The sequence below is a fragment of the Delphinapterus leucas genome, chromosome 3, assembly GCF_059928025.1.
Source record: "Delphinapterus leucas isolate spDelLeu-1000000601 "Yukka" chromosome 3, BTC_Dleu_Yukka2, whole genome shotgun sequence".
Taxonomy (NCBI): domain Eukaryota; kingdom Metazoa; phylum Chordata; class Mammalia; order Artiodactyla; family Monodontidae; genus Delphinapterus; species Delphinapterus leucas.
In genome coordinates this window covers 162678683-162798353 of record NC_143131.1, presented here as the reverse complement: position 1 = coordinate 162798353, position 119671 = coordinate 162678683, and the positions used below count along the sequence as shown (strand labels likewise).

At 37.8% G+C, this 119671-nt stretch overlaps 1 long non-coding RNA gene and 1 pseudogene across 4 annotated transcripts; both read right to left on the bottom strand.

Moving 5' to 3' along the window:
* Positions 1-14814: 14814 nt before the first annotated feature.
* Positions 14815-98223, bottom strand: LOC149749912 (uncharacterized). Of its 4 annotated transcripts, none has more exons than XR_016392555.1 (4): positions 94907-98223; positions 89012-89087; positions 88497-88618; positions 14815-26119 (listed from the first exon to the last, which is right to left on the bottom strand). It is a non-coding gene; the product is annotated as an uncharacterized LOC149749912 (long non-coding RNA). The 4 variants fall into 4 exon arrangements; XR_016392554.1 differs by lacking the exon at positions 94907-98223 and adding an exon at positions 93263-94899 and having other exon boundaries at positions 89012-90840; XR_016392556.1 differs by lacking the exon at positions 94907-98223 and adding an exon at positions 93263-94899 and having other exon boundaries at positions 89012-89422.
* Positions 47960-58944, bottom strand: LOC149749913 (calmodulin-A-like; annotated as a pseudogene).
* Positions 98224-119671: the final 21448 nt, after the last annotated feature.

Here is a 119671-nt window from a genome sequence, read left to right as displayed (position 1 = left end):
GAGGACAAACCAGGCTTCTATCACCAAGCCCCATTCCATAACAGGCAAACCAGTCCAACACTTCTCTGAGTGCTGCAGGAGAGTCTATGGAAGGGGCGCTCACTCCACTGTGATGCCTAAAATGCCTTTGCACAGAGCAAACATTCAAACCATGCTGAGTGAATGAATGAGTGAACTGGTGTCATAAAACAGGCTTATTTCAGGGAAATTCCATTCAACAGGCTGGCATTCCTTCCTACCCATCTTAACTGTTAAGCTTGCCATCAGACAAAAAATTAATTATAAAACGTTAGAGCTGAGGAAATTTTAGAAACTATCTACTCTCCAGAGGTATACAACTTTAATTTAGTGGTAAAAATCACTAGGAGTGATTTAGGAGTCTATCAGACCTGAGTCCAAATTCCACATCTACCATATTTTTGTGAGCAAATAACCACTTCTGAGGCTCTGTTCCATGTATGCATTATGGGATACATAATAATACATACATTAATTGTATGACTATCAGGGGATGAAATGACACAATCCATTTGCCATGGTCGGCTAAGTAATTGGCACCAAGTAAGCACTCAAGACATTAGCCAATATTAATAGCGGAGAGATGATAACAAAACTCTGGGACTGATGCCCACCCTAGTGGCCCCAGTGGTCATAATGACTTTCTTCCATTCAGCCTGCTCTCTTCTCACTAAGACTAAGGAAGAGAAGATGAACAAATTAGGAATAACAATTTGAAAATGGTTTTATACTCCCTGAATGAATGGAATTATAATAAAATGATTCATGAGTTCTGCAGAAATATGATGAGACTTTAGATCTTTATGTTAGTTCTCTGCAAAACCAATTTATGGCCCTAAGATGTACCTTCCCACCCAGCCCCATCCTTACCAGGATCAAATATCATTGTAAATGGAAAAGTCAACAACACATAATCAACAAGCTAAGTTACAAGCCAGTGAAGTCTCGGAGGTTTGATAGAGAAAATTCAGATTTATCATTATATGTAAAAATAAGATGATATGAAGAACTCAATCTAAAAAATATTACCTGGAGATCTATAATTCTACAATAGTGCTATAAAAAGTAAAGAGCTAGAAATCTATTTAGATGGTTTTCCTTATAAGAAAGCACTTTCTGTATAACTTTTAATGTACTATTGATGAGAACAATTCAACAAAATTCAAATAAATACCTGCAGATGTCCTACAAGAAGAAAAGAACAGAGTTAGATGTGACGGGATAACTGGACTTCAGGATGAGTAAGACCCTATACCTGACCTCAATAAATTACCATGAAATACAGTGGATGAGTCATGTACAGAATGTCAGAATTCCAAAAGGCCAAGCTAAGTACCAAAAGGAACATGTGGGGACTCTTAAGAAGGAAATAAAATATTGGTTAGTTGATTACGAAAAGGCAGAAGGGAGTAGGTTCCCTTTGGCTGCTCTTTGAAGAGATCACTTCCTTTCCCCTCTAGTCCTGAGGCTAGGGTGGCATGGGCAATAGAGGAATGTGGGGACTGAGAATCATTTCTACTCTCACCAGAGTGGCTGGAAGCAGATTTTCTTACCAGGATGTAGTAGTATGCTAATATTTAAGGGTTCTTGAGGTCAGAGAGAAGGGTTTGAACACTCCGGCTCCATCTCTTGCTGTGGGTCAACTTTCTTACCTTTCCAACACCTCAGCGTCTTTATCTGAAAATTGGGGATGACGATAATGTCTCCCACCTGAGTGTGAGAACTACATGATATAGTGCATACGCAGGGCTAAATCTGGTGCCTGGCAAACAGAAAGTGCTCAGTACGGCAGGCGAGTGTAGTGACAATAAAGGCAAAGATGACGGGGGTAGTGCCGGTGTTGCTTCTGCCCCCAGAACAGGCTCTGACTGGGAGAGAGTTAAAGCACCTTTGGGTTCATGGGGGTTTATATATAAGCAACGGTTGATCAATGGGAGCTGGTTGTCCAAATGATTATGTGCAATCTAAGAAAAAAATGGGCCTCGGATCTGCTCAGCTACTTAATATTACCAGCGGTAGTAGTCAAAGAAGCTAAATTTTATTACGTGTTTATATGCCAAACAACGTGCTGAACGTTTTAAAAGGATTTACTCACTTACTACAACGAGGCTATACGCTAGGTCCTGATAATGTTATTCGTCTCTTTCAGATGTTGACTGAGCCTCAGAGGGGTTACAAAAGCACCTAAGATCCCGTTGTCAGTACATGACGGAAATGAGTTCAAATCCAGCCTGTCTGACTTGTTCTTAATCACTAAGGTATGAAATTAAGCATGTTGCCCTTTGCCTGATTCTCCTTCTGAGGCCTGAATATTTCACTTAGCTCTCTGTGTGCAGAAGAGAGAAAATTCTCTCTCCTTCACCCAACTTGGCATCAATATCCAGCTCCCCTTCTCAAAATGGGTTGCTTCAACGAGCAGCAATGAATGCCGGGTCGTGGACCAGTCACCTTGATGACTAAGAGTCAGACACTAGGGAAAGAAAATGCTCTGTGACAAACCTACCCCTGTACAGAAACAAGACAGAAATGGGGGGACAGGGCAGAAGATAATGGAATAAGGCATAGGAAAAATAGCACCTGGCATCGTGATAGTAATAATAATAATAGTAGTAGTAGTGGTAATAGTAATAATAATAGACTTTACTATGCTCTAGGCATTGTATTAAGTGCTTGGTGTAAGTGACTTCATTTTAACATTGAAAACAAGTCTATGAGGATGAAATATTATTAACATCATTTTATAGGCAGGAGTATTGAGGTTCAGGTAATCAGGTAAATTGCCCAAGCTCATATGGTTAGCAAGTGGAAAGCAGAGATTTGAACCAGCACCTACACTCCTAACCATTATGCTATAACCATTATGCTGAAGACATAAGAATTCCAATGGTCTTTCCCCATAACCCACTCCTGCACTCCAGACCTAAACAGTCCAAGATCAAGAGAGAGCAAGCTTGGAGTTGCCACTCTTCAGTGAGTGTCAATCATTTCAAAACACTGTGTTTGCTAACATGATGTAGTTCCTGTGATAATCTTCTCAACCAGGTATCAAGAAACAGGAAGCAAAGATTCAAGTAACAGTATGCTCGTACTTACGAGGAAGGTGGGACAGCATAGTTGACACTGGGCTTAACTGTTCTGGAAAACGTGGTCCCAGTAGGCATACACGCTGGTACATTTTCCCCACCTACCAAATACAAAAGAAGTATTTCATTTCCATGTTGCTCTTCCAAGTTCCACCTCATTCGTGCCTGTCATTCATCCTCTGGCCTCTTCCTGTCTCCATTTCTGTACAGAAAGGTGCTGAGTCTCTGCTCTCGCATACGAAAGGGTGTGTTAAGGAGAGGGAGCCATGGTACCTCAGTCTTTTGTTTTTCTTCTTAATTCTATTATGCCAACTCCACTGAACTTAATTAGAGTGAATACAGAATTACACAATTATCCTCTGTTCTATTCTTCAGATGTTATATTTTGATAAAATTTACGACATGCTGCTCTCCCCTTGAACACCAGATGAACACTAGAAATGGATGTGTGTTGACATAAAATCTGTTATAATTACAACTAAAGTATAGCTTACATAATGATAGTGTTAACATAAAATTATAGATGTGTAGAGACAACGTGGTCATGCATTTTTTAGTATAAGTACATGCTTAGACCAATATCTGTTAGCGCAATGAAGATGGAAGAGAATTTTGGTTAAGCCACAAAGGCTGTTTAAGGACTTGCAGATAGCTAAGGGGAACTCAAAGACCAGTAAGATAGTATTTCCCCTGCCATGTTTTCAATTGCAAAGTGAAGGGAAGATGTGAAAGTAAGTACCCCTATGGAAATGACAAGACAAGTACCTTTTTTTCCTTGAATACCGGGGTAAATGCTTAAATTCTAATGTATATCAGTGATGCAAATTTTCAACTGAGTTTGATAAATCATAAAATAATAATTATACATATATGTATATAAAACTGCATGGAACTAGACAGTTCAGAATTACTTCTAATTAAAGAGGTACCCTATGACAACTAACTTAAACCTTACAAAATATGGTTCCAAGTACCCTATCAGAGTGAAAAGTAGGAGACTGAAAGGTTTATTGTAAATGTTTGTAGTCATGGTGTCTTACCTAAAACTACTCTGTCACAAATACTATTAAAATAATTGTGACATTTTATTCACTTTTACTGCAAACAACAAAACAAACTATAGGTGTTTTTTCATTTCAGGTAATTATTTTAGCTAACAGTTATTAAATGTTTTGAGAAGACAGAGTGCTAACTGCATGACTTCATTTTATCTTTAAAATAGCGCTTCCATGTCATAATTCTTAATATCTCCATTGTATTAAAGTGTATCTCTAGTTTAGACCTTTCTTCAGAACTGCAGACTTGTGTATCCAACTGTGTACGCAGCATCTCTGCTTGGACGTCACGAAAACATCTCAAATCTTATACCTCCAAAACTGGTCTTTAATCCACCATACACGCTCTACCCCAAACTTTTTCCATCTTAGGTGACAGTAACCACACCTTTCCAGTTCCCCAGGCCCTAAATCTCGAATTCACCCTTGACCCCCTCTTCCTTTCCATTCTTGCATTCAATCTACCACAAAGTGCTGTCACAACCTTCCCAATGTGCCACTTCTGAGAACTACCAGCCGCTAGCAGCCTGGTGCAGGCCACCAACATAGACCTCGAGGATCCTGTCGTCGCCTCCCGAGATTCTCCCTGACTCCACTCTCTCCCCACATCCTCAAGACCACAGATAGAGTTATGCTTTTCAAACAAGAGACAGTTCATGCCACACCTCGGCTAAAATCCTGCCCCTGGCTGCCTACATTTAGAGTAAAAGACACAATGCATGTGATAGCCTCCCAGGACTTACCCAATCCATCCCATCACATATCCGACCTCCAGCCCTCCTGCTGTCTCTTCCTCCCCACTGACTAAGTCAGCCAGGGTGGCCTCCTTGATATTCCTCCAAGCTGCCCGGCATATTTCTGCCTTAGAGTTTTGGGACTGGTTATTCTTGCTCCCAGGGAGTGGTCTCCCCATCATACATTCTGACAACTCCCTCACTTCAAGTCTTTGCTCAAATGTCAACTTATAAAATCCACCCTGACTACCCTATCTAAAATCAGAACCTACCTGTACACTCCTCCAGCACTCCCAACCCAAGCCTCTTCAGTGAGCTTCACATCCTTTTCCTTATCCCGTAGTGCCCATCAACCTGTGACAAAGCATAGAATTTATTTATAACATCCGTTTCCACACGAGAGTGTAAGGAGGGAGAAAGCATGCAAGAAGGAGCACGCAGGCAAAGGCTCTTGTCTAATCTATTCATTGATACGTCCAAGCATAGAGAACAGGAAGATGCTTGATAAATAGTCCTGAAAAAGATACAGATGAGGAAACCAGTAGTAAAGCTCAGAAAGTTTAAGAAACTTCCTCAAGGTTCTAGAGCTAGAAGAGGGTCACAGTAGAATTCACACTTGGGGATGTCTAACTTCATATCTCTTAGCCTCTCTGCTATCTTTTTTTTCTTCTTTGCGGTACGCGGGCCTCTCACTGTTGCAGCTTCTCCCGTTGCGGAGCACAGGCTCCGGACGCGCAGGCTCAGCAGCCATGGCTCACAGGCCCAGCTGCTCCGCAGCATGTGGGATCTTCCCGGATCGGGTCACGAACTCTCAACCACTGCGCCACCAGGGAAGCCCCTCTCTGCTATCTTAAGTCCATGAAATTCAGGATTTGTTTTAATCAGTGCCATAGAAATTCTCACTCCACTGAATAGGATCACTAAAGTGTTCTCTGTCTAGATTTATATATATATTTTCCATTTAAACAAAGGAAACAGAAGAGGGGAATTCATCATGGGTTATTGCGGTAATTTTACAGCAATTTTAGCAATAATGACATTTAAGTAATAGTGATATTTAATGATAGCATAATAATAATAAAACAATAGCTCTTAAATGTATTGAAGATGAATTGCATGCTAAACTCGGTGCTAAAATATTTCCATGTATATTTTGTGCAAAATCCTTATGAATATTCTATCGGATGAGCTTTATGTGTAACTCCACCAGGCATACTTCTCTTATTCCGCTTTCAAAGATAAGGAAATTGATGAGAAGTGTGGTAACCGTTTGATCAAGATGAGACTGGTAATAAGTTGTGAGTATGAATTTAAATTCAGGTCTAACTCCAGAATTTGATTCTCAATCCATACATGAAAATTCTGATAACTCTTTTGATAAGCGTATGTTCTCTCCTGGAAATCATCCCCCATTATGTCTGCCTGTGCTCATACCTTCAGAACACAGTCAAGTTTGAAACATGATAAAAATGTTTAAATAGTGTGCTTTAATAAATGGAAATATCTTCATCTAAACAATAACACAAAAAGGCAGGCTGAGCCCTTTGAAGTGGCTTCGTTGCTATCTTCCATCCAGAACAAGAGAAGGAATCAACAGCTGCAGAGTAAAGAAAGCATGAAACCCAGAGATGGAGGATTCTGTAAATGACCAATTACAAGACTATTAAGCCACACTTTCATAGCAAGAGGCAAAATATTCCGTTAAACTGAAAATTCTTCTACCCCTCACTCCAAGGCCCACACAAACATTAATGTTGCATTTATTAGGATGTATTTCCTGTGCTCTATCAACTTGACTTTCAGCAACTGTATTAATACAGTCCTTTCGCTTTGCACATATATCTGAATGACGGATTCCATTACTGGAGTTTTGTAGAAAGAGTGGAGTGAATGAAGTAAAGTTTGGGAAGAGCCATCATAATCCATAATGATGGGCACTGAATCAGGACAAGAAGAAACCTCTCTTCTCATTTATTTGAATGAAAATTCTACTATATATTTATTGCCTCTGTACAGGGCCATCTGTTGAATAATGGAAAACAAGCATCTTTCATTTGGAGGTAGGATTTGTGTGCTCAAGTTTCGATGGGCCTGCAGAATTAATCTTGTTTTAGAAATGAAATAAAATGTAATTTCTTACTGTAAGTAGATGTGCTTAAGCAACTGGCAACTTTGATGTCTTTAAATCACTGCAGTTTCAGGGTAGGCAAATCTATAATTATTTCAAGCACTTCTTTATTGGTGCAACAATTGAGCAGTGTACATAGTGGTCAACAACCTGGGCATTGTCAGAGGACTCTAAGTTTGAATCTAGACTTTGCCACTCACCAGCTATGTGACTTTCAGCTATGAGAATCACTTTCTTCAGCGTTACAGTGTGGATTATTATATGCCCTTTGCAGAACTACTGTAAGAACTAAATGTATATGGGCACAGTGGCTCATAGTAAGGGCTCAAATTAGTACTGTGGTCACTACTAGTAGTATTGAAAAGAAATTACAACTTCTATTCTCATAAAGTGGGATATGTGTCCCTTTATCATTGTAATTTCATATCATTTTACTTTTGACCTTATAATTTAATAGCTTGATCCAGGAAACATTTAGCAGTAAATATAATTGAAAGAAGGTTACTTGTCAAACATGAAATACTGTAGTATCAAGTGTGCTGGCACAATACTCTGCTCAGATAATTAACCTGTAAAAATATGTTATTGTCTTCTTTTTAATTAAGCACATTGAACATATATATTTACTGTGCCAATTGGCGAAAGGTCCATTAATTAATCAGTCTAACTATATGTTGCATAAATGTCTTCTACACATAATCGTATATGTATTTTATTTGTTGGGAAAATGTGTTTGAGATTGTTCTTTTCTGCCTATTTAAAGTAAAAGAGGGTGAGAAGTAGAGTTAGGCTTAATGTACTTTGTACTCCATTATGCCATGAAAATGCTTCTGTGCCCCGGAGACAACAACAAAAGATCTGCTTTAATGACAAGAATCAAGTATGTTCTAAAGCTTCCAGGTAGGAGGCGTATAGGTTGCAGTTTATATCAGAAGTCTTTGCTCTCTCTCTCAACTGCGTCTAGATGGGAAAGATGTGGTCACAAATGCTTCAAGGTGATATAGTAAATGTTGGAAAAGAGGGGGGTAGGAGGCAGAGTTTTGAATATCTCAAACCTGAGCTAGAAGGATTTTATTTAAAGAAAATAGCGGATATGATTTTTCACTTAAGGAATGCCAGTCAGCAAACCTGACTCTAATGTAGGAAATTAGCTCTTTTAGCTATGATGCTTTCAAATGCACATGGCTGAAAACAAATTCAAAATAGTCCAAGGAAATTTCAAAACAAAAACCAAACAACAACAACAACCTCAACAAACAAGTACTAGAAATTCAGGGATGCAGCCATATTCAGATACAGCTGGATCTGGAAATTCCAGAGTATCAGCAGGGTTCCAGCTCTCTCTCCATCGCTCAGCCCTGCTTACCTCTGCAAGACTTTATTTTACAGAAAGTCTCTTCTGGTGCTGGATGGTCACTGGGAGTCCCAGAGTCCTATCTCCCCAGCTTAGAAATTCCAGAGAGAAAAGACAATTCTTCCATTTTGCTCTGAGAGAAAAGTCCTGGGGAGGAGTCTGATAGACTTAGCCGAGGTCACATGCCTACCCATGAGCCAATCACCTGCTTTACTGGAGTTCAGTCCCTGGGCGACTCATCCCCGGGGCCCGTGAGGAGGCAGGATGGCATTATCTGGCAGTTCTCCAAGAAAAGCCTGCTGTTTTTGTAAGATGAAAGGGGAGAGGACATGGATAATGAAACCTGTATCTGCTTCTGTAAAATCCACAGAATCTTACTCCCTGCCCTGTGTCGATGACCATGCAGTAAGCTGACCCAGGAGGTCATTTTTCCCACAACAGTCTTTATATATATGACTAAGGAACACACTGGTAAAAGAATATGGGAGAAAGTCTGAGTATGACAAGTCAGCTAGACTGATATTAACTAAAAAAGCTGTGTAAAAATATCCTTAAAAAGTTGCCCCCAACTCACTCAAAGTCCAAAGTTGGAGCTGGAAATACAATGTCATGGAGTTCGGATAAGAACAGGTTTTCTCCAAGTTGAACTATGACACAGAGATTAGAGACTTCTAGAAACTACACTTTTTCAAAGAAAAAACATCACAGGAGAAAAATGAGGCCTAGAAAAATTAAATGACTTAAGATAACATAGCTAATTAATGGCAGGACTGAGACTAGAGTATATACTTTGTGTAATTGGCTATGGTTTAGTTAGTTTGTTTGTTTTGTTATCACTTCAAAACGAGACAAACTTAAAGAAAGGAAACACAACCAAAACTCAGTGGTTGGAAAAGAGATGGATGTGAACGCCCACTTGTTTCTTACGTATAAAGTTACCCCTCGCAGTGTTCTGGAGGAGAAAACGCTGGCTCTTCCCAACGTTGGTTACATACACAAAGATTCCAAAGACAAGACAAGTGCTTTGCAAACGAAGTAACTAGAACCAGCTCAGGCTTCCCCGCGCCGGGTCCTACGTTCCACGGTCAGAACCACCAACTGTATCCCCCCGGGTAACAAGGTGATTCAGAAAAGCTGGCGTCTTCAGAGAAGGGAGAAAACTTAGCCGGGAAGAGAGGAGAAAACTTGCTCAGCTTCTTGCTGGGGTCTGAAACGATCCCAACAGAGTCCTTAAACCCCTCAGGTTTCCCCAATCAAGCACCCTCGCCTCCAACCTGGGCCACCCCAGATCTATCAGACGACAGAAGTATGCGGACGCACGAAGAGCTAACCACCCCACGAGAGGAACCTACGCGCGGCCGCACCCACTCACCCGCCGCTCCCCGGGAGACGGGAGACGAGTCCGGGGTCCAAGTCCTGGGCGTGGCACACTCGCCCCTCTCCGGGCCCAGCTCCAGCTCACCTCGGCGTAGCCCGCCTGGGCGCCGCCATCTTGACCACAAAGGGGGCCTCGCGCCGGAGGCCCCTGAGCGGGCGCCCTGAGCGGAGCCGGAGCTCCGGGGAGCCCCAGGTCGGCGCCCTACGTCCCCCGCGCGCTCGCGCAGCGTCCACGCGCGACGAGAATCCCTCACGCAGCCCCCGACCTAGGCTTCCGCGGACCCGGCGCCCCGCGCAGCCGGCACCGCGGCTCAGGCGGCGCCGAGGGCGGCCCGGGCGGAAGAACGGGCGCGGGGCACGCGCTCGGTAACCTGGCAACGCGGAGCAACCCGGCGTCTCTGGCGAACCCCTGCCTTCCACCGCGAGGAAGCACGGACCCCCCCCCCCCGCACCCGCTGCCCAGCCCTCGCCGCCCCTCGGTCGCTCCGCCCGCCGCTGCCCGCTGGCTATGGTCTTTTAAATCCATGATACAACGTCTATATGTAACAAATCTGTTAAACCCTAAATGTTTATGATATTCAAGTAATCCAGTATCTGAATTATTCTTGAAGATAAAACATCCAAAGACTTCTTAATTGTATGGGTATACATACATAAAATACACGTGGAGGTAACTTCAAATATAGCATGTGCCTGTCTCTATTCCTTCCCTCTCCGCTCTTTTAAAAAATGCCCCTTTAAAAATTGCCCACTCACCATCTGTTAGGTAAATTTGCTGAAACACAGTAAATGTGGAGACAGAAATTGTTATAGAGACTATTCCAAATGGCACTGACACCTGTATTTATGAAAGAGTTACTATTTTTATTATTATCCTAATTTTAGACAAGAAATTATTGTAATAGCTAACACTTGTCTGGAACTTACTATGCCCCAGGTACTGCTTGAATGGTTTACACATGTTAATTTATTTAATCCTCATAATAAACTAAGGATTTATCTCATCCCCAACACATAAAGGGCAGGTATTATTATTCATCACCCCTATTTTTCAAGATGAAGAAATTGAGGTACAGTGTTCTTAAGAGACTTGCCAAGGACATAAAGCTAGGAAGCACAGAGCTCGATTTGAAGTCAGGAACTATCTTCAAGATCTATGTTTCAACCCCTCTGCCACCTAGCTCTTGGGTGCAGAAACAGAGCTCATACCCATGTCTAATCTCAGCAACAACACTTTTAACTATTGTACTCTGTTGTCTGTCTATGTATTAGACAGTAATCCCTATCAGCAGTGTTTCCAGAACTATTCCTCTTGGATGAATCACGTTCTGGGTATGTCCAGTGAACAACTGAACATAAAATGTTTAAATTATTGGAAAGTTCTCTCTGGGGAATGTCTTACGAGACCATCTACCATACTTAATTCCACTAATCGAATTAAATGGAATTTTAGACCATCTATCATTTTTTAATATTCACATCTCATTTAATAGTCAAACAATATTCCTTAGGGTAATTACTCATATTCTTTGCATATCTTGATTCTTTGTGATGTGGGCCCATTTCTCATGATCGTATCTGCTTTGAAATTATTTAACGTAAGTTGATACTAGTATCTTCCCCATGCAAGTTATTTATCTTACAATGATTAAAAAAATTTTTTATCATTGTGTTGTGAATTCACAGCATTTTAAAAATTAGTTTTTATTTTATTTATTTTTGACTGTGTTGGGTCTTCGTTGCTGTGTGCAGGCTTTCTCTAGTTACGGCAAGCAGGGGCTACTCTCCATTGCAGTGTGCTGGCTTCTCACTGCGGTGTCTTCTTCTGTTGTGGAGCACGGGCTCTACGCGTGCAGGCTTCAGTAGTTGTGGCTCACGGGCTCTAGAGCACAGGCTCAGTAGTTGTGGCGCACGGGCTTAGTTGCTCCAGGGCATGTGGGATCTTCCTGGACCAGGGATGGAACCCGTGTCCCCTGCATTGGCAGGTGGATTCTTAACCACTGCACCACCAGGGAAGTCCCTATCCTATAATGATTTTGATTCTTCAGTTCCTCAACCCTCCACCCCATTAAAATAAAATCAGAAGTGGGATCAAGTCTCATTTCTGTGGGGAGAAGGTAGCAGGTAAGCTCTTGTAGACATTCATTCAGTCAATCAATCTCAGTTGAGGACTCCTGCTTCTAGCCATTATGGAGTAATTGGCCCCAGAATTTTCCTCTCAAAGCTAATCATTAGAAAATTAGAATAACTTAAACAACCCTTTTAAGACACTGGGCAGCTAAGAGCTCAGGACTGTGTTCCCCAAAGGAAGGGGAACAAATGAGGCAAGCCCTATGAATGTTCCTGCCTGGTGCCACTTTTCAGACCCAAGCTGAGCATGGTCAATGGGCTAATTTGAGAAAACAGAGATCAGAGTTCAGAGAGACTCAGGAAGCTGCAACTTGCAGGCAAGAGTACAAGATAGACAGGAGGTACACCGAGAAAGAGGGCTAGAAATATGTATGGTAGTCCCTTGAATTTTGGCTCAACACTAAACTGGGAAAACATAGGATGAGGATATGGGACCCTAGGAAAATAACAACTATTAGGGAACTGTAACAGAGCTCACGCAGCACTGGGAGACACTGAAGTGCTAACCCTCTGGAGGGGAGAAATCTTTCTGAAGACTCGGACAAATTAGTAGAGACCCAGAAAGACTTTAATAGCAGGGCTAAATACCCACTGGAAAAAGTCTTAAAAACCAACCTGGAAAGGTTCTAGCTGACCTGCAAGTAACCTAACATCTGCTAAAACAAGATTCAATGCTTTTTAAAGGAAGACAGTGAAATGAAGACACAACCACATTATTTTTACACTGTACAGAATCCAATAAAAATTATAAGGCATGTGAAAAGGCAGGAGGAAAAACTAGTCAATAAAAACAGATCTAGAAATGACAGATTTTAGAATCAGCACAAATACAAAAAAAAACAGTGTGACAGAATTCTAAAAGAGCCCCCATAATTATATAGTGAATGGGATTTCCAGGTGTAGTTGAGGTTATTAATCGGTTGGCTTTGAGAGAGATTCTCCAGGTGAGCCTAACCTAATCACGTAAGTCCTTAAAATAAGACTTTTCTTTGGCTGGTCACAAAAGAGTATGTCAGAGAGATCCTAAGTGTGAGAAGGATTCAACATGAAGGAGGTTCTCTATTGCTGAGAGGGAAGGAGCCATCTGGAAGGGTCTGAGAGTGGCCCTAGCAGCTGTCTGGCCCCTGGATAACGGCAAGAGAAGACAAGGACGTCGTCCCTACAGTTGTAAGTAACTGAATTCTACTGACAAGCTAAATAACCTTGGACACGGATTTTTCCCAGAGCTTCCAGATAACAGCTCAGCCTGGCTGACACTCTGACTTCAGTTCTGTAAAAGAGCCTCAGGAGAGATCCCAGCCAAGCCGCCCATACTAGAGTACCTAAAGATCTGTGAGATAAATGAGTATTGTTTTAAGTCACTAAATGTGTGGTAGTTGTGTCACAGCAATAGGAAATAAATATAAACAGCTAGTGTAAATATGTTCAAGAATTTGAGGGAAACATGAACCCAATGAGGAGAGAAGTGAAAAATATAAAAATAAATGGAATGTGTAGGGCTGAAAAATACATTGTTTGAAATTCACTGCATCTGTGTAACAGCAGTTGCACACTGCAGAAGACAAACTTGAACATTGTTCAAGATAGACCATATATTGTTCCATAAACAAGTTTCAGTACACTTAAAATTATTGAACTCATTCTGATAACAACGGTATTAACTTGAAAATCAATAACAAAATATCTAGAAAATCCCCTAATATTTGATATTTAAACACACTTAACTCACAATTTTTTTAAAACTCCAGGTAGGGGCTTCCCTGGCGGCGCGGTGGTTGAGAGTCCACCTGCCAATGCAGGGGACACGGGTTCGTGCCCCGGTCCAGGAAGATCCCACATGCCACGGAGTGGCTAGACCCATGAGCCATGGCCCCTGAGCCTGCGCGTCCGGAGCCTGTGCTCCGCAACGGGAGAGGCCACAACAGTGAGAGGCCCGTGTACCGCAAAAAAAAAAAAAAAAAAAAAAAAAAATCCAGATAAATTAGAATATATCTTTAATGACTGATAACAATAACAGCCTGTCAAAATCTGTTGACTCTATCTAAAGCAGTTCTTAGGGAGAGATTTATAGCTTAAAGCCATATAGTAGAAAAGAAAATATACATTTAATTCAATCATCTAAACTTCGCATTCGAAACTAAAAGAGTAAAATAAATTAAACTCAAAGTAAAAAGAAAGAATAAAAAGTATAAATCAATAAAATAGAAAAGAGCAAAAAGAGATAAACCCCAATAATACCAAAAGCTGTTCCTTGTAAAGACCAGTAAAACTGAAAATGTCTAAGCTGGACAGATTAAGAAAAAAAGAAAGAAGAGAGAAATGACCAATATAAAAAGAAAAACCATCACTCTAGACCCTAGACTCATGGAAAGGAAAATAAGGAAATGTCATGAAAATTTTATATCAAAAAATTGATAACTAAGTGAAATGGACAAATTCATTGAAAGGCACAACTTACCAAAATTGACTCAAAAAGAAAGAAAAAAATCTAAAAACTTTATGTTTGTTACATTTCCTTTACAGTGAAAAACCTTCCCGTGCCTGGGGCTGGTGGTGGGAATGGCGATAAACTGGAAATGGGCATGAGAGATCTTATTAGGGTAATAAAAATATTCTAAAACTGATTCATGTTGATGGTTGTATAATTTGGTAGTTACTAAAAATGACTAAATTGTATCCTTGAAATTAGTGGATTTTATAAGTAAAATTCATCTCAACAAAGCTGTTTGAATAAGATAAACAAAGTAACTATAAAAAATCATTCCCACAAAGAAAATTCTAGGTCCAGATGGCATTCCTTGGTGAATGTGATCAACAATCTAAGGAAAAATGTCAATCTTACAGAGACTCGTTCAGAAAATAGGGGAGAAGGAAGCAGAAATGGTGAAAATTTCACAAAACATATATTTTACAAAGAACTTGTACATAAGGAAGGTTATATACTACACACACACACAGAAAAAATATATGTTCACTAAAGAAGATACACAAAAGGCAGTAGGCACATGAAGAGATGTTCAGCACCATTAGTTTTCAGGGATAAGCAAATTAAAACCAAAATGAGATCCCACTACCTATTACAAAGGTTAAAATGAAAAAGGCTGACCATTGTGAGTGTTAGAAAGGATACAGCAGAACTAGTACTTTTATACACTGCTGGTCAGAATGCAAAATGGTGCAACCACTTTAGAAAAGTCTTTCTCAGTCTCTCATAAAGGTAAACATACACTTACCATTCAACCCAACATTTCCACTTCTACCCAAGGAAAGAACGATCCACAGGTATTTCTGTATAAATGTTTATAGTGGTGTTATTCAAAATAACTATAAAATGGAAACAACACAAATGCCCATCAAAAGGATAAATACAAGTGGTATATCCATACAATGGAATACTACTCAGCTATAAAAGGGAACAACTACTATACACTAAACAGATATATCTCAAAAATGTTATAGGAAGTAAAGGAAGAAAGACAAAAGACAGTGTATGCAATATGACATCTTTTATATGAAATTCTAGAAAAGTCAAAGTTAATATGTAGTGAGAGCAGATCAGCCTGGGTCTGAGAATAGGGGATGGATTGAGTAAACAGGGGTATAAGGTACCTTTCCAGGGTGATGAAAATGTTATATATCTAATTTGTGGTGGTTTTTAGTATATAAAGTTTTATGCTTAGTTTATATTTTATAAGCTCATCAATCATATATTTAATATGCATATACTTTTGTTTATGTAAACTATACCACAATAAAGTTTATATATAAGGTTAAGATCCAATTATCTGGGCAAATTTTTCAACTCATCCATTTTTATTATCTATAAACTGAAGAGTTTTTTTTTTTTTTGTGGCTCTCTGAGATTTAACATTTCTTTCAGCTCTAATTATATGCCATGATTTTTATATAAGTTTTGATAAAATAACTTGCATGATGCCGCCTCATGAACTTTTACACTTATATTTATGTTGCTTCTTGTAAAACATTATTTCCCTATAAATCCAACAGTGATTAATATTATAATTAATACTTTAAAAAAGGAATTGATAAAAGTGCTTTAGAAACCTCTTTCGAATACTGATAACGTCTTACTTAGGATGTTAAGACCATACCTGTCTTGCTCCTACTTCAGGTCCACTCTTAGAAATCTCTGAATATAAAATGCGGTGGTATCCCATGATATTATCCACAATAGTCTTCTCTAAGCCAGATTTGTCACAGTCATGTCAGCCTTCTTCACATCCTGTCACACTTTAGCAGTTATAAAGATTGGTTCCTTGTGATTTTTCGTTAAGTCTCCCTTTCTGAGGCTTGTTCATCCTGGTGTTCTTACCTATAGGACAAGGTTTCAAGTCCATGGGATGGTAAGTCTGCATTACCTAGTTATTCCAGTCAGGAAAGATATATGGAGAGATGGCCAGTCTATAAAAGGTAACCTGATAGAGTCAAACATAGTTAAGAATCTGGTTATTTATTTCGAGAGCAGCTCACAATTGTGATATGTCTGCTAAGAGTTGGGGCACTTCTGACTCAATCATAACTGAAAGGATTCTTTAGGGACTCTATGAAATCAAAAGATTAAATTAAGACAAGTTAAAACAACTTTAGAAGGCTGACAGAAATGTTCTACATCTTGAAAGGGATAGTGGTTACATGGGTAAATATATCTGTCAAAAGTCATGGATTCACACACTTAAAATGTGTGCATGTTCTCTGTATAAACATAACTTGAAAGGGTTAACAACCATTTTACAAGAGTAACTTTACAATGGAGAAACACGTCAAACACTACCTCAGCCAGGTGATCAAGGTTAATATCAACAATGATAAGCCACATTGATAGTATACACCCTTGATGTTATGTGATAAAATTGGCACTTTACCTCTGTGATCTCCTCCCCCAAACCCATAACCCCATTATAATTGTGAGGAAAACATCAGAGAAATCCCAGTTGGGAGACATTCTACAAAACATCTGGCCAGTACTTCGCAAAAGGGCCAATGTCATCAAAAACAAGGAAAGCCTGAGAAACTGTCACAGTTAAGAGGAGCCTAAGGAGACATGATGACTAAACATAATGTGATATCCTGGATGGGATCCTGTAACAGAAAAAATACACTAAGTGAAAACTAAGGAAATATGAATAAAGTATGAACTTTAGTTAATAATAATGTATCAATATTGTCATTAATTGTGACAAATTAATATAAGGTGCTAATAATAAGGGAAAGTGGGTGTGGGGATATCAGAACTCTCTGTACTATCTTTGCACCTTCTTTGTAAATATGAAGCTCTTCTCCTAAAACAAAAGATTATTAAAATCATTCTCAATGAAAGACAAGAATATAAAATACAAGGGAGCTCAAACATATCCATGAAGGAGGCAGTGTTCATGTTATATAATTTATTGTCAAAATCTGAACATGTTTTGAAGTAGAAGGGGATGCAATTAATAATTGTATCAGGACAAGAGGCATAAACTGAGATGTATGGTCCCCCTAAGTACAAAGTCATATTAAATATCCAAGCTCTTGTTTCACACTTCCTGTGTCTCAATCCAAACTCTACCACTTGCTAATTAAGTAAATTATTTCACCTCACTGAGCATTATTTGCAATTTGAGAAAGAGAGTAATACTTACCTTGTAAAATTTGGGAGAATTAAATGAGATGATCAAATTAAAGAGCTTACTTAGCAAATGCCTGGCACATAATCAGTACTCAATAAATGGTAGATGACAATTTGTGTATATTTGGACATTAGCGAATTTTGCTAAAGCATGCCTGCATAATTACACTGAATCCTCTACACTAATGTATCCTCTTGTTTTTCACCCTAACCAACAGTAGTCATACAAATACTTACTCTTTAATAGTTAGCTCAGATGTGACATGACAACTTCTAGGTCCCACCCAGGATGTGTTAGGAGACTGAATGTCGTCTAGAATAATGATGATGAAGGTTATCATCATAACCATCATCATCATAAATGATACTGACTACATAGCTTCTTTTCCTTTCAGTAACTCTCACTTCACCTTATCTTGGTGGGTCTGTCAGTATCATGGTCCCAGCACCCAGCTGCAGAAGTGGTACATGGACAAGGCTGAGGCACATCCTCTTAGATACAGAGATTGCTCCAGAAATGGGCCTAAGACTAAAGCAGAGTCAATAAATGTCATGTGAGGAAAAGAGGTAACTTTACCTTTGGAGTCATGACCTCTAATGACATTAACCCAGATCTGCTAATTGTCTTCTTTGCAACAATGTGGAAAGACAACTCAGAAGCAAACAAAATTAAGAGGTAGAGAAGGAGATAGAATTCAGGTGCCATGGTTTGAACTCCTGAGTCCAGCTGTGCATGCACTCAGGGGTTCAAACCAGGAGACCAGCTGTGCATGGACTCAGGAGTTCAAACCTGAATGCAACCTCATGCAAATTTTTTTCCTACTTAAGCTAGTTTGAATTCCTTTTTCTGTCACTTACAATTGAAGAAGCCATAAGTAATAGAGTGAATTGTCTGTCTCACTCTGCACTTGCCTACAATAGCTTTTATACTATTCATGGTTTCTTGAATTTTTTTTCCCCTCCCTGGACTTACATCTTGGATAAAGACTGAAGTTCAGAGACTTGGTGTTTAACAACTTGGAATCCTTCCCTCTTGGTTGATAATTTGTAAATGTTGGCTGAATAAATGAATTATACAGTTCTTACACAGGTGAACTCAATTACTGGTCCTCCATCATTAGAATTTGCAAACAGTATGTGAATAGAAGGACACACTCTCTGGTTTGATTCTGGACATTTTCCTCCTCCATTATCGTCTCTATTTCAATCTGTTATGAGGTCATTTTTCTCTGATGCCTTGCTTCTCCTTGAAGAACAGGTTTTTGTGAGATAGCTCACACATACTCTTTATTTGTTCATTATTCCTGCATTAAAGTTCAAGGGGCTTTTCTTGTTGTTTCGTGTTAGTCTTTCATCTGTATAGCTGTCATTTTATTTCTATGCATTTGCAATTCCTTGCTCACATTTGCTCAATGGGAATATTCTCCATACTCAGCAGACCTCTTTCAATTGTAAGTGATGGAAACCTAACACAAACTAGATGAAGCAAAAAAAAAAAAAAAAAAAAGGTTACTTTGTTGACTCATGTAGCTGGATGTCCAAGGGGCAACCTGAGCTTCAGATACAGCTGGATCCAGGTGATTAAAGAGTCTTGAGGTGCTTTATCGTTCAGGGTCTGTTTGCCTTTGTATCTTTTTGCTTGGTGGCTTAGTTCTCTCCTGTTGTGGCTAGGCTCTTTGCATTGACAGGTAAGATAATCACTGTCCCAGCTACTTTATAAAATCATTACAGGTCAAAATGCTAAAGTAATAGTTACCTCTATGCCAATGACCATAGAACAAGTACAGAAAATAGCATGAAAGTAATCTAGTTGGGCAAAGCTGAGTCATGCTTTACACCAGGAAGTGATCAGACACTGTGGCTGAGAGACTCAAGAGAACTATGTGGGTGATAGAGGAACAATTCCACACTGGGATTAATAGCTGTTCACTAATACAAAGTAAAAAAAAACAACAAAAAAACAAAAAATAATTCCCTTTTATTGTAACTAGGGAAAGCTAGTCCTCAAGATAGCCCTTTCTTCATGACTTTTTCCGTCTTTCATTCTAAGACACATCTGGACATCAAAGTGGCAAGCTTAAAATCCCCATCACCATCACCATACTCTACTCTAGAGTCTGACTGCCTTGTCCAGCCATCAAAGACAAATATTTAACTCTTTTGGCCTATTACATGTAGGGTCACATAATACAAAAAGTTAACAAGAACTGAGTTCAATTAAATTAGAATATTAAATATTTTTGTGGACTCTCCACACCCACCAAGCACATAGTCAACACTCATGCAGCCCACTTCACCTGCTTGCATTAAGGCTTGACTCCCACACCTGCCTCACTTCTTACAGCCACGACTGTTTTCCTTAGAATTTCTAAAATATCACAATGGACTGCTTAAAATCTTGGAACAAGTGTCTACTCACAATAGCTAACATATGGTAAGATTATCTTCAGTTTGGTGTCTCAGTTTGGATCTAGACTGTACATTATTTAGATCAATCGTTCTCAACCAGGGGTAGTATTGTCTCTGGTGGATATCTGGCATTCTCTGAGACATTTCTGATTATCATGACTGAGTAAAAGACTGTCATATCTCCATGTATGTGGTGGGTTGAGGCCAAGGATGCTGCTAAACATTATACAATGCATAGGACAGCAAACAACAAAAAAATGTGTCACTCCAAAGTTTTAGTGCTGAGGTTGAGAAACCCTGATCGAGATGAATACATTTTGGGGAAATTTTTATTTTATTATTTAAATTCTTTATCACATACAGTATGAAGAATATAAACAGGTGAAGAAATAATTATTTGAAGGAAAAATGCAGTAGGCAAGAATAATTATTGATGATTTTAATTCTCTTTATAACTCTTTTCTTTCATTCTTTCTATTTTTTTTTTAAGCCATCATGTCCTATTATGGAATTCCAATTGGGTTCTTAGATCTTTAATAGAACAAAAACATGAAATAAAAATCAAAAAGCACTAAAACACAAGAAACCATGTTCCTAGTTCCCATTGTATCTTTTAGTAGAGTTATGACTTGGGAAAATCATTTAATCCCTTAAAAACTAATTTTCCAACTTTTCAATATGAAATATTTATATTAAATTATTGTTTTAAAATAAAATGTTAATCTACTAAAGAAAAACACAATGTAAAAAGAAACCCAAAGAAATGCTATGAGGGGAGAAAACCAAGGAACCAAAAACCCTAATTTAGCTTACCTTCTTTCTCCACAATGGTACTGAAACAGAAATTCTTCTAGAGTCATCTCACTAATCACTGAAATCAGTGAACTCTATTTTCCTTTCCAGCTCTCATGTTTAATTACTAAATCAAACTTTATCTGTCCTAGGCTCCGTTTTTAAAATATTTTGCTCTCTATCAAGGATTAAAGTTTGACCTAATAAAATAACCAAATCTATCCTCTTAGAAACCATCAGGGAGTAATATTTCTGAGATAAACAGAGAGGAATCTTAGAGCATTATTCGAATACTTATAATCTCAAGAATAATGCCAGTCTAGAGCAGGTGACATTTTACATGAGGATGCCATTTTGCTTCTGCCAAATTATGTGAGAAGATGGTTTATTCAAGACTTGTCTAAAAGGGACAGCTCCAAAATGCCAAGCCACAGAGCAAGCCGTGTTCCAGAAACAGGAACAAGTGATGGAAGATCACTCCCGACAGCATTCACTTGGTATAAGGAAACAATATGTCTCACATACAGAAAACCAGTTATGAATTGAAAAGAAAATTTTAAGTATGAAACAAAATTTTCTTTGTTAACCAGTGGATTCTTCTAAGAATGTTTATGTCCAAAATTTCAAATAAGATTTTGGAATGCCAGAAAATGAGCAGGGATGTAAGACCAGTAGAAGTACTTACTAAGAATGTGTTCATCTCTTCTAGTTTGTCCATTTGTTGGTGCATAATTGTTCATAGTAGTTTCCCATATTCCTTTCCATTTGTGTGGTATCTAGGTGTAATGTACCCTCTTTCATTTATAATTTTGTGTATTTGAATCCTCTTTTATTTTCTTGATAAGTCTAGCTAAAGGTCTGTGTGTTTTGTTTATCTTTTCAAAAAAACTCAAGTTTCAGGGATCTTTTCTATTTTCTTTTTAGTCTCTCATTCATTCATTTCTGCACTGATCTTTATTTCTTTCCTCCCACTAACTTTGGTCATAGTTTGTTCTTCTTTTTCTAGTTCTTTGAGTTGTAAAATTAGGTTGTTTATTTGAGATCTTTCTTTTTTCTTCATGTAGGTATTTATCACTAAAAACTTCCCTCTTAGAACTGCTTTAGATGCATTCCATAAGTTTTGGTATATTGTATTTTCATTTTTATTTGTCTCAAGAAATGGTTTTGATTTCTCTTTTGATTTCTTCCTTGACCCACTGGTTGTTCAGTAGCATGCTGTTTAATCTCCACATATTGGTTAATTTTTCAGTTTTCTCCTGGTAAACTAGGAGAAACTAGGAAACTAGGAAAACTTTTAGTTTTATGCAACTGTGGTACGAAAAGGCTTTTGATATGATTTCAATCTTCTTTATTTTTTTCAAAGAAGACAGTCAAACAGGTACATGAAAAAGTCCTCAACATCAGTAATCACCGGAAAAATGCAAAACCACAATGAGATACCATCTCATACCTGTCAAAATGACTATTATCAGAAAGACGAGAAACAACAAGTGTTGGCGAAGATGTAGAGAAAAGGAACTCTCCTGCACCATTGGTGAGGGTGTAACTTGGTGCAGCCACTATGGAAAACTAAGAGGGTTCCTCAAAACATTAAAAATAAAACTACTACATGATCCAGCAATCCCATTTCTGGGTATATATACAAAGGAAATGAGAACAGGATCTTGGGAGAGATATCTGCACTCTCAGGTTCATTGCAGCATTATTCACAATAACCAAGATATGGAAACAACCTAAGTGTTCCTCAGCAGATGAATGAATAAAGATGAGGTGGGGGGTGTATATACATATGTACATATTATTCAGCCATGAGAAAGACACCTTGCCATTTGTGACAACATGGATAGAGCTTGAGGGCTCTATGCTAAATGAAATAAGCCTGACACTGAAAGACAAATATTGTATGATCTCATTTACATATGGAATCTAAAAAAACCAAACAAACAAAACCCAAAATTCATAAAACTTGTAGAAACAGAGAAAGAAAGGGTGGTTACCAGGAGCTGGGAGGTGGCAGAGAAGTGATATGTTGGTCAAAGGTTATAAACTTCTAGTTATAAGATAAATAAGTTCTGGGGAATCTAATGTACAGTATAGTAATTTACGTTAATAATACTGTATTATACACTTGAAAGTTGCTAAGAGAGTATATCTTAAATATTCTCACCACAAAATATAAATGGAAATTATGCTACATGATTCAGGTATTAGCTAATGTTATGGTAGTAATTACTTTGCAATATATACGTGTATCAAGTCAACATGTTGTACACCTTAAATATACCCAATGTTATATATCATTTATATTGAAATAAAGCTGGAAAAAAGTACTTACTAAGTTTCTTTGCTTCATGCTTTCTCCTCTCTTAATCAACCTTACCAATTATTTTGGTTTAAGATTTTCTGCTAGGTTTCCCCTTTGATGCATCTTTCCTGGATGTCTTTGTGAAGAAAACACAAATGAATAGAAATTCTGTTGCATGGCTCTGTCACTATCTGAGTGTACACTTGACTTCAGAAGGTCTTTATTTGCACTGAACCTTTAAACATATTGAAATTCCAATATTTGGGCTTTCAAATCTAATCAAACTTATCCTGGAGTAGAAGGGATTCACACCTCAACACAAACAAGGTTTCTTTCAACCTATCACATGGGTGGACTTTGAGGGCGCGATGCTAACTGAAGTAAGTTGGAGAAAGACAAATACTGTAGGATATCACTTATATGTGGAATTTTTAAGAAGTCAAATTCATAGAAACAGAGACTAGAATGGTGGTTACTAGAGGCAGGGGGTTGGGGGTAATCAGGAGATGTCAGCCAAAGAGTACAAACTTCCAGTTTTAAGATGAATAAGTTCTCTGGGTCTAATTACGTTACGGTGATTTTAGCTAATAAAACTGTTTAATATACTTGAAAGTTGCTAAGAGTAGACCTTAAATGTTCTCACCACAAAAAAGAAATGGTAGTTACGTGACATGATGGAGGTGTCAGCTAGTACTATGGTAGTGATCATTTTGCAATATATAAATGTATCATATCAACATATTGTATACCTTAAACTTACACAATGTTATATGTCAATTATATCTTAATAAAGCTGGAGAATTTTTTTTGAATTCCTGTTGTTTCTTTCTCTTCTTTCTTTTTCTATTAGTGTTAAATATCTTGGCTTTTTCTTTTTATTCCAAAGCAAAATTTCCCAAGTGACTAATATAGAATAGTAATCCCAAAAACTGTTTTTTTTTTTTTAAAGAAAATAGATGACCAAATATACCCTCTTTTGGATATTCTCCATTCCCATTTGCCAAATAAATTTTCTGAAGTCCTGCAGCAAAATTAACTTTTTAAATTGTTTCCTCAAGATATCTCACAAGTGAACTCTCTACCCCAATGCTCTCCTTTATATTTTTCAAGTAATAGCTACTAAAACCTGTGAAGATAGCAGAACTCATTCTGGAAAATGCTGGTCTTTTATTTGTATTATTTCTTTCCTCCTCTTTCCTTCTTTCCAAGAATTTGCAATCTTCATTGTGGCTCATATGTTACTCCCTTTGTAGCAAAGCACTTTTGCAAGAATCCCCAGTGATGCTGAATGTCTGATTTTAATAGTGTCTTTTAAGTCTTCATCATAATTGAGTTTTCTGCAAGGTACAAGAAACCTCCCATCATTTACTACCTGGTTCTCTTTGTCCCTTGATTTTCAAGGAACTATTTATCATCTGATTCTCACTCCTTTTATATGTCTCTTTTCCCCCTTGATTCTCTTTGTATCATCTTATAAATACGTCTTCACCAGGAATCCACTAGTTCTACTCTTTCTTTCGTTTTATTTCCTCTTCTTGTGTGATCTCATTCACTGCATCCGTTCAATTACAAGTGTATACTAATGACTCTCAAATCAGTATCGCCCGCCCAGACTCCAGTCCTGAGCCTAAGAATCAAATTTCAGTGGTTCCCAAATACTAGTCCGTAGTTTACAAACTTTGGGTAGGAATTTCGTGTTTCTTTTTTTTTTTTTAAGCTTGGCGCTCATTAGAGTGCCTTCATCATTACACATACTTAATACATGTTGGTTAAATCAAAACTTTGAACCAAATTAACTACATGGCTTAATAATACATCTGAAAGTTTGAAGTCTATTTAACTTGCCATTGGTTAAATCACTTAATTTCTTTGTCAGCTCCATCTGAAAATTGGAGAAGATAGACGAGATAATTGCTATGATTCCTATTAACATTACCTTTCAGTTTCTAAAGTCTCTATTATCTCTTTTAAAATGAAAAGAATCTTGTAAAAAAACACCTAAAACAAGAGAAGCCTTAACTAAGCAGTTACGTTATTTCAGTTTGAATGCATTCATTTAATACACTTTTCTGAGTGCCAAATATGTGTCAGGCACTGGGCTCACAATTTTATTCCGATAACTAAGAAATACTGGGTATAAACAGAAAGATAATTCTAAAGAATGTGACTTACATTGCCTTTTTAGGTCTTATATTTTCTTATATGAGTTTAAAAAATATTCCACCAAATCTTAATTGAAACTAAAATGAGTTTGAAAAGTGGCCTAAAAAACTCATAAATTCACTGTTAAGGGTACCACTAAATAAATATTTATGCTAAAATATTTTCATAATTTTTTAAACTTGTAATAAAGTCGATCCTAGTTGCAAGGGCTTAGAGGGCAGTCAAAAAAAAACTGTACTGTGTTAAACATTAAATAATTACTTCATTTTGTGTTTGCTATAAATTTTGAAAATATAAAGGAAAATCAGAGAGAAAATAATATTAGCCTGATATTGATCAGAAGTGCTGGAAGGCAAAATAATGACATCTACTCATTATCAGAGTTAAGAGATGTTATGAATGGGGCATCTGGCACATAGCAGTTCACGAGCAGCAAAAAAAAAAAAAAAAAAAAACTCCATAAAAGCATTGAATGGCACCCTGCTCACAGTATTTCAGAGCTACATATATGAATCAGAAATCTCAGGAGACTGAGAAATATTTAAATGTAACCCTCCTCACACTGGAATGAAGTACTTTAAAATAAATAGTAGCTGATGTAGACTGACAATTAGTGATAAGGGCACATACTTTTATCCAGATATTTTTACATCTTTAAAACTTGATCTAAATTATCAAGTAAAATTTTACATAAAATACTGAAGAAAAACTGGCATAAGAATAAGTGACATAGGGGCCTATTTTTAATATGTGAAACGATGTACTTTTAGTTTTTGTGCTTGGTGGGATTTACTACATAAAGCATGGATGAGTGTTTGTTATCTCCCTTTTAGACCCTCACTGCATTCAGAGTCCAGTCCTTATTCGCCTTGGTCTTCCCAACACATAGTTGAGTAGGTGTCCAGGAGAAGGGGCTCCAGAAGGCTACTGAATTCAACCAAGCTAAAAGACAAAAGCAAAGAAATACAAAATACATGCATGATTGATATGATTATATAAAATGTGTGTAAACATGGGAGAAGCCCTTTTAACTGGTCTCAATTTAACTAACCTATTGGGTTAACTAAGAATACCAATTTTCTTTGCAAGACTTAAAACTTATGTTCATCAACCAAGGACTGCACCAGGATACTAAATTATGGTCTAATACTCTCCCATTTCTGCCACCACCACATAAGCTGCATGTTTATCAAGAATAATTTGTGCTTTTTCTCAATTTGTTTCCCCCAGGTGTCCTTTTTATTACTTCTTTGTTATTTATATAACCTAATGGAATATGAGCATGGAAAGAGCAGTTCTTTTGAAGTCTGTGCTTAATGGTTTCAAAATACTTAAGCAGGTTACAAACAAAGTCTTGAATTATGTATAGAAAAACATAAATTTAAAAAATTAGGCAGAGGAATATAAAATCTATGAGGATTATAGTCTTGGATCATTTTACAAATACATTTACGTTCTCATTTCACTTAAAAAAGACAAACAACATGGAAATAAAAGACAATGCATTATAAATACAGTTTATACAAGATAAGTAAATTCATGTTAAGATACAAAATAAAACAAAAACCAAATAACAGTAAATGTAGCCCTGCTTCAAATTATTATAAAGTGAATGACAGTTAAAATAGTACATCTATATCAAACATTTTTAAATGACTCCCCTCTTTAAATTATTTCTTAATTGACCGGTGAGGCCAGTCATAGTGAATAAGAAAAGACTACTCTGTCCAAACTAAACATAATATATGATACCAGATGTCAAAATTTAAAACACTTTCCTAGTACCTCTTCTTACTGGTAAGCCAATTTCTTTCTTTGTGCCCATTCTACCATGAAGGCTTGGCCATGAAGTTTGTTACCTCAGGTAAAAATAGAGCAAGTTCAGCACAGAATAACACAGTCACGATTCAGCTTCAAGTCTCAATGCTGACTTATTTTTTTTCCTATTAGAAAAAACTTATCTAATACCCTATGTCAACAACAATATCAGAATCTCAAAATTCCAAGGGATCTTGTACCTAACAAGGTAGAAGGCAGTGTTGGATTTAAAAATATATATTAATTAGATGTGTATTTTAGTTAGTGGTCTCAGTCATTTATATATAACTTTTAAAAAAACCTCTTCTTGCAAGAGAGGTACCTAGAAAATTATTTTGCTTTGAAGGTCTGCTTTTTAAATTGCATGGTGATGCCCCTTCACTTGCTAAATACCCTGAAAGTTCTTCCCTCTGAAAAGGATTTGCTAGCTGTTGTTTATAGCTAAGGAAAGAGAGTGGCTTGATATGTTTAAGAAGAGAGTAGACATGAGATACTGTCAGGTCTGCACAGGATTGGAGAGGGATCTAGAAGGCCTGGTACACCCCCAGTGGAATTGCTGAGGATTGAGAGCTAAACTTCCTGGGGAGGCTGAGACCACCATGGTAAGGGAATAGGTAGCCATGGGATGGACGCCTTGACATGAAGAGTCTATGCCAGGACCTGGAAAGCAGGCATTTCAGATGCTCTCAGAGCATCTGAAGCAAAGAAAATCAAGATGGAGCCAAGTTACTGCAGAAAGGGAACCACTGTACTCTGAAAAGACCATGAGTTATACCAGCTTTAAGCTACTTCAGCAGCAGGTAGAGCAAGATGTGAAACCATGACTCAGAGTCTAGTTAAGATCACTTATGGTAATCTAGAATTTATTATAAGTCAGGAAGAGAAGAACATGCAGACCATAGGCCCCTTTGTCAAATCTCTGGGCACAGGTAGGTATCCCCGTGCACCTAGAGCGGGCCTGCATTGGGAAGGAAACGATGGAACACCCTTTGAGATGGGATGAATAACCTTGATAGTAAGTGTGAACTATGACTTCACTGAGTATTCACCTCATAATGAATTACATTCCCTTAGGAAGTTTAAGTTTTTCTGAAGTACACTTATGGAGGAATAAAGCATCATATTTTATTCTTTCCACATTTGAGTGGGAGCAAATACAGTTTTTACATATATATATATGTATATATATATACACACACACATACACACTCAAAGATATATACATACAAATCTAAGAATAGAAAACTAAAGTATCTGGGAGGAAAACCATCTTGATCTCTCTGCAGAGAAAAAAATATTTGTTCGATTGATTCTATGGAAATTGGAATGAATGAAAATGTGTAGCTCTAAGAGTCTTCGTTTTACTTATTAAAATGATTTATGAACAGTTTTGAAAAACAGAAACTCTTTGGTATACACCCTCAGAATGTTTTCAGACAGTCATAAGAATTCATGTCCCAGAGTTAAATTATTCTGATAGATGTAAATATCAATATCAAAGAAGTGCAGAATAAAAAATTCTTACTTCTTAAGTGAAAATGGGATATTGAGGCAGTTAACAGCTGAGGGTAAGACGGGGGAACCCATCTTAGATGAGGTGCACAGGAAAAGTATCTCCAAGTAAGAAACATGTCAGGCAGGACAGAAACATGAGAAGGGACTAATTACAAAAGGAGCTGAGAGATAGAATAAAGAAAAAGAAAAGAGAAAGGAAGACAGAAAGGCTGATAGGAAGGCATTCAGGTTAAAGAAAGGAAAGGAAGGAAAGAAAGGGAAAGAAAGAAAGAGAAAGATTCTTCCTCTGGGGGAAAGTGTGAGGCTAGGTGTTGGAAAAGAGATCGGAGCACAGAACTAAAATAAGAACAGAGTAGCTGCAGTGAGACGAGCAAGGTGGAAAGTGACACCAGATGACACTGGAGCAAAGGTCAGCAGCCAGGACATGGCAGTCATGAGAAGGCCTTGCTGTAACTGCAAAAATGTAAGAGCTGTTCATTTTTGAAATACCAAATGTCTGACAGGGCAAAAAGAAATGAGTTCTTTGCCATGATTTAAGAATTCTGTGATCACACTTGCCTTCTAAAGTACGAAAATCCTTTCTATCACAAACACTTCTCACAAACACTTCTCCACTCTGTCGAGCTATGATGCTCTTCCTACCATCAATTCCTAATAATGCAAAGATGCCCAGTGTACGAGCACTGTAGAGTGTGTGTGTGTGTGTGGTTTCAGAAAATAATAGTGTTTTCTTTTTTCCAATAGGAACGAGAATGTTTTGAGGCTCAAGAGTCTAGGCACACACAGTTCAACGGATTTACTTTGGGTCATACGCCTGGTCTACCACCTAGATCTACTTTACCATTTTCCTAACTGTGGTCCAGAATAGCCACAGGCCATGAGTTCTAACAGATGTGATTTCCTCCTGTATTTATAATGACTGCTTCCATATTTCTTCCTCTTCTCTTATAAACTCTGCGTCCACAGTCTAATCCCCACCCTCCTTGGAGTCAACTAACAAACCTATTTCATACTCTATTAATGATTCTTTCTTTTTTCATTTTTCCAAATATCTTTTCCAAAGCAGAGATTATTAAATAAATTATTTCCCAGAACACTCAGAAATGATTGAATTAATCAGAAAGTTTTAAGTAGAATTGATTTCTGAGGAATACACGAATTTCTGGAAGGGGGCAAATCATGATGAGTTCCTAGACTCTTTTGCAAAATTTGGCAGTTCATAAAATAAATTAGAGGTTTCAACCTGTTTTCTGAGGAAAATAAAACAAAACAAAACACAGTAACTGCAAGCACTATAAACTCTTACAATTAATAAAGTTTCCAAGGTTTTTATTATCTTTATTTTATTTCTATTATAAATAATTGTAAAATATAATGTACTATGAAAGTCCTTTTGTATTCATTAATTGTATTTATACTTAATAACCACTGGAGTTCCCTGATATTTAATTAGATTATTTATTTTTCATTTTGTTAGGTCAGATTTCAGTATCTAAAAGATGAGTGGGGTAGCTGTAACTTCTACTAATGAAGACATTGAGTTTTTGGAGACATTTTCTCTAACCCGTTTTCCCTCAAGTGCTTTGCTTAAACTATTTTTCCAAAGTAAGATAAACTTTTTCAAAGGCTGAATTAGGGTAAGTTGAGACAAACGTATTTTATTTCAGATATCCAATGAAGAATATATTCTTAAAATTGCCAGCAGCAGTAAATGACATACAAACAGAGCAAACAGCACGCTGAGCCCCAGCAAGTCCACCTGTCCTTTGTGTGCATTCTTTTCATCTTTCCCACAGTCTTTAGGTGTCGCTAAAGAGGCTCCTAATAAATTGTTATATAGTCTTAGTATTCCAAAAATTGCAAGGAGGAATCATCGATGTCAAGAATTCTTTGAAAAAGCTACGTAAGAACCGAAGGTTGACACACACTCTCTCTCTCTGAGTGTGGTTCCCAACAGGAAGCCAATGTGTACTGCATGCCTAGGCTTCAGTCCAAGCAATTGTCTCTTGGCTAGAGTCAGGATGAGCAGAGATCCAAGTGTCATCGCTAGATGACACTGAGAAGAAAGTGGCATTTGGTGGCTGAATCAAGCAAAACTCTGATCTTTGATTCATGGTGCTGTCTTGTATCCTGGGATGAGCTAAGAAATTAGTGTGTTCCCTTTCATTTGTTGAAAGGAGCAGCCAAGTCTCTGTGGGTGATATTCTGTTAGGAACTGGAAAATTCACTACACCAGAAATGGGCAGCCATCCTAAATTTTCTATAAGATAAATTAACTTGGACAATATCATTGGAACTTCTACCTGGGGTGATCCAAAAGTAATGATAATTTCGATCAAAAAGTATAAATTCAAGTGTATTTGAGTTAAGAGGGCTCATAATCACTAAGAGAAAAACAACAAAAATATTTTCCTTCAGACTATACTACAAAGCTACAGTAATCAAGACAGTATGGTACTGGCACAAAAACAGGAATCTAGATCAATGGAACAGGACAGAAAGCCCGGAGATAAACCCACCCACATATGGTCACCTTATCTTTGATAAAGGAGGTGAGAATATACAATGGAGAAAAGACAGCCTCTTCAATAAGTGCTGCTGGGAAAACTGAACAGCTACACGTAAAAGAATGAAATTAGAGCACTCCTTAACACCATACACAAAAATAAACTCAAAATGGATTAAAGACCTAAATGTAAGACCAGACACTATAAAACTCTCAGAGGAAAATATAGGCAGAACACTCCATGACATAAATCACAGCAAGATCCTTTTTGACCCACCTCCTAGAGAAATGGAAATAAAAACAACCAAATGGGACCTAATGAAACTTAAAAGCTTTTGCACAGCAAAGGAAACCATAAACAAGACCAAAAGACAACCCTCAGAATGGGAGAAAACATTTGCAAATGAAGCAACTGACAAAGAATTCATCTCCAAAATTTATAAGCAGCTCATGCAGCTCAGTAACAAAAAAACAAACAACCCAATCCAAAAATGGGCAGAAGACCTAAATAGACATTTCTCCAAAGAAGATATACAGACTGCCAACAAACACATGAAAGAATGCTCAACATCACTAATCATTAGAGAAATGCAAATCAAAACTACAATGAGATATCATCTCACACCGGTCAGAATGGCCATCATCAAAAAATCTAGAAACAATAAATGCTGGAGAGGGTGTGGAGAAAAGGGAACCCTCTTGCACTGTTAGTGGGAATGTAAATTGATACAGCCACTGTGGAGAACAGTATGGAGGTTCCTTAAAAAACTACAAATAGAACTACCATATGACCCAGCAATCCCACTACTGGGCATATACCCTGAGAAAACCATAATTCAAAAAGAGTCACATACCAAAATGTTCATTGCAGCTCTATTTACAATAGCCCGGAGATGGAAACAACCTAAGTGTCCATCATCGGATGAATGGATAAAGAAGATGTGGCACATATATACAATGGAATATTACTCAGCCATAAAAAGAAACAAAATTGAGCTATTTGTAATGAGGTGGATAGACCTAGAGTCTGTCATACAGAGTGAAGTCAGTCAGAAAGAGAGAGACAAATACTGTATGCTAACACATATATATGGAATTTAAGAAAAAAAAAATGTCATGAAGAACCTAGGGGTAAGACAGGAATAAAGACACAGACCTACTAGAGAATGGACTTGAGGATATGGGGAGGGGGAAGGGTAAGCTGTGACAAACTGAGAGAGGGGCATGGACATATATACACTACCAAACGTAAGGTAGATAGCTAGTGGGAAGCAGCCGCATAGCACAGGGAGATCAGCTCGGTGCTTTGTGACCGCCTGGAGTGGTGGGACAGGGAGGGTGGGAGGGAGGGAGACGCAAGAGGGAAGAGATATGGGAACATATGTATATATATAACTGATTCATTTTGTTGTAAAGCGGAAACTAACACACCATTGTAAAGCAATTATGCTCCAATAAAGATGTTAAAAAAAAAAAAAAAGAAAACAGATCCTGAATTAAACGCATGTGACTCTGTTGCCTGAGAGAAGGCAGTGCTGATGATTTCACATATATATGAATGTAAACTGAGGCTCTAAAGTCTATGCCTGGGACCAATCCTGGTGCTGCTCTGATTAAGGTTAAATGAGAAATCTCTTTCCCAAAATGGCATCTTTTAACATTTAATAAAAATTAACTGAAGTGCCTACTATATGTGATGTCCTATACTAAGTATCAGGAATTCAGAGGGAAACACAAATTACCCATAGTCTTTCCATCAAGGGTATCCCCTGTCTGAGGGAGGCGGACGTTAAGCATGTTAAGGCACAAATAAAAATCTAATTATAGGTGGCGATTAGGACTCTACTGAAAGGTGCTGGTGGGAAGTGAGGAGCTAGTGAGAACAAAGAAGTGGAAGTACTGTAGCTTGGGGCGGCAGTGTCTCACTCTGTAGCCAAAGCCCCACCTGAATTTTTTCGCCCTCTTATATGATCACCTTAACAAACTATGCAGTGACGTTTGGTGTGTTTTGAAGACATAGCTGGTGTCTTTGTATGCAATGTTTTAATCTGCCGTAGGGGTTTGCCATATCTGTAAACTCCACTACTAGGTCAAAGGTTCCTGACCAGCCTGCTTCAGATACCTTAATCCGAGTGTCTAAAGAGCCGATGAAAATATTTACTTCTTAATTTTGATATATTTATATACAGCAAAACCAAATTAATGTTCTGCTTAGCAAGAAACATCAACTGAAGCATAATTTAAAGTTTATGAGAACTTTTAAATAATGTCCTTGACTACTCAGCTTTAGAATTCGGCACAAATTATATTTTCAAACTCTCATAGCAAATCTAAACTTAATTAAAAGAATATTCTAAGTGTTTTTTAAAGCCAGTGATGACATTATGATGTCCAAATCCTATACCATTAATATGTAAATAACTGTAAATGTAGTCACATAGTTGAAGTATGTTTTCTGTCAAACCCGTTCAGCTGCAACATGCATTTATTGTAGTACAGTGAAATAAGAAAAAAAACGTAATTATTGGTCATTCCCACCACGACAGTAGGAATCAGAGATATGGGAATAATACTGCTCTCTTGTTAATTCATAACACTCAGAAGCCTTATAGCTAAATCCCTGTGTGCCTCTTTTCCTATAACAAAATTTTAGAAAAGGATGATAAAAAGCAAATAAAAAGGGAATACAGTTTTCCCTTAACTTCAATCAAAGTTGGGTAAATGTCAACATTCTGGAAGAATCCAAGAAACACTTGACAATGGCAAAATGATCAAGAGTGACATAATCAACAAAATTCTACTTTTTTTTCTGTTCTGAAGTTTGAGGAGTTGCACTTACTAACAAGATTACACACTCTTTCGTTTTCATTAAAAAAATAAAAATAATCATGGATGATACAGAGGAGAAATTTACAATCTGTACCTTTTATCCTAAGTTACGCAGCTCAAGTTGCAACTGTCAGCTCCAAATATATTTTATAATAAGGGCACAGAGTTAAAACCTTGATGGACAATAATATATCAGGTTGCTATGGACAAAGAATAAGACATTTCCACTATGGCTTCTGGAAACAACCATTATATTGGTGGTCTTCCCTATTCGCCAAGATTAATCAAAAATGACTGTCTTATGTTTGCTTTACACAGGCAGACAAAATCTTTTAAATTCATGATTCAATGTTCAACATTCTAGTTGATTATTTTAATCACATCACACACAGAAGTACTTCAGTCATCCAATATTTCCCAGGAGGCACAGCCTCAAGTGCCATCTCTAATCTTTTTAGAGCACCTTCTTCTGCTGCCGTTCATTAATTAAACAGAGTTTTGCTGATGATTCTTTTGGCTGCTGTTCCCCTAGAAGCTGCCCGATCTCTTGTCATCATACTGTTTCCTTCATCGCAACCACGCTGGTTCATCATCAATTATTTTCCTCCTTCAGAACTATTTTCCTCTCTTTGACGACTTGATAAATCTTTACAACCAAATTCTGCCTCACTTATTCAAATTACTTTTCTTCAAAGGCACTACCGCTCTGTCTTTGTAATCATTTCCTTATTCCCCAAAGGAGTTTAAGACTCCAACATCAACTACAGACATACATAAGTAAGTGCCCAGATTAAAGAGCAAAATTTCAAGCCAGGAGCCAAGTTTGATACTAATATCCGTGTCATTCAGAAAGGGTCAGGAACTGGGGTAGCAATAGTAATCTATTCATTTATTTTCATTCACTCAATGTATTCAGTGCTATAATTCATTCAGAGCTATATTTATTAAGTACCCGTGTTGTGTCACCACTGTTCTGGACACTCTGGTGGGCAAAACCGAAGTGGCATTTTTGGCAGATTGTGTTTCTCAACAGAGTCATACCCACATGTCCCTCTCATCATGTAACTTTGACATTTCCACCATAGAGGGATGAGGGCCTATGTTCTTTCCCCCTGAATGTGGATGCACTTGCAACTATGGCAGAAGTAACGTTATTTGACTCCTGAAGCTAGATTTACAAAGCCACACAGTCTCTGCCTGGTACTTCTGTGACACTCACGAGTGGCAATAAGTTACTATGTAAGTAGTCTGACTGCTCTGAGGTGGTAGCCATGTTGTAAGGAAACCCAAATAAGCAGCCAGCAAGAAATGAGTACTCCAGTTTTGATTGAGTTCACTACCAAAAGCCATCACCACCTTGCCAGCCACATGAGTGAGCCATCCAGAAAGTGGATCTCAGCCTCAAGTCAAGCATGGAGCAGAACAAGTCATCCCCACAGAGCCCTGCCCGAAATGCAAATTCCATAACTACTGTTGTTTCAGTCACTAAAAACAGTCACTAAGTTTTGGAGTGGTTTGTTACTCAGCAATAGATAACTGCTACATCCCAGACCTCAGAATACTTACAGCCTACAGTGGAAGATACAAAATGTTACCAACTTACATCTCTATGACATACTGTGATATACACCCTGTTGTCATATAGTTCACTCTGTTTGGGTCAGTGGGGTAAGAACAAACACCCTAGGAAGCCACACTTCCAACTGAAACTTCACCTTTGTATGAAAGAGAAAGAGCTGTTTCTTCCTCATAAACTTCACTGCCATTTTCTGGAACACATGGCATATAAATCCAGGATCATCACGAGCATGAGAGTTATGTTTGCAATTCAGTTACAGCTCTAGCCAAAACCTTGACATTCAGAAGGCTCCACAAAGTCAAAGTCCAGGAAACCAGAAAATAACTTAACCCCTTTTGCCAGAACACTCTTCCTAAACCTTAATATAATCATGGACTATTAATCCCACTGCTGGGAAGCTTTCTTTTTAAACTACCACACCTGGAATCTAATGATAATGATGATGTTCCTACTCTATTGCACCTACTACTGATAATAATACATTTATTGATCGATTACTACTACTAAATATTTTACTAAGCATTGAGTATACATTTTCTCACTTAATCATCAAGTAACCCTATAAGATAAATGCTAATGTTATCAACGTTTCATGGAAAAGGAAATTGAAGCATAGTAAAGTGAACTCAGTTGCCCAAGGCCACCCAACGTGTGAGCAGTGGTATTGTGTTTGAACTCAGATAGCTTCAACCCACAGCCTGTACTCTTAACCGCTGTGTACACTGTCCTCTTTTGTACTACGGCAATGCCTTTCTCGGTTTACTCATCTTAACTGCCCAATTGATAGCAAGTTCCTGAGGGCAAGAATCAAGTCTTAGTCATATTTTATCTGTATAACCAATAATGAAGTGCCTGGTAAAAGTATGTTTGGTGCTATGTAAATAGACATTACATAAACCCATGATGGGATGAACTGTATAAGTCACTTCTCCTTCCTGGTAATATCCTTAACAGGAAGGTGAGGTGATTACAGTAGGTAGTCAGAAATATCCGTTTCAGCTCTGAAATTCAATTATTCTCTGACCTCTACTACCTTTTTTTTTAAAAAAAAAAAAAAAAACCTTTCACCCTTAACATTTTTTGAAATTTATTTTTGGCTGTGTTGGGTGTTTGTTGCTGCGGGCGGGCTTTCCCTAGCTGGGGCGAGTGGGAGTTACTCTGCCTTGCAGTGCATGGCTCCTCATTGCAGTGGCTTCTCTTGTTGAGAAGCATGGGCTGTAGGTATGTGGGCTTCAGCAGTTGTGGCACGTGGGCTCAGTAGTTGTGGCTCACGGGCTCTAGAGCACAGGCTCCATAGTTGTGGTGCACGGGCTTAGTTGCTCTGCGACACGTGGGATCTTCCCGGACCAGGGATCGAATCCATGTCCCCTGCATGGGTAGGTGGATTCTTAACCACTGCACCACCAGGGAAGTTCTGACCTGTACTACCTCTAAGTGAGGCAGGAACTGAGAATTTTCATTGCCTTACCCCTAGACTAGAAAATAAGATGTTTCATAGGGTTGTACTGAGACTGGCTTCTCCTCTTAGCATTGGGATTTCCTGTGCTACTTTAATGAAAGAGTTCATTCTCTACAGATCCTTGAGAGTCACTCAGTTGAAAGAGTCAGTCACACGTTTGTTCCTAGAGATTGGGGGAGAAACAGAAAATTCCTCAAGGCCCACAGGGCTTGGCAGTTCTTAGGGGAGACAGAGATCAAGGTTGGGATGCCATTATCACTCTTTGGGTCTCTTTGGTCCTCAGGAATGACCCATTCAAGGCCTCCTCATCACAAGGTAAGAGAAATGAGAAGCTGAAGCTCCTTTTGCAAGGTGGCAAAATGAACTCCACATTTTATAGCCTAGTTCTTGGAATTTGATGTATAAATGCTGTGGAATGCTGAGTCGGCTTTAGGAGGGAGATGATCTACCTCTGCTACCTAGTTTAATTTTGCTTTTTGTGGGGGGAGGGGAAGAGGAGGGAGGTATTAAGTTCATTGCCAAGCAAAATTACTCAGCACAACCCTCCCTATTTGAGCTCTCACAAATGAGAGGCATGGATCTCTGCCTCAGATTCTCTGCTCCACTTAGGTGTCAGAGACATCACATCAAAGCCTTTTACTTTTCCTCTCAGAAATGCTTGTATTTTTCCCCTGTGACATCTACTGACTACTCTCTCATATAATTTACCTGGACTTCCTGGGTTGTAATGTTTTACTATTTCCCCAGCAATGACTTTAGAAAAGCATTTTGTTACCTACAGGACACAGTTCATGCCCTCCTTTTCTTACTTATAGTCTTGCCAAGTTGTCTGTAAAATGAGTCATTTCCCTTACTCACTAACATGGTAAAATGAAAGTTGCCATCTTTGGCAGGGAAGGAAAATAGCCTAAATGGGTAGAAACCGTGTTTGACTAAAGGGTTAATATATGGCAGTTTGACACTACAGATATTTAAACCTTTTCCCTGTCTGTAACCACAAGTATTATATTACATTCCTATTGGATCTGCCTACAGTAGTACTTGGCTCTCTTTTCTTCATGTGTTAAATATACATTTCCTTTATAGCTAACAGTTTGGTCAACTCCTGGAATTTATACCTCTTCTATGAGCCTCACTGCTCTGTGATTTCCTGGGGACCACTCCTAGACTCATCTTACTACTCATCCTAGTGGACCCTTGTAAATATTGACCCTTGGTATCTGTCATTACAGTGATGATCGACACAAGCAGGCACTTCTGCGAGCCTGCCAAGACGACTCATTCTCCCAGGGTTACCCAACTGCCTTGCTCACATTGGATGTTGGCCAATTTCCTCCAAATCAATGTGGGAGAGCACCAAACTTCTATGTTTTGTCCCTCCTTTGTTCTTTGACAACAGCGTCTAATGACCACACTCTCCCTCCTCTGTTTCCATGGCTAGTAACCCTGAGGTCACTTTGACTCAGATTCTTTCTTTGAGATGAACATTAGTCAGACTGTTAGGAATTCATGTATGTATAGCTTGGCAAAGAGGTATATAGAACATTGGAATGACAGTCACACACCGTCCTGGGCTTTTGGTTTCCCTTATTGCTTTCAGTCTGCCTCACTGTGTGGAAACACTGAGCTCCCTGCTTCTTTCTAACCTTCAATGGTTTGGTATCTTTGATTGCTTAGTCTCCTTGTAAGATCTGAATCCACAAATCTCCTCTTTTACACCTGTCATGAAGAATTACAGCATTTTTGAAACATGCAAATAGTCTCTTTACTGCTTGGCCTCCTTCCAAACCTCTACCTTCCTTTCTTCCATTTATTCATTAGACATTTATTGAGCACCTATTATGAACTGGTATTGTTCCACATACTGTAGCTAACTTGTTCTACAAAAGAAATGAGATTCCTGGTGCTTATATTTCTGGAAGGCAGGGAAAGGAGGGACCAGAAAAAAGAATAAACTATAAACAAGATAACCATTGAAGAGATGAATTAACTAACAGCAATTATAAGGGGTAAATGTAATAGAGAGTGACTGGGGGCGGTAGGACTATCAAAGAAGATTTCCGAGTTCAGATGAAATGATCCTGAGAAGGAAGGGAGGAGTTCCATATTTGAAAGAATCTAAGATAGTAAATCTTAGAAGTTCTTATCACAAGAAAAAAAAATTGTTTGTAACTGTGTAAGGTGACAGAGGGTAACTAGACTTATTATAGTGATCACTTAGCGGTGTATACAAATACTGAACTATTAGGTCATACACTTGCAACTAACACTGTACGTCAGCTTTACCTCAATAACAAAAGGAGTTAGTCATGCGACCAATGTTTTACAATAAGAACATATTTCGGGCAAAGGGAACAGCATACTCTGTGATGGGAAAAACTTAGCCAGACAAAAGAACAGAAATAATGCAATAAAAATGGTTGAACCAAGCATAAGAGCAGGAAGGCATTGCATCTCACCCATATTACCAAAGGTTAAACAAAGAATTAGTAACGATAAAGATGACACTGATCATTTACTTCTTCTATTCATTTGTTTCAGTGACACGTGAAGGAACTCAGCTTAACCCATTAGATACTGAACCAAAAATCTGTGAGACTGCAATCAGGCAACCAATTCAGTACATCTGGTTCTGTTATGTTACCTCAGCCTGTCCTTCCTTTCCAACTTTCTTTCATAAGAATATATCTTTGAATTCTACAGAAACATGAGTGTGGGATATAGCATAACACCAAATTTTGAGAATTAGGAGATAGAAATATATGCATATGTGTTCCAAGAAACAAGCACAAGACTATTTAGAGTTATGCTATTCATATCAGTCAGACGAACAAATGCCATTTATTCTAAAATGGATTAATTTTAGAATACTTACAGTAGAATAAATTGTGATACATTCATACAATAGAATGAAAATGGCCAAGGTAATGCTACAAAAAAGAACATGAATTACTATCACAAATGTTGAGTTGTGTGAAAGAAGATAGACATAAAGGCATATACACTACTACAAATCAGTTTATCTGAAGTTAAAAGTACATTTAAAAACATCATTTTTGTTTGTTTTTGCGGTACGCGGGCCTCTCACCGCCGCGGCCTCTCCCGCCACGGAGCACAGGCTCTGGACGCGCAGGCTCGGCGGCCATGGCTCACGGGCCCAGCCGCTCTGCGGCACGCGGGATCCCGCCGGACCGGGGCACGAACCTGCGCCCCCCGCATCAGCAGACGGACCCCCAACCACTGCGCCACCAGGGAAGCCCTAAAAAACATCATTTTTGAATGCATGTGAATGTGTAAAACTATAAAGAAAAGCTAAATTATAATCATGACCCTCAGAAGAAGGGCAGTAGGGAGGGGGGAAGGAATGGAGTCAGAAGTAGGCTGGGCTGCTCAGCAAATCTGGGAAGCAAGCAATTATCCATTTCTTGACCTGAGTGGCATTACATACGTGTCTTTTTTCTTTTTTCTTTTGATAAATCAGTGACCTACATATCTTTTATTATAGACTCATCCTTAAGGATACTAAATTTCACAATAAAAATTGGTTAAAAGTAGAGAATAACATAGTTCCTAGTATACACTAAATATTCCATTCATTTAAAAAGATGGTATTATTAGTTTGGATAAGACATTTCTCCTTACCTGGAGAAGGATTAGGTGAAATGTTTTCTAAATACCCTGATAGCTCAAAGGAAAAAAAACACACCTATTTTAAGAAACAGTTTAGGGACTTCCCTGGTGGCATAGCAGTTAAGAATCTGCCTGCTAATGCAGGGGACATGGGTTCCATCCCTGGTCCAGGAAGATCCCACATGCCGCGGAGCAACTAAGCCCATGCACCACAACTACCGAGCCTGCGCCCTAGAGCCCGTGAGCCACAACTACTGAAGCCCGTGCACCTAGAGCCCGTGCTGCACAACAAGAGAAGCCACCGCAATGAGAAGCACGCACACCGCAATGAAGAGTAGCCCCTGCTCGCTGCAACTAGAGAAAGCCTGCGCGTAGCAAGGAAGACCCAACGCAGCCACACATACATACATAAATACATAAATATACATATATATATATATTTATATATATATAAAAGAAAGAAACAGTTTAACCTACTGAGTCTACTAGCCTACTCTGTACACAGTTCCCTCGGTGTAACATGAAATCCAGATTTATGTTTGTACAAACTAACATTTGGAAATAAGCATTAATAAATTAAAAAATATAATTCATCATTGCTAGAGTAATTTAGATCTTACTGTGTGTTCCATAGCCATTGAATTTCTATTTTGCCTTTCTTTACATGTGCATAACTAATAGACTCATTGCAATAGTTTATGTCTGTTTTCCCTGCTACTTTAACAACTGAATGGAGGTAGGGCCCTTTCTTGTTTTAATGACTGTAGAATCCTTGGAATCTGCAGTACTATGTGCACACATCGGGCAGTGAAGAGTGTTCTGTGGTTCTACTGATTCAAGTTATCCTATCACAGGGCTCACGGTAATTTTAGAAGTGAAAAGTAATACTAGCTGTTAGAACAGATGCACGCAAAAAAAAAAAAAAAAAAGAAGAGATGCACGCAAATTCTCAGTGACGGATAGTAGCTTTACTGGCAGGGTCTGAAACAGTGGTGCTCCTGTGTCACTAGTGATGGGGGCACAATGAGAAATCCTGGCAGAGCCTCCATCACCAGCGACACACAGGAGCACCACCGTTCCAGACCCTGCCAGTAAAACTATTATTAACTATTACAGTTTGGTTGAGCCTGCAAAAACTACTCAATTGACTTTTTTCACCCAGCCTTATACACCCTTCCCCACCAGAAAGCAGGTGAAGGAAAGATATTGAATCGGCATTTGAAAGGATTTCACTTCTCTCCTTTCCAAGCCACCCTTCAGTGTGACCAATATCAGTGATTACTTTATGTTATGAAACTAGAGAGTAAACATTTAATTTATGTTTTTGTTTGGTTGTGAAGACGTAGATGTACACACACACACATACACACACACAAAGAGAAAGAGAAAGAGAGAGCGAGAGAGTACTTGCAAGAGTGTTTTAGAGAATGTCTCAAAACATTCAACATTCAAAACAGAGAACAGTTCTGCTGGAAGATTAATATTCATTCTCACATAGTGCTGGGTAAGTTTGAAATTAAAACCTCAATTCCTTGATTCATATCAATAAAGGGATATTTCCAAGAACCTCTTTTTCACATCAAAACCTTAATTTGTCAAAGCAAACAATGTCCTTCTTTTTGCAAATGCTTATTTACCTTTTCAGACTATTCCTAAACTGCACATTCTTTCTTATTAAAAGTCAGCTACAGATATGTTGGCCATTCAAGACAGATGCTGAAATTTTAAATTTTCTAATAGGTTACCTTCAAGTGCTGAGTGATCACCAAGAACTGGAAATGGTGGATAATCTGCCTCTGTGATTCCAGACTAGAGCTCACAGAACCTTTGGGTAATCAACATATAGAACAGCATCACAGCACTGGGGTGGTTTAAACATGGACAAACTGGCATAGGTAATGTGGTTGAGAATCAAATCACTGAAGTACTGGAGATTAAACAGAATTAATGAATATTATGCTGCAGTCTCCATAAATGAGCCAACAAATATGCAGCAAAATCCTGAACGGCAGCCTTGAAATAAGGAGCTTAATGTAATTCCATGTTTATTGGTTTGCCTAGAAACTAACTTAGAAGGGGGTTGGGCAGGCAGGACTACAAAACGTGAAGGGTTCATAGGTTTAATAAGGAAATTATTAACTCTGAACTGCGTGGCGATGTGAGATATAAGTTCTCCAGTGTTCTCCTCTTCCACAAGCCCCTTAATATATTAGAAGGCAAGGTTAGAGGGCATGCAGAGAGGTTGCTATACAGTGACAGAGCAGTGCTTAGGGCTCCAGACAATCATGGACAGCAAATGTCATCATATTCAAACCTGCCGTCATTGCAGCCAGAGATTATCTCCCCTTCTTGACAAACTGCATCTGTGGGTAAAGCTTGCTTATTGATTTTTCCTAAAATATCTTTCTCGAAACATACTGCTTAGGACTTGGTTATTACATGAGAAATTTCACCAGTTAATTAGATTACTAAGGATGCTAAACATTTAAAAAAGGACAGGTAGGGGATGGGAGAGAGGGTTAGAAGACAGTTGAATAGCTCTTATGATAAGAAAATTAACAGGCTGTGAAATGGGGCATGTGACTTCATTCAAAAGCCTTTTGGAAGAGGAGGGATTAGTTTTTAAGTTTTAATTGCAAACCACAATGTCTTAAGGAGTCACTGATATCACTCATGTCAGAATCCCTGTCGTTAGTTCAGCTTCTTGTTTTTATTCAGATATAGAAACTGAAGAGCTGATGCCCAGGTGGCAATTGAAGAGGTATCATTTTAGCATTTCCTCTAAAACCATTAAGATTTACTCTCACTTTTAGCCCTCTCACTTTTAGCACAGTGCACACGCAGTGCACATGCAGTGCACACACAGGAGACATCGTGCTTTAGCATCTTAGCTTGAAAGAGCTGCTCAGGGAGGACATATTTTCTCCTAATTATTCTTGACAGGTATTAGGTCAGATTAATTATTTTAAAATTCACCTGAACAACAGCGTCTTTGCTAATTACTTCAGGGCATATACGTAATTCATTTACAACAGGGAAAAAAGGAAAAGACTAGGGGAGAATTCAAACCCTGACCCCTTTGGTGGACAATGCATAAAAAGAGGTCCCTTTGTGACCTAAAAGGGGGCATAGGGAGCAGAGAGTATCTGGAGCCTTTACTTCAGAACGAGGATAAATGTTTCTTTATATAAATATCCCTATTTATATATTTATGTGTTTTAAAGTATCCATATTTAAATTATTTTTAAAGATACATTTGAAACTAGTTTAGAACATATATGTCAGAGTAAGACAGTGAGTGGTTAAGAACATGAATTTTAGAGAAAAGATTTTCCCAGCTCAACCTCTTGCAAGCTTTGCGACCTTGGGCAATGTACATACCTCTTGAAGGTTCAGGTTGTCCTTGTTAAACTAATAATAGCATTTAGCACCTACCTTACGGCTTGTTGTAAGAATTAAAATATGAGATATGTAAACCACAGCATGTGACAAAGAGTAAGTAATATTTGTTAGGTATTATCATTTCTACAGAAACATAGGAAATTAAATAAATGTTTGCCTAGACACTTTGAAGCTAGTCCTAAAAATTACCTTTAAAATGAATTATACCTGTTGGCTTGAACTGCATTAGAAAAGCCCCTTTAAATTTAGGTTCAAATTTCTACAGGGAAAGATGGATTAAAATATTTCAGTAGACTAAATATCCACTGATATTAAGCAAAAGTCAAAACTGTCCAGGGGCTCTCAGGCTGATAGGAGAGTGTTAGTGCGTATGACTTGTCCAGGCCCTACTCAGGTCTCTGAAAGCATTTCGAAACCATTGATTTGTCAGAGAAGCCCAAAGGAAGATTTCTTTATATGAAATCTCCTAATATTTAAATGCTTGCTCAGAGGTTTTTTAATAATCATATGAGACAAACTTATTCTCACATCGGTTTTTATTAACTGAAGAATTCTAGGGTAAATTACGGATTTGGGAACTCATAATCCAGCATTTAGATACATATAAACTGAAGACTAATTTTGCTGAGAAAACAAACTAGGTTCAGCCTCTGTTACAAAGGATCGTTTTGATTTCCTTTTCAAATACTAGAATATATTTACAGCTTAAAAATTAGATGGAATAGAAGCCATTAAAATTGATGACATTGAAGGAAGGAAATAGTAGAAATATTTTCCAAATGCAGACCCAAGTTGAAAATACAACTTGTAACACCATCTGCATCAGCGCCATCTATTTTGTTGCCTAACACATATGTTAACATCGTTGTCACTACTTTAATTTACACATCTCTCTTGAAAAACAACTGGATACTGAAGAGAATGCACGCCTCACCAGGCATGTGAGGCAGAAGTCTGGATGGTGCTAATCACATGTGGCCAAGAAGACGCTTTCTTACTTTCCATGAAGGAACTGTGTGTCTTAACACTATCATTAATCTACAAGGACAAAATGTGAATAGAATCCTTTGACTATTTTAGGGTGAAACTCAGCTATTACAGTGAAAAAAAAAGGAAATAAATGTGCTCAGGGTGGGGTGGGAAAAAGAATGCAACTATCTTAAATTGCCAAATGGCTGATTGGAATAATCATCAGGTACTGGCCATTCCTGGTGTTGTGTCTTCTCTTCTCCAGAGTAACAAACGCTCGTGAGATACTGAGTCTGAGGAGGTCACAGATGCCCACATTTCTCCTCATTGAGGAGGTAGCTGAGTTGGTTGGATGTGAATAAAATGCTCAGAAACAGAATAATTAAAACAATAACAAGACTTCCCTGGTGGTGCAGTGGTTAAGAATCCACCTGCCAATGCAGGGGACAGGGGTTCGAGCTCTGGTCCGGGAAGATCCCACATGTCGCAGAGCAACTAAGCCCGTACACCACAACTACTGAGCCTGCGCTCTAGAGCCCGCGAGCCACAACTACTGAAGCCCACAAGCCTGAAGCCCGTGCTCCACAACAAGAGAAGCCACCGCAATGAGAAGCCCACGCACCGCAACGAAGAGTAACCCTGGCTCGCCACAACTAGAGAAAGCCTGCGTGCAGCAACTCAGACCCAACACAGCCAAAGATAAATAGCTAAATTAATTAATTTTAAAAAATAAAATAAAATAACAACAGGCGCCCTATTATCTTTGCGGAAATGAAAGAGGCAAACAGATTTTCGCTCATTCTGTTTCTGTTTCTCAGGGGTAAATAAGCGGTAGCTGGCTTTGGGTAAGAGCTAGCTTTCCAGAGTGAGGAGGCTCACCCGAGAAAAGGCTAAGCTTTTCAGTAAAAAGGAGATTTAAGCTTCTTTTACTTCACAGCCTAATGTTTTTGTTAAAGTCTATTACAGTACCTAGGTCCCCAAATAATTTTGGGTTGAGTTATAGGAGCAGAAGGGGTAATAGGTCAAGAGTTATGAGGGTGTTTTCTCATGTAAATGGTGGTTTGATATTGTTGGTATGATACATATATTTACCTCGTTGTGTTATGATTAATACAGAGAGAGTGTATAGGGCGGTAATACTGTCTTAGCCCCTGTGAGGATAATAGTGATATTGGACTAGAAGAAAGATATTACTACAAATAGTTCTCTGATTAAGTTGATTGTTGGGGGCAGGGCTAGGTCTGTAAGATTTACTAGTAGTCATCATGTTGCCATTAGTGGAAGAAATGTTTGTAGACCACGGACTAAAATTATGTTTCAGCTATGAACACGCTGATAATTTGAATTTGCCAGGCAAAATAATATAGACGATGTGAGGCTGTGGGTGATTATTAGGGCCCTAGTTCCTATGGAACTTGAAGGTGTTTGGGTAAGAAGAGCTACTATGACAAGTGACACGTGCTTAACGGAGGCGCATGTGATGAGCTAGTTTAAGTCTGTTTTGTGCAAGCAGATTGAGCTCATTATAATTACTCCTTAGAAGGACAATATAAGGAATGGGTACCCTACATACTTTGCTAGGGGTTTCAGGATTATTGTGATTCGTAGCCACCATGTTTGCGTTGTAGGGCTGCAAGAATCATAGATCAGGCGATAAGGGCTTCTACGTGCATTTTTGACATCATAGGTGTAACCCATAAAGGGGTATTTTTACTATAAAAGCCACTTTACACACTAATCGTGTGAAAATATGGGATCAAAAGTTAGATATTGTTTGGGCTCAGTACCGCATTGTTAAAAAGTTTAGCGAGCCTGTAGTATTTTGGATAGACATTAGTGCAACTAGAAGTGGAAGGGATGCCACTAGTGAGTAAAATAAAAAAGTAGAGTCCTGCATTAAGCCGTTCTGTTTGGTTTCCTCATCAAGTAATAATAACTAATGTTGGGACTTGTGTTGCTTCAAATCAGCTGTAGAATGGAATCATTTCCATGGCCTTGAATGTTAAGATTAAGAATATATGTAGTATGATTAATATAGCAATAGACAGTTTGTTTGCTTTTTTCCCAAGCCAGTGATTCTTTAGGTAGCTGGAATTGCCTAGCTCTGAGTGTTAGTGGTAAGAGTCATGCCGTTCGAGTTGGTAAAGGTGCTGACAGAGGGTCAGAGAAGATTAAAGTTAAGGCTGCTGTTAGAAAGGTAAAGACTAACAAAACTAATTAGTATGCTGTAGGTTGTGGTGTGAATTCAAATTATATTGCTTTTCGATAAACGTGTTAGTGGCATGAATATAATAGTTAGAACAGTAATTTTAACACTGGAGAAGGTTTGTATTTCGATGCAATCAGTGCCATAGGTGTTTGATAATATTCCTAGCAGGGATAACCTAGCGCAGCTTTTCAGGTTATGAATATTAGTCAGATGACGAGTATTATGCTAGCTAGAGTGAAATGGACATTTAGAATTATTAGGGTTGCTATAATGAATAATGATAATATTATTTCTTCCTGACATAGCAGAGAAGATATTAAGTGAGATCAATAAATTAATAGCCCTATAAGGGAAACTGTGAATGCTGGAATAATATTTATGTAGACAAAAGATACTCAGTAATTATGAGTTTAATCATAGTTTAACGAGACAAAATCATTTGTTTTCATTTAAACTAATTATCATATTTGTGTCATTCTGATCCCTTTTGAGTTCACTCACAGGCTATACTTACTGCTAGTAGTGAGATCAGGATTAGTGCTATGATGAGTATTGTTTTTAGGTTGCTAGTTTGGACTGCTCAGGGCAGGGGCCGAAGGGGGGCAATTTCTCTCGATCAAGGGGAGAAATGTAACGGCTACCAGGAAAATCTTTATGGAAAATCCTATGGGGTCAAATCCGCATTTGTAAGGACTTGATTCTTCTGTATCTGTCTTTAGTCGGGGAAGTCAGAATTCGCTAAGTACAAGTAGTGAAGCTAGTACTATGTTTGTGGTTAATGCTATACGGTTTATTATTCTTTTCAGATTGTACTAATTGACTGGAAGACAACTAATTGATACTAAAAGAACACACCCTCAACTCCATTTCACTGTACAGTAGAAACTAACACAACATTGTAAAACAACTCTACCCCAATAAAAGAAAAAACAGAATAGACCCTCATCAATAAATGGGGATGTATAGAAACAGCCATACTATGTCTACAAAGTGTATCAGGCAGTGGCTTCAAATCTGAAATGATTTGAAACTGTAGTTGGCACAGGCAGCAGACAATGAGGAAAAGTAGAGCCAATGATCATGTGTAGGCCATGGAAACCTTTGGTTATGAAGACTGTTGACCTGTGTACTCCATCTGAGATTGTAAAAGCTGTTTCATAATATTCTGAGGCTTGCAGTAGTGTAAAGTAAACTAGGGAGATTGTAATCAAAAGAGCTTGAGGAATATGCTTACAATTTCCTTCTATCAAGCTGTCATGAGCTTGGGTAATAGGTACTCCAGAGGCCAGTAAGACAGGTGTTGAAAAGTGGTACTTCTAATGGATTTAGGGGGTGAATGCCTGTTGGTGGTTAGCAACCACCTAGTTCAAGTGTAAGGGCAAGACTTGAGTGATGAAAACCTCAGAAGAAGCCTATAAAAAAGAGAACCTCTGAAATAATAAACAGAATTATGCCATATCAACATCCTTTTTGAATGAAACTGGTGTGTGATGGCCTTGAAAAGTGCTTTCCCTGGTGATGTCTCATCATCATTGACATATTGTTAACATACTAGTTAATCAGCCCGAGGATAATAAAAAAGTTGAGTTAAAATGGAATCATATGACTAGATGGGATGCTAAGAGAAGGGCTAAGAGGGCTCCTGTAAGAGGTCAGGGACGAGGATTTACTATATGATACGCATGGGTTTGGTGAGTCATTAGGTGTCATTGTGTAGGTAGAGGCTCACTCACAGGGTGAGCACGTAAGCTTGAATAAGGGCTACTGCATATTCGAGAAAAGTGAGAAGAACAAGACTAATAAATATAATGAGGGCTGTGGGAGGATTCATGCTTAATAGGGAAAGGGATGCTCCTCTGATTAGGTGAATTAACAGGTGACCGGCTGTGATACTGTCTGTTAGTCATAGGGCTAGGGCTGTTCGTTGGATAAATAAGCTAATAGTTTCAATAATTACTAGCATAGGGATAAGAGGGATTGGTGCCCCGGGTGATAGAAAGCGGCCTACAGATGCTTTTGCTTTATGGCAGAAGCCAGTGATCACAGTGCCTTCTCATAAAGGGACCACTGTGCCTAAGGTTATTGAAAGTTGCGTAGGGGCGCAAATGAGTTCAGTAAGAGGCCTAGTAAGTTTGTTGGCCAATGAATAAGGGACATAAGGATTAATGTTCTGGTTTGTCCTTTATAGTTCTGGATGTTCATTATTTGTTCTGACATAAGCTGAAGAAGTCATTGTTAAAGAGAAATTATGTGGTTATTAATCAGTCGGTTGAGTGCGGGGGAAAAATACCTGGAAACATAATAATTAAAAATAACAACAGTCAGCCCTAGTATCGTTGGGGTAATAAAAGAAGCAAATAGATTTTTGTTCATTCTGTTTTTGTTTCTCAAGGGTTAAATAAGAGGTAGCTTTTTTTCTCGGTGAGAGCTAGCTTTCTAGAATGGAAAAGCTCAAAGAGAAGAAAGCTAGCTTTATCAATATCAGTATCAATATCAATATCAATACTTTGTACATAATCTTTGTATTTCTTGTATCAACCATCTGTAACTGATATTATCATTGCCACTGGCAGGGCCAGCACATCAAGGAGTCAAGATGTGGGGTCTGGGTGAAAAAGATACAGATGAAAATCTTTAACATAGACCATCTGAGATCTTTGCCTATCTCATAAAACTGTTTCAGCATTAAATTTTACATAAGAAATATTTTAGCAATGTCTTGATATATAGTTACTCTAAAATAATAGAGGATGTTATTGTTGGTATGGTTGTGGCTTTTATCTTTATCAAATAAAACCCAGTCCTAAATTTAAAGAGGTTCCAATTGAAATAGAGAACATTAACATGGAATGCAAGCAAATGAGAACCAGAAAAAAAAATATCATGAATAAAATTTCATTGTAGGATTTGACTACATTATTGATTGTTTTTATCATTATGAAATATGAACACCTGCTCTTTCGTGAATGTCAACTCTGGGCTGAACTGTGTTAGGCGCTTTACATACACAATCTCATTTAACCTCACTTAATCACTCTAAGGTAGGTATTACTATAATCGTCGTTGTAAATATGAGGAAATTGAGCTTAAATGAAGTTCAGTATTTTTCTCAAAGTCCCCCGGATGGTGGTGATGCTGAAGCTATGACAGCAGGTATTGATCTCAAGCAGGTAGCAGGGTGTAAGGACTTCCCTCCTTCTGCCCCACTGGACTCCGCAGTACCCCATCTAAATTTGTTTGGGCATATTTACACCATCTCTCTACTGTTATGTGTTTGCAAGAAACGATGGAGGTGGAGTGGCAGCTCATGTGATGGAAAGCGTAGAAAAAACTCAGTTCCACGTTTAGCCCCATGGATGTGGACCACCACTAGGGGTCAGGCTAATATTCAGGCATATTTCAGTATTTTTTGGCATAACCATAATGCACAAAACACAAAGCAGCACCTTAATTTGCTCCCCAATATCCAAATGTAAAACAGAACAGCTCTGTGGAAAAGTATTTGGTAGTTTCTTAGAAATTTCGACATAAACTTAACACACAACACATTCTTTTTATTGCTGAATTGTATAATATATCCATTCATAAGTTGATAAGACGAAAAGCTCCAAAAAAATTAGAGATAAGAGCAGGCCAAGGGTGAGATAAGACTTTGACTCACGCTGTTTCCTTCCTAAAACATTCACCCCTACCCATATCCTGCTGTAGCAACCTCCTCCATCCCTTCTAACTACTTGTAAAAGATTTTGTCTCTGCTTCATGTCTCTTCATCCTCATATCATATTCAACCCTCAACCCACTGCAATCTGGCTTCAGCCCACATTATTCTACTGAAACTATTCTTGCCAACTTTGTTATGACCTCCTTTTTGTTACATGTAGTAGGTGTATTCCAGCCTTTATCTTTACTTCCTGTCTCAACACTTCTGGCCCTGTCGATGATTCCTTCTCTTACACTGATTCTCTTTCCATGTAATTAGTGATATTTTATACTTTTAATTTTCCTTCCACACCTATGGTTACTTCTTCACCAGCCTTCTTTCCGGGTTCCTCCTCCTCTGTCCATCTTTTATGTGCTGATACTACTTAGGCTCCTATGCAAGATCCACTTTTCCTTTTACTTGAAAGTGGGGTCAGAGGATCATCTGCATCAAAATCATGGAACTCTATTTGTCAAGCGTGTAGATTTGTGAGCTACATCCTATAACTGCTCAGTAAGACTCTGGAGTTGGTGCCCAGCATTCTGAATTTTATCACACCTCCTGGGTAATTCATCTGACCCCAAAGTTTGAGAATCTCTTCAACATCTTCCTTGGGTAATATCATCCATTCCTAAATGCTCAATTACCATCCACCTGATAAAAGTTCTAAACTTTATATCTCTAGGTCACATCTCATTCCTGAGCTTCAAAATCCACAGGCCCAAATTTCTGCTAGCCATTTCATTTAGAGTCCTACAGAAACATAAAACTTTCTATGCCCCCAAATGATCTCACTACCTTTACTTGCAAACTTCTGTGTTTTCTATCTTTGGAAGTGGAACCAGCCACCACTGCTGCAGATTCCAGAAATCTAATTAGCTTCCCTGACCTCATATTCTCACCCTCCTCTACTTCCAAACAGCTGTGAAGCTCTCTCAATTTAATCTTCTAAAAAATGATGATTCCAGCTACTTCTCTCCATCAACACTTAGTGCTATTCTAGTTGAGGCCAGCATCATGTATCATCTGGAACCACTGTAGCAGATTCCAAAAGAGTCCCTCAGCCTCTAGACTTAGGCTCTCACCTAACCGTGATCTTTTCTTTACACTGAAATGACTTTTCTAAAATGTGAACCTGACCAGGCAGCTTCCTTATTTAAAACCTTACTACAGAATCCCAATGCTCTTAGAAGGATGTTCATGCTTCCATGGTACAACCTCAGCTTACTGCCTCAGTCTTATTTATTATCCCCAGTCCCTGTTTTATCTTTTAAGAATTCTAACTTTTAGTTAAATTTAACTTCTCTTCGAAGAACACCACATCCTCTTTTGTCTCCATACTTTCACATATTATGCTCACTGTGACTGAAAGATTCTTCTCCATCTCTTTGCTTGGCTGAATTCTACTAATACTTCAGGTATCACCTTCCATATCACTTTCCCTGGGAACTCTCTCTGACCAGCCCCCCCACCAAATTCAAATAAGAGGATCCTGCAGTGTGTGATTATAATACGCTGTACCAACCCCATCATAGCACTTATTATCGTGCATTTTAAGCTTCAGTTTACTTAACCTTTCCTGCACTAGACTATAAGTCTAATGGAGGCTGGAACCACGGGACCACAGCTTGGAATGTGCCACTATGTATCTACTGAATGATTCAACAGGTGAATGACTTTTTAAAAAATAACCACAATCTAAAAAAAAGTGTTACAATCTTATATTTTCAGCTTTCATATAATCGAATTAAAATCAAGACTGGGAAATTACATTCTAGATCTTTAAATGATAATATGAACATTATTTTAATATAATATTTGAATTTTTAAGAATATATAAGTATAAATTTATTAATATTTTAGGGAAAAGTATTAGACAGTGTTCACAATTCATAATTTCAGAGCCACCTCAGAATGAGCCATAATAAATTATATAAAATTCTTTTCACATATTTGGATATAAGAAATACCACTATAAGTTTTAAGCTATTTAATATTGTATTCCTATTTAATAGTACCACAAATTGAATAAAGTTCTTATTTAAATAGACATGAAAAAGAGTCTTGTTCAAGGTCTTTTATCCCTGTTTATTCACTTTCTCTGAATGAATGGAATTTGAAAAGCTATAATATACATTCCCTTATTTGAAAACATATTTTCCTCCTCTAAAACTCATTTTTTTACTCTGTAGATTTCAGGATGACCTCTTCACTGGCAATTTCAAGGTACTTCACTTACTTTTGCATGTGGGCTTTTTAAATAGAAGCTGACCGCTTTGAACTTTTGTATTTGAAATCCAGAAAGCAAATTCTCCTAGGGTTCCACATTAGGATTCTTCAGCTAGAAGCTAAGACTGGATGTGCATAAAATCAAATATTCAAGCCCTAGAAGTCTGTTCTCATGCCTCCTCACTCAGTGGCCATTCCATAGCAAACTCAGCTCTGGACAGCTCCCTCAGAAATTCACCAAAGTGGGGGAATTCATCATAGATCCAATTCAAGGTGTTGTCACATTGCCACCTCATGACAAATCAGAGCTATGCAACTTCAGAGGACATTGGTATATCCACTGGGATACAGAAATTGATAACAGAGCTGGAAGGTTAATTTTTGCCTTCATATAAATGCTAAACAATTTTTAAAAATGCAAATAATGGAGTTTGGAAGACTGGTTCCTTCACTTACTAGTTGTGTGACCCTAAAGCAAGTAAGATAATGTTTTTTAATGAGCATATATCAAATTAAAAATAAAGTGTGGCTTAAGTATACCACAAATGACATCACACAGGTCCAAAATTGAGTTCTTTTCAAGGGCTGGTTTGTGAATTACATAAGAATATGAGATATAACTCAATATACTAGCATACTCCCTGGTACTGTACACCATTCTGGTTAGCACCAATGGCTCCCAATGACAGGACACCGCACTGCCTGGAAGAAAGTGTCATGATATCAAACAATAGGGCAGAACTCCACCAAGTAATACTGAATACTTTTATTAAGGAAACAGAAAAAGAAAAGAAAATATGAAATAGTGGCAGTTTCTTTGCACAAAAGCTGAGTAAAACTTGTTACCCTCAGGGTAGAAAAGTTTCTTGAATTGGGAAATCATACCCTGAGCTGAGAGTTTGGAACATTTGTTCACAAACCTATTAACTTTTCTATAGCTTCACACTAAACATCGCAACTAGTTTATTCCCATCTGGGCCAGTAGGCCAAATTCTACCCTGAATTTTTCATTCCTATGTTCCCTGTGGCTGTTTTTACTGATCTGCATGCTCTTTCTCAACAAAAAGTGGCTTTACTCCTCCCTTTCTAATTTTCAGAAACATCTTTGTCATCCTTATGACCTTTCAGTGAGGGACATTCAGCATAAAGGGGAAAAAATATGTAAAAGCATCTTTGTGATGGTTGGCAGAAGATGTAAGAGCTGATATCTATGCCCTTGGGTGATTATGTACCCACTGGGGCTCCAGGTTTCTCATCTGCTCATCTGTGAAATCAGGAGAGTGATCATAAATACTATTATAAGTTTTTGTTTCTCTAACAAAGTAACTTTCATATACATTATCTCATTTGATCCTTATAACATCCTTATATCCCTATGAGGCAGATAACACACCCAGCAACATTTCATAATGGTATTATACAAATCCGCAGAGGTGAATATGAATCACTGCGCCAGTCAAAAACTCTCATTTAAGGCTGGAGGGAAGATTACTTGTTAACATGCAACAAATATTTCCTGAGCACCTACTGTGTGTTTACCACTGTATCTACACAATAAGGATGGAGTAATGAACAAGTTAGAACACACCCCTGTCCTTAGCAAGCTTACATACGAGAGTGGAGAAAGACTATAAAGTAGGAAACCAGATAATAAACTAGATGATTTAGAGAGGGACATAGCACCGTGAAGATAATAAAGCAATATACAACTTGGAATGGATTTGAGGCAAATTGTGCCAGAAGCAGATTTTCTTTAAGTGGCTAAAACAAAGTTTAAAAAGCAAGTAACAATAAAAGAAAATGTTTCCGGTACAGGACCAGCAGTACAAAAAAATAGTGTACGAGTACCTGGATAAAACACCCGTTTTGCAATAGTGCAACTTTTAAGTACATATTGTTGACTGTCCACAGTCCATGCAGAGTTACAACTCCACACTTCAACAACAACATGCTGACAGTTCCTAAAGAAAACTACTTAAAAAAAAAGGCATAACCCAGATGTTCCCTCATTTGACCAACTCCATCTAAGTTTAGATGTGCAGAAGGGCTTATTAGATATATCCAGAGTAAGCCACATGCAGCATGTTACTTGATCAATTTTCCTAAAATAAGGTTTCAGGACAATGACAGTAAGATAAGGGAAGAAAATATGGAGGAATGAAGTCCTAATTACTATACACGCATATTTTTTGACAATAGGGGGAAACCTTTTACAGATAAGTTACAAACAAAGAAAAGTCAAATAAACGATTTTGTACAAGAAATTTAACACGTTCTGTACAATGTGTTCACTTTGCTGTCATCTGTACAAACTCTTCTTAGTTTACTTGGCCATCACCGTCAATATCTGCTTCCCTGACATTTCATCAACCTCTTCATCTGTTAACTTCTCTCCAAGGTTTGTCATCACATGGCGGAGCTCTGCTGCACTAATATAGCCATTACCATCCTCATCAAACACAAGGAATGCTTCTCTAAGTTCTTCTTCACTGTCTGTGTCCTTCATTTTTCTTGCCATCATTGTCAGAAATTCCGGGAAGTCAATTGTGCCGTTACCATCAGCATCCACCTCATTAATCATGTCCTGTAACTGCTTCTGTGGGATTCTGCGCAACAGACCTCATTACAGTTCCCAACTCCTTTGTTGTTATAGTTCCATCACCATCCTTGTCAAATAGTGAGAAAGCTTCTTTGAATTCTGCAATCTGCTCTTCAGTCAGGCTGGTCAGCCATGCTGCAAGCGCTACCGGTCTCCGGGACTCGACTACTCAAGCACTCAGCTCGCTTGCTCCACTCGGACTAATTCTGTTCTGCTACTTTAATAGACTTATTTTGTGCCTAACAGAAACTCAATACATGGTTGATGAGTAAATCTCCAATCAGAATTCATCCCTCCGTTACCTCTATGCCTAAGGAACAGAGTCTGAATCTGTTGTAACAATACTCCCTGTGTGGAAGTCTGGAAAGAAAGTAGAAAGATTTTTGACAAGGACAAAGAAACAGATTTGAGAGATTCCAGAGAAAGAAGCAAGGACCACGATGATGAGGGGGAGGTGAAATTTTGGGAGGATTCTGGGTGGGTGCAATGAGGAAGGAGGAAAGTTCCAGAATGATGGCCAGGTTTGGAGTGAATAAATGGCTAAACTATCAGTTCTCCCAAAAGAGGGTAACCTGATTTATAATGTTTGACACATCCCTTATCACACAAAAGTGCTCGATTGCTTGAATTGTTTTGAATAGTATGTTTTCATTAGTGCTAATAATGAAAACATAATTAAAAGCATGTTTGTAGTGAGAGGCAATAAGTTCATTTTTGCACATGACAAATTTAAAGTGCTTATGGGACCACTAAGCAAAGAGGTCCCATTGCTTGCTGGATATATACGAATGGAGCAGATGGGAAATAGGGTCTAGATTTGTAGATGTGATGCTGATGAGGTAATTGAAAGCAACACAGTATAAAGAGAATACGTAACCTGAGAAGAGAAGGAGTCAGACATTGGAATATCAACATTCAGTGAAGCAATAGGTAACTATGATGAGAGAGGGGTGGAATAGCCAAAGGTGTAGGAGAAAGACCAGGGCAAACTGGTTTCACAGAATTCAAGGTAGAAAAAAAATCATGTAGAAGAGAGTACTCAACTGTGCATTTCACTGGATATAAATTTTATATCAATTTAAAAAAACCACTTACCCTCAGACAACCTTTACTAATTTGTTTTGGCCTAGATTGTTTTGCTTCTAAAGATTCACTGCCTCTGTTGGTATGTTGAAACAGCAGCCTCCAGTGGTTATGATCATGGAGAACTACGATTTATGGACTAGGTATGGTTTTTTCACATAGTACATGCTCAACAAAGTGAGTTGAACTAAATTAATTGTTCTTCAGTCACAAAGAAACAAATGCTTTGCATGATGCTCTCTTAGGGCAAAGAACATTGGCTTAAAGTGAAGATCCTGGGATTATGCTGGTAAAACAGTCAAGACTGTTTGCTTGAAATACTGATCCATGGTCCAATCGTTGTTTGCTGGCTGCTGTGGCAATCTGAAGCTCACAAGATCAGCATCTTTGCTCTCCCTTCCCCTCAATTTTTGGTTGTTATGGGAGGGACAGCAAGCCAATAGTTATGCTTAGCTCTGAGTATATGATCAATTATTTCTTTCTTCATAGTATGCTTTCTTAAAAAGCCAAAAAGTGCATTTTTACCCTATCAAGGCTTTTAAAAGTTGCTCATAGTGTGCCACTGACAACAATAGTCCTAAATTTCAATTTCTACTCCACCTCTCAGACTTGCTTTATCTTTTTTAGATCTTTTCTTCTCATCTGACGAGAACATGTTTTTCCAGACCTCAAGAATCTTGAGAACTCCACTGAGTCCACAACACCAGGCACTGGGGTCTTGCAGAGGTGCACAGTTACTAAACAGTTGCTGACCCTTCCTTATAGCTCTCTATCACTTTCTTGTTTCCACTCGTCCGACTTCGGAGCTCTCTTGAAAGCCCATCTCCCTTAAGCTACATTAAGCCCCTCTCAATTCCACCCAACATTTTTCAATGGCTCCCTGCTTCCTTAATCTCTACTTCCCATCTATTCCCCTGGTAAAATTTAGCTTCTCTAAATTCTTCACTTATGTTTTGCATTGACATGCCTTATGTCCAGTCATTTCAGTGAAAGGAAATATCCTAAAAGGGAAGGATTCACCAAGAAGAATGAGGACCATTGATGGATTATACTTTTGCGTGTGTCTTTGAAATTCCAAATTCATCTTCATTTTCAGCACGTGGTTATATCATATGATGAAGTGAAATATCAATATGTTAAAAAATATAATTTTGCATTTGTGACGAAATCTAATTTATTAAAGCTATATTTCTATACACACACACACACACACACACACAAATGGCTATGTTCACAGTTCCCTAAATCTACCATATTTTAGAAATGTAAACATTTTTATATTGGTAGCTACATTACCCCACTGTTTTACTTATTTTACTTAAAAAAAAAAAAGAAAATATTTGCCTTCTTGTTAAAGGAAAGCTATGTAAGGAAAAAAACGTTACTTTAAAACTATAAAAAGATATATCAGAAGAAAAAGAAGTATGAGAGGCATCTAGGAATTTCAGAGTTCTCTCATGGGCATGGTGAAGTGAACACTACAATCAAGTTAGAGTTCTCCCACATACTATTCCTATGTTTCTGGAAAAGTCATGGAGTCTATATTCATGATCCATAGGGACGCTGTCAGAACCAACAAGATAACCTACCTAAAATTGCTGTGTGCTCTTATGTTCTCCCAGAATTGTAGTGAATGGGAATTATTTGGATTGTGTGGACACAAGTATATAAAGCAAGCTCCAGAAGAATTCTGTTTTCTTTGTTTTTCTGATCAGGTTCGATACTATGATCAGATGCATTATATAACCTCTAAATGCTCTTGTTCACTGTAGAGTATAACTAAGTACTTCTATTCAAAACCAAGTCATGTTACCCATCTGACTATAATAACTCACACACTGGGTTGGCCAAAAGTTCCTTCGGGTTTTTCCGTGGATGTTACAAAAAACCCAAAGGAACTTTCTGGCCAACCCAATATTTTGAATTGAAAAATCTTTGGATTAGAATGCCTACATGCCAATAACTCTAGCCATTGGTGTTGACATATAAAATGAAGGTAAATGCAGCATCTTTCTTACACATTTCACTACTGCTTAGCAAATGGCCCACAAAAGGAGTATAATACATATACTAAATTTGATGGCATAAATCAACGGATAAATGAATGACCGAATGAATGACATACAGAAGCTATGGCACGTTGAGGCAATGAATGCACTGAGTGACTGATGGGAGTCATGGGGTTGTGAAGTTGCTGGGAAGCTCACCTCACACTTCACATCTGGGAAACCATCACTCATTTTTGAAGCCCCAACAACGAAAATAATCTTCCAGCTACACAGATTCTGAACCTCAGGCAGGACTGCTCACTCAGAACTATGTCTATCCCTCCTTAAGATCACCTGCCATGCTGCACGACAACTGGCACTGGCATTTGGCCTGTTAGACCACAGACCCCCTGGAGGAGGAGCTGTGCATTTCTGAACACACAGAGCCTGGGACCGTGCCTGACACACACAGGAGGTCTTAACAAGAAAGTAAAGAGTTAGTTGAATAAAAGAGGACTTTACATTTCACTTGAACTCCTTACTGAATAAAGACAATAATTTACTCTTCAGGGAAAAAAAAAGAAAACGAAAAACCCATCAATTAAGTAATAAGCTCAGTAGAGTTGGGAAGGAAAAAGAGTAAAACAGGCAGTCATAGCACAGCTGAAAAGCAGACTCGACCATTTATTCTTCTTCTGCACTTAAAACATTTGAGAATGCCATTCTCAGAAAATTACTATAAACGTTCTCATTTATATAATAGGAGAAGCCAGTGCGTGTTTTCCTTCTGTAATTACGGTTATCCAAGAAATCCCATTCAGTGCACTCCCCCCACCCCTTTCCTTCCCAAAACCACAAAGATTCTCAATTACCATTTAGTAGGTTTCCTTGTATATGGGCACTAGACGATGAGAAAGTAAGTTCTACCCCTTCCTCCTTCGAGCATAAATAAAATGAGGGCAGGGGTTTCTCATTTACTTTGTTCTCTGCTCCTTCCTCAGCACTTCGAACTGTACCTGGCACAGAGCAGATACTCAATAACTAACTGTTGCTTGAATGACTGACTACATATTTGATAATAAAGTCATAAATCCTCTCAGCTGAAAAATCTTTGTTTTCCATTCTTAGTACTTGCTTTTTTTTTGGCATGATATCTAAATGTAACCAAAGAAAACTAATAGAAAAAATTTTAAAGATACCTATAAATTTTTATACATATTCTTCATTCATTCTCTTTACTCCAATTTAAATCTGAAAATTCATATTAAGCAGCCAGAAGCGTCCTAACTAAACTCAAGAAAATGGAGGCAATGTCTTCAGATTTAATGATTTTAAAATCAGTGTGTGAGTTGACTAAATTTGTTTATAGCATTTTTTGTTGAGCAGGAAGTTTTAAGCATATTTCTTAATGCTTTCATTGTGCAACTTAACTTTTTTCCACTGTAAACATATAAAAATGTAAATATGCAGTGAATCCATAGATGATCTGAGTCCTCTTAGTTCACTCTGCCTTCCCACAGGTGTGTATTCCTCTAGCACTAATCTTTGAATTATATTCAAAGCAATCCTGATCAATATAGAAGTCCTGAACTTAACTACTTCGTTACTGCAGAGTTTACAGAGGTGAATTCTGGGTGAAATTTCTAAATCATGCCTTGTTACCACTGGAGATATTAAGTATAGGGCAATTTACCCTGTGTCGCCATACATTTCACAAAGCTGCTAAGTTAAACACATTGCAAAAATAACTGCAAGGGCAATTTTAAAATTTCTAAACATTTAGAATATTTCAAATAGACTAAAACTTACCTAGGGGAAAAAGTAATGTATATTCATATATTCACCACACCACAGATTCAGTTTGCCAAATTTGCCTCAAAACTTTTTGTTTTTAATGGACTAGGTCTTCACAGATATAGAGATATAGCTAAAGCTTTCTGTGAACTGCTGCTCAATCTCCCACATCCTCCCCCACCTGCCCTTTCCCAGGCACTCCCTCGAATGACTTTGGTGATTATCATTACTGTCCATATTATTCTTTTACAAAATATTTCTCCCCAAACAATATTTGCAATATTTTCCCTGTTACTTTAAACTTTATATAAACTGTATTTACAATATGCTCAACATAGAATAACACCCGATAAATGCTGTTAGTCTTTTTGTCTTTTTGCCATGGCATATGCTTTTTTTTTTTTGTCTCTTGACACTGCATTTGAGATTTGCTATGTTGAGACATGTAATTATGATTAATTCCCTTTAGCTGTGTCACTGGGCTCTAATCAAACCACTCCTGTCTGAAAGCATCTTTTTCTTTCTTTCGCCCAGCAGCTCCTGGGATCCAGCCACCAGCTCAGGAATGCCTCTCTCCCAAGACTACTTCCTTTGACCTTGGTTTTTTAAAACACTTTGTTGGTATAGAGTGATTTTTTCTTGTAATTTAAACAGGCCTAGCATTACTGTTTCCATTTAATGGACATGAGATAATTTAGAGGTTTTAAAGTGATTTTATGTATAGACCATGTAAACTGAATAAATAAATACATGAAAAAACAAGTAAAAGAAAGACCTTGTAATAAACATTATGTACTGTATTTAATGTTTTAATGCAAATGATTCCATAATTAAGTCTGTATATGTTTCCCTGCTCACATACTAGGGAGTTTTTCTAAAATCACAGCTAGTAACAGAACTGCTAGGTTAAAAATGGGTACAATTTTACTTACTAGATACTACACAATTGTTCTGCAAATTAGGCTTATCAAGCTATGCAAAAGACAACAGGGTCTAAAAATGTCCCTTTCTAAACACCCTTACCAACATTTGGTATTGTAAGAATTTAAAATATTTTACCGATTTCCTAGATCTCCTTGTTTCTCATATATTTCACCAATTTCTAGTGAAGTTGAACATCTTATCCATTCTTTATCCATCAGTCCAGTATGGTCCCTTCTAGAAATTGCCTGCTTCGATCCTCATTTGTCCATTTTCCTATTAGTTACTGTCCTGCTAATTTATAGAAATTCTTTATAAATATGAAATATTGATCCTACATTGTTTACATGTGTTGCAAACATCTACTCCCAGTTTGTGACTTGGCTGTTTATAGTGATTTTTATTGAACAGGATATTTTTATGTGGATCAATGTGTCAACTCTTTTATTCAAGGTTTGAATTTTATATTTCATTAAACAACCTCATTCTTATTTTAAGTTTATAAGAAATCATCTTACATTTTATTTTTAAAATTTTAATATTTTATTTACATAATTAGGTATTTAACCTAAATGCAACAGATTTTTTTTATATTTGAATGGTATAGATTTTTTTTTCTATATGGATAACATAGTACTTCCAGGTTAGTTATTTACCAGTCCATTTTTTTCTTCAGTGATCTGTAATGTCATCTCTATTATGTATCACGTTTACATTCACATGCAGGCAACAGCATTCTTTCCCTGGCTTAAAAAATCTAGATCAAGAGGACAGTAAGTTGTTTTAGTCAGCTCAGCCTGCCATAACAAAATGCCACAGGCCAGGTGTCTTAAACAACAGACATTTATTTCTCACAGTTCTGAAGGCTGGGAAGTCCAAGATCAAAGTGCCAACAGATTCAGTGTCTGGTGAGAGCTGATTCCTGGCTACAGAGGGCCTCCTTCCAGCTTGTGGGTAGCCTTTCCTCCATGTGTGCTTGTGGGGAGGGAGTTGACTCTCCTGTCTCTTCTTCTTATGAGGACACGAATCTCATCATGAGGGCATCACCCTAAACCTAACTACATCCCAAAGGCCCTCCAACCATCACACTGGGGGTTAGGGTTTCAATATATGCATTTCGAGGGAGCACACAAAACACTGAGTCCGTAACATAGGTGCTCAATAAGTGCTCTTTGGTGCATCAAAAAGTAATTTAGGGCTTCCTTGGTGGCTCAGTGGTTGAGAGTCCGCCTGCTGATGCAGGGGACACGAGTTCGTGCCCTGGTCCGGGAAGATCCCACATGCCGCGGAGCGGCTGGGCCCGTGAGCCATGGCCGCTGAGCTTGCGCATCCGGAGCCTGTGCTCCACAACGGGAGAGGCCACAACAGTGAGAGGCCCTAGTACCGCAAAAAAAAAAAAAAGTAATTTAAACTGATTCTCTGCAGCAGCCTATTACTGAAACATCTTTTAAATCATCTTTCCCCTCTATGAATACAGAGCTAACCCTAGCTATAGAGGAGCCACATCATTTGGGTATTTAGCTTATAATATTCTAATTGTACACATCTAGGGAGATAAAGAGAGAAGGAGAGAAACAAGAATTTAAGTAGCCTGAGTGAGTCTGCCTGCCCTTCCATGCACTAAATATAACCAGGAGGGTAGTGAACAGGGAGACACAAATTAACTGTGCCTACAAGGTATGTCGGTCCCTGGAACCTCTCTCAGAGTAATCAGCTTGCAGTGTGTGCAGTGTGGTTCTAGTTTGAAGATATGCATTTTTCATATACGTATTTTACTTCATAGAATTGTACACAAATCTCCTTACGCTGCACTTTATGTCAAACTTAACGGGTTTCTAAAGGCATTTTTTCACTATACATGGTTTCTGCCCTAAGTGCTGACTAAACCCTAATTGCTGAGGCAGACACTACTCCACCGTAATCAGTGTGTCAACAGAACATCAAAATACTCTTCTTCTTTAAACAAGAGGTCAGATAAAAAGAGAAGTTTCTAGTCTTCACTCACAGGTGAACCAAGAGGTGCAGGGATAAGAGTGATTTCTGAGATAAAGCCAGCATGAAATAGAAAACTAGTGAGGATGTGCTGTATAGCAAGGGGAACTCTACTTGGTGCTCTGTGGTGACCTGGATGGGAGGGAAATCCAAAAGGGAGGGGAATATGTGTATACATATGGCGGGTTCACTTCACTGTGCCGCAGGAGCTAGCACAGCATTGTAAAGCAACTATACCCCTGATTAAAAAACAAAAATAAAAACAAAAAACCCCAGCATGTCTTAGTTTCCAAGGTAAACACAGGTATACCAGGACCCTGAAAACCTGGAAACAGAGCCTCTGTCCACCAGCAACAACTGGGCAACAACAACTTGGCCCTTTCCTCCTGGATGAAGAAATGAGTTTGCTGACACTGTGTTTGTTTCAAGACCCAGAAAGTGCCAAATACTATAAAGTCACAGAAATGAACATGACACATTACGGTGGAAGCTCTTCTCGAAAGATGGCAGACACATTGAATAGAAAAGGGTTTGGCTGTACCAAGAAGTGAGTTTCTCAAAGCTACAGAGAGAATGACTTTGCAGGGACAGTGGCATTGCTGAGAAGGTGATTCCCTTAGGAACACTGTTGACAAACAAAGCTTTGCTGATAGTGGCTACACCTGCCAATCCTCTGTGTGGCTAACTCACTTCTGATAACCTTTCATATCAGCTTGTTATGTCAGGAACTTAATCCAGCCCAGCAGTGGTTTTGTGGTGCTGTCCAGACAAGCTATTCTCACCTGAAATGCTTCAATGGCTGTATCTATCCAACGGCAAGGAAAATTAGAATAATTTTCCCAACAATTTATTATACCATAATAATAGTTTACCTGAGGAACTGGAAGCAGAATTCATTCCCCATTCTTTAAAGCATGATTCCTTTCTGAATCAATCACAAGATATTAGCTCTTCTAGGTATCTCAGAGATTACCAAGTCCCATAACTTGGATAAGAATCTGCAAAGGAGAGGCACTGAGTAGTCCACAGTCGCAATGCTAAGAGGCAGAGCTGGTCTTAAACACCGCTTTCCTAAATCTTTGCATCCTAGATCTTCGCTCAGCATTTGCATCCACAAAGCCAAATGCCAATAAGCTAATCAGGATCCTATCAATGCAGCTATTTTCTTGCTTAAACAATTTACTACTTTAAGAGACTAGAGACCTAAAACTTTGTGCTCCTAAGAGCTTAAATGGAATGACACAAGAAAAAATCTGTATAACTGGGGTTATCTGTAATGCTCTTTTTTTAAAGTTAAAAAAAAAAAAGGAAAGAAAATGGCTGTAATTCTTCTCCACTGACTAGGTTTACTTGGGGTTGGTTATTATTTCAGAGTAGCAGGTTTTAAAGGGACAGTCAGGTCTCAACGGCATGAAGAAAGGTGCACAATTTTTTCTGAAGCTCATCAAATTAATAATGACAATAATAATAAGACTAATAATATGATAGCTAGCTTTTATTGAGTTTGTGGGGTTTTTTTGTTTTTTTGGTTTTTTTTGGCCACACCACACAGCATGCGGGATCTTAGTTCCCAGACCAGGGATTGAACCTGTGGCCCTTGCAGTAGAAGCACAGAGTCCTAACCACTGGACTGCCAGGGAATTCCCTATTGAGCTCTTATTAGTATCTAAGTTCTATTTATCATTTAATCCTCATAATAAACTATATGGTAGATATTATTTACCTATGAGAAAACTGAGGCATAGAGGAATTTTAAACCTTATGGAGGAAGGAATTGAATCTAGGAATGCCTCCTTAAAAATCACAACCTTAATCATTCCTTACTGAGATTATCCTCTTATAAAGATAGGGAGATGGACTTCAGAACTCTCATCGTCTTTTCTGGATTTAGAATTTTAGTTCACAAAAGGTGAATCTGCTACCTGGTTTGCTGGTACCCTCAAAGAGTTAATGATCCTTCCAAGGCAGAAATTCCCTGGAAGGGAGTAATTCACAGCCTGGGGAAATGCAGACCAGTACGTATAACATGGTAAGCAAATGAGTTCTTTCTATTGCAGTGTCGAGGCTGACACATTACATAGGATCCTCTCTGCATCCTGTGGATAGCAGCATCTATATAATGTACTCAAAATAAATAAGGCTTTGAGTGTATGGGAAAGATAATCACAATTCAATTTACACAGAGACATGAATCGTCTACTGTACGTTACAGTGACTGCTTAACTTCTCAAAGAAAACATTCGTTCTTCTTCTTTCCCAAAGAGCATCTTGCTCATCTACTAACTTCATATTTTCAAATACAGCTGTTTCCCTCTCAGAGGTCAGAAATGCCACCACACATACTGGATCCCCTTGAAGGGATCAAGAGAGAGTCAAGTTCTCAAAAGTGCCTCATGAGCACAAGAAGAAGGTCCAAGTAGTGTATGAAGGGGGATGAGACAGTTTCCATTCTCTTGAAAGATGGCTACTCTCAACTGTAATGGATGGTCAGAGAGTTGCTGGTGAAGAGGGACCGACACACTGCTGCGGCAAGGCACACAGGTGCAGAGTTTTGGAGTATCTACAGGAGAGCCTTCCATCCCTCAGAGCCAACAGTATGGCAGTGATTCCAAACATACAGGCAAAGCTCCACCCTCAAGGCCGTATTACACGTACGTGGCTAAAAATGGAAACTTTCCTACTGCCCCAAAATGGGGACGCTGTTAAACACATATGGTGCATTCTCGTTAAGGAATACTATGTGGTCACCAAAGACCACACTTAAAAAGCACAAACAGTAAAAGATAACAATAAATATTAGATTCTACTACTTTTATAAGTTTTGTAGTTTTAACTCATTCTCTCCTTTTTTTCTCTCTCTTCCTTTCCTTTCCTTTTCTTCCCCATTAATTCAAACAAAAAACTACATTGGAGATAGTGTGGTAGGGAATATACCAAAACGATGAAAGGAGCTCTCTGTGAACTGGTCATCATTATTTCACTTTAAAGAGGGGAAATGTAAGGATCAAAGCGGTCCAATGTCTTTGACCCTGGTGTACAGTACTGGTAAATTGGGGTGATATAATACCATGCTGCTTCACACCTACCCACTGAATTTAACACCCCCCACCCATTCCTCAGTTGTGAAATGATGACCTTTCTGATCTCTTCAAATGCTGGTGTAAAGGGGTCCAGACACATATGACTGTGAGACTTGCATGTTCTTACCATAAAAAGTTCACCAAGTTAAACGTATTATAATTTCAGAAGTCATATTATGAGAATTAAAATTATCAGGTCTTTAGTGTGTATATTATAAAAACAAGTTCTAGTTGAAATGAATTATTTTAAATTAATGAGCAGACCTGAAAATCCATTTTCATTCATTCACTCATTTGCCATATATTTATTGAGCACCTTTGGTGTCCCAGGTCTTGTGCCTGACTCCAGGAATATAAAAATTAATAACATAGGCCCTACTTTCAAGAAGATCAATGGCAAGTGAAACATGATATACACACACACTAAAGTTGCACACACATGCTATGGTAATTATAATGATAGGGATAGTGCCAGGTATGAGTTAGAGAGGCATGAAGAAAAGTAACAGCCTGTGAAGGATTCCTGAAGAAAAGAAGGGAATGCCTTAGTCAAATTATATAGTATTAATAGAGATATCTAGGGGGACAGGGATAAGAAAGAACATGCCAAAGAGCTGGAAAACACTGAGTTCAAAGTAAAGAGAGACAAAGGATGAACTTTTCCACCTGGAGCAGATGACAGCAAAACTTGTTCACCAGTTATAGTTCAGATGCGAACCACTACAGGGAATTGACAAGATAATCAAATTAATGCTTATATTCATCTTTACCATGTATTTTCCATAGCTGCTAGAGCTCTCCAATGGTTATATAAAAGATGGCTTTAGTGGGACAAGCCATGTTCCCCCGCCCAAGTACAACAAACCAATTTGTGTAAGACATGCTGAAGCCTTGAATTAGGGAAGTGGTGACAGGGATAGAGAAGGAAGAACAAATTTAGAAATTAAGTAGATTAATCTATATGATCAAGGTATGGACCATCCCAATATATACACAACCTCAGGATTTGCATACTATTTCAGGGAGTCAAATAATTTAAAGCTCATCCTAAGTGTCTACGAATACTCAATTAAGAATGCTTCATCTATAATAAGTAAAACTGTGATGAATACCTGTGGAAATTAATTTTCACTTCAAACTATCAAACTACCATTGCTGTTAAACACCTACAATGAAGACTGGCCTACTTCTCAAACTGATTCAGTGAAATTTTATTTTAGATATGGTTTATTAGGGGGCTTCCCTGGTGGCACAGTGGTTGAGAGTCCGCCTGCCGACACAGGGGACACGGGTTCGTGCCCCGGTTCGGGAAGATCCCACATGCCGCGGAGCGGCTGGGCCCGTGAGCCATGGCTGCTGAGCCTGCACATCCAGAGCCTGTGCTCTGCAACAGGAGAGGCCACAACAGTGAGAGGCCTGCGTATCGCAAAAAACAAACAAACAAACAAAAAATGCACGTGCCTTTTGACTCAGAAATTCCGCCTCTAGGAATTTTATTCTAAGGAAAAATTGGAAATTGGCACAAAGATATAAAACACAGATGAATTCATTTTTGCAGAATTATGGAAAGAGGGGTAAGACGACTAGGTAAAAAGCCAGAAAACTGCAACAGGAGATAGAAAGCTAAATCATGGTACATCTGTGGGATGGAGTACCTTGCAGCTTTTTAAATTGTGGAAGAATATTTTTAATGACATTCAACGTCTCTGATGTTGGATTACATTTCTGCATGACTGTTATACTTCAAAGAAAAGGTTACTCTAAAAAAATTAATAATATATCTGGCCATTCTCACTTAGTATGTGGTTGTATCATTTAGATGTGTTTTTCAGAATATGTGTTTTTCAGATTTTCAGAATATGGAATGCTAGTAAAAACCAACAGTCAAAGAATTAAACTGTAGGATATGATAACTTCAATATTTTATTATTTGGCCTTTGTCTACACTCCCCTCAGCTCCATATACATCTCTAAATTATGGCTAAGGAGGTGAGAATTAATATAATTAACAAAGGAGGCCAACATTATGAGCATCATGAAGGAAGAAAATAAGAGAAAAACTGATAATTAGAAAACTGTCTAACTATTTCTTGAATAAACCAAAATTTTCTCAGTGAAGCTTTAAATTTAATCACATTAAAAAAACAGAAAGAACCTAAAAATCTACTCTTTCAAAAACATTAATTACTCAATAAATACAATTATAGCAAAGGATATTCTGTTTCTTGACTTTACTTAGGGTCCATGTATGGGTTCACTTTGAGATGATTTACTGAGCTATAGGCGCTTTTCTTTATGTTAACTTCATATGTTTTCTTTATGTTAACTTCATATGTTTTCTTTATGTTAACTTCCAATGAAAACATTTAATATCTAAGTATTGAGAAGTAAATATGGTTGCAAATGCTTTGTATGTTGTGGATCCCATGTGAAGAAGAAAACTTTGAAGGAATTCATATCTAGCTAAGACAAAAAGAACTGAAATTCAAAGATTGAACCCTTTAAGTACAATAAGAAAAGAAAAACTTGTCTGAATGGGTATGACAAATAACATCTATTTAGAGAACTTAACAGAAATGACTTTACTGTAATTAATGCAACTGCCAGTCCTTTCCAAGATAACACTCTATGATGATGGAAATGTCCAAATCTCCATTGCCCAATACAGTAGCCACTAGCCACATGTAGCTGTTGAGCATCTGAAGTGTGGCTGGTGTGACTAAGAAACTGAGTTTTCAAATCAATTTAAGTTAATTGAATTTTAATAGTCATATTTGGCTAGTGGCTACAGCACAGCTAAGAGTAAGCAATGGGAAACCAACTATTTAGCTTTAATTTTCAAGTTAATAAGATTGTATGTACTGGAGAAAATAAAATGAAACCCCACTCTTCGGTCTCTACATCCCCTAGTCTGAAGTGCCTCGTTACTGCTGATAACACCTGCATGGCTGACCATTTACTCCCTAAGAGAAGAAAACTGACACTGCTTATACGTTCCAAATGACACTGCCAGTGAGCTTTATTTTCTAATGGAACAACTGCTTTCTAGTTAAACGGGTTTCTCTAAAGGTCTAAGGATTTGCTGTCATGAAAATATATGTTTTATCACCATCTTTCTCTTTTCTTTATTTTTTAAGTCAATAATAAGCTACAACTACTAGAAAATTATTTACTTTTTCTTGAAAATATTGGGACAATCACATTGTCCCTGTTTATGGCTCTATGAAGCTAGAAATTTGGTTATAAATGTCCAGCTTTCCAATCATGCACTGTATCGTTTTCACTCTAGAATGGACCATTTCTCTACAACCCTGGAACCTTACATAAACTTCCTCTCCCTATATTTCTCCTACATTTGGACAATTTCAAGTAGGCCTTCAGAATGCAGAGTTCAAGTTCTCCAAATGCCTTCCATAATATTCACCATTTGATTTTGTCTCTCTACTATGACCTGCTCTACGTTATATAGTAGTACTGAATATTTTGATAAGGGATTGTGATGCCTATTTAATTTTCTGTCTTCACAAACTATAAGCATGTGAGGTCAGGGGTTGTACCTTATTTGCTGTACACATATATAGTTTATTAATATTTTCTGGGTAAAATGAATGAAATAAATCAAATATTACTAAATTAACTACATCACTAGAGGGGTGAAAAACAAAGGACATATGTTAATTGTATTATTATTTTTTTTTTTTGCGGTACGCGGGCCTCTCACTGTTGTGGCCTCTCCCGTTGCGGAGCACAGGCTCCAGACGCACAGGCTCAGTGGCCATGGCTCACGGGCCCAGCCACTCCGTGGCATGTGGGATCTTCCCGGACCGGGGCACGAACCCGTGTCCTCTGCATCAACAGGCAGACTCTCAACCACTGTGCCACGAGGCAAGCCCTGTTAATTGTATTTAAATTCATTTGATTACACACATGAGCAACAACACACTCTTCTCTAGTGCCTATGGCATATGAAACAAGAGAAGGGTAATAGGCTGCAAGCCTAAGGAAAAAATGTCAGAGCTGAAAATGAGAGATTTAACAAAAGAGGAACATTTTGTATGTTTGCATATATAAATGCCATCAGATATAACAGGGATCTGCCAATTTTTTTTTCTTAAATGGCCAGATAGTAAATATTTTACGCTTTGCATGGCACAAGGTCGCCATCACAGATTCTTTTTTTTGGGGGGTAACAACCTTGTAAAAATGTAAAAACAATTCTTAGCCTACAGGTTATAGAAAAATAAACTGCAGCCTTCATTTGGCTGACAGATTATAGTTTGACTACTCCTGACATAGAGGATTAGCACTCCTAATGTGAACACTTAAATGATTTGTCATGCTTTGCCTCAAAGAAGAAAATTGGCACATATGGATGATAAATGTTACGTTAGTATGAATCTGAGGCTTCACATCCCATGTTTAAAAAGGAAAGACGAAGAAAGAAAAATAGTCATGGTAATTTAATCAGAACAACGTTGACCCAGTTACAGATGTGTTTGCAGATGGCAATCTGTATAAAATGGTCTGATTAATAAGGCCTGACATATGATAACACCAGGAACCCACACTCCATAGGATGTTAAAAATATCTAAAAATGCAAGTTGCAGAAAAGGGCTCTTCCCCATAGGCTCATGGAGCTTCACTGAAGTAGATGAATCCTTCTTTGGAAAGTCTTATCACCATTGCTGGTTATGAAAGATATTGTATCCCATATCTACATAGTGTTTTTCTTTGGATTTTACTTAATCAGAGAAGTAAATATTTTAAAAGGGAGGCAATGTACCTTTTCTTTGTTCTGCCTCTAGAATTAGTGTATTATTCTCCAAATGATGCCAATTATTAGATTTTAAAAAGTGAACACAGTGTTATACTTAATAAATGCCTAAAAAGAGAATTCTCTCTCTTCTTATAACTGAGCAGGACCTTGTGGGGCCTTCCCAGGACAAACGTCCCCACCACCCCCACCCCGGCCACATGTCCTCCGCCTGCCTCTTGTTTGTAGAAAATATTTATTCCCCCAGGCCTCCACTGAGTCATAAAAGGCTGGCTCAAGAATTAATGATTGAAAGAATGTGAACACGTAGTAACAAAAAATAGTAGTTGGACCAGGAGAAATGGTAACAATTTACAGTCACAGAATCTTTAGTTCCTCCCTGAAGGACATAGATAACAGCATCTGACACATACTCTTGAGTTGTTTTGCATATACTAAAAACCCCACTAGACAGAAGAAGCTAACTGCATGATGACTATAAGCACGTAGGTCCCAGACCAGCTGGGGCCTGAGGACTGATGATGTTAATCCCTTGTCGCCATCCTGTTAACTCACCATCAACCAATCAGAGAATTATGCAGGAGCTTACCAGGCACCCTGCAACTATCTCCCTCATCTTGCCTTTAAAAACCCTTCCCTGAAATCCATGGGAGAGTTCAGGTCCTTACTTGGCCTTTCAATAAAGGCTGCACTCTCCTTCACAAGAGCTTGGCTTTACTGTGTGTGGGCAAGTGGACCCAAAGGTCTAGTTTGGTAACACTCTTTCTGGCTTATTCAGTGAATTCTCCATTTACATCTTCTTTGTAGCTGCATCTTACAGGCTTAAGAACAATAGCTCACTACAAAGCACGTAAACAGAATGTATCTATTATCTCAATACCTTCAGACATGGTTAGTACTTACATATTCAAGTACAGAACAGACAGTCTCCTAGAGAACTTTAGTTTTTCAAGAAACACTGTAAAATGGTTCTAAAATAACCCCTTAATTTTGAGGGAGAGAAATGTCTAGGAAAAAAAAATAGTGTTACCCACAGAATAAAAAAAAAACAGGCTAAACAGAAATCAATCTTTTTTTTTTTCCTTTTGGATTGCAAAAATTGCTAAAGTGGTTAAGGTAGCATACGATTTTTCTTTCTGAAGAACTTTGTCCAGTCTGACAAGTAAATAAATGTGTAACTCTCTCTCTCCTTTTATTGCTGTTGAAACAAGAAATGGAAAATAACTGCAGCGCATTTATGACATACTAGTTTCTTTCTCTACATGAAACACACAATGACAACACTTTATAGATGAACTGTACCTTTGATTGAACACAGAATGGTGGACTAGCTTCACTTTTGTGGAAATGGATAATCTGTCATAGTTTCTGCCCCTGGAAAAAATTACAACCCAAAGGAAAACTACTGGAAAGCCTTTTTTTCTAACAGTGATAAAATATGAAACTGGTATTTTTGGTGTACATAAAATATTTTTAAAAAATTCCTAAGGAATGCTATCATCATCAAAGAATGCTTGAAGAATTTCATGTTTCAACACATACCACTTCTCATACGTCAAACCATATTATTTACCAAAAAATCATTTTGAGATTGCTTCATGGTTATCATGCTCTTGTCTGATCATCCATTCTTTATTATTACTTACTATTACCATTACTATTACTTTTGAAATAAATATGTATTATTAATGAAAATCTGCTTTATATATGGTATATATGTAAACTTAATTTTCCTCTCATACCCTGTAACCTGTAATATGCCAGATCAGTTAAAAGAGCATTTAAATGTTAAATGCTCCTATCACAGGAGTATAAAGTAGAAGAGGTAAAATTTCCCCAACCTCAGAAGAAAAGCATGATCAACTGATGTCCTTTTATGGAATTATAGCAACAAATTCCAGCCAAAAAATTTTCGATTCGTTATTTAAAAGATATTTTTCAAAAAAATAGAGTAAAAAGAATTTGTTTCACAGCATTGCTAAACAGTTTCATAAATCCAAATTTGAAAATAATGCCAAAAATCATACTGATTTTTTTCTTCTTTAAATAATAGTGAAGTTCCATTGAAACTGTTTTTTAAAGATTAAATAAATACTTCTGAAACTGCATGATTTTACTTTCAATACCAGTTTAGCTGGTCAAGAAATTTTGGTGAATTTTGGTATGAGAGTCTTTCTATTTCCCCTGCTCCAAAAAATCAGTAAAATAACAGGTTACAAAATCTGAAAAGTCTGGGTTTAATAAGCCAAGGTTTCTAGATTTAATTTACTCTGAAAAATAATTGTGCCTATAATACACTGGGATTTTCCAAAAACTTCTGGAGTTGCCATTTGGGAAATCATTAGAAGAATATAAGTTTTCTCAATCCAGTTGAAATTTGAAGACTAGGTATATATACTTTTGATAATTATTCTTTACTTCTTTTGGGGTCTCTCTCTCCTATGCTAACACAAGCTGATTAAAAGTATACCGATCTTAAAGGAAAAACTGATATTCTACAATTGCTTCAATACTCTTTGTATACAACTCGTTGTCTAATTTTCTGCTTGCCAAAAATAACCCTGGGCCACATCACTGCTATGAAGATTAAAATTACTTTTAAATATATTCATTAGGTAATTTCTATATTTAGGATACATAGTCAAAATCATTATTTTTCATATTTACAAGTTGTCCTTAAGTATATATTTGGTTCTAGTTATAAATCTAAATGATTAATCTCCAAAATATACAAACAGCTCATGGAGATCAATATCGAAAAACAAACAACTCAATTAAAAAATGGGTGGAAGACCTAAATAGACATTTCACCAAAGAAGACATACAGATAGCCAAGAGGCACATGAAAAGATGCTCAATATCACTAATTATTAGAGAAATGCAAATCAAAACTACAATGAGGTATCACCTCACACCAGTCAGAATGGCCACCATCAAAGTATCTAGAAACAATAAATGCTGGAAAGGGTGCGGTGCAAAGGGAACCCTCCTACACTGTTGGTGGGAATGTAAATTGATACAACCACTATGGACAAGAGTATGGAGTTTCCTTAAAAAACTAAATTTAGAACTACCATATGACCCAGCAATCCCACTATTGGGCATATACCCTGAGAAAACCATAATTCAAAAGGAGATATGTACCACAATATTCATTGCAGCACCATTTATAATAGCCAGGACATGTAAGCAACCTAAATGTCCACTGACAGATGAATGGATAAAGAAGATGTGGCACATATATTCAATGGAATATTACTCAGCCATGAAAAGAAATGAAATTGAGTTATTTGTAGTGAGGAGGATAGACCTAGAGTCTGTCATACAGAGTGAAGTAAGTCAGAAAGAGAAAAACAAAGATCGCATGCTAACACATATATATGGAATCTAAAAAAAAAAAAAGGTACTGATGAACCTAGTGGCTGGGCAGGAATAAAAATGCAGACATAGTGAATGGACTTGAGGACATGGGGAGGGAGAAGGGTAAGCTGGATTGAAGTGAGAGAGTGGCATGGACATATATACACTACCAAATGTAAAATAGATAGCTAGTGAGAAGCAGCCACATAGCACAGGGAGATCAGCTCGGTGCTTTTCGAAGACCTAGAGGGGTGGGACAGGGAGGGTGGGAGGGAGACTCAAGAGGGAGGGGATGTGGGGATATATGTATGCATATGGCTGATTCACTTTGTTGTACAACAGAAACTAACATAGCACTGTAAAGCAATTATACTCCAAATAAGATGTATTAAAAAAATAAATAGGGGACCTGGTCCGAGGAGCAGGGGCGGGAGCTGCGAGACCAGGGTGGTGCAAAAGGAAGTGGAGTTTCTAAGTTATCATTAAAGTGAAGAAACGTTATTATTTACTTGAACCTTCTTCTTGTCATAATCTTTGGAAAGATAGGTGTTTCAAGTAAGGGATCAGGACTCCCTCTTGCCAGAACACCAGAATCACAACTAATTGCTGAACAATCGTCGACAGGAAGACACTGGAACTGACCAAAAAGGATACGCCACTACCACAGATAAAGGAGAAACCACAATGAGATGGTAGGAGGGGTGCAATCACAATAAAATCAAATCCCATAACTGATGGGTGGATGACTCACAAACTGGAGAACTATACCACAAAAGTCCACCCAATGGAGTGAAGGTTCTGAGCCCCATGTCAGGCTTCCCAACCTGGGGGTCCAGCAATGGGAGGAGAAATTCCTAGAGAATCAGATTTTGAAGGCTAGCGGGATTTGATTAGAGGACTTCGACAGGACTGGGGGAAACAGAGGCTCCACTCTTGGAGGGCACACACAAAGTAGTGTGCACATCGGGACCCAGGGGAAGGAGCAGTGACCCCAGAGGAGACTGAACCAGACCTACCTGCTAGTGTTGGGGGCTCTCCTGCAGAGGCATGGGGTGGCTGCAGCTCACCGTGAGGAGAAGGACACTGGCAGCAGAAGGACTCCTTGGCGTGAGCCCTCCCAGAGTCTGCCATTAGCCCCACCAAAGAGTCCAGGTGGGCTCCAGTGTTGGGTTGCCTCAGGCCAAACAACCAACAGGGAGGGAACCCAGCCACACCCATCAGCAGAAAAGCAGATTAAAGTTTTACTGAGCTCTGCCCACCAGAGCAACAGCCAGCTCTACCCACCACCAGTCCCTCCCATCAGGAAACTAGCACAAGCCACTCAGATAGCCTCACCCACCAGAGGGCACACAGCAGAAGCAAGAACTACAATCCTGCAGCCTATGGGAAAAAAACCACATTCACAGAAAGAGAGACAAGATGAAAAGGCAGAGGGCTATGTACCAGATGAAGGAACAAGTTAAAACCCCAGAAAAAAAAACTAAATGAAGTAGAGATAGGCAACCTTCCACAAAAAGAATTCAGAATAATGATAGTGAAGATGATCCAGGACCTTGGAAAAAAAGTGGAGGCAAAGATTGAGAAGATGCAAGAAATGTTTAACAAAAACCTAAAAGAATTAAAGAACAAACAAACAGAGATGAACAATACAATAACTGAAATGCAAACTACACTAGAAGGAATCAATAGCAGAATAACCGAGGCAGAAGAATGGATAAGTGACCTGGAAGACCGAATGGTGGAATTCACTGCTGCGGAACAGAATAAAGAAAAAAGAATGAAAAGAAATGAAGACAGCCTAAGATACCTCTGGGACAACATTAAATGCAACAACACTCGCATTATAGGGGTCCCAGAAGGAGAAGAGAGACAGAAAGGACCCGAGAAAATATTTGAAGAGATTATAGTCGAACACTTCCCTAACATAGGAAAGGAAATAGCCACCCAAGTCCAGGAAGAGCAGAGAGTCCCATACAGGATAAACCCAAGGAGAAACACGCTGAGACACATAGTAATCAAATTGGCAAAAATTAAAGACATAGAAAACTTACTGAAAGCAACAAGGGAAAAACAACAAATAACATACAAGGGAACTCCCATAAGGTGAACATCTGATTTCTCATCAGAAACTCTACAAGCCACAAGGGAATGACATGATATACTTAAAGTGATGAAAGGGAAGAACCTACAACCAAGATTACTCTACCCGGCAAGGATCTAATTCAGATTCAATGGAGAAATCAAAAGCTTTACAGACAAGCAAAAGCCAAGAGAATTCAGCACCACAAAACCAGCTCTCCAACAAATGCTACAGGAACTTCTCTAAGTGGGAAACACAAGACAAGAAAAGGACCTACAAAAACAAACCTAAAACAATTAAGAAAATGGTCATAGGAACATACATATTGATAATTACCTTAAACGTGAATGGATTAAATGCTCCAACCGAAACACACAGGCTTGCTGAATGGATACAAAAACAAGACCCATACATATGTTGTCTACAAGAGACCCACTCAGACATAGGGACACATACAGACTGAAAGTGAGGGGATGGAAAAGATATTCCATGCAAATGGAAATCAAAAGAAAGCTGGAGTAGCAATACTCATATCAGATAAAATAGACTTTAAAATAGAGAATGTTACAAGAGACAAGGAAGGACACTACCTAATGATCAAGGGATCAATCCAAGAGGAAGATACAACAATTATAAATATATATGCACCCAACAAAGGAGCACCGCAATACATAAGGCAACTGCTAACAGCCATAAAAGAGGAAATCAACAGTAACACACTAGTGGGGGACTTTAACACCTCACTTACACCAATGGACAGATCATCCAAAATGAAAATAAATAAGGAAACAGAAGCTTTAAATGACACAATAGACAAGATAGATTTAATTGATATTTATAGGATGTTCCATCCAAAAACAGCAGATTACACTTTCTTCTCAAGTGCACATGGAACCTTCTCCAGGATAGATCACATCTTGGGTCACATATCAAGTCTCAGTAAAGTGAAGAAAATTGAAATCATATCAAGCATCTTTTCTAACCACAATGCTATGAGATTAGAAATGAATTCCAGGGGAAAACAGACACATGGAGGTTAAACAATACGTTACTAAATAAGAGATCACTGAAGAAATCAAAGAGGAAATCAAAAAATACCTAGACACAAATGACAACGAAAACGAGATGATCCAAAACCTATCGGATGCAGCAAAAGCAGTTCTAAAAGTGAAGTTTATATCTATACAAGCCTACCTCAAGTAACAAGAAAAATCTCAAATAAACAATCTAACCTTACACCTAAAGGAACTACAGAAAGAAGAACAAACAAAACCCAAAGTTAGCAGAAGGAAAGAAATCATAAAGATCAGAGCAGAAATAAATGAAATAGAGACAAAACAATAGCAAAGATCAATAAAACTAAAAGCTGGTTCTTTGAGAAGATAAACAAAATTGATAAACCATTAGCCAGACTCATCAAGAAAAAGAGGGAGAGGACTCAAATCAATAAAATTAGAAATGAAAAAGGAGAAGTTACAACAGACACTGCAGAAATACAAAGCATCCTAAGAGACTACTACAAGCAACTCTATGCCAATAAAATGGGCAACCTGGAAGAAATGGACAAATTCTTAGAAAGGTATAAGCTTCCAAGACTGAACCATATAGAAAATATGAACAGACCAATCACAAGTAATGAAATTGAAACTGTGATTAAAAATCTTCCAAAAAACAAAAGTCCAGGACCAGATGGCTTCACAGGTGAATTCTATCAAACATTTAGAGAAGAGCTAACACCCGTCCTTCTCAAACTCTTGCAAAAAATTGCGGAGGAAGGAATACTCCCAAACTCATTCTATGAGGCCACCATCACCCTGATACCAAAACCGGACAAAGATACTACAAACAAAGAAAATTACAGACCAATATCACTGATGAATATAGATGCAAAAATCCTCAACAAAATACTAGCAAACAGAATCCAACAACACATTAAAAGGATCATACACCATGACCAAGTGGGATTTATCTCAGGGATGCAAGGATACTTCAATATACGCAAATAAATCAATGTGATACACCATATTAACACACTGAGAAGAAAAACCATATGATCATCTCAATAGATGCAGAAAAATCTTTTGACAAAATTCAACACCCATTTATGACAAAAACTCTCCAGAAAGTGGGCATAGAGGGAACCTACCTCAACATAATAAAGGCCGTATATGACAAACCCACAGCAAACATCATTCTCAATGGTGAAAAACTGAAAGCATTTCCAGTAAGATCAGGAACAAGCCAACGGTGTCCACTCTCACCACTATTATTCAACATAGTTTTGGAAGTTTTAGCCACAGCAATCAGAGAAGAAAAAGAAATAAAAGGAATACAAATTGGAAAAGAAGAAGTAACACTGTCACTGTTTACAGACGACATGATACTATACATAGAGAATCCTAAAGATGCCACCAGAAAACTACTAGAGTTAATCAATGAATTTGGTAAATTTGCAGGATACAAAATTAATGCACAGAAATCTCTTGCATTCCTATATACTAATGATGAAAAATCTGAAAGAGAAATTAAGGAAACACTCCCATTTACCACTGCAACAAAAAGAATAAAATATCTAGGAATAAACCTACTTAGGGAGAGGAAAGACCTGTATGCAGAAAACTATAAGACACTGATGAAAGAAATTAAAGATGATACCAACAGATGGAGAGATATACCCTGTACTTGGATTGGAAGAATCAATATTGTGAAAATGACTATCTACCCAAAGCAATCTACAGATTCAATGCAATCCCTATCAAATTACCAATGGCATTTTTTACAGAACTAGAACAAAAAATCTTAAAATTTGTATGGAGACACAAAGAACCCCGAATAGCCAAAGCAGTATTGAGGGAAAAAAACGGAGCTGGAAGAAACAGACTCCCTGACTTCAGACAATACTACAAACCTACAGTAATCAAGACAATATGGTACTGGCACAAAAACAGAAATATAGATCAATGGAACAGGATAGAAAGCCCAGAGATAAACCCACGTTCCTATGGTAAACTAATCTATGACAAAGGAGACAAGGATATACAATGGAGAAAAGACAGTCTCTTCAATAAGCGGTGCTGGGGAAACTGGACCGCTACATGTAAAAGAATGAAATTAGAACACTCCCTAACACCATACACACAAAAAAACTCAAAATGGATTAGAGACCTAAATGGAAGACTACACACTATAAAACTCTTAGAGGAAAACATAGGAAGAACACTCTTTGACAGCAAGATCTTTTTTGATCCACCTCCTAGAGTAATGGAAATTAAAAAAAATAAATAAACAAATGGGACCTAATGAAACTTAAATGCTTTTGCCCAGCAAAGGAAACCATAAACAAGATTAAAAGACAACCATCAGAACGGGAGAAAATATTTGCAAACAAATCAACGGACAAAGGATTAATCTCCAAAACATATAAACAGCTCATGCAGCTCAATATTAAAAAAACAAACAACCCAATCCAAAAATGGGCAGAAGACCTAAATAGACATTTCTCTAAAGAAGACATACACATGGCTAAGAAGCACATGAAAAGCTTCTCAACATCACTAATTATTAGAGAAATGCAAATTAAAACTACAATGAGGTATCACCTCACACCAGTTAGAATGGGCAGCATCAGAAAATCTACAAACAACAAATGCTGGAGAGGGTGTGGAGAAAAGGGAACCCTCTTGCACTTTTGGTGGGAATGTAAATTGATACAGCCACTATGGAGGACAGTATGGAGGTTCCTTAAAAAACTAAAAATAGAATTACCATATGATGCAGCAATCCCACTACCAGGCATATACCCAGAGAAAACCATTATTCAAAAAGACACATGTACCCCAATGTTCATTGCAGCTCTATTTACAATAGGCAGGTCATGGAAGCAACCTAAATGCCCATCGACAGACGAATGGATAAAGAAGATGTGGCACATATATATTACTCAGCCATAAAATGGAACGTAATTGGGTCATTTCTTGAGACATGGATGATCTAGAGAGTGTCATACAGAGTGACATAAGTCAGAAAGAGAAAAACAAATATCGTATATTAATACATATATGTGGAACCTAGAAAAATGGTAGACTTGAACTGGTTTGCAGGGCAGAAGCTGAGACAAAGATGTAGAGAACAAACGTATGGACATCAAGGGGGGAAAGCAGCGGGGGTGTGGGGGTGGTGGTGTGATGAATTGGGCGACTGGGATCGACATGTATACGCTGGTGAAAAATAAATAAATAAATCTAACCACTTATGCTTTAAATAATGCCAAGGGAAAAAAGTTGCTTAAAAATATTCATTTAGAGCAGCAGTAATTGACCTATCGCCATTTGCTGGGTACCAGGAAAGCTGATATTTAGCCTTTCCAAGAATGTAATAGATAACTAATATCACAAACCAGACATCTATTCTATTCTGGCAGTAGCACCAAGGGTTTTATCCTGCAGAAATCTTGCACCAGCTTCCCTCCAAGTTTTCAGTCTCAAAATTTTAGGCTGGATAAGCTACCTCTCTCCCAGAGAAGTCATTGGCTCTGAGACTGCCACAGAAACAAAGCATACTTTTCTCTATTCGCCTATTTGCCATCCAGACTGTCCTGAAACTTGAGATCACTGCTGGGAACAAGTGAGAAAAAGGGTGTAAAAACTTCTTATTCCTCCCTCTTCCCAAGTCCATCAAACATAAAATCTTTGTTATACTGCTTTAGTCAACTTATGTTACCCCTATTTGTGCAATGGGTTAAAAATAAATATGGTAGAGATTATTGAAATAAAATCATAAACTAAACATTAATCTTCAATTATGAGAAAATTTCCATAAAGTACTCATTATGAGCTTGAGACTCTCTGGACACTCTAAGAAATGAGTTAATTTTTCCTTATGGGAAGTAAAGAGGATTGACCAAACATGAATTTTTCCTTTTAAGGAAGAAGCACATGATTTGATATGTGTGTACCTTTCCAGAAGGTAGATCTATTATGTACTATCCCAAAGGAAAAGAACATGTACATTTTGAAGAACTCCTTTGAAAAACATCTCTTTGATTAGAAATGATGTTTGCTTCTTTTCAAAATATTTCTTGGGCTTCCCTGGTGCTGCAGTGGATGAGAGTCCGCCTGCCGATGCAGGAGACACGGGTTCGTGCTCCGGTCCAGGAGGATCCCATACGCCGCGGAGCAGCTGGGCCCGTGAGCCATGGCCACTGGGCCTGCGCGTCCAGAGCCTGTGCTCCGCAACGGGAGAGGCCACAACAGTGAGAGGCCGTGTACCGCAAAAAATAAAATAAAATAAAATAAAGTAATAAATAAAAATATTTCTTATACAGAATAAACAGAAATCTACCTCTTAGGGTACCAAATGTGGGAAGAGAGTTGTGATTCTCTATCATCACGGGTCCTTGAGAAATGTTAGGGATAGAGTCAATCACTTTCCTTTGGACCTTAGACTTGTACCCTATAAGCCATACAAAGACTCCCCAGTAAGGCAAAGACACCTCTATGAGATCTACCCTCAACCATCAACAATGTAGGTTCTGGAGCTAAAATGGTGAATACTACAAGGGATCTCTCCTTCAAGAAGAGAGCTTATAGAAGTATGAAAATATCCATTTATTGCTTGTTGCTTTATTTGAAGGAACTCTAAGGCCAATTCAAAATGTAGTCTAACATAAAGAGGGGGGAGGCAACCCCAAGTTTCCAGAAACTAAATACTTTCTCTTTCACAAATGAGGAAATGTAAATGAGAGGCCTCATCAGGATAGCCCCCACGTTTCCCCAAGTCTAGTGTATAATCTCTCAATGACAAGTGAAATATTTTGTCTTAGAACTGTTAAAAATATACCAAAAATGTCAACCCAGTATGGATAAAAGTAAGTTCAGCTAAGGTTTTTAAAGTAAGCATTTTACAGATGGTAATCTAAGGAAGATGCATAGTTTTCCATGCAATACATCTTTCTTTTCCACACATGACTGCTAAACAAACAACTGAACCTGAGACTGATATAACAGAAATAAAGGCTCAAGTCCCAGGAAGACTACAGTCACCCTCTACTGCATGCAAGTAAAAACACATCTACAATAAAATGTGAATTCTAGAAGTAAGTTTGTTACAAACAGAACTATCCATTCTTACCCCAGCCCCAAGACCTTCCCCCTCACCATAAGTCTTTCCTATTTCAGGTCAGGACAACAGTGTCCACCCAGCTACTGAAATCCCCAAAATAGAAAGCATCTAATTATTCTTTTTCAATAGCCATCCACCCCAACTCAAAGAATAAGTTTTGTGTAACATTTGAGTTTTTATTTTCATAACGTCAGAACAAAATTGGTAATCATCAACCCATCTCACAATCTACCTGTATACGTGGCTCTCACAGATGCCATAAACATATTAGCTATATCAATCAATAAATCTATGCTTCTTTCTTTGTGAAGTTTTCAATTTGTCAACCAAAACTCTGTTTTCATCTATAATTCCTCTAAAATAGTCACATTCAAAAAATGATTTATAAGAAATTAAAATATTTGTTAAAGTTTGCCAGGCCTGGCATAATATTTTTTAAAAAGTCTTACAAAATAAACGTTAGATGAACTTATTTTTTGTAAATTAATTGTGTCATTTAATCTTCATGATTTATACTTTCAATGTTAATAATAACTTATACAAATGATACCTTAAAATCAATTAATGTTATATGAGTACAAAAAGTGCTTGCACAGATACAGCTCTGGAAATGATATTATATCGTTACCTTTTTTGACTTATGAATCACAATTTTCTAAATATTTAAACTGCACCTTTGCCAAAGATGCAATGTTTCTTTTTCCTTGTCAGTGAAGTACGTTTTCTTCTTCCTTGACAAGACAAAAAATGAACCACTCCAATTTATGAGTCATGAGCTAATCTTTTTTAAAAGACAGTTTTAGAATATAACTTCAAGTAAGTTTCCTCTAAGAATTAATGAATTACAATCTCTCAGAACCTTAGTCACTGAAGTATACACTTCTGAGAATAGAGGCAATGTATGAATTTGCTTAGAAACACTCAATGATATCTTTCATTATTGACAAACTAATTCTGTTGTACACAAAGTGTCTAAAATTTTACTAAATGGCTTGTGGAAGCTCAAAGACTGATCATTAGAAATTCTCCCTTCCACTAGGAGGATGCAATGTTCTTGGGGCTGAGGTATAAAATGAATCATTTGACATTTGAATTCATAATTGTACTGGCAAAATTGATTCTGGGTATTTCACATGAGAGTCCAGAATTTTTCTGGGAAATTGGCATCATATGAAATGAAATGTGTTAATGTCACATTATTAAATACAGAATTCGGGAGCACAACTTTACAGTAGTTTGTGTGAAAATGTATGGGTGTTCATCTGCCCAGGAGAGCAATATGAGCCATTGGTGAGAACTGTGCTAAAAGATCATTTTTAGGAAAAAGTAAAGCTATGATTCTCATACAGATATAAAAAGGAATGCACATTAAAGATTTTACTTTACTTAGATGAGGAAATCAAGCAGATGTTGTAACTGAATGAAGGGAAAAGGAAGAAAAATTCATATGGAGTAAAGGAATGTTGAAATTAATTGCAAATGTGGACAAAACCAGTTTTCCACAGAAAAAAGGTACTCAATTAAAATCACTACTGCACAGAGAAGAGTTTATATATCTATTAGTTACCTGCAACTTACAAAGAGGTGCAAAATAGCTCAGAGACAAGAAACAGAGCTAGAATCTGATAACCAAGAAGGGAAATCTAAGAAGCCTGCATTAAAAAAAAGTACGTGTGTGTGTGTGTGTGTGTATATATATATATATATATATATAGAGAGAGAGAGAGAGAGAGAGAGAGAGAGAGAGAAAGGTTTTTCACTGAATACATTTTTTTCTACACATGACTGCTTAATAAACAACTACAACCTGAGGCTGATATAATAGAAATAACGGCTCAAATTCAAGGGAAACTACTGTTACCCTGTACTGCATATAAGTGAGAACACATCTAAAACAAAATATAAATTCCAGACATAATTGTTTTAAAACCAGAACTACCCATTTGTCCCCAGCCCCAAGACCTTTTCTCTCACCCTAAGTCTTTCCTACTTCAAGTGAGGACAGCGTTGTCCACCCAGCTACTCAAATCCCCAGCTAGGAAGTGTCCAATTCTTCCCTTTCAATCACCATCCGCCCCAACTCTAAGGCAAGACAATGCATCATCAAGTCCTTGTTTGAACATGATAATCTCTTTTGGTTTACTGGAAGCCTCTCACTAGTCCCCAGACTCTACTCTTGCCTCCCCACAATTCATTTTTCTTAAAACAGCCAGCGTATTCTTTTAAAAATGAGATCAGATCAAGTCTCTCCACACTCAAAACCAATAGATAGCACTAGGATTTAGAATAAAATCCAAATCCCTTTTATGGGGCATCCTAAGGCCCCAGAATATCTGTCCCTGCCTATGTCCCTAACTTCAATTCTTCTCATTTGCCCGCTTATTCAACTTAGTCCTTATTTATTGGAATCCTCTTGATCCTTTGATCACACCAGCCTGGCTCCCATCTTTGCACTAACATTTTCCTTTATTTGGCTCTCTCTTGTCCCAGATTTTTGAATGCCTGGCTCCTTTTTTGTCTTTCAAAGGCAATTTCCTCAGGGATAACTTCTTGCTCCATTCAATATAATATAATGCTCAAGAACACTGTTTTTTATTTTATTTTTTTCATGGCAACTTACTGCTGAATAAAATTTTAAATTATTTCATGAATATCACCTATGTCCCTGCCCTAATAAGCAAATTACCTAATTTCAAGGACTGTATCTTTTTTGTTCATGACTGTACATAAACACACAATAAGATTCTAATACTGTTGGCCATCAGTCAATATTAGCTGAGTGAATTATACTTGTTTTCTTTCTTCAGGGAAGTGGATAAAGTACATTTTTCTGACGTATGATGAAAGTTCTAGAATTTGTGATAGATAAGTTCAGACTACTGAGGGAAGTCTGATTTAGAGAAAAGAGTAACTTAGAAGATCTGCAGGTATGTTAGCTTTAGGGCTAATGGGGAAGAGGAATTAGACTCATTTTCTTAGGTCTATCAGCATCTAACTCAAGAAAGACTAGCAGGAGTTTATTTATTTATTTATTTTTTGTGATACGCGGGCCTCTCACTGTTGTGGCCTCTCCTGTTGCAGAGCACAGGCTCCGGACGCGCAGGCTCAGCGGCCGTGGCTCACGGACCCAGCTGCTCCGCGGCATGTGGGATCTTCCCGGACCTGGGCACGAACCCATGTTCCCCGCATCAGCAGGCAGACTCTCAACCACTGAGCCACCAGGGAAGCCCAGGAGTTTATTTTTAAAGAAATCAGAATAAAGTCAATGCTGGGGAAATGCTGTAGGCTTTACAATGATAGCAAGAGAAGCTCCCCTACGTAACAGTGAGAGCTGGAATCAATGTCTCCAGTTTAGCCTGAGTATACATCTGATAGAGAAACATCAGCTTTCTGATTTGTTATACGGAGATAACAGTCTTATATTCTTGTTTCTATTCTATTTAGTTGTATAGATCCAAGGAGATTATTTATGAGGATATACTTTGAAAAATGAAATACAGTACTAACATGAAGCACCACTGTCATTAAACACATCACTTAACCTCTAAATCTCCATTTCCCTATTTAAACTATCTCAAAATGCCTCTCCCTCTGCTTTTTGAGTCAGAGGTAAATGGAAAAGATTTTATTTTGCTGCTGATGGTAGCAATATAGGTTGCATTAGAAATGAATGGGATGGAAGGACTCTGTTGATTTTGTTTAACCCTGCAATCGGATCCACAAATGCACAGGGCATTCACAGAGTGGAAATTTATGCCTCCAACTAACAGTAATAAGGTAAGTTTACTTTAAAAATGATATTTGGGGAGTGTTCAATTACTGTGAAGTTATGCCCCCAACCAAAACGTCATCCAGTTCCCTAGAATCATCCACATGTCTTCTGAAAAGGTTTCCTCATTTGCCTCATCCTTCTGGCTTGACTGATGGCTCCCACCCAGCCTAATCACTATCACAAAGCATATGTTGGTTTAGGCAATAACAGACCTTCATAGATCATTTACTGGATTCTCCCTTGACGTAAATTGTTACTTTTCTTTGTTTCTAGCAATAATAATACCGGGCACTGTGTAAAAACTAGCTACCATTGACTGAATGATTGCCAGGTTTTCAAGCACTGAGCTAAAAGCTCAACGTGCATTAACAATGATAATAACATTTGAGACAGATACTGTCACAAGTGCTTTGCAGTCATTATTAGTAACTCATTTCTTTCTCAAAAAACCCTGTGAAGCAGATACAATCTTCCCAAATTTACAAAACAGAAAAGTGAGGCACGATAATATTCCAGAACATGACAGCATTCACAGAACTGGTTACGTGGTTAAGTTGCACTGGAGCTGTGATGGAAGCTCTTAAATGTCTTGCCACAATGCTGGAAAGCAGTTATTGTCTTCAGTAGAAAGATACTGAGATCAATTCTCAAAATTCTGAAGTGACTGGCCCTATTTGCATAGTAAAGACTATGTGATAGGCCAAGGACTCTGTCAAAGTAACCAGATTAGGTCCAAGATGGAATCACTCATGCTAAGCCCCACATCAGCAAACCAAAATTTATCTAAGTTTCCCTACCTGGGCTCTCCAAGCAAAGGAAGGCCCAGGTCAACCAACCAATCATGCTTGCCTGCTTACCAAACCCTTATCCAGCTCCTTGTTCCATATAAGGAAAGGAACTCTCATTAACCCATTAGCAAATGACCAGTATATCGTCCTTGACCCTGCTCACTTTGGTCTATAAAAAGCTCTCACCTTGTACTGCTCTTCAGAGCTCCTTTCTACCTGCTAGATTAAACAGTACCCAAGTCATGAATCACTGAATAGAAGTCAACTAGATCAGTAAGTTATCTGTAGAAAATTTTATTTTAACAACTCTACGGCGATCCTTTCCAAATCCATGATCTCAGCTCTTCCACATGCCTCACGAGCTTTATATCGTGAGAGAACGCTGTGACCTCAGTTTCCTCAGGAAAGTGACTCCTCTCTGCCTAATCATATCATAAGGGAAACCAGGGCTAGAATCAGTAAATGTTTCCCAACAAATAGAACTAAACAGTAAAGTGTTTTAATCCCAGCACATCATTCATTCTAATCACTATATTCTCAGGGGCAAGTACTCAGCAAGCTGTGTGGGAATGACATGCACTGTTTCCATTAAAGTCATAACAGAATCTGTGCACAACACTCCTTCTCACTCCTTCGAAAACAGCTCCCTTGCTCCTCTTCTGGTGAATATTAGCATCTACAATGTGTTCTGCTTTGCCTCTGCATTCCTGGTCTGAAACTCTTTTCTGGAAAAAAGGCTTACAAAGAGTTCCTGGAAGTAAGAATTATAGACCCCCAGGGTACCTAAGGATAGGAAACTCACAAATTAATCCAATATGTAATTAGTTTTTTCCTTTTTCTCAGAGATAATAAAAATTAAGTGTTCTCACAAATATAGTAACTGAATATCCAAAACAATATTACTGAATCATATTGGCTTAAAATGTACATGATAGAAGACTCACTTGATTTTTGTCATCAATTAAAAGTTATTAAGTATTAAGGAAATTATATTTTATTTTTTTGGTCTGAACATGTTTTATGATTCCTATCTAATCACATCTCCTTCTAAAAAAATTATCTACCTTTTTTAGAGACAAGAGCTAACATGTCCATGTTTTATTTTATAATCATAGCTGATACCTTGTGAGTCATAGTTGTTCGGGTTGGACTAAGGAACTTGAACCCTTGGACTGGCAGAAGGCTGTGCTTTGTGGAGCTTAGTTCAAAAATAGGCTTCACCATTCATATCTTTCCCTGGGAATCTGGAAGGGTGTAATTGAGAGATTAGATAGTTAGAAACGGTAATAAAATAGTTTTTGAATAAAAAGGCAATAATTAATCTCAAACCCTTTACTTCTCGTATGGCAGAATTTTTCAACTTTGGCACTACTGATATTTGGGGCTAGAAAAAATTTTTTTAATTTTTACTTTATATTGGAGTATAGTTGATTAACAATGCTGTGTTAGCTTCAGGTGTACAGCAAAGTGACTCAGTTGTACGTATACATGTATCTACTCTTTATCGAATTTTTTTTCCCATATAAGTTATTACAGAGTATTGAGCAGAGTTCCTGGTGCTATACAGTAGCTCCTTGTTGGTTATCTATTTTAAATATAGCAGTATTATTATTGTTATTTTTAACGCGGGTTGTTACCTGGTGCGTTGAATGATGTTTGGCAGCATCCTTGAACTCTAATGACCAGAAGCCAGTAGAATCTCCTTCTTCAGTCCTGACAATCACAAATGTTTTCTGACATTGTCAAATGTCCCCTATCAAAATCACTTCCAGTTGAGAATCACTGCCTTATGGATCTTGAACCAGTAGATCAATATACATAGAAATCAAAAGGGAAAATTTAACAGCTGTCATTCTGGTAAAGCCAGAATACAGCTTGGAATTTAAAATCAAGACTTCTTTCAGGACTTTCCTGGTGGTCCAGCAGTTAAGACTATGCACTTCCACTGCGGGTTCAATCCCTGGTTGGGGAACTAAGATCCCCCATGCTGCGTGGTGCGGCCAAAAAAGAAAAAAAAAAGGATTTCTTTCTTTCCCTCTGAAGTGAAACTAGTGAGAAACAGAAAGAACAAGAGAATGAGAATAAGAACGAGTGGTAAATTCTTGGCAGCCCAGGTCCCAATTCCCTCAATCATATTAGTTACATATTCCCAAATGAAGGAGTTGCTCTGAGGAGAAAAGAGGAAAATGCTTTCCTTACCCCAACAGAGGCAAGGCTTCCTATGTTATACATGAGATTAAAATACAAGTTAGAGAAAAAAATGTGTGCTGTAGAAAGGGGACAAAGATAATCTAGGAGAAGTAACCTACGCAAATAGGCAAGCTGGACAATGAAGATGTAGAAAACCAGCGTCAGCAGATAAGTTCCAGAGGTTGGAATGGGGAATACAGCAGATGGACACAGAGCACCAAAGACTCAGAGAGGGAGCAAAATATTTCTCTCTACGCCTAAGCTTCCAGGTCCAGTCAGAGTCCATATGTAATTATAACAACCATTTGTCCACTGCAATAATCTGACTGAATTCTTCCTCGTAACCAAATGAGCCAGATTCAAACACTGATACTGCTATCATTTGTATGAAAAGAAGAGTAACTAGTCAATAATGTCAATCCAAATCTGAACCCATGTCATTTTTTTAAAAATTCAATTTTAATAGCTAAAAGGCAGGCTTGATTTTTTCGTGGATTTTTTTTTTTTTTTTTTTTTTGCGGTACGCGGGCCTCTCACTGCTGTGGCCTCTCCCGTTGCAGAGCACAGGCTCCGGACGCGCAGGCTCAGCGGCCACAGCTCACGGGCCCAGCCGCTCCGCGGCATGTGGGATCCTCCCGGACCGGGGCACGAACCCGCGTCCCCTGCATCGGGAGGCAGACTCCCAACCACTGCGCCACCAGGGAAGCCCTTTTTCGTGGATTTTTAAAGCAGTTTTGAGAGAGAAAGAAAAAGAATAAATGGCATTTTGCATCTTTCCTGGCATCCCAAGACCTTAAACAGCTTAAGACTAGGAGATAACTTCCTTTCCTCTACTGATTTTTCCCTTTTAGTTAGGTGCCTTTATAATAAGTTCAGTTATCTTTCTCTATTATATTTTTGTGAAAACTGCTTTTCTCTGCCAGAGATTGTATCTACGTCCTACACCCTTAAGAGATTCTATTTTCTTCTACAATTTTCAGTTCCTCAGAGTGCCTCTTCTAAATTTTCTAAATGTAGCACTGTAATCAAGGTTTCTAACTGTAAAAAAACAAAAACACAACAACAACAAACAGGCCTCAAGTTTCATATTTTTAGAACAATGACCAGGTGTTACTATGAAAAACCAGTTTCAGTTTGTCACTGATAAGACAAACTAAACTAAGAGGACTTTTTTCTTTACCCTCCCAAATGCGTTAAATGTACTATCCTCACCTCTATTTTTTTTCTTCCTTGCATTGCTTAATTCACCTTTTATGATGGCAAGCATCAGGCAGGTCTTAAAAAAAAAAAAAAACAACTTCATCGTTTGCTATCATACGCCTTAAACAATGAGTCATCTAAAGAAGTGAACATTCTTGTTATTTCAAATCATTACTGAAAATTAGAAGCAAATGAAGCTAGAATATAAGTCTCAGAATTTTAAAAACTTGAGAAACATTAAAGAAAACGCAGTTCATCTCCCACTGTAGCTGGAACAAATAAACCCCAGAAAACTTTGCTCAAGGCCAAACAATAAGTAGGTCTGAGAGTTGAACCTAGATCATTTTACTCTAAATACTGTTCACCACTCTCTGGCCCTGCCATTATAACACACTGTCTCTATGTCTTTCTCTACTGTGTCATATGTAGTCACCATGTAACTAAAAAGTATACTGAGGATTTAATTTTTCTATCAGGTAGGTTCACATTGAACCACCCTAGGCATTATGAGGGGAAAAATAGAAGCTAATATTTATTATCCACTCTGTGCCAGGCATTTGGCTAAGGAAACTGTATGCAAGTATCCCATTTAATCACCAAAATGTTTGCAATCTATGAAGTAGGCACCAAGGCAGTCTTACTCAGGGTTCAGCTGTAGAGCATAGAATCTTTCCTAGATACCTGAAGTAGAAAAGCTTATAATTAGAGAGAAGGGAAGCAACAGACCCTAGACTGAGGTTCTGGCCACACCAGGCTGCCACAACAGCTACTGCCTCTGCAATGGTGAGGAAGCAGATTCTCAAATCAGGAAACACCGCTGAAGCTGATGACTCCAGCAACTGAGAACCTCTGCCACCATCTGCACCAGAAAATTCCAAATCCATGTCCCCGTGAGAATGTGTGACTTGCAGAACTAAAATCACATCCAGAACCATAGCTGTAAAGGAGCTGGGGAACATCCTGAAGAGACTGGAAAGGGAAGAAGTATAGGAAGGCACACAAGAAAGCAGTGGGAGTGGATACTGCAAAAGTCAATATAAACAAATTTATAGAAAACTCCAAATGCCTTCTGAACAATTTCTGATCCTCAGGATCAAAATCCCCAAAAGTATAATAACATCACTTTTATAATAAAATAATGAAAATTAATTTGAAGACAATATTAGATTGAAAGTCACTGTAGGAGAGAAAGGGTTTCCTAAAAGAAAATTGTAATCTGGAAAAAAAAAAGAAGAAAGTGTTTCTTTTCTGAGTTAATGTCATGTTAATATAAGTCTAACTTCTAGAAGTAACTTGTAATTACAATCATTTATTTTATTTATTATTTTCTGCTTTTACTAAAATGAATTTAGTACATGGTTAGGTTTTGGATAGCTGCCATCCACACTAAAATGAACAGTAATGAAACTTGCTATTAGTGCTTTTAAGAGCATGCTAATGTTACTCATTAAACACTGGATGGATTGTTTCTCAGCCCATGTTCCATGGTGGCTGCATTTGATTATGTATATGTTGGCCGAAATGCTGGCAAATGACATGGACTGTCCTCCCAGAACACGCATGGAAATGAAATGTGTGCATCCTGAGGCGAGCTGGGTGAGAAAAGTTCGACACTTAATGAAATCAACAAAGAGCCTGTTTGTCAAGGGTGACTTGAAGTGTGTGTAAATGATCCTCGCCTCCATGAGCACGATGAGGTGATTTTACCATCAGTGATTTTAGGTGATTAAACACCTCTGGTCTGCTGCTCCCATTAAGGGAGATTATTCTTACTTTCACCCTTGCAACAAAGCTAAGGTTTATGCTTTATTAGGGAGTCTGTGGTGACTAGATGTGTCATTATCTGTCCTACCATCCACCACTGGGTTTAGAATTTTTACTTCAAAATGACCACCATTGACTCTTTCAGATTCCTTCTAGTTTACTATTTAATGTGTGCTTGTTCTGCACTATTCTCGATGGAGCTCATGCTGTTTATGTTTCCAGAGCTTCTTAAGACTCATCCTTGAATAAAGATTAGGAAAAAGTCATTTGCGTTTCCTCCAAAGAACAGCTATTAGATGGGTAATGGATCCTGGAGCTCAGGTTATTAAATATTCAACTGTCCTTCTGGATCATCAGGAGGTGCATATCCCAGTTTGACAGGGACAAAGTTAGCCTATAAAAGGACCCAATTTCTCTGGTTAAGGGCTGTGAATCTCATTTTATAGGGTATGCAAGAATGATCAATGATTTTATTTTCATTTAATCAAATTATATTCAGCCTCAAAAGCCTAATGGGCTGCTAGGAAATTCTGATCTCTGCCATTGCTGGGTGTATCACCTTCAGGGTTCACCCATAATTTAGGACATTCTAGAGAAAGAGCTTCATCTTGCAGTCTTCTGCGGCCACAGCAGAAATCCTCATTATGCAAGTCTATAATCTAAAAGCTATTTGATTTTACGCCATGTATGTACCTGGGGATGTACGCTGAGACTAGGAGCCTCTAGAATCTCACCTTCAAACTGCTTCCCATTCCTTCCAAAATCCTGTCACCATCAATGTGCATCCTCCAAAATTCCAATCCTAAACATAGGCACTTAGTATCATCTTTCCAGGATGCTCAGCCTTTAAAGATCAAAACCCAGGAGAGGAATATATCATCCAGGAAATTTCTGCAAGCTAGCACTGAAATACAAGCCTGCCCTGAGACAAAAGAGCATAAAAGGTGCTAAGATACTTTTGTGAAATGTGGCTGGGGAGGATTCAGATGAGGAGAAAAAAATTAAGAAGAATTATTTCCATAAATTATTCTGAATACTTACTGTGTGCCAGGCACTGTTTTAAGTGCTATATTTGAATGGTGTTTTACTAAGCTCTCAAGATAAGTCCCAAGTGAGGATTAAATGAAACATCACTAATACATGCCAAACAACTATTTTAAGCACGTTCGAAATATCATTACCTCATATAATCACATAACAACTCTATCAGGTAGGAACTACTGTTATCACCAAATGAAGAACTAAGGCATAGAAAGATAAGTAAGGTGCTGAAAAGGGGTCACTGGACCTGTATGGAAGAATGTTTTTTAAACGGGACATTGGCCTTAAGCACTTAGAAATCTAAGATAAGCATTTTAAAGTGATTCCAAACAGGGCTACATGAATGGCCAGAGTGGACAGCTTCTCTGTGCCAAAAGATACATAATCATAGATCAAAAAACAATTACCACTTTCAGTGTGTAAGATATTTTAACAGCTATTTTGTTCTAACAGTTATTAAAGTGAATATAGAACTGACTTATATCAGTGGTTTCACTTTTCATACTTAATTACCCAGTTACCCTTATAAAGCACTAAAGAAAATATGGGGGAGTCAAGATGGCAGACTAGGAGGGCATGAAATTCGCATCTTGGCACAACTAGGGCACCTACCAGGCACCGGTAGGGGACCACGGACGCCTAAGGGGACGGGAGGAACCCCCAGCAACCAAGTACGACATGGGGCATGGGGAGAGTGAGTGGGGAGGAGAAGTGGAGGTGAGACTGGACTGGCGCCCCTGAGGGGCAGCTGGGGGAGAGGAAGAGATCCCACACCTGGAGGGGGAAATTGGGGGACCACTGGGAGGGCAGAGGATCAAAAGGGAGGGTGGCTAGGTTTCCCCTACTCTCTTGGGCCCCAGAAGCCTGATGAAATCCCGGACCTGATCCTCTGCCCACCTAAACCCCTCCAGCTGCGTGGGTCCTGACGGAGTGGGAGGGAGGAAAGGGGGATCAAAAGTAAAGGCCAGACCTCTGGGACCTGCACCCCTGAGGGGCAAATGGGTGGGGGTAGGAGTTCCTACACTCAGTGGGACCAGCCCACAGTTAGGGTCCAGCGGCGACTGTGGAGACCCTGGGAGAGACCATGGGGGAGGGCGTGGAGGAACAGAAAGGAACACGGCCAGCGCTTTCGCTGCCCACTTAGGCACCGGGGAGCCTGTTGGGCTCCCAGGCCTAATCCTCTGCCCTGGGAGCCTCCCTCCTACCAGGTAGAGCCCAAGCCCTGCCCCTACACCCCCACCCAGGGCCCCACCTCTACACTCGGAGACCCCTTCTGAGACCCCCTCCAAACACCCTGGGCCTAAGCCCCGCACACACACCCTCACCCATGGCCCTACCTCCAAACTCCCGAAATCCACACTCCAGAGAACCCCTTTGGATGTGCTGCCTCTCCCATTCCGTGTAGGTCCTAGGCAGAGGCCCCACCACACACTTGAATGTTGCCCAGCCTAGTCCCCACACCCAAGGCCTTTTCTGGCTGTGTGGGTCCTGAGTCTAGGCCCCGCCCCACACTCAAACGTCACCACCCTGGCTAGGCCCTGCCCAACCCTAAACCCTGCCCCTGCCTAAGTTCCGCCCCCCCACCTAAACTCCACCCCCAAGAGCCAAGGCCTTTTTTTTTTTTTCCTTTTCTCTTCTTTTAGGTCAGGGTGCTGTTTTACCTTCTTCTTGATAATTCATTAATATAATTATTTTTTTCTAATAAACCTTTTATTTTTCTAATTTTATTTTATTCTCTATACTTTGTTATTGTTCTGCTCCTTTTGGGTTGTTCCCCCCCACCACTTTTTTTTCTTGTTTCTGGTGTGGTTTTGTTTTCCCTTGTTGCAGTTGCAGTTGTTTCAATTATATTTTTATTTTTCCTAATACATTTTTTATTGTTCTAATTTTATATTTATTCTTTGTTATTGTACTGCTCCTTTTATTCTTTTTTATTCTTTTTTTTTAATGATGCTATGCAGCTTGCAGGTTCTTGGTTCCCAGGCCAGAGGTCAGGCCCGAGCTCCTGTGGTGGGAGCACCAAGTCCAAGCTGCTGGACTAACAAAGAACCTCAGATGCCAGGAAATATTAATTGAGGTGAGGCCTCCTGGAGGTCCTCATCTCGGCACCAAGGTCCGGCTCTACCTAACTTCCTGCAAACTCCATTGAAGGAAGCCTCAGGCCAAACAACCAGTAAGACAGGAATACAGCCCCTCCCATCAAAAAAAAAATGAAACAACAAAAATTATGTTACAGATGAAGGAGCAAGGTAAAATCCTACAAGACCAAATAAATGAAGACAAAATATGCAACCTACCTGAAAAGGAATTCAGAGTAAGGACAGTAAAGATGATCCAAAATCTCAGAAACAGAATGGAGAAAAACACAAACATTTAACAAGGATCTAAAGGAACTGAAGAGCAAACAAACAGTGATGAACAATGTAATAACTGATATTAAAAATACTATAGAAGGAATCAATAGCAGAATAACTGAGGCAGAAGAATGGATGAATGAGCTGGAAGATAAAATGGTGAAAACAACTGCCAGGGAGCAGAATAAAGAAAAAAAAAATGAAAAGAACTGAGAACAGTCTCAGAGACTTCTGGGACAACATTAAACACACCAACATTCGAATTATAGTGGTCCCAGAAGAAAAAGAGAAAAAGAAAGGGTCTGAGAAAATATTTGAAGAGATTAGAGTCAAAAACTTCCCTAACAAGGGAAAGGAAATAGTCAATCAAGTCCAGGAAGTGCAGAGAGTTCCATACAGGGAAAACCCAAAGAGAAACACACCAAGACACATATTAATCAAACTATCAAAAATTAAATACAAAGAAAAATATTAAAAGCAGTAATGGAAAAGCAACAAATATCACACAAGGGAATCCCCATAAGGTTAACAGCTGATCTTTCAGCAGAAACTCTGCAAGCCAGAAGCGAATGGCAGGACATATTTAAAGTGATGAAAGGGAAAAACCTACAACCAACATGACTCTACCCAGCAAGGATCTCATTCAGATTTGACAGAGAAATTAAAACCTTTACAGACATGCAAAAGCTAAGAGAATTTAGCACCATCAAACCAGCTTTACAACAAATGATAAAGGAACTTCTCTAGGCAGGAAACACAAGAGAAGGAAAAGACCTACAATAATAAACCCAAAACAATTAAGAAAATGGTAATAGGAACATACATATCAATAATTACCATAAATGTAAATGGATTAAATGCTCCAACAAAAAGACACAGACTGGCTGAATGGTTAAAAAAACAAGACCCATATTTATGCTGTCTACAAGAGACCCACTTCAGACCTAGGGACACATACTGACTGAAAGTGAGGGAATGGAAAAAGATATTCCATGCAAATGGAAATCAAAAGAAAGCTGGAGTAGCAATTCTCATATCAGACAAAAGAGACTTTAAAACAAAGACAAGAGACAAAGAAGGACACTACATGATGATCAAGGGATCAACCCAAGTAAAATATATAACAATTGTAAATATTTATGCACCCAACAAAGGAGCACCTCAATACATAAAGCAAATACTAACAGCCATAAAAGGGGAAATCGACAGTAACACAATCATAGGAGGGGACTTTAACACTCCACTTTCACCAATGGACAGATCGTCCAAAATGAAAATAAATAACGAAACACAAGCTTTAAATGATACATTAAACAAGATGGACTTAATTGATATTTATAGGACATTCCATTCAAAAACAAGAGAATAAACATTCTTCTCAAGTGCTCATGGAACATTCTCCAGGATAGATCATATCTTGGGTCACAAATCGAGCCTTGGTAAATTTAAGAACATTCAAATTGTATCAAGTATCTTTTCCAACTACAACGCTATGAGACTAAATATCAATTGCAGGAAAAATGTGCAAAAAATACAGACACATGGACGCTAAACAATACACTACTAAATAACCAAGATATCACTGAAGAAATCAAAGAGGAAATAAAAAAATACCTTGAAACAAATGACAATGAAAACATGATGACACAAAAACCTATGGGATGCAGCAAAATCAGTTCTAAGAGCGAAGTTTCTATCAATACAACCCTACCTTAAAAAACAAGAAACATCTCAAATAAACAACCTACATGTAAATGAATGAAATTAGAACACTCCCTAAAACCATACACAAAAATAAACTCAAAATGGATGAAAGACCTAAGTGTAAGACCAGACACCATCAAACTCTTAGAGGAAAACATAGGCAGAACACTCTATGACATAAATCACAGCAAGATCCCTTTTGACCCACCTCCTAGAGAAATGGAAATAAAAACGAAAATAAACCAATGGGACCTAATGAAACTTCAAAGCTTTTGCACAGCAAAGGGAAACATAAACAAGACGAAAAGACAACCCTCAGAATGGGAGAAAATATTTGCAAATGAAGCAACTGACAAAGGATTAATCTCCAAATCATACAAACAACTCATGCAGCTCAATATCAAAAAAATAAGCAACCCAATCCAAAAATAGGCAGAAGACCTAAATAGACATTTCTCCAAAGAAGATATACAGATTGACAACAAACACATGAAAGGATGCTCAACATCACTAATCATTAGAGAAATGCAAATCACTAATCATTAGAGAAATGCAAATCAAAACCACAAGGAGGTATCACATGACACTGGTCAGAATGGCCATCATCAAGAAATCTACAAACAATAAATGCTGGAGAGGGTGTGCAGAAAAGGGAATCCTCTTGTACTGTTGGTGGGAATGTAAATTGATACAGCCACTGTGGAGAACAGTATGGAGGTTCCTTAAAAAACTAAAAATAGAACTACCATACAACCCAGCAATCCCACTACTGGGTATATACCCTGAGAAAACCATAATTCAAAAAGAGTCATGTACCAAAATGTTCATTGCAGCTCTATTTACAATAGTGAGGATATGGAAGCAACCTAAGTGTCCATCAACAGATGAATGGATAAAGAAGATGTGGCGCATATATATATACATGGACTATTACTCCACCATAAAAAGGAATGAAATTGAGTTATTTGTAGTGAGGTGGATGGACCTAGAATCCGTCATGCAGAGTGAAGCAAGTCAGAAAGAGAAAAACAAATACCGTGCGCTAACACATGTATATGGAATTTTAAAAAGCCATACTGATGAACCTAGTGGCAGGGCAGGAATAAAGATGTAGACGTAGAGAACGGATTTGAGGGCACAGGGGAGGGGGCAGGCGATGCTGGGATGAAGTGAAAGAGTAGCACTGACATATATACACTACCAAACGTAAAATGGATGGCTAGTAGGAAGCTGCTGCATAGCACAAGGAGGTCAGCTTGGTGCTTTGTGACGACCTAGAGGGGTGGGATAGGGAGGGTGGGAGGGAGGCTCAAGACGGAGGGGATATGGGGATATATGTATACATATAGCTGATTCACTTTGTTGTACAGCAGAAACTAACACAACATTGTAAAGCATTTATACTCCAATAAACATGTGAAAAAAAAAGAAAATATGGGGCAATCTAAATAAATTATGTAAATTACAGGTTGCACAGGGATTTGGAGAAAACAATGGCAGTGGTACACAATCCCTGTCGTTCAGACAATTCTGCTCTTGGTATCGGTAGGCAGGAGTGTTAGGTATGTGAAAAAATGATGGAAGAACACATGCTAGCATGTAAAGGAGGCCAGGATTCCTCCCTGTGAATGGAGGTGTTCAGAGACATTACTATACACTCACATGAGGCATATTCAGGAAAAGGGAGATTGCTTTGGCCAAAACAGAGTTAGTAAACCAGAAGCAAACTGCAACTGATCCTAACAAAGTGAACAGTAATGGTGGAAATATCAGCAGAGGCTAAATTATGAGGAGCTTTGAATATTAACTTTAGACTTGCTTATATAGTTACAAACGCTCATGGTATATGTCATTTTTTTCTTTCAATGTTACATATAAAAGTGATACAAGCTCCTAATGAAAATTTCAATCAGTAAATAAATGTATACATTTTTAAAAATCTATTTACATTTATTTCTAAGAGGTAACTGTTTTAATAAAATAGGGTATATCCTTCCAAACTTTGTCTGTACATACACAGGTACATATGTAAACACATACTTATTTTCTCAACTAAATTGTGTATCTACTCTAAAATCCCTCATAGCTTGCTTTCTTATTTGACAATCCATCTTGGGGATTTTTCTATGTTAAGCCAGGTAGATTTATCTCTTTTAATAGTTACATAGTATTCTACTTTGCAGATACAGCATTATTGATTCAACCAAGCCCCAGTTGATTGGCATTTGAGTTCACTGATGATTTTGAATAGACAACAAAAACTTTAAAGAAAAGGAACTGTTTAAATATAACCATTAAAATATCTCACATACTAAGAGTGGTAATTGTTCTTTGATCTAGAATAAAACATCCTATTGCACAGATGAGCTGTCCACTCTGAACATCCATACAGACTTGTATAGAATAATGTTAAAAATTTAAAGCAATGTGCCAGAAGATGATTTACAGAAGAAATCTTTAACTTTTTTCTAATCATAGATTTCCTCTAAAAATCAGATCAAAATCTGATTGTAGTATTTTGCATTCAACGTCAGGGGCTGAACCTTTGAAATTTATAAGTGGAGAACATCATGTATTATATAGAGCCAGGACTCCAGATAGTGAAAATAGCTGATTATTGCAAGTGCTTAATTATGGTAGCAACAATTAGAATAAGGGGGAAAAGACTGATGAGATATCAAGGAAAACTATCAATACAGCTTGATAACTAATTGCACAAGAAGAGTAAAGGGGAGTGTATACTTAAAAGTGGTTTCAAGGTTCTGATTTGGGGTGAAATAATGATGGTTTTAATTGTCACTTGACAACTCTTTCACATCAGAAAGAAGATAGAAAGAAAGACAGAGAGACAGGAAAAGGAAGGAAGGGTGGGAGGAAGGGAGGGAGGGAAGGAGGAAGGAAGGGAGGGAGGAAGAAAGGGAAAGAAAGAAAGAAAGAAGGAAAGAAAGAAAGAAAGAAAGGAGGGAGGGAGGGAGGGAGGAAGGAAGGAAGGAAGGAAGGAAAGAAAAGAATACCTCTAATGTCACTTGGTCAAGAAAAGTGGGAAAGGTTGTTACATGATTAAGGCAAATTCATATTAAAAGAACCAGGACCCTACAAGAATCTGATACAAAGGGGTAATACTACTACACTGAACGGAAAGACTTTCCTTCCAAGGAGACACTTTTATTTCCCTAAAATATCAAGATGCAATAGAATCCTCTTCTAACAAGTACTGTGAACCATTAGGTTTCAGGGAAGTCAAACAAAGACAGTCCTACAAACAAAACCTGCATTCTTTGAAGGAAGTGTAAATTGAGACAAGCTGAAAAGAAACCATTTCACTGATCTCAGGGTATCAATAATTCACAGGTAATGATCAATAACTGGCCACCCTAGTTGATCTGTAAATCAAAGCTGTACCACACAGCACTCCATTGCTCTTCATCAGCATCTTTATACATTATAATGCAACTTTTACTCTGTGCTTTCAATAATCAAATCTGCTGATATGAGATCTGGTTGCAGTTTCTAAGAACAGAAACCCATGGTGGTTCTAAATTATTAAATGCAATTTTAAAATGCAAAATGTTCATTTTTCTTCATCCAAAAAAACCCTTACATACCGTGTTGATAGCAAAATGGATGGTATTAAAGTTACAAACTAATGATTAAAATCACAAAAGCAGATAGAATGGACCTGATTCTGGTTGTTATGAGGAGAATGTTAAGGAGATGGGGCATGGAGGGCTTTAGAGTTTACGGCTCATCACCATTTGTTGGAAACAAGCAATCAATAGGATATATGACTCTGACAAAGATGGGAAACATTTTGAGCCATTATTTTCACCCTCTCTCACAGATGAACGGGATATGAGCAAAGAAGTGTGGGCCTGTATATTTTCCAATGACTTACAAATTTAATAAAAAAGAAAGAACATCCATTGATCCTTTTTATGGGTCCTAAAGTATGGATGTTCATAGAAAGAATTGTAAGAAATAAAGCATCACATCTTTACTCACTACTTTAACTGCATGCTTCTAATGGCGCATTTGTTTGAATCAATTTTTAGACTGCTATTCCTTTTAGTAGTGTTTCCCTCCCTCACTAGCAAGATTCACTATGGAAAAATATTAACTATTTCTCAAGTATGTGCTATATTATAGTATGAAAAGTCTCCAAAGGTGTTTTGGGGGGTAGAAATTGGTTTAAACCCAGCATGTCTTATCCTATCGAATTGCTCTTCCTTACCTCCCGCTAACTCATAAAGTCAGCAATGAGGTAATAAGAGCTGCACCCAGAAAGCTTTCTCCCAAAACTGTCATTAGGCTATCTAGTAGAGCAGGTCATATGGTACATGTCCTCACATCTTTTGGAGACAACTATTAAAATACCCTCAGAACAAAAGAAATAGGCTTGTGTTTTGAGAGCAATCTTTTGTTTGAGATTAAATTACAGAACCCACCCAGTAAAGGCAATTTCAGTGTAAGCAAACTTAAGTTTGGTGACCTTTTCCAGGTGTCTGAGGTACCACAGGGCACTTCTGATAGCTGGGGCAGGGGGCGGGGGCAGGTCAATGTAATACTGTGATGCTAGAGAACTGTCCGCAATACCGCCCTTTCTTCTGACACCATCTAAATAGTCTGGGCATTTCCCTAATCACCCTCACTTTTGACACAAATTACAAGTTCAGAGATCCCCAAGACCACCCGCAAGTTCGATAATTTTCTAGAAAAACGGACAAATATCACTGAAAGCTATTATACTCATGGCTATAGCCTATTACAATGAAAGAATACCAATTAAAATCAGACAAAGGAAAAAATGCAATTGGTAGACTTTAGAAGGTCTCCAAACACGGATCATCCAGCTGTCCTTTCCTGGTGAAGTCATGGACAGTGCTAACTCCTCTCATCAATGACGTGTGCTAATAGACATGAAGAATTTGCATTCAGGAAAGCTCACCTAAGCTTTGGTTTCTAGAGTTTTAACTGGAGCTTAGTCACAGACCCAGTTGACTGCCTCCTGGAGGAGTTGGTCGGGGTTATTCTATAAAGACATTATTAAGAAACTGACAAAATTGAAAGATGCACTGTAGATTAAAGGATTATATTCATGTAAATTTTTAAAGTTGATAACTGTACTATGATGTGAAAATGTAAGAGGATAACCCTATTCTTAGGAAACACACACTGACATATTTAGCGATAAAGGGTCAAACTATTATACATGTGTAACTTACCCTAAAATAGCTCAAAATATTATGTGCATATGTATATATACAATTACTTACATATATACTCTGTGTGTTTATAGACACATATATACATATATGTGTGTATATATGTGAGTGATCAGTCTGTTCAAATAATCTATTTCTTCCTGATTCAGTTTTGGTGGACTGTAAATGTTTAGAATTTTGTCCATTTCTTCAAGGCTCTCCAATTGTTGGCATACAATTGTTCATAGTATTCTCTTATGGTTTATGTAGTTCTGTGGTATTGGTTATTGTTTCTCCTTTTTCATTTTGTATTTTGTTTATTTGGATTATTTATCTTTTCTTCTTGGTGAGCCTGCCCAGAAGTTGGTCAATTTTGTTTACCCTTTCAAAGAAACAGCTATTGGTTTTATTGATTTCTTTTTCTATTGTTTTTTAAATATCTTTTATTTCCTCTGATTTTTATTATTTCCTTCTTTCTGCTAAATTTAAGTTTTGTTTGTTCTTCTTTTTCTAATTATTTTAGGAGGTAGGTTAGGTTGTTTATTTGAGATTTTGCTTGTTTTCTGAGGAAGACCTGTATCACTATGAACATCCATCTAAGAACTGCGTTTGCTGCATTCCGTAAATTTTTGTATGGTTGTGTATTCACTGTCATTTATCTCAAGGTATTGTGAAATTTAGTCTTTGGTTTCATCGTTGGCCCTTTGGTCTTTTAGTAGCATGTTGTTTAGTTTCCATGTAATCATTTTGTTTTGTTTTCTCATTTACTTTTCTGTGGTTGATTTCTAGTTTCATGCCACTGTGGTAAAAAAAAATGCTTGAAATAATTTCTATACTCTTAAATTGGCTGAGGTTTTTTCTGTGCCCTAGTATGTGGTCAGTCCTAGAAAATGTTCCATGTGCACTTGAAAACAATGTGTATTCTGCTTTTTTTTGGATGTAGTGTTCCAAAAATATCAGTTAAGTCTAATTGTTCTATTGCATCATTTAGGATCTCTGTTGCCATATTGATTTTCTGTCTAGAAGTTCTGCCACTGATGTGAGTGGGGTGTTAAAGTCTCCTACTATTATTGTATTTCCATCAATTTCTCCCTTTATATCAGTTAGTATTTGTTTTATGTATTTGGGTGCTCCTATATTGGGTGCATATATATATGTTGACAAGTGTAATATCCTCTTCTTGTACTGATCCTTTTATCACTATATAGTGTCCTTCTTTTTCTTTCTTAATGGCCTTTGTTTCGAAGTTTATTTTGTATCATATGAGTATTTCAACCCCCAATTTATCGTTTCCATTTGCATGAAGTATCTTTTTCCATCCCCTCACTTTCAATCTATGTGTGATCTTTGACCTAAAGTGGATCTCTTGTAGGGAGACTATTGTAGGCTCTTATTTTTTTTAATGCAATCTGTTACTCTATGTCTTTTGATTGGAGTGCTTAGTCCATTGACATCTAAGGTGATTATTGATAGATATGTATTTATTGCCATTTTAAACCTTGCTTTCCAGTTGATTCTGTATTTCTTTGTTTCTTTTTTCTTTTGTACTTTGATGCCCTCCTTTTGTATTATGTTTGTGTTTTTTTTGGTTTCTGTGCACCTATTACATGTTTTTGATTTGTGGCTACCCTGTTTTTCAAAAATGTTAACCCCTTGCTATATCTACTTGCTTTAGCCTGATAGTCATATAAGGCTCCAACACATTCTGAAAAAAAACCCTACATTTTCTTACTCTCCTCCCCAACATTTTATGATTTTGATGTCCTCTTTTAAATCTTCATGTTTGTCATCTTGCTGTTCATTGTGGTTACCACTGCTTTCACAAAATTTTTTTTGATTTTTTCTTTTTTTAATCTGTATACTACCTTAATTTAAGTGATATACTTTCCAAATGTGAGTTTCTCATTCCTATAGGTTCTTGCTTCTTTTCTATTTAGAAAAGACATTTCAATATTTCTTTTAAGGACAGGTTTAGTATTGCTGTATTCCTTTAGCTTTGTTTGAGAAATTCTTTATCTCTCCTTCTATTCTAAATGTTAATCTTCCTGGGTAGAGTATTTTAGATTGCAGAATTTTCCCTTTCAAGACTTTGGATATATTTTCCCCCTCCCTTCTGGCATGCAACATTTCTGTAGAGAAATCGGCTGATAGCCTTGTGGGGGTTTCCTTGTAATAAACTCTTTGTTTTTCTCTTGCTGTTTTTTGAATCCTCTCTTTAACTTTTGCCATTTTAATTATAATATGTCTTGGTGTAGGTCTGTTTGGGTTTATCTTGTATGGGTCCCTCTGTGCTTCCTGTACCTGGATATCTGTTTCCTTCTTTAGGTTTGGGAAGTTTTCAGCCATAATTTCTTCAACTACATTTTTGATCCCCTTTTATCTTTCTTCTCCTTCTGGAATCCCTATTATGCATAGACTGGCATGCTTTATATTATCCCATAGGTCTCTTATATTGCTTTCATTTTTTTTTAAATTTGGCTTTCTGCCTGCTGCTCTGATTGGCTGATTTCCATTATTCTATCTTCCAGATCACTTATTCCTTCTTCTGCATTATTCATTCTGCTATTCATTGCCTTTAGTTCAGATTTCATCTCTGCAAATGAATTTTCTAATTTTTCTTGGCTCCTCCTTATAGTTTCTAGTTCCTTTTTATCGTAATCCACATTTCTGTCAATAGCTTCTCTTAATTCCTTCAATATTTTCATTATCTCCTTTTTGAACTCAGTTTCTATTAGACTGAAGAGGTCTGTTTGTTTGTTCTTTCAGGGGAATTCTCTTGATCTTTTCATTGGGAGTGGTTCTTCATCTTCTTCACTTTACTTTTATTTCTCTTACTCTATGAGTTTAGGAGAAACAGCTATCTATTGTGGTCTTGGAGGGCTATTTTTGCATGGGAACATCCCTGTGTAGCCTGCATGGGTTTAATGTTTTTTGGTGTGAGGACTGTTTTTAGTATGGATGCCTGTGACCTCTTTTCTCAGTGTGTGCTGGCTGTTATCCCCTCATTCGGGGATGTGACTGTTGTGGTGTCTAGCTAGAGCTTGCACTGAATGTTGAATGGGGCCTCTTCTTTGCTCTGTGGTTGTCACAGCCCTGTTGGGGGCAGGATCTGCTCCCTAGTTGTTGGACTAGAAGCCCCCATATCTGTTTGTGAGCTGTGGTTTGAGGCAGGCAGGATTGGAGCACTCCCACTGAGAGAGAAGCCACTAAGTATTCCTCTGCTGGAGCTGTCCACTGGAGAGTGTGCTCTGTGGTGTCACCTATCACCTGCCTCACAAAGTACACTGTTGTTGGCACTTCCCTCAGACCTGCCTCAACTGTGAGAATGCCAGAAATCGGCCCTGGTGTCCCTCAGGTGTTGCTTTCACAAAACCATCAGTGCAGATCCATAGGCACAGATCCACTGAAATCAGGTAACAGGGCCACAGTTGTTGCACACTTGGACCCACCATGGGAGCTATGGAAACAGCCCAGACCCTGGCCATGCCTCCACATATGCACACCCTATAAGCCCACAGATTCTAAGGCCAGACCTGTCCCAGCTGTGGGAGTACCCATTGTCCACTTGAATGTCCTGCAGGTGCAGATTTTACAAAGCTGGTGGTGGCAGTTTAAATCTGTGGATTGCATAGCCATGGGGAAAGGGCTCAGATTTCAGCCCTGCTTCCTAAGTTGAATGGCCCCTGGAGATCAGCTCTGATTTCAGCTCCACCTCTGCCTGTGGGCAACATGCTGGCACTTGCACCTGTGTGCTCCCAGAGCTTGTAGAGGTGGGACCAAGCTGGCTGAGAGCTCACTGAGAAAGAGGCTGTTATGGCAGGCCCTGCCCCTCCCTTCACAGGCCGCTTAAAAATGGTATTTCACTTCTATGGCAGGCCCAGGCTTCTTCTGCATACACCCGTGATTGCAGCCTGTACCAAACTCCAGCCCCTTCAGGCTGTCTCTGTGCAGCCAATCCCAGTCCTGTCCCCAGGTCTGTCCTCTAATATCCGAGTTTCAGCACCCAGCCCCCACCCACACCAGTGGAGGCACTTATCAGCCTAGGGAGTGCAGGGTGGTGGCACGGACCATCTGTGCAGGTCTCTCTCTGTTCTGCCTGCCGAAACTGGTTGCTGTACTTTCCTCTGAGCTTCTGAAGTTCTCTTTCTGTCCCAGCTGATCTTGCTGCCAGTGAGGGGGCTTCCCAGGTTGCAGGAATCTTTCCTGTTTCACAGCTCCCTTCCAGGGGTTCAGGTCCTGTCCTGCTTCCTTTTATTTTCTTTCATCCCACCTGGATACATGGAGATCTTTCTTTCACTTTTGTGTGTCTGAGAGCTGCCAGGATTCAGTAGGTATTGTGTGAGAATTGTTCTGCATGTAGATGTATTTTTGAAGTATTTGTGGGAAGAGGTGAGCTCCACATCCTTCTATTCTTCCGTCTTGATTGGAGCCCTCTGGTTGTTTTTTTGATAAGGAGTTGTATGAGTTGTTTATATATTTTAGATATTAATCCCTTATTGGTCATATCATATGCAGATATTTTCTTCCATTCAGATATTTTGTCAATGTCTTCCTTTGTTGTGCAAAAACTTTTAAGTTTAATTAGTCCCCATTTGTTTATTTTTGCTCTTGTTTCTTTTGCCTTAGGAGATAAATCGTTGCAGTATATATTTTTTGGATCTATGTCAAAGAGTGTTCTGCCTTTGTTCTCTCCTAGGAGTTTTATAGTTTGTGGTCTTATATTTAGGTAGGTCTTTAATCCATTTTATTTTTGTATGTGGTGTGAGAAAATGTTCTGATTTCATTCTTTTTCATGTAACTGAGCAGTTTTCCCAGCACTATTTATTGAAGAGACTTTCTTTTCCTGCCGTATATTCTTGGCTCCTTTTGTAGATTAATTGACCATAGATGTGTGGGTTTATTTCTGGGTCTCAGTTCTCTTCCATTGATCTGTGTGTCTGTTTTTGTGCCAGTGCCATGCTGTTTTGATTACTGTAGACTTGTAGTACAGTCTGAAATCAGGGAGCATGATAATTTGAGCTATCTACTTTTTTTCTCAAGATTGCTGTGGCAACTTGAGGTCTTTTGTGGTTAGTTCCATATAAATTTTAGGATTATTTGGTCTAATTTGGTGAAAAGTGTCATGGTTATTTTGTCAGGGATTCCATCAAATGTGTAGATTGCTTTGTGTAGTATGGACACATTTAACTATTAATTCTTCCAATCTAAGAACACAGGATATCTTTCCATTTCTTTGTATCATCTTCAATTTCCTTCATCAGTGTTTCATAATTTTCAGAGTTTAGGTTTTTCTCCTCCTTGGTTAAGTTTATTCCTAGGTATTTTATTCTTTCTGATCCAATTTTAAACATGATTTTGTTTTGCTTTCTCTTTTTGATAGTTCATTATAAGTGTATAAAAAAGCAACAGATTTCTGTATATTAATTTTGTATTCTGCAACTTTACTGAATTCCTTTATTAGTTCTAATAGTTTTTGGATAGAGACTTTAGGGTTTTCCACATATGGTATAATGCCACCTGCAAATAGGATTTTACTTCTTTCTTTCCAGTTTGGATGCCTTTTATTTCTTTTTATTGTCTGATTGCTATGGCTAGGACTACCAGTACTATGTATGTTAAATAGAAGTGGCAAGAGTGGGCATCCTTGTCTTGTTCCTGATTTTAGGGGAAAAGTTTTCAGCTTTTCACCATTAAATATGTTAGTCGTGAGTTTGTTGTAAATAGTCTTTATTATGTTCAGACATGTTTCCTCTATACCAATTATGATGAGAGTTTTTATCATGAATGGATGTTGAATTTTCTCACATGCTTTTCCTTTGTCTATTGAGATGATCATGTGAATATTCTCCTTCCTTTTGTTAATGTGGTATATCACATTAATTGATTTGCAAGTGTTGAACCATCTTTGTGACCCTAGAATAAACTCCACTTCATCATGGCATATATATCCTTTTTATATATTATTGAATTTGTTTTTCTAATATTGTGTTGAGAATTTCTGCATTTATATTCATCAGATATATTTGCCTATAATTTTCTTTTTTGGAGTGTCTTTCTTTGGTTTTGATATCAGAGTGATGGTGACCTTGTAGAATGAATTTGGGAGTATTCCATCCTTTTTAAATTTTTTAGAATAGTTTGAGACAGATAGGTATTAGCTTTTCTTTATATATTTGGTAGAAGTCCCCTGTGAAGACGTCCAGTCCTGGACTTCTGTTTACTGGGAAGTTTTGTTTTTGTTTTTTTATTACAAATTCAATTTCACTACTAGTGATCGGTCTGTTTACATTGTCTATTTCTTCCTGATACAGTCTTGGAAGATTGTATCTTTCTAGAAATTTGTCCATTTCTTCTAGTTTGTCCAATTTGTTGGCATATAGCTGTTCATAGTATTCTCTCATGATTTTATTTTGTATCTCTGTGATATTGGTTGTTACTTCTCCTCTTTCATTTCTTATTTTGTTTATGTGAATCCTCTTTTTTCCTGATGAGTCTGGCTAAATTTTTCTCAATTTTGTTTATCTTAAAACAAAAATCAGCTCTTTGTTTTACTGATCATTTCTTTTTTTTTGTCTCTATTTTATTCATTTCCCTTCTGATCTTTATTATTTCCTTTTCTCTACTGACTTTGGACTTTGTTCTTCTTTTTCTGATTCATTTAGATGGTACTTCATCTTGTTTTTATGACATGTTTTCTTGTTTCTTGAGGTAGGCCTGTGTCACTATAAACTTCCATCTTAGAACTGCTTTTGCTGCATCACATGAATTTTGGAAAGTTGTATTTCCATTCTCATTTGTCTCAAGGTATTTTCTGATTTCCTCAATGAATTCTTCATTGACCCACTGGTTTTTTAGTAGCATACTGTTTAGTCTCCATGTGTATGTTCTTTTCCCATTTTTCTTCCTGTAACTGATTTCCATTTTTATATCATTTTGGTCAGAAAGGATGCTTTGATATAATTTCTATCCACTTAAATTTGTTAAGACTTGGTTTTTGGCCAACATGTTGTCTATCATGGAGAACATTCCATGCATGCTTGAAAAGAATGTTTGTTCTGCTGTTTTTGTATGGAATTTCCTATAGGTATGTATTAAATCCAACTGGTCTAACGTGTCATTTAAGACCACTCTTTCCTTATTGATTTTCTATCTGGATGATCTGTCCATTGATGTATGTGGTGTACTGAAGTCCCCTGCTAATATTATTGTCAATTTCTCCCTTTATGTCTGTTAATATTTGCTTTTAGTTAGGTGTTCCTGTATTAGGTTCATATATAATGAGTGTTATACCCTCTTCTTTTATTGATCCTTTTATCATTATGTAATATCCTTGTTTGTCTTTTGTTATAGCCTCTGTTTTAAAGTCTACTTTGTCTGATATGAGCACTGCTACCATGCTTTTTGTTGTTTCCGCTTACATGAAATATCTTTTTCCATCCCCTCAACTTTCAGTCTCTGTGTATCTTTAGCTCTGAAGTAAGTCTCTTGTAAGCAGCATTATAGATGGGTCCTATTTTTTTTTCCAATAACCGCCTTTTGTCCATTGAAAAAAATTTAGCCCACTGATATTTAAAGTGATTATTGATAGGTGTGTATTTATTGTCATTTTTTTAAAAACTTGTTTTCTGGTTCTTTTTTGTAGTTCTGTTTTTTAATTCTTTTTCTAGTTTCTTCCTTTTGGTTTGATAATTTTAAGTAGTATATTTGTGTTCCTTACTCTCTAGTTTTTGTGTATCTATTGTAGGTTTTTGATTTGTGGTTACCATGGGATTCATATATGTTGATCTATAACTATATGTTTTAATCAGGTAATCATTTCAGTTCAAACACATTCTAAAAGATTTACATTTTTAACTCCCATCCTCTACATTTTGTGTTTTTAATGTCACATCTTCATCTCTTTACTGATTATTGTAGATGATTTTACAAATTTTTGCATTTTATTCTTTGCGCAATTTAACTGGCTGATCCTCAGCCTTTACTATATATCTACCTTTGCTAGTGGGATTTTTCATTTCCTATATATACTTACTTCTTATTATAGCCTTTTCATTTCCAGTCAGAGAAAACCCTGTAACATTTCTTTTAGGGTAGGTTTAGTATACATGAACTCTTTTAGCTTTTGCTTGTCTCAGAATTTCTTTCTCTCTCCTTCAATTCTAAACGATAATCTTGCTGGGTGTAGTATCCTAGGTTGCAGGTTTTTTCCTTTAAGCTCTTTGACTATATCAAGCCACTCCATTCTGGCCTGAGAAGTTTCTGCAGAGAAATCAGCTGATAACCTTTGGGGGACTCCCTTGTATATAACAGTTTTTCTCTTGCTGCCTTTAAAATTCTCTCTTTAACTTTTGCCATTTTAATTATGGTATTTCTTGGTGAGGATCTGTTTGGGTTCATCTTGTTTGGGATCTTCTGTGCTTCCCATACCTGGATATGTTTCCTTCTTCACGTTTGGGAAGTTTCCAGCAATAATTTTATCAAATACATCTTCTACCCCCTTTTTTCTCTCTTCTCTGGGTCTGTGCTGCCTTTGTCCCTAACAGCTGAGCTCTCCTCTTGGCCACTGTATCCCTCACCCTAGTGTGGAGCTGTGCTGTGGAGTAGGTGGGGCTGGTGCAGGTGCTTAGCATGGATTGTTGAGAAGGCTGAGGGCAGTCCCAGACACAGTCAGAGACCTGGATCACTTATGATGCACTGCCTGAGTAAGCACCAGTAATTGTTGCCCTTACCCTGCTCAGATGCAGCTCCTGGTCTGAGCTGCCTTTGTCCCTCACAGCTGAGCTTTCCCTGCAGCAGTGGCAGCCCTTGCCCCAATGTGAACCTATGTCATGAGCAGGTGGGGCATGAGTGGGCACTCATCTCAGGCTGGGGTGCACGCCAGGGCGGTCTTAGGAAACCAGCCTGCATCCTGTGCAGTTTCAATCCACTCTCTCCACCCTGTTTCAGAAGTAAGCAAGCATGTGTGCACTCTCATGAGCAGAGTCCAGGCTTCCCACAGCTCTCCTGTTAGTCCCACCAGTCTTCCAACCAGCCAAGGGGACTTGTTTTCCAGGTGTCAGACCCCAGCCCTGGGGCACCCAGTATGTGACTTGAGCCAATCACTCTCTATGGGAGATCTCCACTTATGTAACCTCCCTCCTCTTCTGAGTCCCCTCCCAGGTGCACAGGTCCAAATCTGATCAGTTCTCTTCCCTTCCTTACCTAATCCTGTGTGGATCTTTCTTACAGCCTTGGCTGTTCAGGAGTCTTTCTGCCAGTCTACAGTTAGTTTTCAGTGAGAATCATTCCACATGTAGATATATTTTTGATGTTTTTGTAGGAGGAGGTGAGTTTTACATCTTCCTACTCTACCATCTTCATCTCCACAATAATTTCAAATTTTAGTTCGATCGCTCTGACCAATACATTAGCGTAAGAAAATTCAGGATCCCAATTAGGTAATAATAGCAAATGCCTACATTGCACTTACCATGTTTTGGCCACTTATTCTAATCATATTACATGAATTAACTCATTTTAGTTCTCACAATAAAAATAATTAGAAGAAATTCGGTAATAAAAACTTATCCTCCTTGGCTTCAACTTTTTTCATACCATGACTTTGGCTGTTATCTTTGTTTAATTAATTCTGTGTTGGATGTTATGACATAATTTGTAAAGGACTCTAATGACAACAGAGCTTGTAAGTCACTAATCAGCTGACCTTAGAGGCTAAGTGTGCTTTGTTTGCCCTGTGTCCCTATAAAAAGGAAAAAAAGTAAAGTAGCCTCAAAAGGAAATTTTCTTTCTTGTCTGTCTGAAAGATGGATCACTTGTGTAATAGTTTGCTAGAGCTGCCGTAACAAAATATCAGGAATGGGTGGCTTGAACAACTGAAGTTTATTGTCTCAAAGTTCTGGAGCCTGGAAGTTCAAGATAAAGGTGTCAACAGGGTTAGTAACTTCTAAGGGCCTCTCTCCTTACATTAAAGACAGCCATTGTCTCTCTGTGTCTTTTCACATTATTTTCTCTCTGTACTTGTCTCTCTGTCCAAATTTTTTTCCTTTTCATAAGGATACCACTCATATTAGATTAGGGCTTACCCTATCCACCACATTTTAACTTAATTACCTCTGTAAAAACTATCTCCAAATAAGGTCACACTCTGAAGCACTGGGGATTAGGACTCCAACATTTGTGGGGGGGAGGACACATTTTAAATTACAACAACTTGGCTTAAGATATGAGGAGTACTATTACTTTAACATGAAACATCTGAAATCTCACGTCCTTGTGCCTCCAACTAGCCTGTTTTATCTTCACCATTGACTTGTGTCTCCTCTATCTTTTCTATTCTCTATCCCAAATTCCTTTAATTGATATAAAGTCAAGACCCCTGGGCACCAAGTGTCTACATTAATCTACTTGTCAGTCCATCATGAGAAGAAATGTGGTTAAATATCTTCAAAACAGAATACTAAGAAACATTTTTAAAATGAGAATAATTTTCATCCAGGACTAAATAAAACAAGGAAAGTAAGGCAGAACTTAGATCAGGCTATATCTTATACCTTATCATTAAAATTTGATTAGACTAAAGTTGCAAGGTTGTGAAAACAGAGGGATGCATTAATAGGATAATTTAGTACTACTTTTTATGATTCTTTTAAGCAATATTTGGTAGACTTGAAAGCTAATGGAACTTTCTGTCTCTCTCCCTCTCTCCCCCACTCCCTCCCTTTCTTACTCGAATGGAGTAAAACTTTAAATAGTAAATTTATTTGGAAAAATAAATAAATTAATGAATTGAAGGTTTGGGAGATTTCTTAACTGCAGCTGCATTAATTAGGAAATATCATTGCTTTGGCTTCATGTAACCATTCACTATCTTTTTCTGCAAGTAGAATATGTGTGTTGTCCCTGTTTGTTTTAACTGAAATTGACCTCAAACTGTGTTCCATAATGTATTTTTTATGGTTCCTAATCATTTATTAAAAGTATAACACTTTGCCATTATCATACTTGTGACTTTTAAAAAATTTCTATTGCAGTGTAGTTGATTTAAAATGTTGTATTAGTTTTTGCTGTATAGCAGAGTGAATCAGTTGTACGTATGCATATATCCACTCCTATTTAGAATCTTTTCCTGTACAGGTCATTCGAGAGTATTAAGACGAGTTCCCTGTGCTATAGAGTAAGTCCTTATTAGTTATGTATTTTATATATATATATATATATATAGTAGTGTGTATATGTCAGTCTCCCAATTTATCCCCCCCGACCCCAGTAACCATGAGTTTGTTTTCTGCATCTGTGACTCTATTTCTGTTTTGTAAATAAGTTCATTTGTACCATTTTTTTAGATTCCACAGGTACGTGATATCTTATGATATTTGTCTTTCTCTGTCTTCACTCAGTATGACAATTTCTAGGCCCATTCATGTCACTGCAAATGATATTATTTCATACTACTTTTATGGCTGCAATGAACATTGGGGTGCAATGTATCTTTTCGAATTATGGTTTTCTCTGGATATATGCCCAGGAGTGGGATTGCTGGATCATATGGTATCTCTATTTTTAGTTTCTTAAGCAAACTCCATACTGTCCTCCATAGTGGCTGTACCAATTTACATTCCCACCAACAGTGGAGGAGGGTTCCCTTTTCTGCACACCCTCCCTAGCATTTATTGTTTGTAGATATTTTGATGATGGCCATTCTGACCAGTGTGAGGTGATACCTCATTGTAGTTTTGATTTGTATTTCTCTAATAATTAGTGTTGTTAAGTATCTTTTCATTTGCTTTTTGTCCATCTGTTTGTCTTCTTTGGAGAAATGTCTATTTAGAGTTTCCACCCATTTTTTGATTGGTTTTTTTTTTTTAATATATATTGAGCTGCATGAGCTGTTTGTTTGTTTGTATATTTTGGAGATTAGTCCTTTGTCACTTCATTTGCAAATATTTTCTCCAGTTTGGTGTCTTTTCGTTTTGTTTATGGTTTCCATTGCTGTGCAAAAGTTTTTTTGTTTTGGTTTTCGGATTTTTGGCTGTGCTGCACAGCATACAGGAATTTAGTTCCCTGACCATGGATCGAACTCGTGCCTCCTGCAGTGGAAGTGCAGTCTTAACCACTGGACCATCGGCGAAGTCCCTGTGCAAAATCTTTTAATTAGGTCCCATTTGTTTATTTTTGTTTTTATTTTCATTACTCTAAGAAGTGGGTCAAAAAAGATCTTGCTGCAATTTATGTGAGAAAGTGTTCTGCCTATGTTTTCCTCTAAGAGTTTTATAGTATCCGGCCTTACATTTAGGTCTTTAATCCATTTTGAGTTTATTTTGTGTATGGTGTTAGGGAGTGTTCTAATTTCATTCTTTTACATGTAGCTGTCCTGTTTTCCCAGCACCACTTATTAAAGAGGATGTCTTTTCTCTTTAATCCATTTTGAGTTTATTTTGTGTATGGTGTTAGGGAGTGTTCTAATTTCATTCTTTTACATGTAGCTGTCCTGTTTTCCCAGCACCACTTATGAAAGAGGATGTCTTTTCTCCATTGCATATTCTTGCCTCCTTTGTAGTAGATTAGGGGACCATACGTGCTTGGATATATCTCTGGACTTGCTATCCTGTTCCATTGATCTATATTTCTCTTTTTGTGCCAGTACCATACTGTTTTGATGACTGTAGCTTTGTGGTATAGTTTGAAGTCAGGGAGCCTGATTCCTCCAGCTCCTTTTTTGTTTCTCAAGATTGCTTTATCTATTTGGGGTCTACTGTGTTTTTGTACAAATTTTAAAAAATTTTGTTCTAATTCTGTGAAAAATGCTACTGGTAATTTGATAGGGATTGAATTGAATCTGTAGATTGCTTTGGGCAGTATAGTCATTTGGACAATATTGATTCTTCCAATCCAAGAACATGGTATATCTCTCCATCTGTTTGTGTCATCTGTGATTTTTTTCATCAGCATATTTTTTCTTTTTATTGGAGTATAATTGTTTTACAATATTGGGTTAGTTTCTGCTCTAGAACAAAGTGAATCAGCTATATTTATACATATATCCCCACCCCACCCCTCTAGTTCATCACAGAGCACCGAGCTGAGCTCTCTGTGCTATACAGCAGCTTCCTACTATCTATCTCTTTTACACATGGCAGTGTATATATTTCAGTGTTACTCTCTCAGTTCATCCCACCCTCCCCTTCCCTCCCCCTTTGTCTACAAGTCTGTTCTCTACATCTGTATCTCAGTATCTTATAGTTTTCTCTGTGCAGGTCTTTTGCCTCCTTAGGTAGGGTTATTCCTAGGTATTTTATTCTTTTTGATGTCATGGTAAATGGTATTATTTTCTTAATTTCTTTTGATGAATTTAAGAAAATTGAAATCATATCAAGCATCTTTTCTGACCACAATGCTATGAGATTAGAAATCAATTACAGGAAACCTTTTCTTCTCAAACTCTTTCAAAAAGTTGCAGAGGAAGGAAGACTCCCAAGCTCATTCTATGAGGCCACCATCACCCTGATACCAAAACCAGACAAAGATAGATAGCACAAAAAAGAAAATTACAGGCCAATATCACTGATGCACATAGACACAAAAATCCTCAACAAAATACTAGCAAACAGAATCCAGCAACACATTAAAGGGATCATACACTATGATCAGGTGGGATTTAGCCCAGGGATGAAATGATTTTTCATTATCCACAAATCAATGAGTGTGATACATCACATCAATAATTTGAAGAATAAAAATCACATGATCATCTCAATAGATGCAGAAAAAGCTTTTGACAGAATTCAAAACCCATTTATGATAAAAGTTCTCCAGAAAGTGGGCATAGAGGGAACCTACCACAGCATAATAAAGCCATAGTCGATAAACCCAGAGCAAACATCAATCTCTGTGGTGAAAAGCTGAAAGCATTTCCTCTAAGATCAGGAACAAGAAGACAAGGATGTCCATTCTTGCCAGTATTATTCAACATAGTTTTGGAAGTTTTAGTCACAGCAATCAGAGAAGAAAAAGAAATAAAATGATCCAAATTGGAAAAGAAGTAGTAAAACTGTCACTCTTTGCAGATGACATAATACTATCTATAGAAAATCCTGAAGGTGCTACCAGAAAATTACTAGAGCTCATTAATGAATTTGGTAAAGTTGCAGGATATAAAAACCATACACAGAAATCTCTTGCATTCCTAACAACAAAAGATCAGAAAGAGAATTTAAGGAAACCAGTCACTATTTTAACATATTAATCAATAATTTATTTTATTCTTACTTTATAAAAGAGATTTTGTTTCTTTATAAAGGAGATATAGTTTAGGAATGTTATCCAGTGTAGACCTTTTTAATATCTCTATGCCAAACCCCTGATTTAGTATTATTGTTAATAGGTCTTACCTTAAAAATTAAAAGTAACAATAACAAGCTGGTTATGGAGTAACAACGCCACACTCCCTTGTATGACTTATCAAGAGGAACCTATGAGAAATAAAATAATTCATAAGTATACTGTCAAAAGCTCAGAGATAACAGAAGTAAAACCAATGAATCACTGAAGTAGTAATTAGTAAAAGTTTGTTGTGCACACACCAAAAAGATAGTTTGCAAACCAAGCACACTCAAAGCAAAACATAGAGGCTCATAGGCAATTGTTATAAAGCAGTTTAGTGAGAAGACAGTGACTGCTTATTCTTCAGTGATTGGTTATAATATTAGAATTTAAGTGATAGGGAATTGGTTAGTTGTTACCTCTTATCAAGCTTGAGAAGAAGTTTAAGTCTTGCTTATGATTTGCAGAAGCAGAAACAAGAAATGAGTCAGGTCAAGCTAGTAATTAAGCTTTGTTTGTATGGCTAAATTGGTTTTGTCTTTTCAGGGAGTTTTCAAGTTTGGTCTCTTTTTTATTTTAACAATACTTAGCACATAAATTATCTATAAGTCAGTATGCATTGCATATTTAGTAAAAATAGGAGACTGAAGACAATTTTGGATAAAACTTTTTTTAGTGACTACAATTTTGCAAAAAGAAAAAATGTACTGTTTAACAATTGTAATTTGATATTTTCCACTTTATGATAAATATATTAGCATAAATCAGATATAATCATGTTGGAAACAAAAGTGGTTAAAAATAATATCTCACAAAACAGTGATGTATGTGATTTTTAAAGTAGCTTTATAAAGAAAATACTTCTTGTAAAACTGATTTGTTGTTTATCATACACAAAGGCCAAGGGAAGAGAAGGTAGATTAGTTTATTATTATTCCACATTTTCTACATCTATTTGACAATAGAATGTTTTTCTCTTATAATACATGTAACAAAATTTCACATCACAGACCTTAATTCAGGAAAGGAGAAAATAATTACAAAACATGAGTAGACTAACTGTTCCTGAAATAAAACTAGTAAAAGTGAAATAAGCAATGTGAGAAATATAGTCTTCTTGCAAGGTTCCTAGAGCTGCCTATTGCCAATTCCTAGCATATAAAATGGAAATAAGGAATCAATATTATAATAAATCTGACCTGTAAAATATTAATCTTTATGAAAATATTTGAGTAAGTAGGACTACCACTGGATAGGGTCAAGAGGGTGGACCCACTGCCCTAGTGGGGTAAGGAGACCAAGCATTGAGCCACAGAGTGTTATTCTCTGGTCTTGGCACCTAACAGAAATTGCTATACTGAGCTTTGGACTTCCTTGAGACCCTTGACTTCTTTTTCCTTCCTATTCATCCCTTTTAAGGTAGGAATACCTACCCTATACATATCCCCCATTATAATTTGAAAGCAGATAACTTTTTTCTAGGTTGGCAGGTCCATGAGTAGAAAACAATTTTTCCCCACAATGGACCATATCAGAGCTTCACCCATGTCTGACTTAAATTATTTAGAAGATACACAATTTGAGACTTTTGAATTAATTATATTGAGATGGTATTTTGAACTTAGAGTTGATACTGGAATGGATTAAGACTTGGTGACGATGGAATAGTATGAATATATTTTGTATATAGAAATAATGAAAATTTGGAGGGAACAATGGAAGAACTGTACTGGGTTGAATAATTCTCCCCAAAATTCAAACCATCCTAAATGTGCACACGTGGCATTATTTGGAATAGGATCTTTGCAGATGTAATCTAGTTATGATGAGGTCATATTTGATAAGAATGGACCATAAATCCAATGACTAGTGTCTTTGTAAGATAAAGGAGAAGGATATGTGAATGCAAAGAATAGAATCATACAGAGAAAAGACGGTCATGTGAAGATGGAGGCAAAAATTGTAACGATGTAGCTATGAGCCAAGGAATGACAAGGACTGTTAGCAAACCACCAGAAGCTAAGAAGAGGCAAGGAAGGATTCTTCCCTGGAAACTTCAGAAAGAATATAGTGCTGCTGACACTCTCATTTCAGCCTTCTAGCCTCCAGAACTGTGAGAGGACAAACTTCTGTTGTTTGAAGTCATCTAGTTTGTGGCAAACTGTTATGGCAGCTCTAGGAAACTAATGCACTGTTCATCCCTCTGGTTTCAACTGACATTGAATATCCTCTATGAGCCTTCTCTAATAGTCACAAAGCTAAGTGCCTCTCCATAGTACTTCTCACTTTTCCCTTTGCATTGTCATTCATAGCACTGAATATATTACATGAAAGATCTGTTAATGAGTGTATCTACTTACTCTAGTGTGCCTCAAGGTGACAAGTATCTTATTACTCTTTGCAACAGTAGCACCTAGGAAATTTCCTGTCACTAGAACAAAGTTAAAAAAAAGAAAAAAAACTACAGAGAATAACTATTTGGTTACGGTACAGTCACCATGCAACAATCTGTAAACATATGAAG